Source organism: Rutidosis leptorrhynchoides, chromosome 5 (genome assembly GCF_046630445.1).
Source record: "Rutidosis leptorrhynchoides isolate AG116_Rl617_1_P2 chromosome 5, CSIRO_AGI_Rlap_v1, whole genome shotgun sequence".
NCBI lineage: Eukaryota > Viridiplantae > Streptophyta > Magnoliopsida > Asterales > Asteraceae > Rutidosis > Rutidosis leptorrhynchoides.
The window spans coordinates 372,089,986-372,234,164 of NC_092337.1; the positions used below are offsets into that span (position 1 = coordinate 372,089,986).

At 35.0% G+C, this 144,179-nt stretch overlaps 2 protein-coding genes across 2 annotated transcripts; one reads left to right on the forward strand and one right to left on the reverse strand.

The window, feature by feature from the left end:
- The first annotated feature begins 5,642 nt into the window (after positions 1–5,642).
- LOC139849736 (ABC transporter G family member 21-like) lies at positions 5,643–72,744 on the forward strand. Its single transcript, XM_071839363.1, has 7 exons — positions 5,643–5,669; positions 5,824–6,009; positions 9,308–9,478; positions 10,313–11,114; positions 12,771–12,972; positions 13,071–13,257; positions 72,094–72,744. Exons 1-7 carry the CDS (start codon positions 5,643–5,645, stop codon positions 72,742–72,744), a joined length of 2,226 nt encoding a protein of 741 aa, XP_071695464.1.
- Positions 72,745–73,953: 1,209 nt separating this feature from the next.
- LOC139849737 (uncharacterized) lies at positions 73,954–74,406 on the reverse strand. Its single transcript, XM_071839364.1, has 2 exons — positions 74,188–74,406; positions 73,954–74,106 (listed from the first exon to the last, which is right to left on the reverse strand). Exons 1-2 carry the CDS (start codon positions 74,404–74,406, stop codon positions 73,960–73,962), a joined length of 366 nt encoding a protein of 121 aa, XP_071695465.1. The 3' UTR covers positions 73,954–73,959.
- Between the last annotated feature and the right edge of the window lie 69,773 nt (positions 74,407–144,179).

The following is a 144,179-nucleotide window of genomic DNA, read 5'->3' on the forward strand; positions in this document are numbered from 1 at the left end:
AAAAAACGTTCGATTGCAGATTGGGCCAATTTTCGCAAGATAGCTAAAAAACGACGATACGAGCAAGACTTCCTTAAGTCTATCTCCCGTTCGAAGCAGTTTAGATGCCAAAAGTGATATTTTACTATTTTTAAAGGTGAATTTTGAACTTTTAGATCTTACGCTATTTAACGTCTTGATTTCATTGTTAGAGTATTTTAAGCCGCTTTTTTATTTCTCTATATTCATAACCTTATTTTTGTTTTGGTTTCAACCTTTCATATTGGATGCGAATATATGAGAGTGTAGTTTTATTTTGATAATAATTCATGGCCGCAAAATACATATTTGAAGTCACTACATTCTCCACAAAATCAGGGTAAATTTTGTGGAGAATTTTCCGAAAAACTTTCAATTGTAGATTGGGCCAATTTTCGCAAGGTAACTAAAAAGCGGCACTACGAACAAGAATTCCTTTACGCTTTCCCCCCGTTCGAAGCAGTTAGATACCGAAAATGACATTATAATATTTTTAAAGGTGAATTTTACACGTTTAGATCTTACGATAATTAATACATTCGCATATGAATTATTGTGCATGCTTAAATACCACTTTGATACTCTTTATTATTTAATATTGTATTTAAGTACATCGAGAATCATGTTGGGGCTACTATCTCACCACTAGCCATAAAACCTTGCTGCTTTTATAACGTCTTGGTTTCATTGTTATAGTATTTTAAGACGCTTTTTATTTCTCTATATTCATAACCCTATATTCTTTTTTGTTTCAAACTTTCATATTGAATGCGAATATGTGAGAGTCTAGTTTTGTTTCGATAATAATTCATGGCCGCAAAACACATATTTGAAGTCACTACATTCTCTACAAAATAAGGATAAATTTTGTGGAGAATTTTTCGAAAAACTTTTGATTGCAGATTGGGCCAACTTTCCCAAGATTACTAAAAAATGATGCTACGAACAGGACTTCCTTAAGGCTTTTCCCCGTTCGAAGCAGTTTTGATGTCGAAAATGACATTTTACTATTTTTAAAGATAAATTTTGCACTTTTAGTTTTTACAATAATTAATACGTTCGCATGTAAATTATTGTGCATGCTTAACTACCACTTTGATACTCTTTATTATTTAATATTGTATTTAGGTACATCGAGAATCATGTTGGGGCTACTATCTCATCACTAGCCACAAAACCTTGCTGCTTTTATAACGTGTTGGTTTCATTGTTAGAGTATTTTAAACCGTTTTTTTATTTCTCTAGATTCATAACCTTATTTTTGTTTTTGTTTCTAAATTTCATATTGAATGCGAATATATGAGAGTGTAGTTTTGTTTCGTTAAAAATTCATGTCCGCAAAACACATATTTGAAGTCACTACATTCTCCACAACATCTAGAATAAACCTGAAAAAGTGCTGCGTACAGAGATTCGCCCTTGATAGCACGGAGTCAGGAGTATTCTATGAATAAAAAGCTAAACTACTACTAAACTATTTAGTTTTGATTATTTTTAATTGAGAATGATATTTTTTTGATTACGCTACAGATGAGAAGATCATGCCTATTTATAGGCAAGTCAACACCTGGTAGCCCGGGCAATAATGCCAAGTAAGATTGGCAAGTCGTGGGAAGGAGCCGGGTGGGACAGCTAGGTAAACGGAACGTCGATAGAGATAACCAGGTATGGCAACCCATGTACTTGGAGTGGCAGTCCGTGTGGCTTGAAGTGAAAGCCCGGGTGAAGATCTCATATGGTTTGTTTGTTGGTCATCTGACTTGGTTTTCGAGGTCGTAACTTGGTTTTCACTGTTTTCGATCTTGATTCTTCTTTTTAAGCTCATTTTCTTCGATTCTTCTTGCATTGTCTTTGTAGTCACTTGATCTACAAAATAAAAAAAATAAATGCTTAATTCTTTGATAAAGTGTAAAACTCTAGTATTTTAGGTCCAAAAAGGTGTATATTCGGCAGGGAAAATTCTTTACGCCTTCAAACTTCTTATTTCCAATTACTTTACAAGATCGAGCGTGTTCTTCTTCTTTTCTTAAGGTTAGATTCTCTTCCACTCTTACTTTATTTTATTATCGTTTCTTAAATACAATGGCGGATGAACCTACTCCTTCAACCCGCATTCGTGTTCCTAAAGTTAAAGTGAATATAATGGACGTTCGTGGTGAAGTAGATATGAAATATATATCTACGGTGCTTAACGATTTTCATTTCGTTAAAATCTATAAGACTATGATTCCGGAGCCGCACCATAAGGCCCATAAGCCGCCTCTAAACTTGGTAACCATTTATGGTGCTTCGATCACCATTAGTAGCCTTCGTTTGCCTCTTACCGAATTTCTTTATGATTTTTTGAGCGTTATGATACTTCTCCTGCTCAACTTCATTAGGTACAACACAAGCATACATATGTCTTCTAACTTTGTTAAAACTAATGTGTATATTATTTTCTCGTTTTCGAATGGGTTGATGGGTTCAAACGTTAGAGCACCCTGATTCTCGAATTCTTATACTAAGTGAAAATTCAATTCCTAGAACATTTTCATTTATGCATTAGTTTGTCTATGTGTTCGTATCATTTAGTAAATCAAGGATTACACTAAAATGAGGGGGATTTGTTAGTGATTTTAGTGTGATCCAACGTCAATTTGGTTAATTGAGATTATTGTAAAAGCAAGAGTGAGCTAGTTATACTTAACAACGGGTTCCGAGAGTGTGGAGTACACGCCTGTAAGAGTTGGCTAGACATTATTGCGAATATAGCGGGGATCAAGGGGGATGCGCCCCCTTGAGGGGTCTAAGGGGCAACGCCTCTGGCTGGGGTCCTGCTCAAATTGAAGTGTTGTATCCCTTCAATTTAACTACCGAATTACTATATCCGTTTTTGGGTATACTTGCTTTCATTCATACGAAAAATACATTGAAAATACACTCTCACATACGCTTTGATTTAAATCTTCTTGCATGGAATCAAATCTTTTTCTTGTCTTATCCCGATTAGAATTTCGTGATACCCGAAACTTGTAGGGTCGAAATACCGAGAAAATGATTACATGATTCAAGAACATCAATTACAACCCTAATTTCTAACAAGAAATCTAATGTTAGAAATCTAACCAAAATCAATAATAATATGAATTTAGTATCTCGTGCTATTTTGTCCTCCGAATTAATTATGCAACATGATACAATGTGAAATTAGTATCTCAATATTTTGGAGTACATAAAGTACATAGTAATTGAAATTTATGGATATTTAATAGAATTCACAAATGAAAGCACCTTAACCTTACACTTGCATAATTGATATTAGACATAGATGTCAAAATCGCGTGGTTTTAACATGTGTACTCATGCGTTGAGAGTTTTTAAGCATACATACATCTAACAACCTCGACTCATAACCGATGAAAAATGATTTTTTTCATATGCGCGGCGGGGGGAAATATGTGCGCGGCGCGCACTTTATTGTACCACGTTTTGTCCAATTTTTCTTTGGTTCTGCGCGGCACACACACCACTCAGATCATTTTTGACCATTCTCAAGTACCTTTGACCCAATTTAACATCCACTTTCAACAATTAACATTAACCCATCATAAAACACTTCAATTACATACAATCCGCCAATTTAACCAAGTTAAGCGATTACAACAATTATTTTCAAAAGACAATTTCAACGAGTACTAGAGCATGGCTTCGAGGATCATCTACGCCTAAGCTTCACCACCCAAAAGAACCAAAAGTATAGCAGTTAACTACACATATTAGCAAACCAAGCCAAAACATAACAAGTATCCATGATCATTCTAACGTCTCCACTTGTTTACCTTTATCTTGCCCAAATCCTACAAAATGTTAAACAACAACGGAGTAAGAGAAACGCTTAGTGAATACAATATGTTCATAGGTGCTAACAACATTCATATAGATAAACAATTATTCGCATACTAACAACCATTTATGTCATATAATTCACATATGGTTCCCGATGTGTTCCCAACGTGAACCGAACCCTACCATCATACCAATTATCACAATGTGCATGTGTCAACTATGGATCCCGATGCGTTCTCAACGTGAACCGATATCCCGCCCGATGCATTCCCAACGTGAACCGAGCCCTCATACATACCACAATACAAACAATTGCATAACAATACAGATCTCATTAACACATAAACACACATTGTACTCACCTTAGATTCCAAGCAAGCAAAATCAACAAACACTTTCAAAAAGTCTCTAACAATCTTCTAAGCACAAGTTACCTAATAACAAGCATATGCACATATATCACAATACATTCAATTTACAATTAACTAGTACTAATCAAGTTTAGGTTTTCCTTTAAAGATTCACAAGACCCATTTTGACACCTTCTAAACAAGGACACAAGACTTGCAAATTGTAAGTCTTCAATGTCATTACTACACATATAAGTCTTTGACTTGTATAAAACTTCTTAACTTAATTACCCATTTCTTATACAAATGAGTACTTAGATTTTAGGAAGGCTTTACTTGTCTCAAATTACTTGTTCATCATTTTTTACAAAATCCCCAATTCATAAACCCTAACCATAATTTTGAATTAGGGTTTCAAGGGTGTTAAAACCTTCGTTTATCACAATTTTAGTATCATCTAACTACATAAATTCAAATTTAGTAGCTTAAAGTTCATACCACTAATTTAGGATTTCAAATCCCCAATTTTAACAAGAATAAGAAGAAGATGAGAGGAATAATACTTCTAATGGTGCAAGATGATAACTACTAGCAATCTCTAACCCAAATACTTGCTTGCATGTAAGTGATTCAAGGAATTGATGTTGTCTCTTGCAAAATCGCCATCCAAACACACACACACCCCTTTTTACTTAAACTTTCTGCACTCAAGTGAAAATGAGATGCAGCTCTTTTCTTATTAAAATGAGTTTTAATACACTTAAAGTCTTGCAAGTTAAGTCCCTTTTATTACAACTAGGGTCTTTTTTTCTAACATTATTAAATTAATAAATAATAAATCACAATAAATAAATGCCTTAAAATAATTTGGGTTCTTACAATCAAGGTTGCAAAATTCGCTATTCGGTAATTAATCGGTTAGGACTTTGGAAGGATTAATCGGTAATTCGGGGATTAATCGAATTGTACTGTATGCATTTAAATATTAAATTTTAAAAATTATATGTGTAACTATAGAAAAAAACCATAAATATATAGATAGTTTTTAACATAATTGTATAAAAATTTTCATTTTGCTTTAAAATTATAAAATTTTAGTTTAAATTCATGTTAAAATGTTAACCATTTTGACTTTGATTGACTTTGATTACAAAATTTGATTTTGATTCATCAATTGACGTTGACCGTTAAATTAAACGGATTTTTGAAAATCGGAGCGGATTGCTCCTAAAAATGATTAATCGGGGATTAATCGGCGAGTAATCGGGTTTTTTTACAACACTGCTTACAATACATTAATACATGCAACAGTATAAATGTTAGTACATACAACATTCTTTATCACTACGTCTTTGTAATATTTAAATGGAAATACTAAATAAACTGATTGTGTATGATACCTACATTCCAAGATAAATGTGGTTACGCTTTTGTTTTCCATCTCAAATGGACAGAGCATATAAACCCAGCTATGTAAGGAAGACTCTAAAAGCTATCCAAAGTATGTTGTAAAAGCCTACAAATATCAAATATGTTTATTACTCGATATATTGTTAACTTTTATTTTATTTTTTGGATTTTAATCATTCATATTTGTTACATCAATTATTCATGACAAATTTAACAGCCAAAAGTAAGTGTAAATGGGACAACGACACCACAAGCTGAAATATATAAAAAGACCAGCGGCGGCGGCGGCGGCGGCAGCAGTAGTAGAGATAACAACATAAACAACACACATACCGCTTCCAACTGGAAGTACGAGATCTTACGTATCCTCAACACAGTGCAAATAAGGCTATATATGTCAGTTGTGAGTTCATAACCCTCATTTGTCCTATTAACAACCTATTGACGCAAGACAACACAATAACAACAACAAAATCTAATATCACATAAATAGTGTATGAGGAAGGTAAGATGTAGATAATACTTCCCCTATTCGAGAATAAAAAAATTCATTTCTCCACCGAGACTGAAAACACTCTCAAAAGTAGAGAAAATCATCCCTCTCTCTATTCGACGGATAGAGAGATTGCTTACGAGTGGACTCATTTGTCCAATAAGTAGGAATTTTTTTTTTTGAAAATTAAATTAAATTGAAAATAAAATTGAGACAAAAATGGTAAAATCAAATTTCCATGAGTTCTAAATCATGCCTGAAATTTACTTTATGCTCTAAGAGTCAGTCAAGTCGCCAATAAATCGACGCTTGCTGTCGACTATTCAAACACTACCAAGCAAGGTTGCAAAATTCGCAAATCGGAGATTAATCAGTCGGGACTTTGGAAAGATTAATCGACAATTCAGGGACTAATCGGATTGGACTGTATACATTTAAATATTATATTTTAAAAATTATATGTGTAAATATAGAAAAAAACATAAATATAAAAATAAAATTTAATATAATTGTCTAAAATTGTTCATTTTACTCCATAATTATAATGTTCTAGTTTAGATTCATGTTAAAATGTTAACCATTTTTTATTTTGACCGATTTTGGTTACAGAATTCAGTTTTGAACCATCAATCGACGTTGAACGTTTAATTAAACGAATTTTTGAAAATCGAAACGGATTGTTGTTAAAAATGATTAAACGGGAATTAATCGGCGAGTAATCGGATTTTTTACAACACTGCTACCAAGGGTAGATACATTCATAAAATTTAAAATGAAAAAATAAAGTAAGAGAACAGAAGTGACATCTGGAGTATAAACGCGGTATGTGTACGTAGTCAATATTAAAAATAATAAGGTTACTCCCTATCGTAACTAAACTATTCATCCTCTTAACCTTCTACATCAGCGCCACATCAATACCAATATTCTATAACTAACTCATAACTAAACACTCCCTATAATGGCTAAAAACAATACTCCTCTTAATATACAATGTACAAGCAATAAAGCATCAAGTCTAAACAATAAAAAGCCTTTGGGATCCACAATTGCTATAACTAACATATATACTTCCATTAAATCCATCGTGATGAGTGCGGGTAACTAAGGCGGATAACTAATCCGTGCCTATGGTGCATTACGTGTAATGACGGATAACTAGCGGGTAATGAGCGGGTAATTGACTATAGGGAGTGGTCTAATCATATTGTAAAAACTAACACTCATAAAAATTTGTCTTTTACTTACCTTTGATGATCCAAAATCTGCAAGCTTCACAGAGCCAACTCTATAAAATAATATATATTAGCACCTCTATAATAGTGCCGATAAAGTTAGTATGCATCTGATGTAGCTTAGATTATATAACCAAACATGAACAATAGTTGATTAAGATCATGTAATTTGGGAGAACTGCCGTTCTTTAATAAGAACCCTAATTAGATGTGTGGAAAGTTGAATTTAGGAGATCTGCCTTTTTGATCTGTGTAATTCGTTAGGAATTAGGAAGGTGGGCGTGGGTTTTTTTTACTAGGGTTATAATAGTAATTAATTATTAATTAACCCTTATATACTAAAAGTCATGGCCAGATATGCAGTTTCAATTGTTTTCGATTGTAGTTTTGAGTTTGTGTTCACACTATAATCGGTCTCTCAACTTCGGCTCAATTTACACAACAACCCATCATGTTTACAATTTTTCCGGGGTAGAAAGTGTACACATATAATTTTATTAAAATGAAATAAACTAATTCCCCCGGATTTATAACGGGCCCTATCTTCTCGCTCGGTGCGGGTTAAATTTTTCCGAGACTACCGTTCAACTCGAAAAAGTCTCACGAACCCAACGGGACTAACTATACGCGAAACAGACACTTTTTAAAAAACGTTTAACACAACGACAACCCGTATCTTTCTGTTCGCCGCAAGTTAAATTTTTCCGACAGCACCGTTACACTCGAAATTTTTTTATGAACAAAACGAAACTAACTTCGTTCGAAACGGACACTTTTTAAAAAACTCTTAAGACAACGACATCTAAAACGGCGCTTAAGACATGAGCCGTTTTTCCCTCTGTAAATACACAACGCTACGTTAAATATGAATACACATGTCGAAAGCCCCCGCTGCATCGCGCGGGCTGGATCCAGACTAGTTATGTTTAATTTAAATGATGATTAAGCAAATACCATTATTAGCTAAGCAATTTTTTAATGGTTAGATTGACGGTGAATAACATTTTTTTTTTTTTTGGACGACAATATCGGCATTGAATCCTCTCATTTGCCATTCACATATCCGTTAGGAAGAAACTCCTCGCATCCATCGCACAAAACGTACCCGGAATGCTTTAGGTTAACTACTTGGACCGCACAAAGTGAATGATAACAGACGCACAACCTTTGGAGAAAACTCCCCTTCAGGATTTGAACCTGTACCTATTTTTTCAATGATACATGCCCACAGACAACTGAGACTTTTCACCACTCAACTAATAGTTCGGTGGTTTGATGGTGAATAACATGATCCAACGGTTGTTTTTTGGTTTTAGTACCTTATTGCTTTTTTATGAGCTAATTAAGGTTTTCTTATTATATATAGAAATAGAATAGATAGATAGATAAATAGATAGAAGATAGATAGATAGATAATTGTGAACGATCAAGAAATTACAATTAACCAATGATAATTTGGCACATGAAACCCAAGACTATTGCTTTGGCCATTGGAAAACAACTAACGCCTCCCGATCAGTCGAATCTAATGCTTCGTTTCTTGCCATTTAGGCGTTGCTTTTGTGGTGACTTGAATCACACGCCGTGAGATCCTAACCGTTACAAGTGGTCTTAACGGGTCGATATTATCCATATCGGATTATTTGTGACCTGTCAACTACTCGTCATTGGGTACAAAGTTTTATTTGACCCGTAAGCGACCAGTACCTATTGATGAATTTTTTAGATTACCCTTCATTATATGTAAGCTTTTTCTCCCATTACATCCCACACTAAAATATATTTCGCGTTCTAGCTGGAAAAAAGCTAACCCGTTTCACATGTATCATGACCCGGCCCAACCACATTCTTTCCTCTTTAAAAGCTTTCCCCATATTTTTCTGCATGTGAACCTTCACTTCATTCGTACTATTTTTCACATATTTATTTCTCTAGTCATCTTAATTAGTTCTAGAATTTGAGGCCATAATCAGAGTATAGTCAATACAAGAATGAAGCATACCACTATTCATGCCCAACTACCTGGTTCATCTTCAAACAACGTTAGCCCTTGTGCCCAAACACAATCTCCAAATGATCAAACTCAATCACCTCTTTCTGGATTGCCTTTTGTACGCGATTCTTTACGCCCCATTACACTCAGGGTACGTATTAATTATCTATACTTTCTTTAGTTTTTCTATATGTATTAATGTTCAGTGCTAGTTGAACTCAAAAATGTGTAATGTTACATGTTAGACAACACACAGTGTGATCCTACTACATGATTTTACTGGTACAAAACTACAAATAATATCATATCCAGCCCCTTTGTTAATATATTTTAGTACGGAGTACTTAATTTGGTACATCTTTTAACTATGCACCAAGATACCCTACAAGATAACATTATACTATGTTATAGTACTAGACGAGTAAAGAAAGCGCGCATTGCGATGAGGGGTAACAATTTTTTTTTTTTGAAGAAAAAGGAAAAAGTTCTTATTTTCTTTTAAAAAAAGTAGGCGATGACGTCAACATGAAGTCGGTTTCACTGTTCACTTGTGTTTCCCAGTGGTAATAATGATAATGGTAATAATTGACAATGTTAAAAGCGACTATGAAACGGGTCATAAGTGGTAATTTACAATGTTAAAAGCGATTATGAAACGGGTCATCGGGAAAAGGGTCATGAACGGTCAACGGATGACATCTTGGGTAGCTTGAATTTAGATAACATGATAACATCTTTTAAAGGAGGTTTCAGTTCAAAGGGTCAGAAACGGTCACGGGATACCCCGACATCTTGGGTAGCTTGAATTTAGATAACATGATAACATCTTTTAAAGGAGGTTTCAGTTCAAAGGGTCAGAAACGGTCACGGGATACCCCAAGATGCCGGGGTTATGGCATGTAAATCTGAGTAAAAAAAACTCCTCTACGGGCAACTTGAACAGGCAAAACATTCTCCATTTACCCATTTTTTTAATTACTTGCAGTTTGAAGCTCTCGGATACACTATTAAATCGCAATCAGGACATCAAGATCATGGTCTTAACTCACCAACATCAAATACAACGCGAACGCTTCTTAATGGAGTCAGTGGTGTAGTCCGCCCGGGAGAGTTACTAGCCATGCTAGGCCCATCTGGCAGTGGTAAGACCACTTTACTAACCGCCCTAGCCGGTAGACTACCCGGTAAGATATCAGGAACCATAACCTACAGTGGACAGCCCATAAGTAACTCAATAAAAAGAAAAACCGGTTTTGTAACACAAGACGACATATTATACCAACACTTAACTGTCACAGAAACCTTAACCTACGCCGCCTTTTTAAGGCTACCGGAAAACCTGACCCGTGACGAGAAACTACATCAAGTGGAACTCATTATAACCGAACTTGGATTAACCAAATGTCGCGATAGTATTGTTGGTGGGCCACTTATTCGGGGTGTTTCGGGTGGTGAAAGGAAGAGGGTTAGCATTGGGCAAGAAATGTTGGTGAACCCAAGTTTGTTACTTTTGGACGAGCCGACTTCAGGGTTGGACTCGACTACGACTCTACGAATAGTGGCTATATTGAAAGGTTTGGCTCAAGGAGGGAGAAGTGTGGTTACTACAATTCATCAGCCTTCAAGTAGGTTGTACTGGATGTTTGATAAGGTGGTGGTTTTATCAGATGGGTGCCCGATTTATAGTGGGCATACGGGTCAAGTTATGGAGTATTTCAGTTCAATTGGGCATGTACCCGGATTTAGCTTCATGAATCCTGCTGATTTTCTTCTTGATCTTGCAAATGGTAACTTTAATTTCTTTCAATTATATATTATGGAATGATAGTTAGGGTGTCCTCTGCTCATGTTCAAAGTGCGCAATTGCACGGTCCCAGAATTTTAGAGGGCCCAACATTTTGAAAAATTATAATCCATTAATTTTTATACAGAAGCGAAATGTATTCAAATAAAAATTTAAAATTTATAATTAACTAGTTTATAGTTTAAAAAATTAGTCTATTATTATTTGGCCATCACCTATTTTTAGTGACCCGTTATTTGGCCATCACCTATTACATAACATAAGCTCAAGTTATCAAGTCTCGTTTATCTTTAATTTTCAGTCCAAATAGCAGGAGCTCATTTTTTATGTTTTGAAGAGAAATTTCGAAATTAATGAGACGACTTTGGTAGTAGTTATAATTATCTTGTTACTATATTACTTGCTTAACGGGTCACTGCTATACGTTTTATATATCTGTTTACTAATTTATCACATTTGAAGTTTTTACGACAACAACAATACCCAATTTTGCACATGTGAAGTATGGGGGAGGTGAGATGTAGGCAATCTTTCATCTACCCTAAAATAGAAGAGAAATCGTTTCTCTAACCACGAGTCGAGAAAGAATTCTCCACCCACAGGAAGAGAAAGTCATCCCCTCTCTACTCCACGGTAGAGAGATTGCTTCTGTGAGGACCCCCGCCAAAAAATAACTAAATAATAAAATAAAATAAAATGAGATGCAATGAAAATGGTAGGATCAAGTTTTCATGGGTTTTAAAGTCTGCCTGAAAATCAATTTATGCTCTAATAGACGCCAATATATTTGAAGTTTTTCTCATATGATTTTTTATTTGGTATTCTGAAAAACATATACGTTACTTTGTCTATATATCTGATAATGCTTTGTAATAAGCCGTTTGTTGTATCAACTAGATTTAAACCATCTAGGCCGTCTATGAGTTTTGTTGGACCATGTGCGAAGAGTTTCATGGTTGGGCTCTGAGTTCCTTGCAAGAGGTATCAGCTTTGAATCCCGTCTAGATCGAATATTTAGTGGTGGCCAGAGATGGGTTGGAAACAGCCATGGAGTAATCCTGCTGGACTACGTAAATCAGAGTATGAGGTCGGATTACCCGCCCTCCCGGGTAGCCCGAACAAGGAAACCTTCTACCTTTTACTCATGTACGAAGATTGTTGGTTTACGAGGTTTAACTCGTTTTATCTCGTCATGATTTTTAACTTTTTTCTTTGACCATCCTCAGGTGTTTAATATATTTCACAACGGTTAATCTGAACCGAATGAAAGCCTACCAAACCGAATTTGAATTCGGTTTTCGGTCCGGTTTCATTTCTATTTTCAATTTTTAGTTCGGTTTTACTTTTTTGAATTCCACTTTAACCGAAATTGAATCAAATTCTAATTCGATTTACGTTTTGAAATTCAATACGATTTTAACTCAAAACCTATCAAAACCCAGCCGAATAAACAGAGAAAACTAAAAACCTAACAGATGAACACCCCTACATACCAAGATATGCTATTAGTTAGGTTTGAACATGAGATATTTTGTGACACATGACCATAACCACTAAGCAATTTTGTGATGATTTCAACCGCCTAAAATATGACCGTAAAACTAGCCAGTACCATAATTTTTGAAATCATGAAATACAGATGTATCTCCTACTACAAGAAACCGAGACCATCATCAACAAGATCATCAAGGAAGTTCAGATAACCAAAACGATCACAAGTCAATAAAACAGTTTCTTATATCATCTTACAAAAACAACCTTCAACCTCTAGTTAAAGACGATATTCATGAAAATTTTCAGGACACATCTCTAACAATTCAAGGGACACCGCCCTCAAAAAGTAAGTCACATCAAAGTTGGCCAATACGTAAATTAATGAATAGAAAGTGGTCCGTGTATATAACGATCGATATGATGTGTAGGTGCATCATCATCAGCAGGCGCTGGATAATAAGAAGCAATGGACCACAAGTTGGTGGATGCAGTTTGAAGTTTTGTTAAAGAGGGGACTTAAAGAGAGGAGACATGAATCATACTCCAGATTGAGAATCTTCCAAGTGATGTCTGTTTCAATCCTTTCGGGTCTTTTATGGTGGCACTCTAATTTGTCCCATTTGCAAGATCAGGTACACACTACCACAGCTATTAATTTATTACCTCGTAATTCAGCCACAAATTTAAACATCGTACTCTGTATCATACGTTAAAATCACATTTATATGTATCGTATTGATAAGGTGGTCACTGTTTATTGATACATATAGGCACCTGATTTAGAGGGAAGTCCGATCTAGTCTAGAAGAAAATTAAAGCGGAAAGTAATTAATGATCTCACTTTTTATTCAGCTCTTAAATTTGAGTAAATTTTATACATCTTGTTTTGTATAAGAAAACTTGTCTCACACTCACACCCCTCAATAAAATTGACAAACTGGTATTTTTGTGGAAGTTTTTCTTGGGAAAAGACTTAATATTCAACATGAATATTAACCAAATACACTAGTGAAATAATCCGTGGAACTACGTATTTGTTTAGACAAAACAGTGTAATGATATGTTTTAGGTATTAAATGAATATAAATGTTAAAGTCATTTAGTTTAATGACTCGTGAAAACACGGATTCTGAATAAGAAACTTGTAGTTGTTTTACAAACATATTGACGTAGTTAACTCTGGTATAAATAAATGAACTAATTCATTCTCTCACCACTATATTCCGATTTTTATCACAATTACTATTTTTCTTGTCATAAAAGCCTACATATATTACAATATTTTATTGAGACATGTATTTCGCGCACATATCTAACGTAATTAATTTCGTAAAAAGAACCCATATTTGAGTAATAATAATATAATGATTATAAATATAATTATAATAATAAAAAATAATATAAATTATGCTTTATATTTCTAATAATAATTATTAGTAATAACAAATGCATCTTGAAATTTTTTTGAAAATTAAAATACAATTATTATATAAAAGTTGTACAATATGCTTGTGTTTATAAGTTGTTTTGTAAAAGATTGCACAATTTATTTTAAATTTTGTACATATGGTCATAAGAGTGTTTTATCATAAGTTGTACATAATGCTTAAAATATTGTACATATATTCACGTGAGTGTTTTATCATAAGATTGTACATAATGCTTCAAATATTGTACACATGTGAGTGTTTTATCATACGATTGTATAAAATGGTTCATATATTATACAATTAATATGTTAGTAATATTTTTATTAAATACAATTAATTATTTTAATAACATTATTATGGGAGGCTTAAAATTTTTTCTTTATTTTTAATTTTTAAATAATCTTTATTTATAATTTATAACATCTATTATTATAGAAATTTATTAGATATTATAGATTTTTTTTTTTTTGGCTAAAAACTGGAACTTTATAAATCACGAGATCTTCATCAAAAAAATGAAGACTCGGAACACGGAAACAAAACAAAGGCACCAAAGCCTATACAACTCAAAAGCAACTAAAACGCCCTACAAAAGAAACCAAACACAATCAAACCACGCAAATACAAATAACAAAACGAAAGCTAACAAACCAAAAAATGAATAAACTTATCCATCAACAATAGTTTTACGATCCACCTTCCCATTACCTTACTTTGCTCGAGCCCTCGAACCCTCTTTTTGCTTTGGAAGCGTCTTCGACCCGATCAATTTGCCCTCCACCCTAACCAACCCTTCAAGCCCCTTAACCGCCTCTTAAAAAAACCAAGTTGCAAGGGTTGGTATATTATTTGACACCATGAACCCAAATCCTCTCAAGTTTTCCAGCCTTTTAACTTCCAAGTATCCCATAGAATAGACTACCCTTAAATTTTGTCCTTTCTTAATTTGATGATTAGAAGTCGTGTTTTAGTCTTTTACTCGTCTACATCGATACATATTAATAAAGCATTAAAGCTAAAAATAGGCTACAAATTTACACAAATGTACCGATGTCGCCCACAAACTCATTTCCGTCTTACTGTCACCTACAAACTTATAAAAAGTGTACCAATGTTAACATTTTATTACGGGTTACATGTTGAAGCGGTAAACTTAATTATTTAACTTATTTTTTTCATTTTATATGTCCCGATGTCGCCCATATACTTTCAGTTTCTGTTCCGATGTATCATCGACGTGTCATGACTACCTAGAAGCCACGTCATCAATTGTTTTCGTTACAGGTAAAAAAAGTATAGTGGGCGACATCAGCACATTTTTTATAAGTTTGTAGGCGACAGTAGGACGGAAATGAGTTTGTGGGCGACATCGGTACATTTGTGTAAGTTTGTAGCCTATTTTTGACATTAACCATTAGCAAATACTCCGTAAATTAATGTGATTTTAATATAAATTAATGTTTAATCTGATTTGTTTGATAAATTGATGCATATTTCGAGAGAAACAATAATATTAACGAATCCAAAAATCAACAAGTACAACTGATATAAAGGGAATCCAAACTGAGGTTAACAAGCGAGAAAATACGTACCCTATGGCAAACGATCCCACCAAGAGCATGAAGACACACTTTGCAAGGAAACAACTAAGTCTAAGACGCAAACAAAGAAAACTTACATACGATTTGCACTAAACAAAGAAAATAACAAACCATCGACGACGGTCGAGAGAACGCTGACCACCAACGCAACTAAAAACTAAACAAGACAACGCAAGCAACCACCAGTAACTGAGCGTAACAAACCACTAGATATAATCCGAAAAACAAACCCGACCACTACAAACAAAAACACTAGAACCAGTAGAACGAGAAAAACATCAAATAACTCGATCACCGATACCACACGCTGACGAAGATTAAGATACAATTTGATTATCTAATATAATTAATCTAATTATAATTTCTAATTAAAAGTAAAATTAAAATTAAAATTAAAATTTATAAGATAGATGGATAGATACTCAATGGTGACATGATTTAAAACCTACATAAATTTGGTTCTACCATTTGCATGACGTTTCACTTTTATTTTTAATTTTATTATACTATTTTTCTTTTAAAAAATTGTCTACTTATTAGCCGGAGGTCCAATCGGAAGCAATCTCTTTATCCGCCGAATAAAGAGAGGGATTACTTTCTCTACTTTTGAGAGTGTTTCACTCTGGGTGGATAAATGACTTGTTTTTATTCTCGGATAGGGGAAAGATTGTCAATATCTCACCTCTCTATACACCACTCATGTGGTATTGAGTTTTGTTGTTGTTTTTGTTGTATTCTTTTTAAAATATTTCAACTTAATTGTTCACTTGCATAAATAGACAAGAAAAACAATGTAATTTTTTATGCCTTTGTTTTAAGTATGTAAAATAAAAAAAATGAATAAAAAGTAAATGGTAGAACTAGAAAGGATAATAAAGAGTATGGTTCTGTTTGTTGGGGAATTACGGCCTCACTAATTTCCACCACTCAACTCAACAATAACATTAAAGAAATAAGAATAATCCACAACACAAGAATTTAACGTGTAAACTCCAAAATAGGAGAAAAATCACTGGCCATCAAAGAGAGAAATACACTATATCACAATTTGTTACAATGACATAGACGACTCTCTTAAGCCAACTACACTCTCCAAAGTATTTAGCTAATAAAACTCTCAAATAATGGTAAGAAAGAAAGAAATAATTAAATACTTAAAGTGTATTGATTTGTGCAAGTTGAAATGAATCCCATGAGCTCATTTTATAAATAAGGATTTCACCTCCAACTTCTTCCACCCACTTATATGGGACAACTTCATTTTATATTCAAAGAGGTTACACCTCCTTTCTCCCATCCACCAATGTAGGACAAGTAACCATATCATATTTCTATCAAAAAATAACACCAACAAATCTCCACATTTTTTGATAGAAATAGATAACCATACTTCAACATTGCAAAAATAACCGACGTAGACGCTTCCTCGATGACAACTTCAAGATCCTCATCTTCATGCCGTTGACATTATCTCCCTCCTCATCGAACATTGTAACACCCTGATTTTTTTTATCACAACGGAAGTACTTATAATTACCAATATAACCTTAGTTAATGTTTACAAACTATAGTTAAGAAAACAACTTAGTTAACATTGTTTACAACATTCCAAACTACGGTGTTACATGAATACAGTACAAAAGAGACAACATCAGAGTTTAGCTGATAGTCAAACATGTCTTCAAGCCGTCCGCAACACCCGTCCTAAACAGCAGTACCTAATCCTGCAAGGGGTGAAAATGTGGGAGAATTAGCACAACTGCTAAGTGAATGGATACTATCTAACAGACCAAGCATAAGCAACTGAACATGCAAAGGTCACAGGTATGCTAATATCCTGAACTAGCATATAACAACAACTGACAATATGAGGATCGGCGGCTTGTACGAGCACACGACTTAGCTGATCAGGCTACAGTCTACCGATAGTCCGCTTTACTGATTCCACTGCATAACCGTCCAGACGCAACACATGCGTCCTTCAATGCTATACTGAACAACCAGTAACATCATGACCAGACCAGGCTACCACGGTCGATCTCACATCAACCCTACCTTGCCGCCTCGGTGGGTTCCCAACCTTGCCGCCTCGGTTGGTGTCCAACTAACAGTGCGCACATAAGATCACAGATAATCTGTCATGCAATCGTCCTAACTAGCATGGCAATATCTAACTACACATGGCAATCATGCTGGATATAATCATAAGAGTAAAGAGTCTGAACAAGTAGCGTGTCAGCTACTTAATACTTTATCCGGAGATAGACCCACTCACCGAATACCAGCAACTAGCTCAGGTAATCTATCACTGAGCTACGTCCTTATCCTTATCACCTGAATATAAGGCAAATCAAGTTAGTTTATGTCCTTTAGCACAAAACAGCATAGTACAGAAAATCGGTCACAAAAAGTGTCACTAAAAGTCTACCTAACACTTATGCATTTTCAGAATTTACATCCTGATTATCATAAGTCAAGCGGACAACATAACGGCTAGGAAACAGCCAAGTTATACACTAATGCATCACTGATATACATCTGTACGGTTTCACATGCATCCGTACGGTTGCAAGTCCATCCGTACAGTTGCATCATGCATCCGTACGGTTGCACACATACTACCCGGTTGCACCAACACCACTGCATCCATACGGTTGCACATGCACCCGTACAGTTGTACAGTGTACCCGTGCAGTTGCAAGCTGCAACCATACGGTTGTGTTCATCGTGCAGCAGCAGCAGCAGAAAACTGACGAATTTCAACCTAAAATCACCAATTCTTGCTCTAGAGCTCGTTTCTTACCTCTAAACTGACCAAATCAAGTACACTTAACATCAATAAGCATAAACCCACAAGTTTTTGACACAAACATCAAAATCAACCATTTTGACTCAAAATTGCACTTTTAACAAAGTTAGCACAAAATCTTCATTTTTTTCAAAGATTAGAGTTTGAAACACTTTGATTCTTACCTCAATAGACTCGGTAAATCGTAGAGAACAAGATGATATGAATGATTTGAGCTCTAGAACACAAATTAGAAATCTAGGGTTTACAAGTGGTAAAATTTTAGGTACAGGGTAATATAGAAGCTTCAAGAAAAATGAGAGGAAAGGCTGGTCACAAGCTTATATATTTAAGTTAAAATACAATACTCCATCACACACGGGTATTTACCAGTAATCTAATAACTTTTGTACTTAATTTGACTGCCCTAACGGAGTCCAAATTAAATAAACGAACCTGTTCTGTGACCCTTGTCACAAACTGGTCTTCACCAAATAATAAAATAACACTAAACATATAATTAAAATAAATGCATAATTAGTCACACAATTATGCCTAAGGGTAAAAAGGTCATCTTACATCTATGCCCGATATGAGGATGTTACAAATCCACCCCCTTAAGAAGAATCCATCCTCAGAATCTGGTAATGGTCAAACAGACATGGATAACGAGCCTTCATCAGCTCTTCGGTCTCCCACGTAAGGTTCGATCCTAAACTATGCTTCCACTCAACAAGCACCATGTGGATCTCCTTCTTTCTCAGCTTTGTTACCTTTCTATCGACTATCCTAACCGGTTCTTCAACTAGCTTTTGATTCAAGTCAACCCTCAAATTGCTTAACGAAACCAGTTGTGTCTCATCATCAACATTACACTTTCTAAGATAACATACGTTGAAAGTGTTGTGTATCCCTGCTAACTCTGCTGGAAGTTCTAACACAACCGTCTGGTCGTTAACCCTTTGAATAATTCTGAACGATCCAATGTACCTCGGAGCTAACTTACCTCACTTACCAAACCTTATAACTCCCTTCCATGGTGACACTTTCAAGTAAACACGATCACCCACCTCAAAATTTACTGGACGTCTACGTGGATCGGCATAAATTTTCTGTATGTCACGTGCTGCTTTCAACTTTTCACGTGCTATCGCTACCTTGTCCGCTGTTATCTGAACTAATTCTGGACCTGCAAACTGTAGTGACCCGAACTTTTCCATGTTTATATATATATATATATTAAATGAAATTGTTATTTACATGATTAAGTGTTTCCAACATGTTAAGCAATTAAACTTGTTAAGACTTGATTAATTGAAATAGGTATCATATAGATAATTGACCACCCAAGTTGACCGGCAATTCACGAACGTTAAAACTTGCAAAAACTATATGATGACATATATATGGATATATATATATAGTTAACATGATATTATGATAAGTAAATATATCATTAAGTATATTAAGAATGAACTACATATGTAAAAACAAGACTAATAACTTAATGATTTTGAAACGAGACATATATGTAACGATTATCGTGGTAACGACATTTAATGTATATATATCATATTAAGATATATTAATACATCATGATATCATGATAATGTAATAATTTAACATCTCATTTGATTTAATAAACAATGGGTTAACAACATTTAACAAAATCGTTAATCTAAAGGTTTCAAAACAACACTTACATGTAACGACTAACGATGACTTAACGACTCAGTTAAAATGTATATACATGTAGTGTTTTAATATGTATTCATACACTTTTGAAAGACATCAAGACACTTATCAAAATACTTCTACTTAACAAAAATGCTTACAATTACATCCTCGTTCAGTTTCATCAACAATTCTACTCGTATGCACCCGTATTCGTACTCGTACAATACACAGCTTTTAGATGTATGTACTATTGGTATATACACTCCAATGATCAGCTCTTAGCAGCCCATGTGAGTTACCTAACACATGTGGGAACCATCATTTGGCAACTAGCATGAAATATCTCATAAAATTACAAAAATATGAGTAATCATTCATGACTTATTTACATGAAAACAAAATTACATATCCTTTATATCTAATCCATACACCAACGACCAAAAACACCTACAAACACTTTCATTCTTCAATTTTCTTCATCTAATTGATCTCTCTCAAGTTCTATCTTCAAGTTCTAAGTGTTCTTCATAAATTCCAAAAGTTCTAGTTTCATAAAATCAAGAATACTTCCAAGATTGCAAGTTTACTTCCAAGTTTTCTAAATCCATTCCAAGTAATCATCCAAGATCAAGAAACTTTTGTTACTTACAGTAGGTTATCCTTCTAATACAAGGTAATAATTATATTCAAACTTTAATTCAATTTCTATAACTATAACAATCTTATTTCGAGTGGAAATCTTACTTGAAATTGTTTTCGTGTCATGATTCTGCTTCAAGAACTTTCAAGCCATCCAAGGATCCTTTGAAGCTAGATCCATTTTTCTAATTTCCAGTAGATTTATCCAAGGAACTTGAGGTAGTAATTATGTTCATAACATCATTCGATTCATACATAAAAAGCTGTCTTATTCAACGTTATAAACTTGTAATCACTAGAACATAGTTTAGTTAATTCTAAACTTGTTGGCAAATAAAGTTAATCCTTCTAACTAGACTTTTAAAATCAACTAAACACATGTTCTATATCTATATGATATGCTAACTTAATGATTTAAAACCCGGAAACACGATAAACACCATAAAACTGGATATACGCCGTCGTAGTAAAACCGGGGGCTGTTTTGGTTGGGATAATTAAAAGCTAAGAAGAACTTTGATTTAAAAGCTATACTTCTGGAAAAATGATTTTTCTTATGAACATGAAACTATATCCAAAAATCATGGTTAAACTCAAAGTGAAAGTATGTTTTTCAAAATGGTCATCAAGATGTCGTTCTTTCGACGGAAATGACTACCTCTTTCAAAAACGACTTGTAACTTGTATTTCCGACTATAAAATTATACTTTTTCTATTTAGATTCATAAAGTTAAGTTCAATACGAAACCGTGGCCACTGGAATCACTCAAAACGGATTAGAAATGAAGAAATGGCGAGTAAAACAAGATTGATAAAAACTACTCATTTTACCTACGTGAAAGTTAGTAATAAATCTATTCCAACCATAACCTAATCAACTTATATTGTATATTACAAGATCAAGAAACTTTTGTTACTTACAGTAGGTTATCCTTCTAATACAAGGTAATAATTATATTCAAACTTTAATTCAATTTCTATAACTATAACAATCTTATTTCGAGTGGAAATCTTACTTGAAATTGTTTTCGTGTCATGATTCTACTTCAAGAACTTTCAAGCCATCCAAGGATCCTTTGAAGCTAGATCCATTTTTCTCATTTCTAGTAGATTTATCCAAGGAACTTGAGGTAGTAATGATGTTCATAACATCATTCGATTCATACATAAAAAGCTGTCTTATTCAACGTTATAAACTTGTAATCACTAGAACATAGTTTAGTTAATTCTAAACTTGTTCGCAAATAAAGTTAATCCTTCTAACTAGACTTTTAAAATCAACTAAACACATGTTATATATCTATATGATATGCTAACTTAATGATTTAAAACCCGGAAACACGATAAACACCATAAAACTGGATATACGCCGTCGTAGTAAAACCGGGGGCTGTTTTGGTTGGGATAATTAAAAGCTAAGAAGAACTTTGATTTAAAAGCTATACTTCTGGAAAAATGATTTTTCTTATGAACATGAAACTATATCCAAAAATCATGGTTAAACTCAAAGTGAAAGTATGTTTTTCAAAATGGTCATCAAGATGTCGTTCTTTCGACGGAAATGACTACCTCTTTCAAAAACGACTTGTAACTTGTTTTTCCGACTATAAAATTATACTTTTTCTATTTAGATTCATAAAGTTAAGTTCAATACGAAACCGTGGCCACTGGAATCACTCAAAACGGATTAGAAATGAAGAAATGGCGAGTAAAACAAGATTGATAAAAACTACTCATTTTACCTACGTGAAAGTTAGTAATAAATCTATTCCAACCATAACCTAATCAACTTATATTGTATATTACAAGATCAAGAAACTTTTGTTACTTACAGTAGGTTATCCTTCTAATACAAGGTAATAATTATATTCAAACTTTAATTCAATTTCTATAACTATAACAATCTTATTTCGAGTGGAAATCTTACTTGAAATTGTTTTCGTGTCATGATTCTGCTTCAAGAACTTTCAAGCCATCCAAGGATCCTTTGAAGCTAGATCCATTTTTCTCATTTCCAGTAGATTTATCCAAGGAACTTGAGGTAGTAATGATGTTCATAACATCATTCGATTCATACATAAAAAGCTGTCTTATTCAACGTTATAAACTTGTAATCACTAGAACATAGTTTAGTTAATTCTAAACTTGTTCGCAAATAAAGTTAATCCTTCTAACTAGACTTTTAAAATCAACTAAACACATGTTCTATATCTATATGATATGCTAACTTAATGATTTAAAACCCGGAAACACGATAAACACCATAAAACTGGATATACGCCGTCGTAGTAAAACCGGGGGCTGTTTTGGTTGGGATAATTAAAAGCTAAGAAGAACTTTGATTTAAAAGCTATACTTCTGGAAAAATGATTTTTCTTATGAACATGAAACTATATCCAAAAATCATGGTTAAACTCAAAGTGAAAGTATGTTTTTCAAAATGGTCATCAAGATGTCGTTCTTTCGACGGAAATGACTACCTCTTTCAAAAACGACTTGTAACTTGTATTTCCGACTATAAAATTATACTTTTTCTATTTAGATTCATAAAGTTAAGTTCAATACGAAACCGTGGCCACTGGAATCACTCAAAACGGATTAGAAATGAAGAAATGGCGAGTAAAACAAGATTGATAAAAACTACTCATTTTACCTACGTGAAAGTTAGTAATAAATCTATTCCAACCATAACCTAATCAACTTATATTGTATATTATGTAATCTTGAGATACCATAGACACGTATACAATGTTTCGACCTATCATGTCGACCCATCTATATATATATTGCGGAACAACCATAGACACTCTATATGTGAATGTTGGAGTTAGCTATACAGGGTTGAGGTTGATTCCAAAATATATATATAGTTTGAGTTGTGATCAATACTGAGATACGTATACATTGGGTCGTGGATTGATTCAAGATAATATTTATCGATTTATTTCTGTACATCTAACAGTGGACAACTAGTTGTAGGTTACTAACGAGGACAGCTGACTTAATAAACTTAAAACATCAAAATGTATTAAAAGTATTGTAAATATATTTTGAACATACTTTGATATATATATATATATTGTTATAGGTTCGTGAATCAACCAGTGGCCAAGTCTTACTTTCCGACGAAGTAAAAATCTGTGAAAGTGAGTTATAGTCCCACTTTTAAAATCTAATATTTTTGGGATGAGAATACATGCAGGTTTAATAAATGATTTACAAAATAGACACAAGTACGTGAAACTACATTCTATGGTTGAATTATCGAAATCGAATATGCCCCTTTTATTAAGTCTGGTAATCTAAGAATTAGGGAACAGACACCCTAATTGACGCGAATCCTAAAGATAGATCTATTGGGCCTAACAAACCCCATCCAAAGGACCGGATGCTTTAGTACTTCGAAATTTATATCATATCCGAAGGGTGTCCCGGAATGATGGGGATATTCTTAAATATGCATCTTGTTAATGTCAGTTACCAGGTGTTCACCATATGAATGATTTTTATCTCTATGTATGGGATGTGTATTGAAATATGAAATCTTGTGGTCTATTGTTACGATTTGATATATATAGGTTAAACCTATAACTCACCAACATTTTTGTTGACGTTTAAAGCATGTTTATTCTCAGGTGAATACTAAGAGCTTCCGCTGTTGCATACTAAAATAAGGACAAGATTTGGAGTCCATGTTTGTATGATATTGTGTAAAAACTGCATTCAAGAAACTGATTTCGATGTAACATATTTGTATTGTAAACCATTATGTAATGATCGTGTGTAAACAGGATATTTTAGATTATCATTATTTGATAATCTACGTAAAGCTTTTTAAACCTTTATTTATGAAATAAAGGTTATGGTTTGTTTTAAAAATGAATGCAGTTTTTGAAAAAATGTCTCATATAGAGGTCAAAAGCTCGCAACGAAATCAATTAATATGGAACGTTTTTAATCAATAAGAACGGGACATTTCAGTTGGTATCCGAGCGTTGGTCTTAGAGAACCAGAATTTTGTATTAGTGTATCTTATCGAGTTTGTTAGGATGCATTAGTGAGTCTAGACTTCGACCGTGTTTACTTGAAAAATGATTGCTTAACAAATTTTGTTGGAAACTATATATTTTTAACATATGAATATTATGTGATATATTAATCTCTTAACGTGTTTGATATTATGTGATAGATGTCTACCTCTAGAACAAGTCCCATTGACTTACCTAATAATAATGAAGAGTCAAATGTAAATTGGAATGATTCGTGGATTGATTCACAAGTTCCCGAAGAGGAACCGGAAGAAGAGTCGGAACCGGAAGAAGAATCGGAACCGGAAGAAGAAATAGAACCAGTGGGGGAAATAATAAAACGGTTAAGTAGAAGAAAATCCTCAACCAACCGACCAACGTTAATTATGGTCAATGGTGTTTCCGCCAAGGAAGCAAAGTATTGGGAGGATTACCAATTCTCCGATGAATCGGATCCCGACAAGGATTCCGATGATGTTATAGAAATTACCCCAACACAATTTAATAAGACAAAAGAGAACAATAAGGGAAAGGGCATAAAAATAGAGAAATTTGATTCCAAGCCCGATGAACTTTATATGTATCGTCAACACCCGTATTTCTTAAGTTATGACAATAACCCGGGAACCTCTAAACCACCAGGTTTTTCTAAACCAATGTGGAAAACGACGGCTCGTATTAGGGGAACATCATATATCCCTAGAAACTTGGCAAAACGAACCAAAACCGAAGAAGAAGAAACGAGCGAGTCGGAATAAGATAGTTGTATTCGTGTGGTGTAATATATGTAATATATTGTGCTTATGCTTTATGATATATGTAAAAATTGCTTGTATTAATAAGTATTTTTTTTATGAATCTAACTCTTGTCTATTTTACAGTTTAAAAACACAAAATGGATAGACAACCCAATATTTTAAGAGACCTACCCGCAGACATGATTGATGAAATCTTGTCTAGATCAGTTTGTAAGACATTCGAAGAACGTTCCAAGAATGCCTTGGTTTATAAAAGGCTTTCGTTCGAAAGATGGGGGATATCACATTGGAAAATCCATAAGTTACGATGTGTTTACTTTGACGCATATAGTGCGGGGAACCCAAATGCTATTTTACGTAACGGGTTAATAAATTATTTTGACTCAATATATCTGAATATAGGACTTCGTGATTTAGAAAAAGCGGCTAACATGCAACATAAAGAAGCATGTTATGCTTACGGGTTAGTAATGTTCGCTTCTCACCAAAGTGAGAACAAGAACATCGGGCTACAACTATTAAACAAAACGTTCCCACAAGTGACGGAGTTGGTAATTGGGGTAAGAAATGAGGTTTTTAGATTGTTATGGGACTGTTGGACATTACGTAACCCTCGTCCCTTTGACGACGTTACAACACGCTGTCTTATCAACGGCCATAACGGTTATGTTCCACAAGACCAAGGATGGGAAGTAGTCCTAGTAAAACCAGAATGCATGACTTGTTTCTGGACGTATGAATTACGTGTCTTTATTTCCTTTGTTGAACAACTTGCATATTAACTAGATTTATCTTCAAAACTGTCCTGTATCATAGTGTACTATATTTCATGTTATATGTAATATAGCGAAGTTGTAAGTTTGAAGAATATTTGTATGTGATATATTATTATAATCAGTTTTTTTATATGGAATTGTAGTAGTTGAATTGTATATTAGCTACTAAGTATGAACTTAACGGGTAGGTAGTACCCGAATTTAAACTTATAAAACGCTAATATGAAGAAAAAGCTTTTATAAATGAGTTCATATTATGCTACGAGATACTATTGACTACTCTTAATATTCTGTATGATTAAATTGTTTCATTTGACTATTTTAAAGGAAATGGCACCGACTACTCGACACACCTTGAATATGAGCGAAGAGGAATTTCGTGCCTTTCTTGCTTCAAACATAGCCGCAGTACAGGCCACGCTACATACCAACAATAACTTCGAATCTAGCAATGCAGCTAACGGCGCAAGAAATCGTGTAGGATGCACCTACAAAGAATTCACTGCCTGCAAACCTTTGGAATTTGATGGAACCGAAGGACCGATCGGATTGAAACGGTGGACCGAGAAGGTCGAATCGGTGTTTGCCATAAGTAAGTGTACTGAAGAGGACAAAGTGAAGTACGCTATGCATACCTTCTCAGGTACTGCGTTAACATGGTGGAATACCTATCTAGAGCAAGTGGGACAAGATGATGCTTACGCACTACCGTGGTCAGCATTCAAGCACTTGATGAACGAGAAGTACCGTCCCAGAACCGAGGTCAATAAGCTCAAGATAGAACTTAGAGGGTTACAAACCCAAGGATTTGATATTACCACGTACGAAAGACGATTCACAGAATTGTGCATATTGTGTCCGAGAGTGTTCGAAGATGAGGAAGAGAAGATCGACGCGTTTGTGAAAGGATTACCGGAAAGAATCCAAGAAGATATAAGTTCACACGAGCCCGCCTCCATACAACAGGCATGTAGAATGGCTCACAAACTAGTGAACCAGATTGAGGAAAGAATTAAAGAACATGCGGCTGAAGAGGCCAATGTGAAGCAAGTCAAAAGAAAGTGGGAGGAAAACGGTGATAAGAATCACCAATACAACAACAACAGTAATTACAACAATAATCGCAACAACTATCTCAACAATCGCAACATCAATCAAAACTACAACAAACGGCCCAACAACAACAACAACAACTACAACAATCATCCCAATAATAATAACAACCACAACAACAACAACAACAATAACAACAACAATCAGAAGCAGCTATGCCAAAGGTGTGAAAAGTATCACTCGGGGTTCTGCACCAAATTTTGCAACAAGTGTAAAAGAAATGGTCATAGCGCGGCAAAGTGTGAGGTTTACGGACCAGGGGTTAACAGAACGAAAGGAACAAATGGTGTCGGAACAAGTAATGGCGGAGCAAGTAGTGTCGGAGCAAGTTATGCCAATGTAGTTTTTTATAAATGTGGAAAACCGGGCCACATTATTAAAAATTTTCCGAACCAGGAGAACACGAATGGACAAGGCCGCGGAAGAGTTTTCAATATTAATGCGGCAGAGGCACAGGAAGACCCGGAGCTTGTTACGGGTACGTTTCTTATTGACAATAAATCTGCTTATGTTTTATTTGATTCGGGTGCGGATAGAAGCTATATGAGTAGAGATTTTTGTACTAAATTAAGTTGTCCATTGATGCCGTTGGATAGTAAATTTTTACTTGAATTAGTAAACGGTATATTAATTTCAGCAGATTATATATGCTGGAATCGAGAAATTAAACTGGGTAGCGAAATATTTAAAATTGATTTGATACCAGTAGAGTTAGGGAGTTTTGATGTAATAGTTGGCATGGACTGGTTGAAGAAGGTGAAAGCAGAGATCGTATGTTATAAAAATGCAATTCGCATTGTACGAGAAGAAGGAGAACCGTTAATGGTGTACGGAGAAAAGGGCAACACGAAGCTACATCTTATTAGTAATTTGAAGGCACAAAAACTAATAAGAAAAGGTTGCTATGCTGTTCTAGCACACGTCGAGAAAGTACAAACTGAAGAAAAGAGCATCAATGATGTTCCCGTCGCAAAAGAATTTCCCGATGTATTTCCGAAAGAATTACCGGGACTACCTCCACACCGATCCGTTGAATTTCAAATAGACCTAGTACCGGGAGCTGCACCAATAGCTTGTGCTCCATACAGACTCGCACCTAGCGAAATGAAGGAACTTCGGAGCCAATTACAAGAACTTTTAGAGCGTGGTTTCATTCGACCAAGCATATCACCATGGGGAGCTCCTGTTTTGTTTGTCAAGAAGAAAGATGGTACATTCAGGTTGTGTATCGACTACCGAGAGTTGAACAAACTTACCATCAAGAACCGCTACCCACTATCGAGAATCGATGACTTATTTGATCAACTACAAGGCTCGTCTGTTTATTTAAAGATTGACTTACGTTCAGGGTATCATCAAATGCGGGTGAAAGAAGATGATATTCCAAAGACTGCTTTCAGAACACGTTACGGTCATTACGAGTTTATGGTCATGTCGTTTTGTTTAACTAATGCACCAGCTGTGTTAATGGACCTTATGAACCGAGTGTGTGGACCATACCTTGACAAGTTTGTCATTGTTTTCATTGATGACATACTTATTTACTCAAAGAATGATCAAGAACACGGTGAACATTTGAGAAAGGTGTTAGAAGTATTGAGGAAGGAAGAATTGTACGCTAAGTTTTCAAAGTATGCATTTTGGTTGAAAGAATTTCAATTCCTCGATCACATAGTGAACAAAGAAGGTATTAAGGTGGATCCGGCAAAGATAGAAACTGTTGAAAAGTGGGAAACCCCGAAAACTCCGTAACACATACGCCAGTTTTTAGGACTAGCTGGTGCCTACAGAAGGTTCATCCAAGATTTTTCCTGAATAGCAAAACCCTTGACTACATTAACGCATAAAGGGAAGAAATTTGAATGGAAGGATGAATAAGAGAAAGCGTTTTAGTTATTGAAGAAAAAGTTAACTACGGCACCTATATTGTCATTACCTGAAGGGACTGATGATTTTGTGATATATTGTGACGCCTCAAAGCAAGGTCTCGGTTGTGTATTAATGCAACGAACGAAAGTAATTGCTTATGCGTCTAGACAATTGAAGATTCACGAACAAAATTATATGACGCATGATTTGGAATTAGGCGCGGTTGTTTTTACATTAAAGACTTGGAGGCACTACTTATATGGGGTCAAAAGTATTATATATACTGACCACAAAAGTCTTCAACACATATTTAATCAGAAACAACTGAATATCAGGCAGCGTAGGTGGATTGAATTGTTGAATGATTACGACTTTGAGATTCGTTACCACCTGGGGAAGGCAAATGTGGTAGCCGATGCCTTGAGCAGGAAGGACAGAGAACCCATTCGAGTAAAATCTATGAATATAATGATTTACAATAACCTTACTACTCAAATAAAGGAGGGGCAACAAGGAGTTTTAAAAGAGGGAAATTTAAAGGATGAAATACCCAAAGGATCGGAGAAGCATCTTAATATTCGGGAAGACGGAACCCAGTATAGGGCTGAAAGGATTTGGGTACCAAAATTTGGAGATATGAGAGAAATGGTACTTAGAGAAGATCATAAAACCAGATACTCAATACATCCTGGAACGGGGAAGATGTACAAGGATCTCAAGAAACATTTTTGGTGGCCGGGTATGAAAGCCGATGTTGCTAAATACGTAGGAGAATGTTTGACGTGTTCTAAGGTCAAAGCTGAGCATCAGAAACCATCAGGTCTACTACAACAACCTGAAATCCCAGAATGGAAATGGGAAAACATTACCATGGATTTCATCACTAAATTGCCAAGGACTGCAAGTGGTTTTGATACTATTTGGGTAATAGTTGATCGTCTCACCAAATCAGCACACTTCCTGCCAATAAGAGAAGATGACAAGATGGAGAAGTTAGCACGACTGTATTTGAAGGAAGTCGTCTCCAGACATGGAATACCAATATATATTATCTCTGATAGGGATGGCAGATTTATTTCAAGATTCTGGCAGACATTACAGCAAGCATTAGGAACTCGTCTAGACTTGAGTACAGCCTATCATCCACAAACTGATGTGCAGAGTGAAAGGACGATACAAACGCTTGAAGACATGCTACGAGCATGTGTTATTGATTTCGGAAACAGTTGGGATCGACATCTACCGTTAGCAGAATTTTCCTACAACAACAGCTACCATTCAAGCATTGAGATGGAGCCGTTTGAAGCACTTTATGGTAGAAAGTGCAGGTCTCCGATTTGTTGGAGTGAAGTGGGGGATAGACAGATTACGGGTCCGGAGATAATACAAGAAACTACCGAGAAGATCATCCAAATTCAACAACGGTTGAAAACCGCCCAAAGTCGACAAAAGAGCTACGCTGACATTAAAAGAAAAGATATAGAATTTGAAATTGGAGAGATGGTCATGCTTAAAGTTGCACCTTGGAAAGGCGTTGTTCGATTTGGTAAACGAGGGAAATTAAATCCAAGGTATATTGGACCATTCAAAATTATTGATCGTGTCGGACCAGTAGCTTACCGACTTGAGTTACCTCAACAACTCGCGGCTGTACATAACACTTTCCACTTCTCGAATTTGAAGAAATGTTTTGCTAAAGAAGATCTCACTATTCCGTTAGATGAAATCCAAATCAACGAAAAACTTCAATTCATCGAAGAACCCGTCGAAATAATGGATCGTGAGGTTAAAAGACTTAAGCAAAACAAGATACCAATTGTTAAGGTTCGATGGAATGCTCGTAGAGGACCCAAGTTCACCTGGGAACGAGAAGATCAGATGAAGAACAAATACCCGCATTTATTTCCAGAAGATACGTCAACACCTCCAACTGCTTAAAATTACGGGACGAAATTTATTTAACGGGTAGGTACTGTAGTGACCCGAACTTTTCCATGTTTATATATATATATATATATATATATATATATATATATATATATATATATATATATATATATATATTAAATGAAATTTTTATTTACATGATTAAGTGTTTCCAACATGTTAAGCAATTAAACTTGTTAAGACTTGATTAATTGAAATAGGTTTCATATAGACAATTGACCACCCAAGTTGACCGGCGATTCACGAACGTTAAAACTTGTAAAAACTATATGATGAAATATATATGGATATATATATATATATATATATAGTTAACATGATATTATGATAAGTAAACATATCATTAAGTATATTAAGAATGAACTACATATGTAAAAACAAGACTACTAACTTAATGATTTTGAAACGAGACATATATGTAACGATTATCGTGGTAACGACATTTAATGTATATATATCATATTAAGATATATTAATACATCATGATATCATGATAATGTAATAATTTAACATCTCATTTGATTTAATAAACAATGGGTTAACAACATTTAACAAAATCGTTAATCTAAAGGTTTCAAAACAACACTTACATGTAACGACTAACGATGACGTAACGACTCAGTTAAAATGTATATACATGTAGTGTTTTAATATGTATTCATACACTTTTGAAAGACTTCAAGACACTTATCAAAATACTTCTACTTAACAAAAATGCTTACAATTACATCCTCGTTCAGTTTCATCAACAATTCTACTCGTATGCACCCGTATTCGTACTCGTACAATACACAGCTTTTAGATGTATGTACTATTGGTATATACACTCCAATGATTAGCTCTTAGCAGCCCATGTGAGTTACCTAACACATGTGAGAACCATCATTTAGCAACTAGCATGAAATATCTCATAAAATTACAAAAATATGAGTAATCATTCATGACTTATTTACATGAAAACAAAATTACATATCCTTTATATCTAATCCATACACCAACGACTAAAAACACCTATAAACACTTTTATTCTTCAATTTTCTTCATCTAATTGATCTCTCTCAAGTTCTATCTTCAAGTTCTAAGTGTTCTTCATAAATTCCAAAAGTTCTAGTTTCATAAAATCAAGAATACTTCCAAGATTGCAAGTTTACTTCCAAGTTTTCTAAATCCATTCCAAGTAATCATCCAAGATCAAGAAACTTTTGTTACTTACAGTAGGTTATCCTTCTAATACAAGGTAATAATCATATTCAAACTTTAATTCAATTTCTATAACTATAACAATCTTATTTCGAGTGGAAATCTTACTTGAAATTGTTTTCGTGTCATGATTCTGCTTCAAGAACTTTCAAGCCATACAAGGATCCTTTGAAGCTAGATCCATTTTTCTCATTTCCAGTAGGTTTATCCAAGGAACTTGAGGTAGTAATGATGTTCATAACATCATTCAATTCATACATAAAAAGTTGTCTTATTCAACGTTATAAACTTGTAATCACTAGAACATAGTTTAGTTAATTCTAAACTTGTTCGCAAATAAAGTTAATCCTTCTAAATAGACTTTTAAAATCAACTAAAAACATGTTCTATATCTATATGATATGCTAACTTAATGATTTAAAACCCGGAAACACGATAAACACCATAAAACTGGATATACGCCGTCGTAGTAAAACCGGGGGCTGTTTTGGTTTGGATAATTAAAAGCTAAGAAGAACTTTGATTTAAAAGCTATACTTCTGGAAAAATGATTTTTCTTATGAACATGAAACTATATCCAAAAATCATGGTTAAACTCAAAGTGAAAGTATGTTTTTGAAAATGGTCATCAAGATGTCGTTCTTTCGATGGAAATGACTACCTCTTTCAAAAACGACTTGTAACTTGTATTTCCGACTATAAACTTATACTTTTTCTATTTAGATTCATAAAATACGAAACCGTGGCCACTGGAATCACTCAAAACGGATTAGAAACAAAAAAATGGCGAGTAAAACAAGATTGATAAAAACTACTCATTTTACCTACGTGAAAGTTAGTAATAAATCTATTCCAACCATAACCTAATCAACTTATATTGTATATTATGTAATCTTGAGATACCATAGACACGTATACAATGTTTCGACCTATCATGTCGACCCATCTATTATATATATTGCGGAACAACCATAGACACTCTATATGTGAATGTTGGAGTTAGCTATACAGGGTTGAGGTTGATTCCAAAATATATATATAGTTTGAGTTGTGATCAATACTGAGATACGTATACACTGGGTCGTGGATTGATTCAAGATAATATTTATCAATTTATTTCTGTTCATCTAACTGTGGACAACTAGTTGTAGGTTACTAACGAGGACAACTGACTTAATAAACTTAAAACATCAAAATGTATTAAAAGTATTGTAAATATATTTTGAACATACTTTGATATATATGTATATATTTTTATAGGTTCGTGAATCAACCAGTGGCCAAGTCTTACTTCCCGATGAAGTAAAAATCTGTGAAAGTGAGTTATAGTCCCACTTTTAAAATCTAATATTTTTGGGATGAGAATACATGCAGGTTTTATAAATGATTTACAAAATAGACACAAGTACGTGAAACTACATTCTATGGTTGAATTATCGAAATCGAATATGCCCCTTTTATTAAGTCTGGTAATCTAATAATTAGGGAACAGACACCCTAATTGACGCAAATCCTAAAGATAGATCTATTGGGCCTAACAAACCCCATCCAAAGTACCGGATGCTTTAGTACTCCGAAATTTATATCATATTCGAAGGGTGTCCCGGAATGATAGGGATATTCTTAAATATGCATCTTGTTAATGTCGGTTACCAGGTGTTCACCATATGAATGATTTTTATCTCTATGTATGGGATGTGTATTGAAATATGAAATCTTGTGGTCTATTATTACGATTTGATATATATAGGTTAAACCTATAACTCACCAACATTTTTGTTGACGTTTAAAGCATGTTTATTCTCAGGTGAATACTAAGAGCTTCTGCTGTTGCATACTAAAATAAGGACAAGATTTGGAGTCCATGTTTGTATGATATTGTGTAAAAACTGCATTCAAGAAACTGATTTTGATGTAACATATTTGTATTGTAAACCATTATGTAATGGTCGTGTGTAAACAGGATATTTTAGATTATCATTATTTGATAATCTACGTAAAGCTTTTTAAACCTTTATTTATGAAATAAAGGTTATGGTTTGTTTTAAAAATGAATGCAGTCTTTGAAAAAACGTCTCATATAGAGGTCAAAACCTCGCAACGAAATCAATTAATATGGAACGTTTTTAATCAATAAGAACGGAACATTTCACAAACTGTTTCTCACCGGCTTCTAACCAACAAGTCGGCATTCTACATTTGCGATCATACAATATTTCATAAGGCGGCATACCAATACTCGAATCATAAGTATTGTTGTAAGCAAACTCGATCAAAGGTAGATGTATATCCCACTGACCACCGTAATCTAACATGCAGGACCTAAGCATATCCTCTAGTGTCTGTATTGTACGTTCACTCTGACCTTCGGTCTGTGGATGATACGATGTACTCAGATTTACTCTCGTTCCCAAACTCTTCTGTAAACTGTTCCAGAAGTTAGACACAAATCGAGAATCCCTGTCAGATACGATAGAGAACGGAACCTCATGTCGACTAACTATTTCTTTCAAATACAACTCTGCCAAAGTATTCAACGAAGCTGTCCCTTTTATTGCTAAGAAATGTGCACTCTTTGTCAGTCGATCAACAATTACCCATATCATATCATTACCTCTCTGAGATCTAGGTAATTTAGTTACAAAATCCATCGTAATATGATCCCAATTCCACTCTGGAATATTCAACTACTGCAATGAACCATAGGGTTTCTGATGTTTAGCTTTAACCTGAGCACAAATATGACATCTTTTTACAAATTGAGCAACATCTTTCTTCATCGTTGGCCACCAATACATCGATTTCAAGTCGTTATACATCTTGGTACTACCCGAATAGATGGTCAACCTCGATTTGTGCGCTTCATTTAAGATCCATTTTCTTAAATCTCCAAGCATAGGCACCCAAATTTGGTTCTTAAACGTTGTAAGTCCACGGAAATCGTTAGTCAATTGGTCTTTTATTTTGTTCATCAATTCAGTCTTTAAATTCTCCTCCAATAAAACTTGGGCTTGAACTTGTCTTATCTGTTCAATAAGGTCTGAAACTATTTCAGTTCTCATAAATTTCACGGATTCCACGGTCTTTTTACGATTCAAAGCATCGGCAATAACATTCGTTTTGCCCGGATGATACTTTATTTCACAATCATAATCTTTTATAAGCCCAATCCACCATCTATGTCGCATATTCAGTTCTTTCTGCGTGAAAATATACTGAAGACTCTTATGATCTGTACATATTATACACTTTGTACCATATAAGTAATGTCTCCAAAGCTTCAACGCAAATACCACTGCAGCCATTTCTAAATCATGAACCGGATAATTACATTCGTGTGTCTTTAACTGACGAGAAGCGTACGCGATAACTTTATCTCTCTGCATCAGTACACACCCTAACCCGGCAATTGACGCATCACAATAAACCACGAAGTCGTCTGAACCCTCTGGTAATGCTAACACTGGAGCCTGGCATAATAACTGTTTTAGAGTCTGAAAGCCTGTTCCTGTTGGTCACTCCATCGAAAACTTACATCTTTTCTGGTCAATTTGGTCAACGGACCCGCTATTTTAGAAAAATCTTTTATAAACCGACGATAATAACCCACATGACCCAAGAAACTCTTAACTTCTGTCGGCGTCTTCGGCGAATTCCAACCCATTACCGCTTCTATTTTCGATGGATCCACTTTAATACCTGCCTCACAGATGACATGGCCCAGAAACTGCACCTCTAGGAGCCAAAAATCACACTTCGAGAACTTAGCATATAACTGCTCTTTCTTTAACAACTCTAACACCAATTGAAGATGTGCCGCATGATCAGCCTCTATCTTGGAATATACCAATATATCATCGATAAACACATTAACGAACTGATCTAAATATGGTTTACAAACCTTGTTCATCAGATCCATAAAGACTGCCGGAGCATTTGTTAACCCAAAAGGCATAACTAAGAATTCGTAATGCCCATATCTCATTCTAAACGTTGTCTTCGGTATATCTGATTTTGTAACCCAAACTTGATGATACTCAGATCTAAGATCTATTTTCGAAAAGTACGACGCACCCTGAAGCTGTTCAAACAGATCATCGATTCTAGGCAACGGATACTTATTCTTAACCGTTCTCTTATTCAATTCTTAATAATCTATACACATTCTCAGAGTACCGTCTTTCTTTTTTAAAAACAACACTGACGGACCCCACAGTGAAGAACTCGGTCTTATAAACCCTTTGTCTAATAATTCTTGTATCTGAGACATCATCTCTCTGATTTCAGAAGGACCTAACCTATAAGGAGCCTTAGCCACTAGAGTTGTTCCGGGAACCAACTCAATCTTATTCACTACTTCTCTTACCGGCGATAACCCCAGTAACTCATCAGGAAACACCTCAGGAAATTCCGAAACCACCTAAATATCGGTAACAGATCTCTTTTCTATCTTAGCATCAATAAAATAAGTTATAAAAGACTCACACCCCTTAGAAAGTGACTTCTTCACCTTCATCATAAAGATCAATGGAGAACCCACTTCGTTCCCCTCGGGCCACAATACGGGTTCCATCGGTTAAACGAAAAGTCATAATCTTCTTATTACACTTAATGTGGGCCTTATGTAGGCTCATCCAGTTCATCCCTAACACTACGTCAAAGCTTGGGATAGGCAACACTAAACAGGACATAGCAAGCGGTCTACCATCAGTTTCTATACTAGCTCCAGACACATACGTTGTGACTGGAACCGTCTTACCATCAGCTACCTCTACTCGAACAGGCTTAGGCAGCACAGTAGCAGGTAACCCTAACTTAGTACAGAAATCTATAGACATAAACGTCATATTTACACCCGAATCAAACAATACTCTAGCAGGTATTGAGTTGATCAAGAACATATCGGTTATGACGTCATCATTATTAGTTGCGGCCTCAACTGTCATCTGAAAGGCCCTAGCTTCTGCACTCGGCGGGTTCTTTCTCTTCTATCCACTTGAGGCTGTGGAACCCCCGACAGATGCCGAACGCGCCCCTGACCCTGCCCCGGAACTTGCGCCCTTTGACGCCTGACAACTAGCTGAATGGTGACCCGGCTGGTGACAACTCCAACACACATTCTCCCTGAAGGAACACCCCTGAGATTCATGACCTACCATGCCACATCTTAAACACCTTCTTGTTGACTCTAAACACTGCCCACTGTGAGAAGACTCACAACCTTCACACCATTCTTTCTTTCCAGAACCAGAACCTGAGCTTACTTGATTACCTTTACCCTTCGTTCTAAACCCAAACAATTTTTTAGACTTAGAACTTGACTGACTGGTAGCCTGACTACCCTACGGTACCACATACCCTATATGCATACCTCTTGATGCTCTAACATCACTTTCTACCATCTTTGCCATCACAAAAGCCTGAGATAACGACGGTGCTGACCCCACAAAGTGTGACGCCCCGTACAAAACCATCGTGTACGGATCATCAACAACAGGATCTTTACACGGTCAAACACTATATGCTGTTTGAAAACTGATTTGCATTCATTAAAAAGATAACATTTTACAAAGATAACATGTCATAAGACTTATTACAAACCATTGTTCCAAAATAACATAAGTTTACGAATGCAAAACATAAGTTTCATAATTTGAGACAACTCTAGTAATGCAGCGGATAACTAGTACAGTAGGTCCATAACAACAATTCAATAACAGCATGATAGCAAGTGTAACAGCGGAAGCAATAAACCTCTAGGCACCTGAGAAATACACGCTTAAAAAGTCAACACGAATGTTGGTGAGCTATAGTTTAAGTTGTAATAGTAACGTAAGATAGGCCACGAGAGTTCAGTGCTGCAAACAGTGTATCAAACGGTATGAAAAGTATATGTATAACCGTGGGCACCCAGTAACTAGAATTAACGTTTATAACCCCCTGAAAGTACACTTGGCAAGTGCGTATGTTCATGAAGTATTAAACACTCATTAAATGCTAGCGCGACTAGCCCGAGTGGGGATGCCAAACCCTATGGATCCCTATCTAAGATTCCCGTTCACTGGTTCAAAAACCAATGACTAAACGTTACCGTGCTAAGGGGAATGTTTATGCCATTGTATAACCCACACACATATAAAGTTTAAGTACTCGTGACTAACATGTAAAACGTAAAAAGCGCATGTATTCTCAGTCCCAAAAATAGTAAAAGTGGTAAAAAGGGATGCTATAACTCACAGTGATAAAAGCGGTAAAGTCGGTAATGAAACTACGCAAGTAGTAAGTCGGTCCGAAAGGTCGTCAACCTAAATCAAAGGTTACTAGGTCAGTAGGTTGTCTTTATAAATTCTAATAGTGCATAAAATAAGTTTAAGTGTCGTCATCATCATCATTCATCATCATAAAAGCTAAGTAAGTTCGACAAGAATAGAGATCGAAACAATAGGCTAACTTCGGTCAGGTGCTACGACCTCTACGTAAATTGAAAAGACGCATAATCAGTGGCTATGGCTCCGTATATGAGTCCCCTATTCACTGACCAATTTCCAGAATCTAACTCATCTTCGTTTAACTGTGGCGACGGTTTAAGTGCGAGTAGGTCAGAAATTTTCAGCACAACGTTAATAGGGTGTAGTGACTATCGGAGGGCCATAAATCCTAAACCGTAACTCGGATTAAGACAAGGCCTAAACAGAAAATCATCTACTCGAACCGAACTAACTGAAAATAAACTTTCCAGTAGCCCAGGTGGTCTGATCAGATACAAAAAGCAGTAGGTAACTGCTCCGGTGGGGTTCTTGGTGTTTGATGCTCATCACGGTTCTCATCCTTGATGCTTGTAGCTTCAAGTGTACAACTCGTTGATGGTTTAGCATCACTTTTGACCAAGATTCACCATCAATACACAATATGTTAAGACCAAGTAAGAACACAACTCATTCATGAGTCTTAGATGGATGATGAACCAAGGTTACATCATATCCTTAGTCTTAACACAATTTCAATTCACAATAACAACTAAAGCTACAAACTTTACATCAATTCAACAAGTATAAGCACAATCCAAGTCAAATGTGGTGATGGAACCCTAAGCTAGAGAGCTTGGATCCATTTCACACAAGTTACAAGGTTGCAAAGCTAGAAAGCTTGAACCTTTAAGTGTTCTTGAAGCATAAAGCTTGGATCTTGAAAACACATGATGATTACAAGCAAAAGTTTGAATCCTTTTCACAAAACAACATGATCAAAGCAAAAAGAACTTAGATCTAATAAAAAGATATGAAGATTCAAGCTAGAAAGCTTGCATCTTAATTGTTCTTGAAGATCTTGAAGCATAAAGCTTGGATCTTGAAGATGCATGAAGATTACAAATAAAAGTTTGAATCTTTATCACAAAATAGAAAGATTAAAGTATAAAAGAAGTAGATCTACAAAAGATATGAAGATTCAAGCTAGAAAGCTTGAATCTTCCATGTTCTTGAAAGATTCATGCTTGAATCAACAAGATATAAGTAAGATCAAAGCTAAAAGGAACTTTGATCTCCATATTATGATGATGATGATGACCATGAAATTGAAAGGAAAAGAAGAAGGAAAAGAAAAAGAAAACTTACAAGAAGAACTAGAGAGGAAAGAAAGAAATAACAAGTGTGTGTGAAAACCAAATGATCAAGTGTGAGGTAAATGGCTAGTATTTATAAGCAAGAATTTCACTTGGATTGATGACATGGCAAGGCCATTGTGGCCGTGATTTTTGAGGGAGGGGGAGGGGGACACCACTTTACTTTATGGATAATGGTTGTCTAAAGTGTGTACTAATGCTAGAATCCCATGTGACAAATAGATAATCCTTATCCATTATGCTAGTATGACTCACTAATTAATTTCTTTATTTATTTATTTATTATTATGGGTCACTAGTAATAATACTTGGGCTAATTAATTGGGTCACTAGCTAGAGTAGGGTGGGCTTGAGCCCAACATGGTAGAAAGTCCAACAAGACTAACTATTGGGCTTTAGCAATTAAATAAATAAAATTAAGCATCCAAAGGCCCAAGTAATTATTATTATAAAATAATAATTAATATTTCGCTGTCCAAATATTCCGGTTCCGACAAAAGTCAAACGTGCGCGCAGTCCGCGGTTTATCCGCAACGGCAAGTAACACTAACGGTTATAAAGCATCCAATGGACAAGTTAAGCATTCCACATACACCAAGGCATGTTTTAATGTATATATGAATATAAAACATGTGTGTCAAGGTTCCGGAGTAATAAAGTAACACAGTATGCACAAATACGCAGTTTCGCTAAAATACATGGCACAAAAGCAAGTTGAAAAAGTCGGGTTGTTACATTACCCACCTGTTATTGGAAATTTCGTCCCGAAAATTAAGCTGAGGCAGGTGTTGGATTCGGTAAAAGGTGAGGGTACTTCTACATCATTTGATCCTCTCGTTCCCAGGTAAACTCAGGTCTACGCTTGGCATTTCATCGAACTCGGACAATTGGAATCTTATTACGTTTCAAGGTTTTGACCTCACGGTCTATAATTTCCACAGGTTCTTCCACGAAGTGGAGTTGATCATCAATCGTAAGTTCCTCCAGGGGTATGATAAGTTCCGGTGGAGCAAGACAATTTTTCAAATTTGATACATGGAAGGTAGGATGAACAGCACTCAACTGAGTCGGAAGATCCAAACGGTAAGCAACCGGTCCAACACGTTCCAAAATTTCAAAAGGACCAATATATCGTGGGTTTAACTTTCCACGCTTTTCAAAGCGGATTACACCCTTCCAAGGTGCGACTTTCAACATCACACGGTCACCTACGTTGAATTCGAAGTCTTTACGTTTAAGATCAGCATAACTCTTTTAGCGATCGCGGGCCGTCTTAAGTCTCGCCTGAATCTGAGAAATCTTCTCCGTCGTTTCATGAACTATCTCGGGTCCGGTGATTTGCACTTCACCTAACTCGGCCCAACAAATAGGAGAACGGCACTTGCGGCCATACAACGCTTCAAAAGGCGCGACTTTAATACTCGAATGATAACTGTTGTTGTAAGAGAATTCGGCTAGCGGCAGATGCCTTTCCCAAGACTTTCCAAAGTCAATAACACAGGCACGTAACATGTCCTCTAAAGTCTGAATCGTTCATTCGCTCTGACCGTCGGTCTGGGGGTGGTATGCGGTGCTCATGTCGAGACGAGTTTCCAAGGCTTCTTGCAAAGAACGCCAGAATCTGGAAGCAAAACGAGGATCACGATCTGAGATGATTGATAAGGGCACACCATGACGAGATACAACCTCTTTGATGTACAGTTGAGCAAGTCTCTCCATTGTATCTGTTTCTTTCATCGCTAGAAAATAAGCAGATTTGGTAAGACGGTCAACGATAACCCAGATTGTATCGTATCCGCCCACCGTCTTTGGTAGCTTCATGATGAAATCCATTGTAATTGTTTCCCATTTCCATTGCGGGATTTCTGGTTATTGAAGTAATCCAGATGGCCTCTGATGTTCAGCCTTAACCTTCGAACAAGTCAAACACCTCTTAACATAAGTTGCAACATCCTTCTTAAGATTTGGCCACCAATACTGTTCCTTAAGATCATGGTACATTTTGCCGGCTCCTGGATGAATCGAATATCTCGACTTGTGGGCCTCATCAAGTAAAAGGCTTCGTAAATCTCCATAACGAGGTACCCAAATTCTTCTGGCATAGTATCGGAGTCCAGACTCCTTAACCTCGAATTTAGAGACGAGAATGTTCAGGTATTCACGAGATATGTTCTCCTCCTTGAGAGCCTCTTCTTGGGCTACTCGAATCTGAATGTGGAGGTTCGAATGGATGGTGATGTTCAGAGCTCGAACACGAAGAGGTACCGTCCTCTCCTTTCGACTTAATGCGTCAGCTACAACATTGGCCTTGCCCAGATGGTAGCAAAGTTCACAATCGTAGTCATTTAGCGTCTCAATCCATCAACGCTGTCTCATGTTCAGTTGCTTCTGATCGAAGATGTGTTGGAGACTCTTGTGATCGGTAAAGATAGTACTTTTAGTTCCATACAAATAATCTCCATAATTTGAGTGCAAAGACAACGGCTCCAAGTTCGAGATCGTGAGTAGTGTAGTTTCGCTCGTGGACCTTCAGTTGACGAGAAGCATAAGCAATAACCTTCATTCTTTGCATCAATACGCAACCAAAACCATTCTTCGAAGCATCGCAGTACACAAAAAAGTCGTCACTGCCTTCGGGAAGAGATAAGATGGGTGCGGTGGTTAACTTCTGCTTCAGGGTTTGAAATGCTGCTTCTTGTTCGGTTTCCCAAACGAACTTCTTTCCTTTGTGAGTCAGTGCGATCAAAGAATGCAAAATCAACGAAAAACCTTCAATAAACCTTCTGTAGTAACCGGCAAGACCTAGAAATTGGCAGATTTGAGTGGGAGTAGTGGGTGTCTCCCACTTGCTGATAGCTTCAATCTTGGCGGGGTCAACTTTGATACCTTGATCACTCACAATATGACCCAGAAATTGGACTTCCTTCAGCCAAAATTCACACTTGGAGAATTTGGCATAAAGCTGCTCTCGTCTCAAGAGTTCAAGCACTAACCGAAGATGTTGTTCATGTTCTTCTTCGCTCTTAGAGTAGATGAGGATATCATCTATGAAGACGATAACGAATTTATCCAGGTGTGGCTTGCAGACACGATTCATGAGGTCCATGAACACGGCAGGTGCGTTGGTTAATCCGAACGGCATCACGAGAAACTCATAATGACCATAGCGGGTTCTAAACGCAGTCTTCATCACATCACTCTCCTTCACCCTCAATTGGTGATAACCTGATCGTAAATCGATCTTAGAATAAATGCTTGATCCTTGCAGCTGATCAAAAAGATCGTCAATTCGGGGAAGAGGATATCGGTTCTTAATCGTCAACTTGTTCAGCTCACGATAATCGATACACATGCGGAAGGATCCATCCTTCTTCTTCACGAATAAAACAGGTGCGCCCCAAGGCGACGAGCTCGGTTGGATAAACCCTCGGTCGAGCAATTCCTGTAGTTGACTCTGTAATTCTTGCAGTTCTGAAGGTGCCAGACGATAAGGCACACGAGCTATGGGTGCAGCTCCTGGCACTAGATCGATCTGGAATTCCACGGCTCTCGGTGGCGGTAATCCAGGCAGTTCTTCCGGAAAGATGTCGGGGAATTCATTCACGATTCGCACATCATTCACACTCTTCTCTTCTGTTTCTAAAACCTTCACGTGTGCTAAAATAGCAAGACGTCCTTTCTTCATGATCTTCTGCGCTTTCATACAACTAATGAGGTTCAGTTTCGAACTACATCTCTCTCTGTATATAGTCAATGGCTCACCGTCTCCTTGTGGTATACGAAGAGCTTTATCTCCACAGATAATATCAGCCCTTACTTTAGTCAACCAGTCCATGCCGACAATCACGTCAAAGCTTTCCAATTTGATGGGTATCAAGTCAATTTCGAAATCCACGCCAGCTATGTTAATAATAGCTCCTCGGCCAATTTGGTCAACTTTCTCAAGTTTCCCATTGGCTACCTCAACTAGCATACTTTCTTTTAAAGGAACTAATGAACAATTTATCTTATCGCAAAAGTGTCTACATATATAACTTCTATCGGCACCAGTATCAAATAGGATAGAAGCTAAAAGATTGTTGATAGTGAATATACCTGTCACCAAGTCGGGGTTCTTGCGTGCATCCCTTGCATTAACATTAAAAGCTCTACCTCGCGGTGGTCCGCCGTCTTTTCGCTTGTCGGGACACTCATTCCTGAAGTGGCCCGTCTTTCCGCATCCGTAGCACTTTTTCGGCCCGGTGGGGTTTGCCCTTGCATTCAAAGTAGTGACCTTGCAATCCTTACCTATATGCCCAGACCGTTGACACTTCTCACAAACAACATTACAATACCCAGTGTGGTGTTTGTAACACCTCTTGCATTGCGGTAGGGTACCTTTGTAGTTCGGGTTGGAGCTTGTGCCGGGGTTGGGGTTTCCACCGTTGTTGTGTCTCTTAGTGGGGGTTTGATCATAGGTCCTCCCCTTACTGTTATCCCACTTTCGCTTGTCACTACTACCCGCTTCAGACTTGGACTTCTCCGGTTCATTGATGAGAATCTGATTCATGAGTGTATGCGCCATGCGCATTGCTTCTGGAACATTCGGTGGCTTGGACGTGGTGACATTACCCTTGATGGACTTAGGGAGTCCCTAAAAGTATCTTTCCATACGCTTGAATTCCGGGGTGACCATGGTAGGACACATAAGAGCTAACTCAAGAAACCTCCGATTGTAACCATCGAGATCATTGCCAACAGCTTTCAATTGCATAAACTCCATTTCCATCTTTTGTATCTCGGTTCTCGAACAATACTCATCAATCATAGCTGCTTTGAACTCCTCCTATGGCGTAGCATACGCCTCATCAATACCTTGTGCCTGAGCCATGGTGTTCCACCACGTGAGGGCGCCATCAGATAGCGTGCAGGAAGCAAATTTGGTTTTGTTGGACTCGGAACAGTTGCTGACTCGAAATACTGATTCAAGCTTTTCAAACCATCTTGTGAGCCAACAGGCCCCTCAGTTCCGCTGAAGTTATGTGGTTTACAGCTCTGGAATTCCTTGTAGGTGCACCCGTTTCGAATGGGTTGGATAATCGGCGGTGGTTCAGCTTGAGGGTTCATTTCCGCCAAGGCTGCGGCGACTCGTTCATTAATCATTTCTTCGATTTGAGCTACTGTGGGTGTTGTTCGTGTGTTTGCCATTGCCCTTCGAAACAAAAGTTTTGACTTAAGTCAAAATCCAGCATACAACATACAATAATACAGTATATAGTAAACAGGGAAACAACACAACGCATGCCAATATAGTAACGCAACTAGGTACAATACAACAAAACCAACATACAGTAACGTAAATAGAACACTATGTAAGGATTAAACAACGCAAAGTTCCATTAATTAATAAAGAGTTGCATACATTCGCATAAGTTCGCAAATTACATAAGGAAAACATGGAACTACAAACGAGATTACAAAATGAAACCTACTACAAAGCTCTATGGTGATGGTGGGTAAAGGATGTCCAGCACATGGGACATCTGCTCCTCGAGCTCAGTTACCCGAGCACGGAGGATCTCCACCTCCCTCGTCAGTTCCTCGATAGAGGGAGGGGCTGGCAGAGCAGGCGGTGTTGCTGGTGCAGGTGGTGCTGGTGGTGCAGATAGTCTGGCTCCAGATGTAGATGCTGCACGGCGGTAAGGCTTACGCACGAACAGATTAGCCGGGTAAGGCACAACCCGCTTACGGGCGGTAACCCTACAACGCTGGCCATGTGCGTCAGTGAATGCTCGTCCTCCGTTGATCCCCAGAATGACGGTGCCATCGAAACGGTACCGCTTCTTCGGTGGGGTGGAGGGTGGCTGCACAGGTTCATCATCAAGGTCCTCCTCGTCGGAGTTATTGTCACTAGTATCGTCTGTGGATGAGTCGTCGGATGATGAATCAGCTGGGGGTGGCGGCGATCGGCGACCGGTAGTCATGATCCGGTATCTGAAAGGTGAGATCGGTATGACACGTCCATCAGGAAGGCGTCGACACCAATGGTTATGCTCATTACGGAATGGAACATCCCCGTATTCCCCGAGAATCACAACACCACCGGGGCGGGGCTGTGGCTCCTGAGGTATCGGGGCAACTGGAGCTGGAATCTCCGGAGGGTCCTGGGCTCCGACTGTGGTAACCACTGGTACATGTGTATGGCTACTGGTTCCGGAGGATGAAGTGCCAAGGTCACTGGTTAACGGGATCTGTGTGTCGGCAGCAGCAGTAGGTGGGGTGGCTGACGAGTCTGAATCGCTGTCCAAAATGATGACAGGTGGAATATCCGACATCTGAACAAGGAAAATGACTTTTCCATATCAGTAAGTCATAAGCAAGCATGTATTAGGCACTATAGCAACCTAGCATGGCAATAACAACAGTGCTAAACAGAAATAACATGTGAAAGCAGATTGTAATCATGCAATAGCAGAAATAAGCATACAACAGGTTCGCATGGCAGTGAAGATAAGCAATAGTATGCAGTAAGATCACATAGCAGTAAAAGTAAGCAGTAGCATGCAGTAAGTCTCGCAGAAACAAGTAAACTAGCAAGTTGTAGATTAGTCCTATTAATGAATCCTACTCGGGTCGGTCTAGACTCACTAATGCAACCTAATTCCCTACAACCAATGCTCTGATACCAACTGTGACGCCCCGTACAAAACCATCGTGTACGGATCATCAACAACAGGATCTTTATACGGTCAAACACTATATGCTGTTTGAAAACCGATTTGCATTCATTAAAAAGATAACGTTTTACAAAGATAACATGTCATAAGACTTATTACAAACCATTATTCCAAAATAACATAAGTTTACGAATGCAAAACATAAGTTTCATAATTTGCGACATCTCTAGTAATGCAGCGGATAACTATTACAGTAGGTCCATAACAGCAATTCAATAACAGCATGATAGCAAGTGTAACAGCGGAAGCAATAAACCTCTAGGCACCTGAGAAATACATGCTTAAAAAGTCAACACGAATGTTGGTGAGCTATAGTTTAAGTTGTAATAGTAACGTAAGATAGGCCACGAGATTTCAGTGCTGCAAACAGTGTATCAAACGGTATGAAAAGTATATGTATAACCGTGGGCACCCGGTAACTAGACTTAACGTTTATAACCCCCTGAAAGTACACTTGGCGAGTGCGTATGTTCACGAAGTATTAAACACTCGTTAAATGCTAGCGCGACTAGCCCGAGTGGGGATGTCAAACCCTATGGATCCATATCTAAGATTCGCGTTCACCGGTTCAAAAACCAATGACTAAACGTTACCATGCTAAGGGGAATGTTTATGCCGTTGTATAAACCACACACATATAAAGTTTAAGTACTCGTGCCTAACATGTAAAACGTAAAAAGCGCATGTATTCTCAATCCCAAAAATAGTAAAAGTGGTAAAAAGGGATGTTATAACTCACAGTGATAAAAGCGGTAAAGTCGGTAATGAAAGTACGCAAGTAGTAAGTCGGTCCGAAAGGTCGTCAACCTAAATCAAAGGTTACTAGGTCAGTAGGTTGTCTTTATAAATTCTAATAGTGCATAAAATAAGTTTAAGTGTCATCATCATCATCATCATTCATCATCATAAAAGCTAAGTAAGTTCGACAAGAATAGAGATCGAAATAATAGGCTGACTTCGGTCAGCTACTAAGACCTCTACGTAAATCGAAAAGATGCATAGTCAGTGGCTATGGCTCCGTATATGAGTCCCCTATCCACTGACCAATTTACAGAACCTAACTCGTCTTCATTTGACCGTGGCGATGGTTTAACTGCGAGTAGGTCAGAAATTTAAGCACAACGTTAATAGGGTGTAGTGATTATCGGAGGGCCATAAATCCTAAACCGTAACTCGGATTAAGACGAGGCCTAAACGGAAAATCATCTACTCTAACCGAACTAACTGAAAATCAACTTTCCAGTAGCCCAGGTGGTCTGATCAGATACGAAAAATAGTAGGTAACTGCTCCGGTGGGGTTCTTGGTGCTTGATGCTTATCACGGTTCTCATCCTTGATGCTTGTAGCTTCAAGTGTACAACTCGTTGATGGTTTAGCATCACTTTTGACCAAGATTCACCATAAATACACAATATGTTAAGACCAAGTAAGAACACAACTCATTCATGAGTCTTAGATGGATGATGAACCAAGGTTACATCATATCCTTAGTCTTAACACAATTTCAATTCACAATAACAACTAAAGCTACAAACTTTACATCAATTCAACAAGTATAAGCACAATCCAAGTCAAATGTGGTGATGAAACCCTAAGCTAGAGAGTTTGGATCCATTTCACACAAGTTACAAGGTTGCAAAGCTAGAAAGCGTGAACCTTTAAGTGTTCTTGAAGATCTTGAAGCATAAAGCTTGGATCTTGAAGACACATGAAGATTACAAACAAAAGTTTGAATCTTTTTTACAAAACAACATGATCAAAGCAAAAAGAACTTAGATCTAACAAAAAGATATGAAGATTCAAGCTAGAAAGCTTGCATCTTAATTGTTCTTGAAGATCTTGAAGCATAAAGCTTGGATCTTGAAGATGCATGAAGATTACAAACAAAAGTTTGAATCTTTATCACAAAATAGAAAGATTAAAGTATAAAAGAAGTAGATCTACAAAAGATATGAAGATTCAAGCTAGAAAGCTTGAATCTTCCATGTTCTTGAAAGATTCATGCTTGAATCAACAAGATAAAAGTAAGATCAAAGCTAAAAGGAACTTTGATCTCCATATTATGATGATGATGACCATGAAATTGAAAGGAAAAGAAGAAGGAAAAGAAAACTTACAAGAAGAACTAGAGAGGAAAAAAAGAAAGAACAAGTGTGTGTGAAAACCAAATGATCAAGTGTGAGATAAATGGCTAGTATTTATAAGCAAGAATTTCACTTGGATTGATGACATGGCAAGGCCATTGTGGCTGTGATTTTTGAGGGAGGGGGAGGGGGACACCACTTTGCTTTATGGATAATGGTTGTCTAAAGTGTGTACTAATGCTAGAATCCCATGTGACAAATAGATAATCCTTATCCATTATGCTAGTATGACTCACTAATTAATTTATTTATTTATTTATTTATTTATTATTATGGGTCACTAGTAATAATACTTGGGCTAATTAATTGGGTCACTAGCTAGAGTAGGGTGGGCTTGAGCCCAACAAGGTAGAAAGTCCAACAAGACTAACTATTGGGCTTTGGCAATTAAATAAATAAAATTAAGCATCCAAAGGCCCAAGTAATTATTATTATAAAATAATAATTAATATTTCGCTGTCCAAATATTCCGATTCCGACAAAAGTCAAACGTGCGCGCAGTCCGCGGTTTATCCGCAACGGCAAGTAACACTAACGGTTATAAAGCATCCAATGGACAAGTTAAGCATTCCACATACACCAAGGCATGTTTTAAAGTATATATGAATATAAAACATGTGTGTCAAGGTTCCGGAGTAATAAAGTAACACAATATGCACAAATACGCAGTTTCGCTAAAATACAAGGCACAAAAGCAAGTTGAAAAAGTCGGGTCATTACACAAAGGTTCTGTACTCAGGTAGGATCATGTTTACAAAATGCTGGATTCTTGATTGTTCGTCAGGCACCCCTTGTTGTACAAACCGCAACTTATCCATGTATTTCTCAATCACCTCGTCAATAGACATCTGAGGTGTCATCCGCATTTCCAAAAACTCCATCTTAATTCTGTTCATGTCAAACACATTGCAGTCCTACTCACATACCTTACTGTAAAACTGTTCCCAAATGATCATTCGAACTTGTTCTGGAGGAACACTTGGTATTACCGAATCCCATCACACCATAGCCCTGTCTTTCAATAAACTACTGGCATAAGTCATCTTCATTTAAGGTTCACACTGATAGGCCTCAAATGCCTTTTCAACCTCCCGTAACCAATTAAGAGTCACAGCTGGGTCAGAACTTCCCGAGAACGGAGACGGTCCACAATCTCTGAAATGTTTAAAGGTGCATCTTTTTGGTGGCTGGTATTGTTGTTGGAATTGCTATTATGGATTGATTAGTGATATATGGGTAGCTGTACTTGGTTCATCATCATGGGATTTTGATACTGGTAGTTATACTGTGGTGGCGTGATGTACCGAGGGAATTGATTCTGTAATGGGTATTGGTACTGGTTTTGGTGTATCTGTGGTATGGTGTGCGACTGAGCAGTGACAAAACCTGGTGGTGTATCCTCATTACCCGACTGTTTAGCTAACTCAAGCTCAACAACCTTCTCCTGAGCTTCTCTGAGCTTCCTTTCAAGTTTGTGCACATAATCAACCTGATAAACCTCCACTTCATCCTCCTCATCTGGAGCACTGAATGTTCCGGGGTGGATCGGGTTCGTAGCGTTCACATCCCTGTTATCTGCCATCTGTGCTACAAAACACTCGCACAAAAGCTTAGTGGATAACTGTTAGTTTACTAAACACTAACATGCACAACACCCTACATTCACTTAGCACAACCCCATGGACATGTTCGACTTAACTCAGGGTTTAGGAACAATTACGCGCATGTACTTGCTGCTAAACCACGCTCTAATACCAACTTGTAACACCCTAATTATTCTTATCACAGCAGAAGTACTTATAATTACCAAAATAACCTTAGTTAATGTTTACAAACTATAGTTAAGAAATCAACTTAGTTAACATTGTTTACAACATTCCAAAATGACGGTGTTACATGAATACAATACAAAAGAGACAACATCAGAGTTTAGCTGATAGTCAAACATGTCTTCAACCCGTCCGCAACACCCGTCCTAAACAGCAGTACCTAAACCTGCAAGGAGTGAAAATGTGGGGGAATTAGCACAACTGATAAGTGAATGGATACTATCTAACAGACCAAGCATAAGCAACTGAACATGCAAAGTTAACAGGTATTCTAACATCCTGAACTAGCATATAACAACAACTGACAATATGAGGATCGGCGGCTTGTACGAGAATACGACTTAGCTGATCAGGCTACAGTCTACCGATAGTCCGCTTTACTGATTCCACTGCATAACCGTCCGCTATACTGAACAACCAGTAACATCATGACCCGACCAGGCTACCACGGTCGACCTCACATCAACCCTACCTTGCTGCCTCGGTGGGTTCCCAACCTTGCCGCCTCGGTTGGTGTCCAACTAACAGTTCACACATAAGATCACAGATAATCAGTCATGCAATCGTCCTAACTAGCATGGAAATATCTAACTACACATGGCAATCATGCTGGATATAAATATAAGAGTAAAAAGTCTGAACAAGTAGCGTGTCAGCTACTTAATACTCTATCCGGAGATAGATACACTCACCAAATACCAGTAACTAGCTCAGGTAATCTATCACTGAGCTACGTCCTTATCCTTATCACCTGAACATAAGGCAAATCAAGTTAGTTTTTGTCCTTTAGCACAAAACAGCATAGTACAGAAAATCTTTAGCGACCCCGACAAATCGTCAAATGACGGCGTCATCTACGTATGGTCCCATTACATGGTCGTAAGTCTTTATAACAAAGTTTGACCGAAAATTATGTCGCATTCATTTCATAAATAAGGGTGTTTCAAAGTTTACAAAAGTAGTTTCCATAACAAGTACATAACAATGTTTAAAGTTTGTATGAAACACGTGCGACACGATTAAAAGTAGTCAAAAAGACGCTCCACGTATGCAAGTATACTCGACATCCAATGCAAGTATCAAAAGTATGAGCGGAAGCATATATCACCTAAGTTCAAGGACCTGAGAAAAACATAGAGAATCTGTCAACGAAAACGTTGGTGAAATCACAGGTTTAAATAAGTAAGTGAGTAAAAGTAAGTTGAACCACAAGATTTGCAACATCGATAAAGTCATAGTACATTCTAAAAGTTAATATTCACGAGAACTCAATTATTAAAGCTTAACATTCCGTCCGTTGAACCCCGTAATAATAGTGTTAGAACATACACTGTTTCCCGAAAATATATTTCACCCGTAGACGGTAGCGAACCGTCCGAAGTGAGGGTTTGTCAAACCCATATGGCCATATAACATAAGTTCTCGCTTACACCATCTGATGTAACTAATGATAATCGAATTGAGGATTTGTGTTCAAACTCGTATGTAGAATGTTTGTTTTCCCTGTACTTGTGTTCACGTAGTTTAAAAGAAATTTATGTTTTCTCATCCCAAAAGTAAGTTCAAAAAGAGTAAAAGTGGGACTATGATCTCACCTTGTATGCACGAACAAAAAGTACTTCGACAAGTAACGTGTGCAAAGAACAATGCTAGTCTTGACCTAAACAATTAGGTTGTATCAATATCGATAGTCACGAAAGGTCAAAGATGTTCAATTAGTCCTATGGCTCGTTACGACTCGATTAATATATTATGTGAATCAATTTGTCAAGTTTCATGCACGATACAAGTAGTTAAGCATGTTAGAACGATTGTATAATCGTTTGGTTAAGTTTGACTAAAAGTCAAACTTGGTCAAAGTCAAAGTCAACGGGGTCGGGTCGGGTGTCCGACAATTTTCTCATGATGAGAAGTCATATACGAGCATAATAGTCAAGTTTCATGTTAATCAGAGTTACGGTTAAGCGGGAAACATTTTGGGAGCGTTTAAAAACAAGAAAGTTGGCCTGGGCCATTTGCGCGGTGCGCAATGGGTTGCGCGGCGCGCACCCATGTGCAATACCAGGTCAGAACTCGACCAAGGGAACCATTTATTTGGTTTTTCTGATTTGCACGGTGCGCAGGTGCACGCGCGGCGCGTATAACCTGGGGAATTGCTGATTTGCAGAAAATAACTTAAGTAACGAACCAAAACTCATTTTAACATATTTCATGCACCGAAAACACTTAAAACGCATATCATATATCATGAGAAAGGTAATTTGACAAGGAGAATAACTAAATGCATTTACTCAATCAAAACCAAACAACTTATATCAAAATCACCATTAATGCTCATCATTTATTACTCCAAGTTCATAAATGCCATATTATGATTCGGTAAATTAATGCACATGTGTAATACGCCGTTTTGAAGATAATCAAGCATACAACACAACTAGACACTAACAATTAACATTGCTAAGCATTTAATGCATCAAATATTCAATTTACTTTTATCAAACCCTAACCCAAAATCATAAAATCAACAATCTTGCTTATGAAACTAATCCATGTCAACCTACATACCAATTTGAAGCTAGTGATGTTAGGAACACAATTAAAACATGAACTTTCATCATCAACCAACATATGTACACCTAAAACTCAAGATTAAACAAGCATTCTTTCAATATGAGCTAGTTACGCCAAAATAGCAAGAACAAGTATACAAAACACATAATCATACTAGACTTGAGCCATAGACACTAATTAACAACCTTTTTAACTCAAAAACTCAAGAACACATAAAATTAGTGATTTTAGAAAGTTACCCAAATTTGATGAAGCCGGTATGGAATCGAAGAGGAGATCACGAGGAGTTCAAATATGTAATTTGTTTGGCCCGAAGCTTGATCGATTGAATATGGATGATGAATTGCTTTTTGATGAATTAGAGAAAAATATGAAAGTGTTGAAAGAAAAGAAAAAATAAAATGAGGAAAGAGGTGGAAGATGGTTGACTAGTCAAGTGCTAGTCACCATTTTGGCATGTTGGCAAAACAAGTCCCTCTACTTCCAATCGGGTGCGTTAAATTACCTAAACAAGATAATTTAAAACGCGTATTAACGGGAGATGTTATAAACATATAACGGAGTTTAAAATAGGTAAATGGAAAAGTTGACGGAAAAAGGCGGGATGTTACATTACCTACACCTTAAAAGAAATTTCGTCCCGAAATTTAGGTAGGCGTAGTGGTCGTTGTTTCTTCCTCGGAATCTGACGTTTCCGGAACCGGGAATAGATGAGGGTGTTTCTTTCGCATTTGATCTTCTCTTTCCCACGTAAACTCGGGTCCCCTTTTGGCGTTCCAACGGACCTTAACAATCGGGATCCGGCTTTGTTTCAATTCCTTCTCGACGTAGTCCACAATTTCAACCGGTTCCTCCACAAAATGGAGTTTGTCATTAATAATAAGTTCCTCGAGAGGAACGACGATATCGGGCTCGGCAAGACATTTCTTCAAATTAGATACATGGAAAGTAGGATGGACGGAGCTTAGTTGAGGCGGAAGATCCAAACGATACGCAACGGTTCCAACACGCTCTAAGATTTCGAAAGGACCAACGTACCGCGGATTTAGTTTTCCACGTTTCCCAAAACGGATGACACCTTTCCAAGGTGCGACTTTTAACATGACGCGGTCACCGACTTGAAATTCGAGGTCCTTGCGTCTTTTGTCGGTATAGCATTTTTGACGACTCCGGGCCGTCCGAAGCTTATCTCGGATTTGAAGAATCTTCTCGGTTGTTTCGTGAATGAGTTCGGGCCCGGAAATTTGCACGTCACCCACTTCGGCCCAACAAAGAGGAGAGCGACATTTTCGGCCATATAATGCTTCAAAAGGTGCGGCCTTAATACTCGCGTGATAACTATTGTTATATGAGAACTCGGCGAGAGGTAAGTGCTTGTCCCAAGCTTTTCCAAAATCAACAACGCAAGCTCGTAACATATCCTCCAAGGTTTGTATCGTACGTTCACTTTGCCCATCGGTTTGAGGATGATATGCGGTACTCATGTCTAAACGCGTTCCCAACGCTTCTTGCAACGTACGCCAAAATCTAGAAACGAAACGGCCATCTCGGTCGGAGATAATCGATAAAGGTACGCCATGTCGGGCTACAATCTCCTTAATGTAAAGTCGTGCAAGTTTCTCCATTTTGTCGGTTTCTTTCATGGTGAGAAAGTGCGCGGATTTGGTGAGGCGATCGACAATGACCCAAATAGTATCATAACCGCCCGACGTTTTCGGTAATTTGGTGATAAAATCCATCGTGATCCTTTCCCACTTCCATTGCGGGATCTCGGGTTGTTGGAGTAACCCAGACGGTCTTTGGTGTTCGGCTTTGACTTTAGCGCAAGTCAAACATTTGGCGACGTATCTAGCAACTTCCTTTTTGATGTTCGGCCACCAATATTGTTCCTTAAGGTCATGGTACATCTTATTGGCGCCGGGATGAATCGAGTATCGTGATTTGTGGGCTTCGTCTAGGATGAGGTTTCGTAAGTCGCCATATCTAGGCACCCAAATTCTTCCGGCGTAATATCGAAGTCCGTTCTCCTTAACTTCGAATCGAGAGACAAGGATGTTTAAAAGTTCACGTCCGATGTGATTGTCCTTAAGAGCCTCCTCTTGGGCTACGCGAATTTGGCTATTAAGGTTGGAGTGGATAGTGATGTTTAAAGCTCGGACACGAAGAGGTACCGCTCTTTCCTTTCTACTTAAGGCATCGGCCACTACATTTGCCTTCCCGGGGTGGTAACGAAGCTCGCAATTATAATCATTCAAGGTTTCAATCCACCTTCGTTGTCTCATGTTTAGTTGCTTTTGATCGAAGATGTGTTGGAGACTTTTGTGATCGGTAAAGATAGTACTTTTGGTACCAAGAAGATGATGTCTCCATAACTTAAGTGCAAAGATGACGGCACCGAGTTCAAGATCATGTGTCGTGTAGTTTCGTTCATGAACCTTGAGTTGTCGAGAGGCATAAGCAATGACTTTCTTTCGTTGCATTAGTACACACCCATAACCGTTTTTCGAGGCATCACAATATACAACAAAATCAATATTGCCTTCGGGAAGTGACAAGATAGGAGCGGTGGTTAGTTTAGTTTTCAAGATTTGGAAAGCGGTTTCTTGTTCGGATGTCCAAACGAATTTTCGTTCCTTGTGAGTTAACGCGGTTAAAGGACGAGCGATTAGGGAGAAATCCTTGATGAACTTACGATAGTATCCGGCGAGACCCAAGAATTGACGAATTTGAGTAGGAGTAGTAGGAGTCTCCCATTTACTAATGGCTTCGATTTTTGCGGGATCGACTTTAATGCCTTGATCACTTACAACGTGACCGAGGAATTGAACTTCCTTCAACCAAAATTCACACTTGGAGAACTTGGCATAGAGTTGTTCTTTCCTCAAGAGTTCAAGCACGAGTCGGAGATGTTCTTTGTGTTCCTCTTCGCTTTTAGAATAGACCAAAATATCGTCAATGAACACGATAACGAATTTGTCGAGGTAAGGTTTGCAAACGCGGTTCATGAGATCCATGAAGACCGCCGGTGTGTTAGTGAGACCAAAAGGCATGACAAGGAATTCGTAACTACCGTAACGAGTCCGGAAAGCGGTTTTGGAGACATCTTCCCCCTTAACCCTTAGTTGATGATAACCCGAACGGAGATTGATTTTTGAATATACACAAGACCCTTGGAGTTGATCAAAGAGGTCATCGATGCGAGGAAGAGGATATCGGTTCTTAACCGTCAATTTGTTTAGTTCACGATAATCAATGCACATTCGTAGGGATCCGTCTTTCTTCTTGACGAACAAAATCGGAGCGCCCCATGGTGAATGGCTAGGTTGGATAAAACCACGGTCAAGTAGTTCTTGGAGTTGACTTTGCAATTCTTGCAACTCGGGTGGAGCGAGTCTATATGGTGCACGCGCTACGGGTGCGGCTCCCGGAATAAGATCGATTTGAAATTCAACCGGTCGATGAGGTGGAAGACCCGGTAATTCGTCGGGAAATACATCGGAAAAGTCACTAACAATTGGCACATCATCGATGCGCTTTTCGTCGGCCTCGACTTTCTTAACGTGAGCAAGAATCGCGAAACAACCCTTACGGAGTAGCTTTCGAACTTTAAGGCACGAAACGAGATTGAGTCCGGTGCAATTTTTGTCGCCATAGACAATCAATGGTTCACCGTTCTCGATAGGAATTCGGATTGCGTGAAGATCGCAAAGAATGTGAGATTTATTTTTGACCATCCAATTCATACCGATTATTACATCAAAACTTCCTAGTTCCATGGGTATTAAGTCAATTTCAAATTCATTACCCAAAATGTTCAAAGTACACCCCCGGTAGTATGTGTCGGCACTTAAAAGTTTTCCGTCGGCCACTTCGATGGAATAAGTAGTATCTAAAGGGTGTGGTGGACTGCAAAGAGTAGGAGCCAAAGTCTTAGACACAAAACATTTATCGGCACCCGAATCGAATAAGCAAGTAACATAAGTGTTGTTGAGAAGAAACGTACCCGTGACTAGTTCATTGTCATCTCGGGCTTCCTCGGTGTTGATGTTAAAGGCTCGGCCTCGGTTGTTGGGGTTGGCTTTCTTTTTCGGGCATTCGTTCTTATAATGGCCCGTTTGGCCACATTCGTAACAAGTGACCGTTTTTGGAGGATTGGGCCCCTTTCGAGCAACGGGGGCGGCGCTTGTGCAATTGTTGGCCCTATGACCAACACCTTGGCAACGGTGACAAACTAGCTTGTTACATTCGCCGTGATGATGCTTGTGGCATTTGTTGCAAAAAGGTAAGTTTCCGACATAACCCTTCTTGCCGTCGTTGTTGAAAGGCTTTTTGGTGAAGGTGTTGTAGTAGTTGGTTGATGGAGTGGTTTCCCATTTCCTTTTGTTGCCACCCGACTTGTCCTCGGCCTTAGGAGCCGGCACTACGATTTCGTCAACCGTTTCAATTAGTTGGCGAGCCATGTTCATAGCGGCTTGATGAGTAGTGGGTTTGGATGACATCACCCCTTGTTTGATGCTTTTTGGAAGACCGAGCATGTAGAGCTCAATCCTTTGAGATTCGGGGTTAACAAGATTAGGACACATCAAGGATAGTTCGGCGAAGCGTTGATTATAAGCTTTAAGATCGTTTCCGACCGCTTTCAAAGCTCTTAGTTCTTCCTCAAGCTTTCGGGTTTCTTCGCGCGGAAAATATTCAACAATCATCTTTTCCCTTAGATCGGCCCAAGAGAGGGCATGAGCTTCATCGGTACCCACCGATTGAACATAGGTGTTCCACCATGTTAGAGCAATTCCGGAGAAAGTGTGGGTGGAGTATTTGACCTTGTCTTGATCCCGACAACCGCTTATGCTAAAGATGGCCTCGGTTTGTTCAAACCAACGAGTAAGCACAACCGGTCCCCCGGTTCCATCATAGGTGTGAGGTTTTCACCCCATGAAAGCTTTGTAGGAGCACCCTTCGCTAGAGTTACCGGCTCCTTGGTTGTTATTGTTGTTATTATTGTTGTTGTTGGACGAGTGACCGTCCATGGCCGCATCCACGGCGGTGGCTATCATGCGTTGCAAAGCTTGTTCGGGAGTTTCGGGAGGGGCACGTCGACGAGCCATTGTTCCTTCAAAACACAAGAATACCGTTGGTTAGTATTCTAAATAATACTAACCGTGATATGGAATAAAGATAAAGAGAAAATTATCCTTGACTCGCCTTAAATTCTTTATGTCATAATGTCGGTATGTTCATATGAGTCACCGTAATATAATTTCCGGGAATTATATTACCCTAATTCATATGTGCATTCGACATTACATCATATAGTCAAGGTGGCGTGTCAATTAAATTATATGACGCAAGATTTAGATAGAATAAGAGTAGATATGAGTAGAAGAGTTAGAGTATAAATGCACAATTTGTCAAGTAATTCCTATGTCAAGTCTATATGCCGGTTGTAGTCTAGACTCACCAATGTACCCTATGACTCGGGGTTGACACCAATGAACTCTAAATCCCTACAACCAAGGCTCTGATACCACTTGTAGCGACCCCGACAAATCGTCAAATGACGGCGTCATCTACGTATGGTCCCATTACATGGTCGTAAGTCTTTATAACAAAGTTTGACCGAAAAGTATGTCGCATTCATTTCATAAATAAGGGTGTTTCAAAGTTTACAAAAGTAGTTTCCATAACAAGTACATAACAATGTTTAAAGTTTGTATGAAACACGTGCGACACGATTAAAAGTAGTCAAAAAGACGCTCCACGTATGCAAGTATACTCGACATCCAATGCAAGTATCAAAAGTATGAGCGGAAGCATATATCACCTAAGTTCAAGGACCTGAGAAAAACATAGAGAATCTGTCAACGAAAACGTTGGTGAAATCACAGGTTTAAATAAGTAAGTGAGTAAAAGTAAGTTGAACCACAAGATTTGCAACATCGATAAAGTCATAGTACATTCTAAAAGTTAATATTCACGAGCACTCAATTATCAAAGCTTAACATTCCGTCCGTTGAACCCCGTAATAATAGTGTTAGAACATACACTGTTTCCCGAAAATATATTTCACCCGTAGACGGTAGCGAACCGTCCGAAGTGAGGGTTTGTCAAACCCATATGGCCATATAACATAAGTTCTCGCTTACACCATCTGATGTAACTAATGATAATCGAATTGAGGATTTGTGTTCAAACTCGTATGTAGAATGTTTGTTTTCCCTGTACTTGTGTTCACGTAGTTTAAAAGAACGTTTATGTTTTCTCATCCCAAAAGTAAGTTCAAAAAGAGTAAAAGTGGGACTATGATCTCACCTTGTATGCACGAACAAAAAGTACTTCGACAAGTAACGTGTGCAAAGAACAATGCTAGTCTTGACCTAAACAATTAGGTTGTATCAATATCGATAGTCACGAAAGGTCAAAGATGTTCAATTAGTCCTATGGCTCGTTACGACTCGATTAATATATTATGTGAATCAATTTGTCAAGTTTCATGCACGATACAAGTAGTTAAGCATGTTAGAACGATTGTATAATCGTTTGGTTAAGTTTGACTAAAAGTCAAACTTGGTCAAAGTCAAAGTCAACGGGGTCGGGTCGGGTGTCCGACAATTTTCTCATGATGATAAGTCATATACGAGCATAATAGTCAAGTTTCATGTTAATCAGAGTTACGGTTAAGCGGGAAACATTTTGGGAGCGTTTAAAAACAAGAAAGTTGGCCTGGGCCATTTGCGCGGTGCGCAATGGGTTGCGCGGCGCGCACCCATGTGCAATACCAGGTCAGAACTCGACCAAGGGAACCATTTATTTGGTTTTTCTGATTTGCGCGGTGCGCAGGTGCACGCGCGGCGCGCATAACCTGGGGAATTGCTGATTTGCAGAAAATAACTTAAGTAACGAACCAAAACTCATTTTAACATATTTCATGCACCGAAAACACTTAAAACGCATATCATATATCATGAGAAAGGTAATTTGACAAGGAGAATAACTAAACGCATTTACTCAATCAAAACCAAACAACTTATATCAAAATCACCATTAATGCTCATCATTTATTACTCCAAGTTCATAAATGCCATATTATGATTCGGTAAATTAATGCACATGTGTAATACGCCGTTTTGAAGATAATCAAGCATACAACACAACTAGACACTAACAATTAACATTGCTAAGCATTTAATGCATCAAATATTCAATTTACTTTTATCAAACCCTAACCCAAAATCATAAAATCAACAATCTTGCTTATGAAACTAATCCATGTCAACCTACATACCAATTTGAATCTAGTGATGTTAGGAACACAATTAAAACATGAACTTTCATCATCAACCAACATATGTACACCTAAAACTCAAGATTAAACAAGCATTCTTTCAATATGAGCTAGTTACGCCAAAATAGCAAGAACAAGTATACAAAACACATAATCATACTAGACTTGAGCCATAGACACTAATTAACAACCTTTTTAACTCAAAAACTCAAGAACACATAAAATTAGTGATTTTAGAAAGTTACCCAAATTTGATGAAGCCGGTATGGAATCGAAGAGGAGATCACGAGGAGTTCAAATATGTAATTTGTTTGGCCCGAAGCTTGATCGATTGAATATGGATGATGAATTGCTTTTTGATGAATTAGAGAAAAATATGAAAGTGTTGAAAGAAAAGAAAAAAGAAAATGAGGAAAGAGGTGGAAGATGGTTGACTAGTCAAGTGCTAGTCACCATTTTGGCATGTTGGCAAAACAAGTCCCTCTACTTCCAATCGGGTGCGTTAAATTACCTAAACAAGATAATTTAAAACGCGTATTAACGGGAGATGTTATAAACATATAACGGAGTTTAAAATAGGTAAACGGAAAAGTTGACGGAAAAAGGCGGGATGTTACAAAATCGGTCACAAAAAGTGTCACTAAAAGTCTACCTAACACTTATGCATTTTCAGAATTTACATCTTGATTATCATAAGTCAAGCGGAAAGCATAACAGCTAGGAAACAGCCAAATTATACAATAATGCATCACTGATCTACATCCGTACGGTTGCACATGCATCCGTACGGTTGCAAGTTCATCCGTAAGTTGCATCATGCATCCGTACGGTTGCACACATACTACCTGGTTGCACCAACACCACTGCATCCGTACGGTTTCACATGCACCCGTACATTTGCACAGTGTACCCATGCAGTTGCAAGCTGCAACCGTACGGTTGTGTTCATCGTGCAGCAGCAGCAGAAAACTGGCGGGTTTCAACCTAAAATCACCAATTCTTGCTCTAGAGCTCGTTTCTTACCTGTAAACTGACCAAATCAAGTACACTTAACATCAATAAGCCTAAACCCACAAGATTTTGACACAAGAAACATCAAAATCAACCATTTTGACTCAAAATTGCACTTTTAACAAAGTTAACACAAAATCTTCATTTTCTCAAAGATTAGAGTTTGAAACACTTTGATTCTTATCTTAATAGACTCAGTAAATCGTAGAGAACAAGATGATATGAATGATTTGAACTCTAGAACATAAATTATAAATCTAGGGTTTACAAGTGGTAAAATTTTAGGTACGGGGTTATATAGAAGCTTCAAGAAAAATGAGAGGAAAGACTGGTCACAAGCTTATATATTTAAGTTAAAATACAATACTCCATCACACACGGGTATTTACTAGTTATCTAATAACTTTCGTACTTAATTTGACTGCCCCAACGGAGTCCAAATTATATAAACGAACATGTTCTGTGACCCTTGTCACAAACTGGTCTTAACCAAGTAATAAAATAACACTAAACATATAATTAAAATAAATGCATAATTAGTCACACAATTATGCCTAGGGGTAAAAAGGTCATCTTACATCTATGCCAGATCTGAGGATGTTACAAACATTGTTAAGACCTGACAATTATTCTCTTCTGAGACAATCATAATTCTAAACAGAATTATCATACTCCACCATAAAGATTATAGTACTTAAAAAATCACTTTCCAAGTATTTTACATCGGCACATGTTGTATACACAGCTGAACTGTTATGGTACAACTTCCTGTTTGGCTTTCCCTGGAAGTTTCATCAGCTACAACATCCGTTTCCACCACACAACCTGCATCAACGCCACACCAATGCTCATGTGCAAATTGTAGAACCGCTAACGAACATCCCTTTCCATGGTGGCACGGACACACCTTGAGGATGACGTGACTTCTGAGGAATTCATCACTCTCCGTAACAACGGAGACAATGTTAGCGTCTTTGGAGCCATTTGTCGGATTAGCTCCACCTGGGCAATTAACCCTTACATGCACAGTCTTCCCGCACTTCCAACATACCAGATTCTTTCCAGAGTTTCTCTTTCCGCCTATCTGAACACAACAGTACCGTACTTTCTGATGACGAGACCCCGTTACCTTCCTGTCTTTTCTCCTCGGATGGGAGCTTGCTAGTAACGTCTTCAAACTTCAGAGTTTCTTTCCCATACATCAAAATAGGTTTCATGTGCTCATAAGACGATGACAAAGATAATATCAACATCAAAGCATTATCTTCATCTTACACGTTAACTCCAATAGCTTCCAGTTCCAAAACAATACCATTAAGAATACTCAGATGATCTGAAATCTTTGAACCCCCATCTATCACAAAGTATGGAATTGTTCTTTAAGATACAATTGATTTGAGATGCCCTTGCCCTGGTACAACTGCTCCAACTTATCCCAAAGTCCTTAGCCGTTGATAACCCATGCACATTTGCAAGTACGTTCTTTGCAAGACACAAACGAATCGCACTTTTCGCCCTCAAATCCATATCATCACATTCTTCTTCATCGAACTTACAGCAAGAATTACTGCCGGAAACAAAGGTGGGTTTACCTTTCAATGCCTTGTGTAAACCGGACTGAATCAACACATCCTTGACTTGAAATTGGCACAAGTCAAAATTGATCCTCCCATCAAATTTCTCTACATCAAACCTCATTGGACTGAACTTCGACATCGTATCCGTATCTTATGAACAACACTTTCTCTGATTTTGCCCACGTTTCAACTGGTCGACAGATGTAGTGGAGAGACAGGATCCTTTACATTGGAAAATCCAGCAACCAAGTCCACTACAAATTCTTGACACCACTTACTCCGAATTAGAAAAAATATTGTCTAACTAGATACCCTATACGATGAATACAAGTAGTTTCTGATGTGGAAGCTCAGACTAGGCCGCGACCACAAAGCATACTTCGACTCATATAACCGCGACCCCCAGCCAAACCTGACGCTCTGATACCAGTTGTTGGGGAATTACGGCCTCATTAATTCCCACCAGCCAGCCCAACAATAACAGTAAAGAAATAAGAACAATCCACAACACAAGAATTTAACGTGGATACTCCAAAACAGGAGAAAAACCACGGGTCTCCAAAGAGAGAAATACACTATATCACAAATTGTTACAATGACATAGACGACTCTCTTAAGCCAACTACACTCTCCAAAGTATTTAACTAATAAAACACTTAAACAAAGGTAAGAAAGAAAGAAATAATCAAATACTTAAAGTGTATTGATTGGTGCAAGTTGGAATGAATCACATGAGCTCCTTTTATAACTAAGGATTTCACCTCCAACTTCTTCCACTCACTTAAGTGGGACAACTTCATTTTATATTCAAAGAGATTACTCATCTTTTCTCCCATCCACCAATGTAGAACAAGTAACCATATCACTTTTCTATCAAAAAATAACACAAACATTGTTTGCTTTTCACTTTTTAATATGTTTCTATACAGCTCTCAAGTCAACAAGTAAAATTGTTATTTTTTTGTCACTTAATATGAAAATTGGTTTATTTCGCGAAGACATAAAATTAGACACTCATTCACATTAAGAGACAAATGAAAAAAAAAAGTCAAATTAAGAAAGGAAAAAAAGAAAAAAATTTCTAAATGTAATAGTTACTTTTTCTTAAATTGTATTGTATAATTTTTAATAATTAATATGTAGGAAAGGAACATATAATCTATAGTTTCTATTAAAATTCTAAAATGATTATGTCATTATTAGGCTAATTCATTTCTTAAAAAAAATAAAAAATAAAAGAAGAAAATCTAAGCATGGTGGGTGATTTCATTAATCTAAATAATTTTGAATTAAAATTAAGTCTTATTAATTAATTATTATTATTAAATCTTATTAATATTAATTAATTATTATTATTAAATCTTATTAATTAATTATTATTATTATTATTAAATCTTATTAATAATTATTTTAATTATTAAAGTTAAATAATTTTGAATTATTTTAATTAATTATTTTGAATTGAGTACAAGAATGTATAAAAGCTAGACAGAAGAAAATCAATTCAAAATTTACAATTTAATTTAAACTTTTAAAAAAAATACAGCCAATATTATCTCTTATGATTGAATATGAATTGTTTAATATGCATTTTGGGTGTGTGATGAAATGTTTGGCTGACGAGTTTCTTAGTCGGACTCTGTGGTTTCACGGGTCATTAAACTAAATGACTTTAGCATTTACGTTTACTTAATACCTAAAACATATCATTAAACTGTTCCGTTTAGACAAACACATGGTTTTACGGGTCATTTCAGTAGTAAATTTATATAAGCCATTATAAATTTCACACGTGGTTAAATATATAATTGTACGGAGTAATATAATCGTGTATCGGTTAGTTTGTTTCATCTGTCCACGACGTGGACCATACTAGTCCAGGCAAATGCAGTCCATTAAGAAAGTACTTTATGTCGAGAATGACCGATCAGACATTTTAAAGGGGCCTATATGGGATGTTATATCAAGTCATTACAACCATAATATCTACTGTGATTTCTTTTTATTCTATGTCAACTTCAATGCAACATGCAGATCCGCATCTTTCTTTTCGACGAAAAATGATGACATTAACATATTCATGAAACAACGTGAAATCCAAATCTAGTCATCCAATTGGCATAATTAAAGTAACCTAACAAACAACTTCACGAATATGGTGAAAAAAACTGCTTACTAAGAAACTAAATATATAAAAAAAGATGTCTAACATTTAACTGTACTATACATAAAAATAAGTTTGCTTTAAAAAAAATTGTACTAATCAAAATAAAAAGAACGCCTCATACGGCTCCTCTAGGGATGGAGGTAGGCCCAACTCAGGCTTGTGCGATTAAAGTTGTTGTAATCAATTTTCAATGAACAACATAATCTTGACCTATCATTTGTTCAATTCGGTCAATCTGATACTTAGTTAATTCTTTTATCGTTATGTTCCCACTGATACCTAATCGATAACGAACCAAAATGGCTTTTTTAGGCCCAATTCCATCTATACTTGTTAAGGCAATTCTTACATTGAAAATAAATGAGATAACACCATTCGATCCCCTAACAAACCTAAACAAAATAAAAAATTCATTACCGGCAAAGCACCGAGCCTTTAGGAGAATCCCAAAAGTCGTAGAGACGCCAAAAATCAGGAACACGGAATGCTGACAACCGCAAGCTACATCAATCCGTCACAAAATCAATTCATATGCAAAACCACCTATCGCACCCAGGGGCGGATGTACTAAGTTATCCGTGGTTGCACAAGACACCATTGAAATACGCGATGTAATGAAATTTTTTTGGATTTTTAACTAGTGATACCAGTGGATAGTGTACATTTTTTTGTATGACACCATTGAAATAAGCCATATAGTAAAAAAAAAAAAATGGGGTTTTAACCGATGACACCAGTGACCACTATTCCTAGATCCTCCACTGATCACGCCCTCGGGGCAGAAACCAAACATCTTATAAGAAAATCGTCTTTTGACACGATCCCGAAGGTGCCAGCCGAAGAAAATAGATTACGAAAACCACAACAACTACAACACGTTCTGCAACTAAACCCCACCTACCAACACCACAATCTGCCAGAACCACAAAGGTCTACACCAACATCGTAATGTAACACCGACCATTTTTTTTTAAAAACACAACGGAAGACTTAATTTTTTAAAATCACAACATTAATTACATCACTACATAAATCCATGTAATTAAGTTTACATAACGGTGTAACATTATTACAAGATACAGTTTATAAAAGTCCACAGCAGAGTCTGGTCGTCAAACATGTCTCCTTACACCAACACCCAGCTCAACTAACAATACCTAAACCTGCAAGAGTGGAAATGTGGGGGATTAGCATAATGTTAAGTGAATGGAATCAATCTAACAGAACAAGCTTAAGCATCAAACATTCAATCAACATCACTAACATGCTATCTACCAACTAGGATACAAGTAAAGACAATACAAAGATCATCAACTTTTACAGGCAAACGACATATAGATGATCGGGCTAGTTTCTACCGATAGTCCTTTCATGCTGAATCAATACAGAGACAGCAGAAATGAACCTAACCTCCTAAGGCCTGGTTGACCTTATACGGACTCTAACCTCCTCAGGCATGGTTATGAGTCCCCGGCCTCCTCCGACCCGGTTGGTGCCAAACACAATGCGCACATAATATCACACAATCACAATAAGCATGCAATCATCTAACTTTTTTTTTGAACAACATAACGGGATCACCCATGGGGGACTTAACCACCTACGCGTTCATCTCCCTGCAGTTGCATAACTCGTCCCCAACTGCTGTCTAGGAGGAAACCTGACCCAATCCGAGGGCATGGGCGGTAAAACCCCCTCCCCACTACCCCCGCAACGCGATGTCCGAAAGGCACTCTTGGGTGGAATAAAGGGTAAAAGGGCGACATTGTGTGAAATGTTGTACCCCATGGGAGTCGAACTCCTGACCTCTCGCTAAGAGAAGCATGCCACTACCACATGAGCTACAACACAATGTTCATGCAATCATCTAACTAGCATGACAACCATTATCTAAACATGTAAATATCACTTAATTAAAGCATGGTAAAAGAGTTAATCACAATAGTATAACATGCTACTTAAAATCTATCCGGAGATAGACTCACTCACTGATTACCAGCTACAGCTCAGTTATCTAACTTCCGTGGTTCTTCCTTGTTCTTATCATCCGAGAATATTATAAACCAAGTTAGTATAGTGCTCTAATCAAAACTAGACACACGGGCAGCATAACAGCTAAAAACTTACACTTTTCATATAATTTTCCCAAATTGCCTGTGATGCCCCGTACAAAACCATCGTGTACGAATCATCAATAACAAGATCATTACAAGGTCAAACACTATATGCTATTTCAAAATACGTTTGCATTCATGATAAAAGGTGATGTCTTAACCAACATCAAATGTTTTACAACCAAAAGTATGCCTCAATGAACAGAAGCAATTAGAAATAGTACGTGACCCTCAGGTCGTTACAAATCATAGTTTCAAAAGTAATAATGTTTATGAATGCAAGATGAACGTTTATGCAGTGACATCTCTAAAGCAGCGGGTGTCTACAGCAAGACTAGTACACAGCGGAAGCAACCTTAAGCACCTGAGAAAAACATGCTTAAAAACGTCAACACAAAGGTTGGTGAGCTATAGTTTAAGTATAACAGTAATGTAATGTAGGCCACGATATTTCAGTGCTACAAAGAGCATTTCAAAACAGTATGATAAAGTATATGTTTAACCGTGGGCACTTGGTAACTAACTTAACGTTTATAACCCCCTGAAAGTACACTTGGCAAGTGCGTATGTTTACGAAGTATTAAACACTCGTTAAATGCTAGCGCGACTAGCCCGAGTGGGGATGTCAAACCCTATGGATCCATAACTAAGATTCGCGTTCACCGGTTCAAAAACCAATGACTAAACGTTACCGAGCTAAAGGGAATGTTTATGCCGTTGTATAACCCACACATATATAAGTTTAAGTACTCGTGCCTAGTATGTAAAACTTAAAATGCGCATGTATTCTCAGTTCCCAAAATAGTTAAAGTAAAAAGGGAATGCTATAACTCACAGTGGTAAAGTAGTGGTAAAGTCGAGTCGGGAAGTAAGCAAGTACGTAGGTTCGGAAAGTCCTCAACCTAAGTCAAATAGTACTAAGTCAGTAAATCGTCCCAATATGTTTAAATGTATGTAAATTAGGTCTTAAAGGTCATCATCATTCATCATCAAACAAAAGGTGTAAAGTAAGTTTCGTTCATGAAAAGAGTTTAAAACAAAGGCTGAATTCGGTCAGTCACCACGGCCTCTATACCTACTGAAATAAGGTGAGACCAGTGGCCATGGCTCCGTATATGAGTCCTTTAGTTGTGGTAAAAATTCCAGAAGTAAACTCGTCTTCGTTTGACCGTGGCGACGGTCTAAGTGCGAGTAGGTCAGAATTTTCAGCACAACGTTAAAAGGACATAGTGACGATCGGAGGGCCATAAATCCTAAACCGTAACTCGGATTACGACGAGTCCTAAATGAAAAGTTATCTACTCGAACAGAGATAACTGAATATCAACATTACAGTAGCCCAGGTCGTAATGATCAGACCCAGAAACAGTAAAATAGTAGGTTCCAGTGGGTTCTTGGTGCTTGATGTTCATCACGGTTCTCATCCTTGATGCATATAGCTTCAAGTGTACAACTCGTGGATGGGTTTACATCATCTTTACCAAGTTTTGACCATCATAACACAAGTACAAGTCTAAGATATGTAGCACAACTCACTTAAGTGTTGTAAGTGTTTTGATGAACCAAAATTACATCAAAGTCTTAGATTTAACACATACATGAAATATAAAAGTAATATTGAACTACAAACTTGAAAGTAAACTAACTAATCAAGATCTTAAGATGTAGAACATAGTTCCTAGTTAGAACTTGAAGATCCAAGACCCAAAGGTCTAGATCTAAAGTTACTAAGTTAAATCTAGCACAAGTGTATGAAGTTATAACTAAAAGTTATACTTCCATGTTCTTGAACTTTTAAAGTTAACTTTTGTTCAAGAAAAATGAGATCAAAGTTAACTAGTAACACTTGACCAACAACAACATGAATCAAGAATTTAAAAAGTGCAAGAATGAAGTAATAAACTAAGTAAACAAGTAACTAGTTCATTGTTGTTCATACTTTAAAGATTCAAGCCAAAGTCTTGATCTTTAAGAAAGTAAACTTTAAGTTTACAAACATGAATTACAAGTATGATTTTACAACATATGAACTTACAATCTTTCAAACATTAAATGTAGAACATAAACTAGAGAGTTTAGTTCTTGTATCTCTTGTAAGAACAAGATGATATGAAGAATCAAACTAAAGAGTTTGATTCTTAGTAACTAATAAGTAATAACTACAAGTAAGTAAACCATAATCAAAGACAAGTAACAACAAACAAAAGATGATGGTGATGAGAGTGTTAGGCTACGGTTTTGCAAAGAAAAGAAGGGAAGAAAAATGTTCATATTACTTACAAGTATTTGAGAGAAAAAGAGAGAAAAAGTTGAGAGAAATTGTGAAGTGAGTTTGTGTGTGAAAAGTGAAGTGAACTAGTGAATGAATAATAAGGTAATTTGAAATCAAAACCTCCCCTCTACTACTCCTAAACCGACGGCCAACAAGGGAAAGGGAGGAAGGGAAAGAACCACTAGTTACATGCATGTAAAGACTTAAAAAGATGGTTATAAGGTGTATGTTCATGGCGATAAGGTGCAAGTAACAAGTAACTAGTCTTTCCTTTAACTTAATCAATCTAGTTGAGTTTGAAAGTAATACTTGCATCATAAAATGGGATAATTAGTCCATCAAAGAAGTAGGGTAGGCTCTTAAGTCCACTAACACTAATCAAAGCCCAAGTTCAAGTATTTAACAAGTTAATCCAATTAAAGCTCAAGTAATTAACTAATAACCTTAGTTAATTAAAATGATTAATAAAATCAATCATGAATGTAAATAATATTTGAAAATATTATTCGTGTAATGTTCGCGTGTCACAAAGACGTTTCGGGCAATTAAAAATCAATCATGGTAACAAGTAAATGTATAACAATACATTCATTAAATCACAAGTATTAATAATAAATATTAATAAATAAACGTTGGAAAATCCAGGGTCGTTACATTGCCCATTTCGGTAGTTTGTCATAGACAGTCGGCCGACTGTCTAGACAAACTACCGACTGTCTAGACAAACTACCGACTGTCTAGACAAACTACCGACTGTCCTCCAAAAGACAAACTAGCGACTGTCTAGAAAAACTACCGGCTCTCCAGAGACAGTCGGCCAACTGTGTTCTTGAGCTACTGCAACAGTAGCAAGCTTACGGGTTTCGCCCAAAAATTACCAAATCTCGATCCTGAACTCGATTTTGACCTCAAAACTAACCACATCTTGTTTATAAAACATTTTAGAACAGAAACCCGCAAGACTTTCGTACAAACAACATCAAAATTAAGCAATTTGACCCAAAATCATCTTTTTAACAAAACCTAACATGAACACCCAATTAAACACTTATTTGGACATGAAAATGCACGATTCTTACCTTGTTTAGACTCTAGAAATCACTTGCAACAAATTTCTAACTTGAATCAAACACAAAAACGAGATTTGAAGATTAGTGTTTCAAGTGGTTAGGTACGAGTGTGTGTGAGAAGTGTTTGGAAAAAAAATGAGAAAATGATCAGATATTTTACATTTAATGGGTTAAAACCCATACGCGACTTCACACGAGTATTTACCAGTTAAATAGATATTTTTCGTACTTCGTTAGGCGGCCCTAACAGAGTTCAAATTAACAAACCTGATCTGTGACATTTGGCACAAACTGCTTTAAACCAAATAATCAAATAACACTAATTACTATATAAAAATAAAAGCACTTATAACCGCAAATATAAATATAAAGGCAAATTAGTCATCTTACATCTGGCCCATGTTACAGATAATGAACCACCCATCAATTCTTCGAAAAGAGATCCACTTAAGCCACCACCATCAACCAACCACTGTTTGAGGCCACCAATAACTAGGCAGAGAAGCCCCAAACAAGGCTGACAACAACCACTAACCCGAACAAGAAAATGCAACTTTCGGTGGTCACCACCAACAAGGTGGACCACCACAGTACATCACCAACCCGGGTAGAAAAGTCACAAGTAGGAACTCCAGTGAAGAGCAACAACATCAAGAGATCCGACCAATGCAACAAACACCGGTGGCCATTACGGGGTGTGCACCACCGACATCCTCCACCCGGTTTAGATCCGTCGGAAAAAGGACAACGGAAAGAGTAGCGTACATAGACGAACAAGGTGAAGCCCAAAGCAACCGCAGTCGGCCCCACCTTGAGAATGGTAGTGAAGATCAACTACATCTGTCGAAACATCTTTTGCCGCTGGAGCCGGAGACAGGCGGAACAACCGTTAGAAAAAGCATGGTCTTCACCGGAGAAATAATTACTTTCAATGATGGGAGGACGAGGATCGGCTGAACGCCACCCCCACCGCCACGAGAACGTCGGTGAGTGGGAGTTACATCCGCCAGAAAACGCCATACATATCTGCTATTTCGGAACCTAAACCCAACATTTCTTTCAGTATTTATCTAATATTTATTTCTTATTGGTTGCAAGATAAACAATATTGTAAACTTTTTCACATATAGACAGTAAATAGTCAACTTCAAATTTTTTTTTTTTTTTTTTTTTTTTTTTAACATTAATCTACATCATCAACAAGACCACATTTCTGATTATGTTCATGAAACTTAACAAGCAATAAATTTAACATCCATTTTCAGGTGGGACTTCTATTCTTCTTTTCCATATTTTGGGGCTTTTATCCTCTATCAAATGCAATATTTACCTTCCCTCAAGAACGCCTAATGCTAACAAGAGAACACTCATCAGGAATGTATCGACTTTCCTCATATTACATCGCTCGAACGGCAGGAGATTTACCTATGGAATTAGTCCTTCCAACCATCTTTATCACCATCACATATTGGATGGGCGGTCTTAAACCTTCGTTCACAACATTCATGTTAACGTTACTAATCATACTTCTTAATGTGCTTGTGTCACAAGGACTTGGGTTAGCCTTAGGGGCCATACTAATGGACCTAAAACAAGCAGCCACATTATCATCTGTGGTCATGCTTGTGTTCTTGCTTGCAGGAGGTTACTATGTACAACAAATTCCACCGTTTATATCGTGGTTGAAGTACGTGTCGTTTAGTCATTATTGTTATAAACTTCTAGTGGAAGTACAGTACTCGAAAAATGAGGTTTATGAATGTGGGATTGGAGTTGAGTGCAGGGTTTTTGATCATCCTGGGATTAAGTATTTGGGTATGGGTGATTTGTGGTGGGATGTTGCTGCTTTGGGTGTAATGTTGATTGGATATAGGGTTTTGGCTTATGTAGCATTGAGCATCAAAAAATCACACTAATTCAATTCACTATTACTTTCAAATGTATTTCTAAACTACAAAGGTAGTTTGTATTCTATTATACTTCTATAAATAAAACTGCAACTGTATTTGTATTCGAATATTTTCTATAAACAAAGTAATATAGATAAATTACACGCTGATTTACCAGGGCGGATCCTGAGAATTTAAGTATTTAGAACGAGGTGAAAAAAAAAAGCATTTAAACATTAACAAATAATATAAACTATTTAAAAAGGCCTTTAGGCCATAACGAATAATATAAGCTATTGAAAAGAAAAAAGAAAAAAAAAACTCAAAGGATTGCTAGTGGACTATGATTTCTCTTTTTTCGGAGGCCTTTGATTGTTGTTTTGGCCTATCGTATTTCGCTTTCGTTGTTTCAGTTGTGTTTCCCTAGTTCCAGTGTTTCTGAAATCTCCGATTGTATCTGTTTATATAAAAAAAATGGGCCCCTGAATTCTTTGGGCCCCGAGCAGTCAATCACTTTGTTTCCTCTCCGGGCCTCCCAGGTGATCTACAGTCGTTCAAAATGAGGAACAATTGTTCAACGCTTGACAGAAGTTAATGCTAAAATCACAGGTCTTAGTTATACAACTTGGATATTTAAAATGTAGAGTAAAAAATAGTTTTCTAATGCATTTTTCCAAAGTTTAGACCTAAATATGTATATGTATATAACATAATTAGGGGTGATATTTTATATGTTTACTTACCTCTTGACGAGGGCTATACAAGGTATATTACGTGTCTATAGTTATGTTATGGTGAATGAGATATTTTGCTTTAAATTAAGTGAGCTGTTTGAAGCTGAAATTGAAGGAACAAAGGGGGTTAGTTTTCATGGGATAACTTATTCTTGTTACTTGGTTATTAACTTTTTTTTTTATCTTTTTTTATTTTTTATTTTAATTGCACGAGACAGTTCTTGATCAGTGCTTACCATTTTGGCATCTATTGTGAGAAAGGAATATGTATTGCTAGTTGTATTACATCGTACAGTTGACATATGCAAGTGTACGTAACCAAATGTAACTTTTCAAATAAATAATCCACAATGATGTTAATCACCATCACACGAAAAAAAAATGTTATTTAAACTCGTCATACATCATTTATACATTTACCCTATTAAACAAAAAAGAAAAGTTATTTTTATAATTGGGCAAATGTCAAAGTTCATAAGCTAACATGTGGTTACTGCCAATTATATGATCATGAAATTGAAAGCAAAGTTGTTAATTTACAAATTGGAAAATGAACTTCAACACTATCAACATCTCCTCTCCAAAAACTACCAAATCCAAACTCACCTTTTGTACACAACTCCTCTAACACCTCCTCAACTTCTTCCATACACCCCTCATATTCATATAGTTGAAAACTCTTGGCTCGAGTTCGACCTCGAACACTCACCGAGTCTCTCGGTGTTTGACATCCGACGACTTCTTCGGCACATCGAGCCATTTTCGTTCGCACAATTTTCCCATCATCGCGCATTCTTTTACCGAATTTCCTCTTCATGTATTGTTTTGTTTTCTTGATCATTTTTCTAGGTAGTTTAAGCAACACGAATACGAGGAGTTGTAACATCAAGCATTGGCAACAACAAGATATAACGACACAATCGGCACCGATCATGTTCCAATCTTGTCGTTCCATGGCTCAAAGTTGAATAAGAAGAAGGGGTAGAGGGAGAAAAGGATTTAAGAAAAGGACTCATTTTCATGTAATGAAAATGATTCCTTCTATTCTTGGAAGATGGTGTTAAAATGGTGGAAACAAAGAGTAGAGTGTAAGCAAACATGTGTTGTTGTCAATAGAATAGTATCTGTGTTGTTGTCAATAGAATAGTATCATAGCTTTTGCTTCATTGCTTCCATTTTTGGGTTACCTTACCTTCAACCCAATATTTGGTTGATTCAAGGACGGATCTTGTCTCCTTTTACCATCAATTATAGAGATATATATAGAATATAGAATATAGAATATAGATGTACCATATATAATAGTATCCCATATAAATCATATATAACTATATACTCTTATCAACTAATTAACCAGTGACAGTACGAGTTTGTTTAAACGGAATAGTTTAATGATATGTTTTAGGTATTAAGTGAATGTACATACTAAAGTCATTTAGTTTAATAAACCGTGGAACCAAGGATTCCGACTAAAAAACTTGTCGTTGTTTTTACAAACATATTGATATACTTAATTTGGTTAGAATAAATTAACTACATTTATTCTCCCACCACCCTCTTTCAATTTCATCACAATTACTATTTTCCTCGTTATAAAAGCCTACATTACAACATTTTATTGAAACATGTATTTCGCATATATATGTAACGTAATTAATCCCGTAAAGAGAACTTATGTTTGAATAATAATAATATAATAATCATAATAATTATAATTATAATAATAAAATTTGTTTTAAAAATGAGTATTCATATTTCTAATAATAATTATTAGTAATAACAAATGTCTCTTGATTTTTTTTTCAAAAATTATAATACAATTATTATATGAAGGTTGTACAATATGCTTTAAAATTTGTACATGTGTTCATGTGGTGTTTTGTAAAAAGATTGTACAATTTGTCTTAAAGTTTGTACATATGGACATGAGGTGTTTTATTATAAGGTTGTACATAATGTTTCAAATATTGTACATATATGGTTATGAGGGTATTTTACTATAAGGTTGTACATAATCCTTCAAATATTGTACATATACTCATGAGGTGTTTTATTATAAGGTTATATATTATACAATTAATATATTAATATTTTTATTAAATACAATTAATTATTTTAATGACATCATAATAGAGGCTTAGATTTTTTCTATTTATATTTGATTTTTTTTTAAAACTTGAATGATTCTTATTTATGAAATCATCATTTTAGAGATTTATATGATACATTAACTAAAATTATTGTATTGAACCAAAAGACATATATGTAATTGTATGTGAGGAGCCTATCAACCAACAAGTTAGGGTTCAAACCTCCCATGCATGTATATACGTGTGTGATGCACAAATACTATGTGGGGTAGGTAATTCACGAATCGGATTTTATGATGCATGTATGGTGGTGATGTTGATTATATATATATATATATATATATATATATATATATAAAGTCGCACTAGTAAAAAAAATAAAAATAAATTGATTGGTGGTATTGAAACTTTGTAGATGTTACTTACAAGCTACAAGAGCCACAATTTAGCAGCAAAGAAATGTTTTGCATGCTAAACTACTTACAGAATCTCTCCCGAGTTTGAGTCGTTTCTCTCAAAACCAGCCATACTTTAAGTTCGAGAATTCAGAACAGAAACTCGGTTTTCAGCATATCTTGAGGTGACCAGAAAAAATGGTCAGAATAGTCGCGGGAGTATTGGGATATATAGTGCCTTGGAAGTTAAGTTTACTTGGTGGACAAGTTCACTTAAAAAGAATAAGATAATTTAGAGTCATCACCCGACCCACCCCAAAAAAACTTACGACGCATATTCTCGAGAAGGTTGATGACGTTGGAGGGAGCACGAAACAACAAGAAGTAATAGTGGTACACTACTAAGGACTGATTTGATAAGTGTTAACCGACCTCTGAATCACATCGATCGAGCCTTCCAATCCGATAATCGTTTGGTGAACTTTTCGACCACAATATTCAAAGTTTCTTTTCGATTCATTTTTTGACCAATAGGCATACCAAGATATCTAAAGGTCAGTTTACCCGTGCTACACTCGAATCTAAAAGCTAAACTTTCAACAAGTTGCGATGCACCTATACCAATTAACAAGCTTTTAATCATATTGACCTTCAACCCTGATACTTTTTCAAAGCATATGAGAGTCTTATGGATGTTACCGACGTTTCTTCTTCCCCACTTACCAAAGAATATTGTATCATCCGCGAATTGAAGATGAGAAATATTAACTCTATTGTCACCATTCACCAATATCTACGCTCTTAATAAACCATCTCTAATCGCAATATTAGCAAGAATATTTAAACCCTCACTAGCAATAATAAAGAGGTAAAGTGATAAAAGATCACCTTGATGAAGGCCTTTATTTAGATTGAATTCCTTTGTTGACGAACCATTCACCAATGCTGAAATGGAAGCGGAACAAGCTTCCATCCATCTCCTTCATTTGAGACCGAATCCCATTGCACACATTTTATGTCTAGCAAGAATTTCCAACGAACACTATCAGATGCTTTTTCGAAGTCCGCTTTAAAAATAAAAAATTTGGATTTTCTTCTTTTAACATCCTCCACGAGTTCATTTCCTATAAGTATGCAATCAAGAATCGACCTTCCTTTGACAAATGCACTCTGGTCCACTCCAATGAGTTTGTTATGATACCACGATGACGATTTAAAAGGATTTTTGAGATAATCTTATAGTAACTAGTGTGACGACCCGGAAATTTCCGAAACTTTATTTTTATATGACTTCAACACGATAAGCAAAGTCCGTACTGATGAGTCTCGAAAAAGTTTGGAACTGTGTCATATATTCAATTACCCTTTGACTGTGCTCGACGATTCACGAACAATTGTGTGCAAATAAATATAAAAAATATAAATATAAGTGTATATATTAAAATGAAATAATATAATACAATTTAATAAGGTGAAGTGTAAAAATAAAGTGATATGCAGAATAATTAAGCTATCGTTAAAATGGATCTATGTAAATAGATATATATGATTTTTTTTCAATTAATATACTACGTATATTGTATTAAACATTCGAATATATTATATGAATATTACATAATTAACAATATGTAATTAAAAGTTATAATATAATTATTATATTAATGAATATTACTTTCATTATTAATATTGATAAAAGCATTATTAATGTTATTAATTTAAATACATAATATATAAATATGAGATTCGATAAGCATAATTTTTTATATCCACATTATTAGTATTACTCTCATTATTAGTATTAATATTAATATTAATATCAGTATTATTATTTGTATTATTAATATTACTATAGTATATATTACATATATGATATTATGATGACTCTATATATATATATATATATATATATATATATATATATATATATATATATATATATATATATATATATATATAAGATTTCTAATAATAATAATTATATTATAATAATATAACATTTATAAAATATATCAATATTAAATATTCATTAGATGTACTCATATAATATATGATATAATTATAAATAAATGTAATTGCAAGTTGTATTATTAATATATATAACTATAAGAAAAAATATAGTTACTATATTAAAATGGTTATTATTAAAATAAATATTAATAATAATACCTGTATTATGAATATCATTATAATATATATATATATATATATATATATATATATATATATATATATATATATATATATATATATATATATATATGATGTTGCTGGAACGTAACCTTTATTTATGAACGGATTTGAGTTATTTTGTTACACGAATTGATTTATTGTATATGTGGTATTTTATTGAATTCAGGTTGATTTCACACATATATAGGCAACTTGTCCTATCCGTGTAGTTTAGTTTGTCGGTAAATCCGATTCGTTCCACAGGGAGATGGAGTGTTTAATGGTTTTTTAATAGTCTTTGATGTCAAACTTAATTAAAGGGGGTTTTGGATTAGGAATTTATAATATAACAGTAACAGAAAATAACTTAACTAATTTACTTCATAAATAAAATTACAAGATTACAATAAATAACTTAAAAAGGAACTAAATGAAATTATGCTAATTATGATGCATTAATTATATTACTAGATGGTAATTAGTAAAATAGTAATTTTTAATAAAACTATATGTTTAGAATTTTGTTTTGAGTAATTATAATATAAACTTATTTAAATTAACTAAATGACAAGTTTTAATTATATTAATATAAATTATTAGGAATAGTAATTTAACTAATTACAAACTAATTATAAATTATAAACTTTTAATTAACACTAATTATAAGGTTAAAACATGTATTAAGGTATTTTATAATAACTAATATTAATTATATAGTAATAACCTAAATATAAATAATTAAATAATTAAAACCCTAATTTTAACCCTACTGGTACTGTAGCCGTGTCTTGTACATACGCGTTTCGCGTATGTATACGCGTATCGCGTATAATTTAAAACCTACGCGAATTGTGTGAATCTGGTCGTACAGTTTGAATTACAGGCATACGCGTTTCGCGTATACCATACACGATTCGCGTATGACTTATACGATGTGACAAACAGTCTGGTACGAATTTTAAGTATTTTTATGTAATCTTTTATATTTTATAATAATAATTCGTAAATAATGATAATAATACTTTTATAATAAATATAAATGGGATAAAAGGGAGTGTTTACTTAAATGTGTCACCTCTAGGTCCATGGATTGTTTTGAGTTTAAGCCCTATTAAAATGTTTTAGTAATAAACTTTACATTTTTCTTTCGAATAAATATAAGGTTACGACTAACTAAATCAAATCTAATTTTCATCGGATTTTATTTAGAAAGCTACTATTCCCCAAGTATTTAAATTGAGACCTAGCCTAGTTTTGACTTTCGCCAAAACCCAAATCATAACGGTTTCCCTTTTTATAATTTCACTATCATATAATTATTGATATTACCCAAACCACCGAAGTTTATTTCTAAATTGGTGTTAATAACTTATCCATAAATTCGTCTAGATCATTTTTAATGTTGAAGCTTAATTTATATAAATAAAAACAACTTTCGTTATTTAAACTTAATAAATTAAGTGGCAAGGGTCAAATACCTAATTACATAAAAATGGTTCTTTTAACTAGGCTCAATATTAAAAATACTAAAGTTACATTTTAACTTTTACAAATAGTAACAATCCATTTCACTAGGGGCTTTACATCTAAGCAAACACTATGGAAATTTAGCTACTCATGTTACTAGGATAAACATAAAAATATAAATATGCAAACATAATAACAACAATAATTTTAACAAGATATACTTACTAAAAATTCTTCACTTTCATTAACTTCAAACGGTAGAAAATTTACAAATAACAACACCCTTCACGCGAACAATACACCCTTAATATTTAAAACTACCTAAATATTGAACCTTGAAACTAATTATACAGAGTACTTGAAAACAAAATAACTGTAACTAAATTAATTTGTATGTGTATAGTAATGTTGTATGATATGTGTCTCATTGCTTTCAACATGTACTCCGTATTTATCATTGAGAAATAGTAGTAGGTAGAGTTTAATTGAATCCTTGCTGTATCTCAATTGATCAAAAGAATTGTTTTAAAACACAAAAAAGCAGCCGCCCCTTATCTGATTCATGATTATCTTCGGCCTAATATTACGCGTTTCGTGTATAGGTCACACGATTCGCGTAAGGCTAAATTACTACGTGTTTCGTGTAGATCTACACGATTCGCGTAAGAGATAATGGCAGTTTTCTTTATTTTTCTTTTTCGTTTGTTCTATGTTGACCTCGTATCGACGTGTAACATTTTGGATGACTTGTTGTAACCTTTTTCTTTAGTTTTCTTCGTTCTTGAATTCGGATGAACGTTTCCTCGATATATTTGATTTAAACTCATCGTTTATCGTCTTTTCTTCCAACTTCACTTCTATGTTTACTTTAATCGTTTTTCTCGTGAAATGCGCATTGAATGTCTTTGTAGATGGTAAAAACCTATGAAATATAAGTGATATTGCGTTGAATAATATGTATGTTTAGAGCAATATCAATATATATATAAAATTGAATACAATAAAATTGTTATACTATTATGATTACTAAAAAATAATCATTTCCATTTAAAACTATTATCATTATTACTTTTATCATTAATTTTATTATTATTGTTATTATTTTGACATTATTATTAATATCATTATTAATTCTAATATTGTCTAATTAGTAATATTTTGATTATTAATAGTATTATTATTATTCCTAATATTATTAATATCAGTATTTTTATTTAAGTCTATTATTAATAAATGCATTATTATTATTATTATTATTTATTATTACTATTAGAATTATTATTGTTATTATTATTATTATTATTATTATTATTATTATTATTATTATTATTATTATTATTATTATTATTATTATTAATTTTTATAAAAACAGAAGGAATCAAAATCAGTTGCCCATTCCTATCAATCCTATTTCAGTTTTTGTTTTTGTTCTCCAATTTGTTACATATCATAATCAAATCGTACCAATTTGTTTTCAATCACGTACTAATTTATTTTTTTATTTATCCTGATCGAAATTTTATTTGTCGACACTTGACTATAAATCAAACGAAGTGTTCAATGATATGGATTACCTCCTTCAATTTTTTCTTTTTAATATCCATTATAAATTAAAACCATTACAGTCGATTAATTATGTGAATTTAAACAAAAACTGTCGCCTGCTCTGTATATTAAACATTTCAGCAAATATTCGAATTCGAGTGTTATTTCAAAATCTATTAATGCAATACTATTAGAAAGCTTTCATTTAAACTTTCTGGGAAGTCTCAGGTATCAATTTTATCTATCGAGTAAGAATTTTGAGGTCAAAGTTATGTTTTCAAAAGTCAACATTTGGGTTCATCTTGAAATTTGATTTCTGTAGGTTGTTTCCAGTTAAATTGAGAATCCATATAGTTTATAGGAGTCATTTACAAACTATTTCATGTTGTAAGTTATATCTAAAACGCTTTTAATTTCAAAATCACGATATGAGTTCATGAAGTCAAAACGGGTTGCTGTTTTATTTTTATTTTATTTTTCTCTAGTTAATTCCATCAATCACATAGCGTTTCTGTTTAGTTTAGGAATCCAAAAACAAATCCAAATGTTTTATTGTTGTGTTGAATTGATCTCTGTCGATCCTTTTTAGTACGAAGCAGAAGAAGTTAAAAAACAGTTAATTAATCGAGATAAATAAAAAAAAGTTATGGTTTATATCAGAAAAATGGAAATGGTTCAATGGTTAAGTGATGTTGCGGGTGAGCGAGGGGTCGCGGGTTAGAGTCCCGGCTTGGGCAGATTATTAATTTTTTTTTTAGCCTTTAAAGGTAGTTTTCTTTCTTATTATTATTATTATTATTATTATTATTATTATTATTATTATTATTATTATTATTATTATTATTATTATTATTATTATTATTATTATTGTTGTTGTTGTTGTTGTTATTTTTTTTATTATTATGTTCATTATTATTGTTATAATTATTATTATGATTATTATTATTATTGTTATTATTATTATGATAAGTTATTATTGTTATTTTTATGATTATTATTGTTATTAGTACCATACTTACAATTATTATTATTATTATTACCATATTTATAAGCATTATAATTATTACTATCATTAATATTAGTATTAGTATTTAGTATAAGTATTATTTATATATGTATAATTATTATTAATTTTATCATTTAAAGTATCGTTATTAATATGATTATTAAGATTGTTGTTATTGCTAGTATTATAATTATTATTTTTAATAATATCATATTTATATTTACAAGTATTAGAAATGTCATTAACATTAATATTTTGTAAGTATTATTAAGATTATTATAAACTGTACCCTTTAAATATTATTATTATTATTATTATTATTATTATTATTATTATTATTATTATTATTATTATTATTATTATTATTATGAATATTATTATTATTACTATTATGAAAATAATAAAACTTATTAGTATTTTCGTTAACATTAGTATTAGTATCATTTTAAAATTTTTAGTATTATCAATATTGACGTAAGAATTATTATTAATATTACCACTTTCGTTAACATGAACATCATTTACAGGTACTATTATTATTGAAAATTAATATAATTATTACTAAAAGTATCATTACTTTAAATCTATATTTTTATAAAAACTATTATTAATACTATCATTAATATTATTAGAACTATGAAAATTATTATTATTATCAGTATAATTATTCTAGTGTTATTATAACTAGTATTTTGTAAACAAAAGAGTAATTACATAAAAGTATATTTAATATACATAACTTAACTACATTAATATTTTTATATACAAAATGAATACATTTAATTAAATAATGAAATATATATAAGTTATTAATATAAAAATTATATCACTAATAATAAAATATATATTTATTCGATTACGATTATATATATTAATGAATACACAAATGATATAGGTTCGTGAATCCGAGGCCAACCCTGCATTGTTCAGATTCGTCATATGTATATTTACTACAAAACACAGTATCGTGAGTTTCATTTGCTCCCTTTTTAAATGCTTTTGCAATATATATTTTTGGGACTGAGAATACATGCGCTACTTTTATAACTGTTTTACGAAATAGACACAAGTAATCGAAACTACATTCTATGGTTGAATTATCGAAATCGAATATGCCCTTTTTATCATGTCCGAAGTTGTCCCGGAATGATGGCGAATTTATCATGTCCGAAGTTGTCCCGGAATGATGGCGAATTTATCATGTCCGAAGTTCTCCTGGAATGATGGCGAATTTATCATGTCCGAAGTTGTCCTGGAATGATGGCGAATTTATCATGTCCGAAGTTGTCCCAGAATGATGGCGAATTTATCATGTCCGAAGTTGTCCCAGAATGATGGCGAATTTATCATGTCCGAAGTTGTCCCGGAATGATGGGGATTTTCTATATGCATCTTGTTAAGGTCGATTACCAGGTGTTCAATCCATATGAATGATTTTTGTCTCTATGTATGGGACGTATATTTATGAGAAATGGAAATAGAAATCTTGTGGTCTATTAAAATAATTGAAATGATTGTTATGATAAACTAATGAACTCACCAACCTTTTGGTTGACACTTGAAAGCATGTTTATTCTCATGTATGAAAGAAACCTTCCGCTGTGCATTTGCTCATTTAGAGATATTACTTGGAGTCATTCATGACATATTTCAAAAGATGTTGCATTCGAGTCATTGAGTTCATCAAGATTATTATTAAGTCAATTTATAATTGGATATATTATGAAGTGGTATGCATGCCGTCAACTTTCGATGTAAAGAAAGATTGTCTTTTAAAAACGAATGCAATGTTTGTAAAATGTATCATATAGAGGTCAAATACCTCGCGATGAAACCAAATGTAATGTATTCGTCCAGATGGATTAGGACGGGTCTCTACAGGTGGTATCAGAGCGGTGGTCTTAGCGAACCAGGTCTTGCATTAGTGTGTCTAACTGGTAGTTGTTAGAATGCATTAATGAGTCTGGACTTCGACCTAGTAGTTGTTAGGATATATTAATAAGTCTGGACTTGAACCTGGTCCGCATGTCAAAAGTTTTGCTTATCATTCTTGTCAAAAATTATCTGCTTACCATCCTTAGTCTAGACACATCTTACTACATTGATTGCATGAATAGTGTATAGACAAAAATTCATATCTTAGCATATCTGTTAATTCATATCTTAACGTATCGGTTACTGTAAACTTTGCCTGACATATTCCGTAAACTCCTCCGTAATCTACGGGATCTTCTGTACTATATTTAGGTATTCTAGGCAATTAGAATATCATTCGATATCCGAAAATCATTTCATATCGAAAATCCTTTATCTAACCGTACAAGATGGAAGTCGCAACTAGTTCAAATTCCTTAGATTCCGACAGCTATTCCGATATGGATTTCGACTCAAGCTCCGAAGACAGTGTAACCGAAATGGATCAACCAATTAGCCATCACCAATTCTGGATGAATTGGGGATGAGTTCGTAGTCTACTTAATTATTGGAGACAAGAAGAAGGTGATCTCTTCCACCCACCATATTGCCCTCTTGACGATGAACCTGAAGCACTTACCGGCGAACCTATTCGAGACACCATTTTCTCTCTCATTTCCAGAGTATCTCGTCATGATTATATACTATCTCAAATTCTGGATCTTATTTGTTCGCACATCCGAACCGACAATCATACTGGTATAGTAGAAGAAGTCAACGAGCTTCGCGCTTGAATAGTGACTCTGGAGAATATGGTGCAATATCTACGAGCATCATCAGCACCAGCAGCATAAACAGTACCACCATTAACAACACCAACAGTACCATCAACAGCAACATCCGCATCCCACACCTTAACATCACAATCTGTGCCTCGAGCATCAACGTCACAAGCACCATAGATACCAAGGAGTAACAACAACAATGAGCAATGAAGTATTGATCCATAACTTCATTGAAGAAATATTCTGCGAAGAATATGGGTTTCTAAAAGTTTTAGAGATTACTTATTCTAGTTCCAACCGAAAAATCAAATGAGATTAATATCATATTAACTCATTAAATCCATGATTACATTTGAAGAAAATATATATGTATATATATTCTCATAAGGATTGTAATTAAAAATTCTTTTGTACAAACTGTTAATGATGAAAATATTTTAACGGGTAGGTAATATGTAATGACCCGGAATTTTCCGACCAAATTATACTTATGAGATTAATATTTACATAAATTAAACCATACCAACATGATAAGCAATCCAAATTGTTGAGACTTGTGTTTTTGAAAAGAGTTTTACACAACATTTGACCGTCCAATATGACCGATGATATCACGAACTATATAACATACGATAATTATACGTTTGTGTATATATATGTATTTATATATATTTAACATAATCTAAGGATGGTTTAACATCTCATTGTGTACTAATGACAATGAGTTATAAGTATATTTTGAAACTACTAACTTAAGTTTTCAAAACGATAACTATACGTAACATTCTTTGATATATATACTTATAATCTATAATGCTTATACATGTATCGTATATATAATGTATTTAATCACTTTTTAAGGACTTAAATACATAAAACAATATAAGTATATTCACAAAAGATAGCTATATTTGAATTCTAATTCCGTTTCCTCAAGATTTCTATACGTATATCTAGGGTATATGTACCCGTATCATACCCAGCTTCTATACGTATTTACTATTGGTATATACACATCAAATCAACATCCTAATCAACATTATTACTGCCCTAGATATGAGGTAACTAGGATTTGTCAAGTAGTATGAATTATTAGTAAGAAAACAAAATTAGGAATCCTTTTCTTTCTTTATAAACTAAAAACGTTTTTATAAATGAACACCATTTCTTCACTCCATTTTCTCATACCTACACCCTCATTTCTCTCTCAAAATACTCCTAACTTCATACTTGATCATCTCCAAGCATTTTCCCCATCATTTAGCTTCAATTACAAGCTTTAAACACCATAAGAAAACTCTTTCAAGAACATATCAAAATAACCACCCATTTGAAGAAGTTTACTTCCAACCTTTTGATCTAACTCCACCACTCTTTGATTCCAAGATTATTTCTTATCTTTTGCAGTAAATTTGTCCAAGTAACTTGAGGTAGTAACCTTGTTCATAATCTTATTCAATTCATATTCATATAGCTATCTTATTTTGTGGTATAAAATTTTAACAACAAGAACATAGTTTGAATGATTTCAAACTTGTTCGCAAACTAAATAAATCCTTCTAACTTGAATTTTAAAACACTTCAAGACCTGTAATATATCATAATAATATGCTAACCTAACAAGATATAACTTGGTTTTACAAAGAACATCTTAAAAACTGAATCTACGTCGTCGGAGTGCAACCGGGGGCTGTTTTGGGTTGGATAATTAAAAACCATCTTGAACTTTGAATTGGAAGTTCATGTTCTGGAAAAATGATATTTCTTATGAATATGTTAACACATAAAAATTTCATGGTTTAACTCAAAGTGTAAGTATTTTTAGAAAAATGATCATTAAATGTTGTTTTTATGATGGAAAATGATCACTTTCATAAGTTTCACCAAAGTTTGACCTATAACCTATGATTTTGAATAAAAACTAAGGTATTTTCAGTTCATATTCTTAAAATTTGACTCGATCCAAGGAAGTGGCAAGTTGAACCAACAAAAACAGAGTTGTAATGAAGAAACTACGACTAAAACAAGATTGGGTATCCGAAGCTAGTTTAACTACGAAAATATTTGGAGAAAAAGTAAATTAATCATATCTTTTCTAATTAATATGATATTTTATATATAATTACTTATGATTTGATTTTATATATTTCAGGACCACCCGTAAACAACACGAGAAGATTAATCATAAGACCTCATGATTGTACGCAACACGTCATTTGGCAACACGATACTTTTTGTACGCAACACGTCATTTGAAAACATGGTACCATGGGTCGAGATTAATTCTGATCAATACGAATACGATGGGGTCTTTATTTATTTTATTTAGGCAACTAATTGTGGACCACTAACATCGGACTGCTAACTACGGACTAAGAAAATATTAAAAGTATTAAAAGTATATATATATATGTAACGATTACTTAAAAAGAAAATATGTTGATATATTATATATGGTTAGGTTCGTGATATCTATCGGAGACCAAGTCGAATTAAATACCTTCAAGGCAAAAGTGAGTTTCATTTGCTCCCTTTTTAATTGCTTTTGCAATATATATTTTTGGGCTGAGAATACATGCGCTGCTTTTATAAATGTTTACAAAATAGACACAAGTACTTAAAATATATTCTACGTTGAGTTGTACCACTGGCATATTTCCCTGTAGCTTGGTAACTACTATTTACATGGGTATTGTAAACGCGAATCCTGTTGATAGATCTATCGGGCCTGACAACCCCAATCGGACTGGACGACCAGTATTCAACGGTTGCACAGTACTTCGTTTTGGTGACTACACTTGGTACGGTGTAGTGAGATTTCATAATAAAGGGAATATGCGACGTTGATTAAATGTTAAGTATGGTTACCAAGTGCTCAACCACTTAGAATGCTTTACATACACTTGCGAGTGTATTATGTTTATGATTATGAAATATTGTGGTCTATTAACATATTGAAATGATTGTTATGATAAACCTATGAACTCACCAACCTTTCGGTTGACACTTTAAAGCATGTTTATTCTCAGGTATGAATTAAGTCTTCCGCTGTGCATTTGCTCAATATAAGGACATTACTTGGAGCCGATCATCGCAATGGGACCAAATGTTGATGACTTCGTCCAGGTAGATTAGGACGGGTCCTTTCAGTTGGTATCAGAGCGGTGGTCGTAGCGAACCAGGTCTTACATTAGTGTGTCTAACTAGTAGTTGTTAGGATGCATTAATGAGTCTGGACTTCGACCGTGTCTACATGTCAAAAATTTTGCTTATCATTTCTAGTCGAAAATCATCTGCTTATCATCCTTAGGAAATTACCTGCTTATCATTCATAAGTCTAGATACGTTTTACTGCATTTACTGGATTGATAGTTATAGACGAATTCTTATCTTAGCATATCTGTTATTGCGAACTTTGACTGATATCTTTTCAAAGATTCTCCGTAATTTACGGGATTTTGGTATTATATATACATATGTAAATTATGTATTGAAGAGTACCAAATCTAACTCCTATAATCTATTCCATACCAAAAATTCATTTTCCCCATTATACAAGATGGATTCCGCATCTAGTTCGAATTCTTCAGATTCCGAGAGTTATGCCGATATGGATTTCCATTCAGGCTCCGAAAGCAGTGTCACCGAAATGGATCAACCAATTTCCCATCATCTATTCTGGATGAATTGGGGATGGGTTCGTAATATACTAAATCACTGGAGACAAGAAGAAGGTGATCCATTCCATCCACCAAATTGCCCTCTTGGCGATGAACCTGAAGCACTTACCGGTGAACCTATTCGAAACACCATTTTCTCTCTCATTTCTAGAGTATCTCGTCACAATTATATACTATCCCATATTACAAATCTTGTTCATTCGCTCGCTCCAACCGTCAATCATCCCGGTGTACTAGCAGAAGTTAACGAACTTCGCGCTCGCGTGACGGCTTTGGAGAACATGGTGCGAAGGTTGCAAACACCAGCAGCAGCACCAGCAGCATAATCATCACCACCATCAATAACATCAACAATACCATCATCACCACTAACAAACAACATCCGCATCACACGTCTCGACATCATAATCTGTCCCACAAAGATCAACATCATGCGCACCATAGATACCAAGGAGTACCAACAATAATGAACGATGAAGTATTGATCCATAACTTCATTGATATTCTGCGAAGAATATGTGGTTTCAAAAGGTTTTAGAGTTCTTATTCTAGCTCAAACCGAAAAGCAAATGATATTAATATCATATTAACTCATTAAATTCATGATTTCATCTGAAGAAAATATATATGTATATATGTTTTCATAAAGATTGTAATTAAAAGTTCTTTTGTACAAAATATTAATGGTGAAATTTTTTTTAACGGGTAGGTAATACCCGAGGAATAATTAGATTTCATCTTAATAAGTTACATTGTACATTCGTCGAAGCTGATTCAACAGTCATTTACTATCCTACTTAGAACCACCAATATACGTACCCGTTCACCGCAGAATAACCATTTTCATTCAATTTCATATTTGGATTTTGACTTCCCAGAATCCAACAAGTGGCATATGAAGAAAACATATGACAAAATAAAATCTGTTAGAAACAAACAAATTAACTATGAAAATTTTTGTTAAGAATCCACGCTAACTGTTCCAGCTAACTGTTCCTAGCTAACTGATTACATTTTATTTATCGCAGTTTATTTATCACAATTTAATTATCGCACTTTTATTTATCGTCATTTAATTTCTGTAATTATTTTACGCACTTTAAATATCGGGACATGTATACAATGTTTTGACATATCATATCGACGCATCTATATATATTATTTGGAATCACCATAGACACTCTATATGCAGTAATGATCGAGTTCTCTATACAGGGTTGAGGTTGATTCTACAATAATATATATAGTTTGAGTTGTGATCGAGTCTGAGACATATACGGGTCACGACACATATTAATTAATTCGTATATTATATATTAAACTATATATGAATTATTGGACTATTACTGTGGACTATCGACTGTGGACTAATGACATTGGACAATTAAAATGAATTAAAATATTGATTATAACATATGAAACTAAACATTTCTTCAAGATTGCCACTTGATTTCATCTTAAACCTCATTGTATCTCGACGATTACAATCAGCGTTCAAATCTATCATGATTCTTAAAAACACCACAATCGAGAGGATAAACCAACCGCACTTCATCTACGGAAGAAAAGATTGATGCATATAGTTATGCACCTGAAAACCCTCGGAAACTGAGTAAACGTTTGACACGTATCTGTTCTAATTCCTTTGACATTGTTATTACCGAAGACCTTTTTGCAATCCCTTTCCAAAGTAGCTAATTTTGTCACAGCTCCAGCAAGTCAACTCCGACTTTTCATTCGAAACAACTTTATTATAACCGCGATATATATGCGTACTCTTTATTGTTACTGGGGAACCTTTTATATTCCACAATATTACCATCAGCGATTAATCATTCTAAAAACACAATTCTCCTTAAACTACCTCGGTCTGATAACCGATGACCCAGATCAGTTAACTCTGAAAATACTGACGAAGCAGCATGTTGTAGATGATCTTAATGGCCAAAAGTTTGATGATAAAGAAAGGAGTGTTAGGAACGCTCGATAGAAAATTTAGTACCGAAAAGCGGATTATGCTAAACTATGAAGAAAGCCGTGGACAAATCATAAAGAATAAGTTTGCCTTTAAAGAATCCAAATAATTCTGTGCCTGCTGAAATCGTTAGCAAACATCTTATTTCTCATTCTAAACCTTCACAGACAAATCTTCTTCATCATCCATTGATATTAGAAATTCTAAGATATTCTCGTATGTTCTATTATAAATATCCTCCATATTTCTGGCGATATTTTCATAACTATTCTTATCTGAGATCATTTATCCCTCCGTAATATCTGCAACATAAAAGAAACTGTGTTAGTTTCTAAATTCTGAAACCTTCAAGTTTAAAATATGAATGTTTTGAAGTAGTGTTGGGAACTGAAGCATGGATTAGTATAATATAATGACACTTGATCAACGTCATTATATTACAGTAAGTCATGCTGAGTTTCTAATGAAGCATGATGATTCACAGTACCATCATCATGTGCCATTTACACGACTCTTACATTCTATCTAATCTCTAAACATATCAAGAGAATATTTTTCTGGATAACTCGGTCTTCTCCAGGGTATTCTGGTAATTTAACAAATCAAAATCGTTCTATTATCATTTTCTTCTTAGAGCATTAGCTATGTTCATTCTGAATTTCATATCTATGAATTCCGGACCATTACTCGCTTGACTCGAAGTCGGGAAGAGAAAACGAAACATGAAGCTCCGAAAAATAATGAAGAAAATAAACTCCAATAATAACCCCGAAATTACAAACCATGTATATCGATGCAGATAGCAATATAGAGACACGGGAGAATTAGAAACACTATAAACACAAGAGTATAGTAGAAGTAAATAGATTCTTTTGGTGGTAGATGAAAAAGAAGAATGACAGATATAAAAGTTAGGAGTATATCAAGAATTAGGACTGGATGGAGCATATTGATGAATGCTTTAAAGTAAGAATCAAGGGAGAAAGAATAGAAGGTGTGAGTCGTGGAAAATAAGGAAACGAAGGGGTGAATTTATAGTGAAATATCCGACAGAGCAATCGAAATAGATTATTGCATATAATCAAAAAAAAAATATCCTGATTTCCTTAATCACCAAAGAACCAAATCTTATTACGTAAGATTCTCTTTAAATCCCTTAAATCCCGAAAATCAATCATAACTACGTCATCGGTTAAGACGAATATATTTTACTCATCTCACTCTTTTACGATAGTCTCATTTATATTCTTCGCATAATCGAATCGTTTTATCTACATTACACAATGATGATAAAACTCCATTATCACCTTATATTTGTCATGAAAACCTTCTTATTGTTATCCATAACAACCTCTATCAAATTTCGGGGACGAAATTTCTTTAACGGGTAGGTACTGTAATGACCCAAAATTTTCCGACCAAATTATACTTATGAGATTAATATTTACATAAATTAAACCATACCAACATGATAAGCAATCCAAATTGTTGAGACTTGTGTTTTTGAAAAGAGTTTTACACAACGTTTGACCGTCCAATATGACCGATGATATCACGAACTATATAACATACGATAATTAAACGTTTGTGTATATATATGTATTTATATATATTTAACATAATCTAAGGATGGTTTAACATCTCATTGTGTACTAATGACAATGAGTTATAAGTATATTTTGAAACTACTAACTTAAGTTTTCAAAACGATAACTATACGTAACATTCTTTGATATATATACTTATAATCTATAATGCTTATACATGTATCGTATATATAATGTATTTAATCACTTTTTAAGGACTTAAATACATAAAACAATATAAGTATATTCACAAAAGATAGCTATATTTGAATTCTCGTTCCGTTTCCTCAAGATTTCTATACGTATATCTAGGGTATATGTACCCGTATCATACCCATCTTCTATACGTATTTACTATTGGTATATACACATCAAATCAACATCCTAATCAACATTATTACTGCCCTAGATATGAGGTAACTAGGATTTGTCAAGTAGTATGAATTATTAGTAAGAAAACAAAATTAGGAATCCTTTTCTTTCTTTATAAACTAAAAACGTTTTTATAAATGAACACCATTTCTTCACTCCATTTTCTCATACCTACACCCTCATTTCTCTCTCAAAATACTCCTAACTTCATACTTGATCATCTCCAAGCATTTTCCCCATCATTTAGCTTCAATTACAAGCCTTAAACACCATAACATATCAAAATAACCACCCATTTGAAGAAGTTTACTTCCAACCTTTTGATCTAACTCCACCACTCTTTGATTCCAAGATTATTTCTTATCTTTTGCAGTAACTTTGTCCAAGTAACTTGAGGTAGTAACCTTGTTCATAATCTTATTCAATTCATATTCATATAGCTATCTTATTTTGTGGTATAAAATTTTAACAACAAGAACATAGTTTGAATGATTTCAAACTTGTTCGCAAACTAAATAAATCCTTCTAACTTGACTTTTAAAACACTTCAAGACCTGTAATATATCATAATGATATGCTAACCTAACAAGATATAACTTGGTTTTACAAAGAACATCTTAAAAACTAAATCTACGTCGTCGGAGTGCAACCGGGAGCTGTTTTGGGTTGGATAATTAAAAACCATCTTGAACTTTGAATTGGAAGTTCATGTTCTGGAAAAATGATATTTCTTATGAATATGTTAACACATAAAAATTTCATGGTTTAACTCAAAGTGTAAGTATTTTTAGAAAAATGATCATTAAATGTTGTTTTTATGATGGAAAATGATCACCTTCATAAGTTTCACCAAAGTTTGACCTATAACCTATGATTTCGAATACAAACTAAGGTATTTTCAGTTCATATTCTTAAAATTTGACTCGATCCAAGGAAGTGGCAAGTTGAACCAACAAAAACGGAGTTGTAATGAAGAAACTACGACTAAAACAAGATTGGGTATCCGAAGCTAGTTTAGCTACGAAAATATTTGGAGAAAAAGTAAATTAATCATATCTTTTCTAATTAATATGATATTTTATATATAATTACTTATGATTTGATTTTATATATTTCAGGACCACCCGTAAACAACACGAGAAGATTAATCATAAGACCTCATGATTGTACGCAACACGTCATTTGGCAACACGGTACTTTATGTACGCAACACGTCATTTGACAACATGGTACCATGGGTCGAGATTAATTCTGATCAATACGAATACGATGGGGTCTTTATTTATTTTATTTAGGCAACTAATTGTGGACCACTAACATCGGACTGCTAACTACGGACTAAGAAAATATTAAAAGTATTAAAAGTATATATATATGTAACGATTACTTAAAAAGAAAATATGTTGATATATTATATATATGGTTAGGTTTGTGATATCTATCGGAGACCAAGTCGAATTAAATACCTTCAAGGCAAAAGTGAGTTTCATTTGCTCCCTTTTTAATTGCTTTTGCAATATATATTTTTGGGCTGAGAATACATGCGCTGCTTTTATAAATGTTTACAAAATAGACACAAGTACTTAAAAATATATTCTACGTTGAGTTGTACCACTGGCATATTTCCCTGTAGCTTGGTAACTACTATTTACATGGGTATTGTAAACGCGAATCCTGTTGATAGATCTATCGGGCCTGACAACCCCAATCGGACTGGACGACCAGTATTCAACGATTGCACAGTACTTCGTTTTGGTGACTACACTTGGTACGGTGTAGTGAGATTTCATAATAAAGGGAATATGCGACGTTGATTAAATGTTAAGTATGGTTACCAAGTGCTCAACCACTTAGAATGCTTTACATACACTTGCGAGTGTATTATGTTTATGATTATGAAATATTGTGGTCTATTAACATATTGAAATGATTGTTATGATAAACCTATGAACTCACCAACCTTTTGGTTGACACTTTAAAGCATGTTTATTCTCAGGTACGAATTAAGTCTTCCACTGTGCATTTGCTCAATATAAGGACATTACTTGGAGCCGATCATCGCAATGGGACCAAATGTTGATGACTTCGTCCAGGTAGATTAGGACGGGTCCTTTCATAATACCTGAGGAATGTTTAGATTTCACATTAAGAAGTTACACTGTACATTCTTCGAATATGATTCAACAGTCATTTACTATCCTACTTACAATCACCGATATACGAATCCATTCACTACAGAATAACCATTTTCATTCAATTTCATATTTAGATTTTGACTTATCAGAATCCAACAAGTGGCATAATGAAGAAAACATTGGACAAAAATAAAATTTGTTAGAAACAAACAAATTAACTATGAGAAATTTTGTTAAGAATCCACGCTAACAAAATCCTAGCTAACTGTTAATTCCTTATTACATTTATTTATCTCAATTTATTTATCGCAAATTTAATTATCGCAATTTTATTTATCGTCATTTAATTTCTGTTATTTATTTTACGCACTTTAAATATCGGGACACGTATACAATATTTTGACATATGATATCGATGTCATCTATATATATTATTTGGAATAACCATAGACACTCTATATGCTGTAATGCTCGAGTTCGCTATACAGGGTTGAGGTTGATTCTCAAATAATATATATACTTTGAGTTGTGATCGAGTCTGAGACATGTATTTAATGGGTCACGACACGTATTAATTAATTCGAATATTATATATTAAACTATATATGAATTGTTGAACTACTAATTGTGGACTACTAACTGAGGACTAATAACATTGGACAATTAAAATGAATTAAAATATTGACTATAACATATGAAACTAAACATTTCTTCAAGTTTGCCACTTGATTTCATCTTAAACCTCATTTGTATCTCACCGATTACAATCTGCGTTCAAACCTTTCATGATCCTTAAGAACACCTCAATCGAGAGGATGATCCAATCACACGTTATTGACGAGAGGAAAGGATTATGCATATAGTTATACACCTGAAAAACTCTCGGAACCTGAGTAAACGTTTAACACGTATCTATGCTAGCTCCTTTGGCATTGTTATTACCGAAAATAACATTGCAATTCCTTTTCAAAATAGCCAATTTTGTCACAGCTCCAGCAAGTCAACTTCAACTTTTCGTTCAAATTAACCTTAGTACAACCTTGATATATAGGCGTGCTCTTTTATTGTTACCGAAGAACCTTTTATATTCCACCATATTACCAGTAGACGTATCATGTAACAACCCAAATCAAACCACGTTCGAACCCGCTTAAAATATCACAAAAAAAAATGTCTATTGCACAGCTATTGGCGCGGCGCGCCAAGACCCCGCGCGGCGCAGAAGGACCTGGACAGACTGCTGTCCCAAAAAGTTAAAAACATGAAAATGTTTGACCACTTCCCGACGTATTTAGGCAAAACGCTTTTAACAACACATTCACATATGTAAAACTAACACGTTCCATTAATAAAATAAGTTTTACGAAGCGAGGCCCACATCGACCCAAATTACCCTTTACGTACAAAATACAAGTTTCGACCCCACAATTTTAAACACAAAATAAGAGCCGAGCATGGCGATTGGGAATACGCTACCCAATCCTAATTTGTCCAAAAGCAAGCCTTCTAAAGCAACTACGCGAGCCACTAGTTCCCACGCTTACCCGAGCCACCTCATCCAAGCAAATCTATAAAAAAAAAAGTAAACAACGAGAGGGTAAGCTAACGCTTAGTGAGTGAGAATATACTACATACCTATATATGCATAAAATGGACACGCCACACAAATAATCAAATACCGCATACCAGAGCATCCAAGCATAAAGGCAAGCTAAGCTAAGCATACCGTATAATCACTAAGCAACAAGCTAGTAACAACAACCATAAAGTAAGTCACCAACGACGATGTGAACAACGCCAATAAGCTACACCCGGAGGGTTAGCTACATCACAACAATACATTAATATATATATATATATAACAGAGCGTAAAACCGCCCAAGGATAACCAATCGTACAAAGGAATGGTACTCGAATTTCCCATCGGTGTTCATAACAACCGTTAGTGTACAACACATATATCACTAACCCTTGGACAACACATATCCGTTCATGAAACCGTTAGCGTACAACGCATATATCACTAACTTGGACAACACATATCCATTCATAAAACCGTTACCGTACAACACATATATCACTAAATTGGACAACACATATCCATTCATAAAACCATTAGCGTACAACACGTATATCACTAACTTGGACAACACATATCCATTCATAAAACCGTTAGCGTACAACACATATATCACTAACTTGGACAACACATATCCATTCATAAAGCCGTTAGCGTACAACACATATATCACTAACTTGGACAACACATATCCATTCATAAAGCCGTTAGCGTACAACACATATATCACTAACTTGGACAACACATATCCATTCATAAAACCGTTAGTGTACAACACATATATCACTAACTTGGACGACACATATCCATTCATAAAATAAATACATCACAATTCAATATCAACCCTTTGCTATTGGGGTTATCTAATTCACAACCACGTGTGATAATGTACACACAAAACGCGTACCTCGCCAAAGGTGGTCAACCAAAATGCACATCCGTGCTAATTGGGCCTATACACAAGTCCATCAAATCCACCTATATGTGAAGTGAGTTCTATAACCGAGAACCACTTCACCCGACCCGCACCCATCCTACACATACATATGCATATAGGATATTAACACTCACCTTGTCACCTTGATGAATGCTACCGAATAATCCGCAACCCGTCAATGGAAAGTACCTATTCCATTATCACAAATATAACAACATACTTAGAGTGGATTTACAAACCAACCCAAAACAACACTTAGTGCAATTTCGACCCAAATGCACTTTCAAGCACAAACCGTGCCCAAACTAACCAACATTCACTAACGCAAGTGAAAATGGTCCTAATAATCCAATTAAACCCAAACACAAGTGTTAAACACTTATCGTTCTCAAAATCGTCCATAAACCCTAATTTTGACCCATAAAGTCAAAATCTCACCAATTACAAGTTTTGACACCAAAACATAGTTAACTCGGTTTTATACTTCAACTTAATCCATTTTAAGTTTATAAACCTCATCGAATCGACATTCGGGTCATAATCATCAACAAACCCTAATTTTGACTCTAGTCAAAATTAGTCAACCACAAGAACCCTAAAGGTCTCCAATACATCAATAATCACTAATACTAGTGATTATACACCATTCTCAAGTCTTAAACATGGTTAAATCATTAACCAACCCAAAACCCGCCTTTTAACACTTATAAACCCGAATCTTGGTGTTAATCTTCAATTAACAACTAAATGGGTTCCATCTATGAATCATACAATCAAAAGCCCCAAAATTGAATGATGAACACGAAAACGAAATTCGGAGTTAGAGCTTACCACTAGTATCACCGTGTAGCTAAGAACGAGGAGAACAAACTTGTCTACTACGCCAAAGATCAATACCCGCTTCTTCCTTTCCAAAAATCCCTTTGAATCAAATGGGTGTTTGAGTTCTTTAGAGAAATATGAAAAGAAAAGGAAAAAGAAATGAATAAATGAAATGGGTGGATGAGGTTAAGTCCCCAAATCTGGCTCAAATGCGAAAAGACCAAAATGCCCTTTTAAAAACTCTAAAATAGCCAAAGGAGTCTGCCAGCGACATATGGCGCGGCGCGCGACTGGGCAGAATCAGAATCCAGGGTCTTACAACTCACCCCCACTTAAAATCGATCACATCCTCGTGATCTTCACCACTTAACCAATCCGGACCCACTCAACGGTCCTCAATCATATCCCAATCCGAACTTTCCTAGACAATTCTTCCCAATGAATCGCCTTTAGCAACTAAATCGTCACCCGCGATTTATCAAATCCACAATCCGAGCACTAAAACCATGCTCATTCCCTAACATCGGGAAAACTCAACCAATCTCGTACCGAGATATCAATCCCTTAGTGTACCCTTACCGAGTACAACGCTAAAAGCAACCAAGTCTCAACCTAAGGTCAACAACCTGAAACGATGAAGACCGAACCAAACGAACCCTTACGAATAACACTTACCATTAAACATCCCTTGTAGTGCGCAATACGAGCAATACGCAACTACCGTAACATCGTAAGCAACGGCTAAGACCGATAGCGTCCAAAATGACTATCGCAAACCCAAGGTGCACAAAATTGACTATTGTTACACCCATAACAACATGTGAGCGAAACACGGCTATCACCTCACTAATCCCATGACATGGTCCTCACGACCCCACCATTGGCGTATAAAACCACCGTTAGTTCACACAACGTGGTCCTTACGACCCCACCATTGGCGTATAAAACAACCAATAGATCGCACATCCAATAACATGAAGGCTGGCAGAAAACTACACGCGACCCACTTCCCAAATCTCAACACCGGATGAAGTCAGCGGACCCCGTCAACGGTCATGCTTCACCGATATAACACTACACCCATGATGAAGTCAGCGGACCCCGAAGGTCATGCTTCACCAATCAACGATCTCATGATGAAGTCAGCGAACCCCGAAGGTCATGCTCCACCAATCAACGATCCCATGATGAAGTCAGCGGACCCCGTAGGTCATGCTTCATCAATCAACGCCCTTTTGGCCTCGAACGACGAGTAGCGTAACATCGCGCTCTGCTACGCCATAGTGAATCCTAACGGATACACTAACCATTCACACAATCGAGCAAGAACCACCTATATCAAACATAGGTACCAAACAATAATTCTCCAAAAGAGAACCCGACTCACACACTTCCCTTAACCGAGGGATTTCCCCTTGCTCACCAAACACGTCAATTATCTCTCAACGAGATTTACCATCTTACCACCTCGGTGATAATTTACAAGTCCAAAATCATAAGTACAATTTAACCGAAATTGTACTCTACCACGAATCGACCAAAACTAGGTCTCGACCAAATTTCCGGATCTACCAAAAGCATCATCCGAAATCTCACACCAAAACCTCCTCGTGCGGGAGTGTAACTCCCCCACTTGGAACTACGTTCCAATATCACAACTCGTACAACCGTACAATGCTATCAAAGGTAGACTTTACCAACAATTGGGTTCACACGGCCCATCACCATGTCTTGCTTCAACTTTGAGCATACCAAGGATCCTAACCTATCCTTAAACACTTCGAACAAAAAGTGTACCACAAATTACACGAACTATACACTCGCAATCGTTCAACTGCTTTAGTTTGTCGAATTTCACCCGATCACTCATGTACCTAAGGGTTTCACTTCGGTACCCTAAGTACAATGTAACCGCAACACAATCAGAGTCGAACACCACGCTAGTAGGTATAAAAAGGCACCTAATGTCGCGTCACGTAGACTCCTTTACCAACATACATCAAGATCAACACTCGATTTCAAGAATTTCAATCCACCCGACGAACCTCATGGTTCATCAACTTCTACGCGAAAGCGAACACGTGCTTAATGACCGAACACCAAAACCCATTTCCATGGTTTGGTAGAAACATTTCCCAAATACTAAGGGATGCTTGGTTGTACCAAGTCTTACGCCCTTCGCCCGACAATCCAAGGTCACCATAGGGTACTTCCATTAGGAACGTCACCCATATCAATAACATGCACAACACAATTGAGACCTTAAGGGTCTTACTCGAACGAGCTTAACGACCCGATACAAACCAAAATGCCTAAGCACCCAAGGATTCGCACCATAGGGTCAAGGCACAACACACCACTTATACACTCTACTGAGAGCAAACCAGAACCATAAACGTAAGCCGCCCGCTCGCTACGAATTATCTCCAACGGAGAATAAAGTTTAGCTAAGACTTACGCACATACCGCATGTTATTACAAACGAACAACTTATAATTTCGTACTAAAAGTACCTGATGTAGCGCTGTTGGGCTTCCGTGTTCTACTTCCCATCGTGTATTCGCGCTCTAACCTCCTAACCCGATCGTCATGCGATTCGGAACACTCTGACTTCCGGTGTCCCTCCATACGGCAAATGAAACACCTGATTGAGCCTAAAGGCACCACCGTACAATCTTGTGCCAAATGACCCCGTTCCCCTCACTTAAAGCACGTAAGCTTGTAACCCTTCTTACTCTTCTTCTTCACATTCCCGACGCCTTCAGGCGAACTTCGTGCCCTCTTACCATGAGCACCATGTAATCCTAACCTTGCAAGTACATCTTCAACATCACTACCTCGAGGTTTGGGAAACCTCTTTTCAAACTCTTCCTTTACAACTTTAGTCACTTGGTCTCTAACCATTTCCGTCATTTGTCCTTCGACCAACTCCTTGGTTACTTCCCTAACTTTGCCGGTGAAAACCAAGACATATTGTTCAAACACGGCCTCAATCTTTAACGTTAACTCATCCTTCCCTTCGTGAATAGGCTCACTCGTTCCACATCCATCTTCCGTTTTCATTCTAAGGAATGCAAACGATTAGATCACGAACGTATAAACCACACACACAACACCGCCCCATCTTGCTAAACACTCATCGTACATCACTTGTTAGACACGATTTGCACCCGTAATAAGGTTTGCAAGTCCTTATTACGCACACACGCCGTATCGACTTGTTAGTACAACGACCGTCTCACTCGATGCTATAAACAAACACAAACGAAATTCTACGCGATATAAACACACGCGAGAATTATCATCACAACACAATCATATATTAATAATATCCGCATTACTAATACAAACGTTAGTTCACCTACAAACAAGGCAATAACTATAACCCATTTCGACCCGTAATCCTACAAGTCCCGCAACAAATAAGCACACACAAAAGTCTAAGTCTAGGCACCTATCTCAAGTCACCTAAATCCCTTAGACCATGCTCTGATACCACTTGTAACAACCCAAACCAAACCACGTTCGAACCCGCTTAAAATATCACAAAAAAAAAACTTCTGTTGCACAGCTATTGGCGCGGCGTGCCAAGACCCCGCGCGGCGCGCAGAAGGGCCTGGACAGACTGCTGTCCCAAAAAGTTAAAAACATGAAAATGTTTGACCACTTCCCGACTTATTTAGGCAAAACGCATTTAACAACACATTCACATATGTAAAACTAACACGTTCCATTAATAAAATAAGTTTTACGAAGCGGGACCCACATCGACCCAAATTACCCTTTACGTACAAAATACAAGTTTCGACCCCATAATTTTAAACACAAAATAAGAGCCGAGCATGGCGATTGGGGATACGCTACCCAATCCTAATTTGTCCAAAAGCAAGCTTTCTAAAGCAACTACGCGAGCCACTAGTTCCCACGCTTACCCGAGTCACCTCATCCAAGCAAATCTATAAAAAAAAAAGTAAACAACGAGAGGGTAAGCTAACGCTTAGTGAGTGAGAATATACTACATACCTATATATGCATAAAATGGACACGCCACACAAATAATCAAATACCGCATACCAGAGCATCTAAGCATAAAGGCAAGCTAAGCTAAGCATACCGTATAATCACTAAGTAACAAGCTAGTAACAACAACCATAAAGTAAGTCACCAACGACGATGTGAACAACGCCAATAAGCTACACCCGGAGGGTTAGCTACATCACAACAATACATTAATATATATATAACAGAGCGTAAAACCGCCTAAGGTTAACCAATCGTACAAAGGAATGGTACTCGAATTTCCCATCGGTGTTCATAACAACCGTTAGTGTACAACACATATATCACTAACCCTTGGACAACACATATCCGTTCATGAAACCGTTTGCGTACAACGCATATATCACTAACTTGGACAACACATATCCATTCATAAAACCGTTAGCGTACAACACATATATCACTAACTTGGACAACACATATCCATTCATAAAACCGTTAGCGTACAACACATATATCACTAACTTGGACAACACATATCCATTCATAAAGCCGTTAGCGTACAACACATATATCTGATAATGCTAAAAACGAACATATATTTCATAGCATTATTCTTCAAGAAAGACAAGCTTTTAGTTGCAATTGTTCTATTTACAAGTGATATTCGTTTAAATAATAAAAGGTGAAGACAAAAGACAGATTCGACGAATTGAAGACGCAAATGACCAAAAAGCTCAAAAGTACAAAATACAATCAATAAGGTTCCAATTATTGATAAGAAACGTCTCAAAATTACAATAGTACAAGATTCAAAACGCAAAGTACAAGATATTAAATTATTCGCAAGGACGTTCGAAAATCCGGAACCGGGACCAGAGTCAACTCTCAACGCTCGACGCAACGGACTAAAAATTTCAAGTCAACTATGCACATGAATATAATATAATATATAATTAATTCTTAAAATTAATATATATATTATATTATATTTAAAAACCGTCGGCATAAAAAAACAAAGACTTTTGAGTCTCCCCAGCTGGCCATGCGATCGCATGGCCTGGAAGGCATAAATCCATGCGATCGCATGGTGCACAGTTCCAGCCCACATGCCATAAAAATCGAGCTTTGGTGCACCACAAAAACACATCTTTTTCTTCTCCTCATTCAACGTATAATATTTATATTTATATTATAATTTTAATTTTAATTTATAATAATAAGGGTGTGTTAGAGAATGTTGTAAGGGTGTAAGTCAAAATTTTGTCCGTGTAACGCTACGCTATTTTTAATCATTGTAAGTTATGTTCAACCTTTTTAATTTAATGTCTCGTAGCTAAGTTATTATTATGCTTATTTAATCCGAAGTAAACATGATGTTGGGCTAAAAATATTAAAATTGGGTAATTGGGCTTTGTACCATAATTGGGGTTTGGACAAAAGAACGACACTTGTGGAAATTAGACTATGGGCTATTAATGGGCTTTATATTTGTTTAACTAAATGATAGTTTGTTAATTTTAATATAAAGATTTACAATTGAACGTCCCTATAAATAACCATATACACTCGATCGGACACGACGGGCGGGATATTTATATGTACGAATAATCGTTCATTTAACCGGACACGGGAATGGATTAATAGCCACTAGAATTATTAAAACAGGGGTGAAATTATGTACAATGACACTTGGCATAATTGATAACAAAGTATTAAAACCTTGGGTTACACTCAGTCGACATCCTAGTGTAATTATTAAACAAAGTATTAAAATCTTGTTACAGTTTAAGTCCCCAATTAGTTGGAATATTTAACTTCGGGTATAAGAATAATTTGATGAGGACACTCGCACTTTATATTTATGACTGATGGACTGTTATGAACAAAAACCAGACGGACATATTAAATAATCCAGGACAAAGGACAATTAACCCATGGGCATAAAACTAAAATCAACACGTCAAACATCATGATTACGGAAGTTTAAATAAGCATAATTCTTTTATTTCATATTTAATTTCCTTTATTTTATATTTAATTGCACTTCTAATTATCGCACTTTTAATTTTTGTTATTGTATTTAATTGCACTTTTAATTATCGTACTTTTTAATTATCGCAAGTTTATTTTATCGCACTTTTATTTATCGCAATTTCATTATCGTTATTTACTTTACGCTTTAAATTAAGTCTTTTATTTATTTAATATTTTTACATTTTGTTTTAACTACAACTAAAGTTTTAAAATCGACAAACCGGTCATTAAACGGTAAAAACCCCCCTTTATAATAATAATATTACTTATATATATATTTGTATTTTTATAAAATAAAACTAATATAGCGTTAAGCTTTGATTAAAAGATTCCCTGTGGAACGAACCGGACTTACTAAAAACTACACTACTGTACGATTAGGTACACTGCATATAAGTGTTGTAGCAAGGTTTAAGTATATCCATTCTCTAAATAAATAAATATCTTGTATAAAATTGTATCGTATTCAATAGTATTTTCTTGTAAAATTTAATAGTATTTTATACCCCTTAGCTTTAATTATCAAGTATTTTTGGCGCCGCTGCCGGGGATTTTTCTTGCTTAAAAGCCGGAAGCGCAACGCTAAATAAAAAAAAATTTTATTTTTAGTTTACTTTTATTAAAATACGCTTTTGTAAAAATACGTTTTAATATATTCGAAAATATAAAAAGAAAAAGAAAAATATAAATATTTTTAAGAGTTTGTTAAATATTTAAGTTCTATAAAAGTTTCTTTATATTTATTTTATAAAAATATAAGTTTTATTTAATTTATAAAAATAAATTATATAAATATTTAAAACAGAAAAAATAAACACAGCAAAATAAAAAAAATAAACTCTCGGGCCTGCTACTGTAGCAGCCCGTAACCTGGCCCAAAATCCTGGCTCATGCGATCGCATGAGCCCGAAGGCATAAACTCATGCGATCGCATGAGAGTGTCTGACACGCCAACAGGAAACCCTAACTGCATTAATTACGGTGTATTATTATTATTATTTAATAAACCCTAATTAGGTTTTAATATTTTATTATTTAGTTTAATTTTAGTTTTTAATTTATTTTATATTTAGTTAAATTAGTTTATTTAAATTATAAAATTAATAGTTTTATAAAATAAATAATATAAAAATAATATTTTTATAAAAATTATACTTTTTACAACTTTTAGTATATTTTTATATTTTGTCCCTTTTTAATTGTTTTAGCGTAATTTTTTGTATTTTTCGCTCGTATTTAGTTTTAATTCATAGTTTTTGCCATAGTTATTTTTATTTCTAGATTTTTAGGCTTTGCCGTAAAATCCCTTAAGTGCTTTTTTTTAGACTAAGATTTAGGTGATTTAGAATTTTGCGACGCCTTTTTAAGTTTTAGTACCTTTTTAAGATATTGCCATTTGGGATACAGTTTTACTTGCAAGCTTTAATATTTTTAGACACCTTTTACCTATTTATCAATTATCATTCCAATTAGTAATCTCAATTTCCGATTATAATTTTAAGTTAGTAATAGTAATAAGGTTGGGTTAGTCGAGTGTTTTTAAGTTCTATAAGTTATTTTTTTTTATTTCTTATTTTTCGACGCCTTTTATTTTTTTCGATCTTTTCTTTTTCGATCTTTTTCGACGCACTCTTTTTCTTTCTTATTTCTAGCTAGTCTAGTTTTAGGACATAGATTTTTATTCTACTTCTTATCTATACTTCTTAAAATTACGAAAATTTATTTTAAGTGGTTAAATTGATAGACATCAAAATTTTCTGGTTCGTAGTAATAGTTGGATTTGTACGTGGACCGGGTTATTGGAGCCAAACAGTCCTCAATTATATTGAGACCAAACGAATCCTGCCCCTCTGCTGCATCTTTTGGCTATTCGAAACGTGGGCAAAATCAGAAAAGTCTATTAATTGGATAACTTATATAATTTTTCTTTCCTTTTAAAAACTAATAGGATATTCAGTAAATGCACCGAGCAAGACGTTCACCACCTTTTGTACGTTCACCACCTGTAACTAGATCAAGGTATCTAGCAAATATTACCGCCGTTGATTTTTCTTTAGAATCATCATCCAGTCAACCAAGTACTCCAGTTCAAATTTCCGATAATCCATTTTTTGAACCCGACCTCACAATTGAGAATCCGGAGAATATTCAGGGACGATTCATAGATCCTGAACCATTAAATTTTCCTCCGGAACCACAAATCATTCAAACAGAGATTGTTGAGGAACGAACCATTAAATCCAAATCCTCTAGTGATTCCGATTCAACAAATTCAATTATGGAGAATCTGGAACCTTTAAGTATGGAAGACTGAATGAGAGCTAAACGCACTGGCCAAGGTCACGCAATTACTTATCCTGACATTAATGCGCCAGATTATGAAATCAAAGGACAAATTCTACACATGGTGACTAATCAATGCCAATTTAGTGGTGCGCCGAAGGAAGATCCAAATGAACATCTTCGTACCTTTAATAGGATCTGCACACTATTTAAAATCCGAGAAGTGGAGGATGAACAGATATATCTCATGTTATTTCCTTGGACTTTAAAGGGATAAGCCAAAGATTGGTTGGAATCGTTACCTGAAGGGGCGATTGATACATGGGATGTTTTAGTTAAAAAATTTCTTAAACAATTCTTTCTGGCATCTAAATCCGTAAGACTTCAAGAAGAAATTGTTACGTTCACACAGAAGCCGAATGAAACTCTATATGAGGCGTGGACAAGATTTGGAAAGTTATTAAGAGGATGTCCGCAACATGGTTTAGACACCTGTCAAATAGTACAAATATTCTACTAAGGATGCGACATCACTACAAGGAAAGACATCGATATAGCAGCTGGTGGTTCTATTATGAAGAAAACCGAAACTGATGCTTACAAAATTATTGATAACACTGCTTCCCACTCACATGAGTGGCACCAAGAAAAAGATATCGTTAGATCATCTAAAGCAGCTAGAGTCGATTCTAGCCATGACTTAGATTCTATTTCCGCAAAGATAGATGCTGTCGAGAGATGAATGGAAAAGATGACTAAAGATATCCACTCAATATGAATTAGTTGTGAGCAGTGTGGAGGACCACATTTGACAAAAGATTGTCTCAGTATTGAACTAACAATGGAACAAAGAGAGAATGTTTCATACATAAACCAAAGGCCTGGAAATAATTATCAGAATAATTATCAACCGCCAAGACCAATTTACAATCAAAACCAGAATTATAACCGAAATATTCCATACAACAACCAACAAGGTCCTAGCAATCAACAAGTATCCAACAATACTTACAACCAGCAAAGACCTAATTTTCAAAACAAACCACCACAAACCGATGATAAAAGCCGAATTTAGAAGATATGATGACGAAGCTAGTTGAAACTCAAACGCAGTTTTTCACATCTCAGAAACAAATGAATGAACAAAATGCTCAAGCATTTAGAAATCAACAAGCTTCTATTCAAAATTTGGAACAAGAAGTAAGTAACCTAGCAAGGTTAATAGGTGAAAGAAAACCGGGAAGTTTACCTAGTGATACAAATGCTAACCTCCGAAATGAAACAGCTAAAGCCATTACCACAAGAAGTGGTACAACACTTAAATCACCTGAAATACCTGTAACTTCTGATGAAGCTATTCCTACTCCACAAGAACCACAACCTGATCAAGATAAGGAAAAAGAACCGGTAGTTGAAAAGGTTAATGAAGATAACACAGTTAAGGCTAAACCTTATGTTAAACCATACCAACCACCACTTCCTTACCCAAGTAAAATGAAAAAAGAGAAACTTGAAGCCGAGCAATCCAAATTCTTGGATATGTTTAAACAGATAAATGTAAATCTTCCTTTCATAGATGTGATTTCAGGAATGCCTAGATATGCTAAATTTCTGAAAGATCTAATCTCAAATAGAAAGAAAATGAAAGAACTCTCGGCTGTTACTATGAATGCTAATTGTTCAGCAGTGCTGTTGAATAAGATACCAGAAAAATTATCTGATCCAGGAAGTTTCACAATTCCATGTTTTCTGGGTAGTCTTATTTCAATAGAAGCATTGGCAGACTTAGGTGCTAGTATAAATTTAATGCCGTATTCATTATACGCTAAACTAGACCTTGGAGAATTGAAACCAACAAGAATAAGTATACAACTAGCCTATAGATCAATAAAATATCCTAGAGGGATAATGGAGAACATGCTAGTTAAAGTTGGTACTTTAGTATTTCCAGTAGATTTTGTTGTTCTGGACATGGAAGAAGATTCTCAAGTTCCTCTCATATTAGGAAGACCATTCTTAAACACGGCTAAAGCAATGATAGACGTGTTCGGTAAGAAATTGACCCTAAGTATAGAGGACGAGAGTGTTACCTTTTCAGTTGATAGAGCAATGCAACAACCGCAATCTGCAGATGATACATGTTATTATATTCAAACTATAGATTCACATGCAGAATTGTTAGAAGAATTTCCAGAATTACAAGGAACAGGAGAATGTTCTTTAGGAAAAGGTAATGAACCAATTGATGAAGCTGAAATGTTAGCTACACTAATAGCTAATGGATATGAACCAACAACAGAAGAAATTCAAATGCTAAAAGAAGAAGACAGATATCGATATAAATCATCGATAGAAGAACCTCCGACACTAGAGTTAAAGCCACTTCCAAACCATTTGGAATATGCTTATTTACATGGTGAATCTGAATTACCTGTAATAATATCGTCTTCTCTTACTGAAAATGAGAAATCTTAACTCATTTCTGTGTTGAAAGCTCATAAACCAGCTATTGCATGGAAGATTTATGATATTAAAGGAATAAGTCCTTCATATTGCACACATAAAATCCTTATGGAAGAAGGTCATAAAATGTATGTGCAACGCCAACGAAGACTAAATCCGAATATGCAAGATGTAGTTAAAAAAGAAATTATTAAACTGCTAGATGCAGGTTTAATTTATCCAATTTCTGATAGTCCATGGGTAAGTCCAGTTCAATGCGTGCCTAAGAAGGGTGGCATGACTGTCATTACAAATGAGAAAAATGAGCTTATTCCTACTAGGACTGTAACAGGATGGCGTGTATGTATTGATTATAGAAAATTAAATGACGCCACCAGAAAAGATCACTTTCCCTTACCTTTCATTGATCAAATGTTGGAAAGATTAGCCAGAAATAGTTATTATTGTTTTCTTGATGGATTTTCCGGATATTTCCAAATTCCAATAGCACCCGAAGATCAAGAGAAAACCACATTCACGTGCCCTCATGGTACTTTTGCTTACAAACGCATGCCATTTGGACTTTGTAACGCCCCTGCAACCTTTCAAAGGTGCATGATGGCGATTTTTCACGACATGATAGAAGAATGCATGGAAGATTTCATGGATGAATCATGTCTAGTTAATCTGGAACGAATGCTTATTAGATGCGAATAATCAAATTTAGTTCTTAATTGGGAGAAATGCCATTTCATGGTTGAAGAAGGCATCGTTCTTGGTCATAAAATTTCAAAAGAAGGAATTGAAGTGGATAGAGCTAAAGTAGATGTAATTGCTAAATTTCCACATCCCACCAATGTTAGAGGAGTTAGGAGTTTTCCAGGGCATGCCGGTTTTTACCGACGTTTCATAAAAGATTTTTCTAAAATTGCCACTCCTATGAATAAACTCCTAGAAAAGGATGCTCCATTCATCTTTTCAGATGAATGCATCAAATCTTTTAATATTCTTAAAGAGAAACTCACTAATGCGCCGATCATGATAACACCAAATTGGAATCTACCGTTTGAACTAATGTGCGATGCAAGTGATTTTGCAATGGGAGCCGTTTTAGGACAAAGGATTGAAAAAAGATTTCAACCTATATATTATGCTAGTAAGACGTTACAAGGAGCACAAACAAATTACACAACTACTGAAAAAGAACTCCTTGCTATTGTCTTTGCTTTTGACAAATTTCGTTCATATCTCGTTCTAGCAAAAACGGTGGTCTATACCGACCATTCTGCTCTTAGATACCTATTTTCGAAACAAGATGCCAAACCAAGATTAATTCGTTGGATCTTACTCTTACAAGAGTTCGATATTGAAATCCGAGATAAAAGAGGAGCAGAAAATCTCGCCGCTGATCATCTTTCTCGTCTTGAAAATCCCGAATTAGAAGTTCTAAATGAATCGGCCATACAAGACAACTTTCCTGATGAATATCTTTTGAAGATAGATTATAATGAAATTCCATGGTTTGCAGACTATGCAAACTACTTAGTATGTGGATTCCTTGAAAAAGGATTATCGTACCAAAAACGAAAGAAATTCTTCAGTGATATAAAACACTATTTCTGGGAAGATCCACATTTGTTTAAAAGTTGTCCCGATGGAATAATACGCCGATGTGTATTTGGATATGAAGCTAGTAAAATTTTAAACCATTATCACACAGGACCAACAGGAGGACACTATGGGCCTCAACTAACAGCAAGAAAAGTTTATGATGATGGATTCTATTGGCCTACAATTTACAAAGACGCACACCTTCTTTGCAAATCCTGTGATGCTTGTCAAAGGGCCGGAAAAATAAGTCAACGTGATGAAATGCCACAAAATGTCATTCAAGTATGTGAAGTATTTGACATTTGGGGTATTGACTTTATGGGTCCATTTCCAAAATCTCATAATAATCTCTACATTCTCGTAGCCATTGATTATGTATCTAAATGGGCGGAAGCACAAGCTCTCCCAACTAACGATGCACGAGTTGTAGTCAACTTTTTAAAACGTCTTTTTGAAAGGTTTGGAACACCGAAAGCTTTAATAAGTGATCGGGGTACTCATTTCTGTAATAATCAACTTGAAAAAGTTCTCATAAGATATGGAGTAACTCATAAAATCTCCACCGCATATCATCCACAAACAAGTGGACAAGTTGAAAATACCAACCGAGCTTTAAAACGTATTCTAGAAAAAACCGTAGGATCAAATCCGAAGGAATGGTCCATTAAATTGGAGGATGCACTCTGGGCTTTTAGAACAGCCTACAAAACTCTAATTGGAACCACACCTTTTAAACTCGTCTACGGAAAAGCATGTCATCTTCCAGTAGAAATTGAACACAAAGCATTTTGGGCTTTGAAGACATGTAATCTTGATTTACATGAAGCCGGACGTCTACGATTAAGTCAATTAAACGAATTAGAAGAATTAAGACATGAAGCATACGAAAATTCGTTAATCTATAAGGAAAGAACGAAGAAATGGCATGATAAAAGAATCAGAAGTTCAAAAGAATTTAAAGAAGGAGACAGAGTTCTTCTTTTCAATTCACGATTCAAGCTATTTCCTGGAAAATTGAAATCGAGATGGTCTGGACCATTCATAGTCAAAAGAGTTTTCCCATACGGAACGATAGAATTAATAAATTCAAATGGAATTGAATTTAAAGTTAATGGTCACAGAGTTAAACATTACATAGATAGTCCGATGGAAGTCGATAACGAAGTTAATCACAATTTCGATACCACAGCTAACTAAGTGTGGGGAGAATCAAGTCTTTTAAGGATTTTATGTATTTCTGTTAGAGTTAGATTGTCTGTTTTCGTGTAGTTCTCGAAAATGGAACCCGAATGGTCTTTTCCTAGCAGACCCTAAAGAACTAGTCTTCTCCCCCCATTCTGAATTTTTATTTTTATTTAGGAAATGAAGACTTCCTGTGAACTAAACCATGGTCTAATGCTACACGCTTTGATCACTAAACATAATAATGACACACTTCCGAGTGAACTAGTATCAGTAATCAGAGAAAGATTGGACGGAGTAAGAAAAGAATCCAGATGCGAAGATAATAAGTTACAATTTGGTAAAGGAAAATCAAAATCCGCAGCGAAAAGAAGAGCACGACACCTTGAAAGATGTAACAAATGCGGAAAATGGTCACCTGGAGGTAAATGTTCAAATAATCAAACCTATTCAAACACCGAATTTGTTACTTTATGCAGAGACGGACCGTTCATATGTTTAGAAGAAAAAACACTGAATGCTCGAGGTTACACCTATGTAGCCATGGAAAATCAATTAAACCGACTATCTTATGAATGGAATAGATCGTATCACTAAGAATACTATCTCACAGGTAAGTGTAGTGACCCGAACTTTTCCATGTTTATATATATTAATTGAGATTGATATTTACATGATTAAATGTTTCCAACATGTTAAGCAATCAAACTTGTTAAGACTTGATTAATTGAAATATGTTTCATATAGACAATTGACCACCCAAGTTGACCGGTGATTCACGAACGTTAAAACTTGTAAAAACTATATGATGACATATATATGGATATATATATATAGTTAACATGATACTATGATAAGTAAACATATCATTAAGTATATTAACAATGAACTACATATGTAAAAACAAGACTACTAACTTAATGATTTTTAAACGAGACATATATGTAACGATTATCGTTGTAAAGACGTTTAATGTATATATATCATATTAAGAGATATTCATACATGATAATATCATGATAATATAATAATTTAAAATCTCATTTGATATTATAAACATTGGGTTAACAACATTTAACAAGATCGTTAACCTAAAGGTTTCAAAACAACACTTACATGTAACGACTAACGATGACTTAACGAATCAGTTAAAATGTATATACATGTAGTGTTTTAATATGTATTTATACATTTTTGGAAGACTTCAATACACTTATCAAAATACTTCTACTTAACAAAAATGCTTACAATTACATCCTCGTTCAGTTTCATCAACAATTCTACTCGTATGCACCCGTATTCGTACTCGTACAATACACAGCTTTTAGATGTATGTACTATTGGTATATACACTCCAATGATCAGCTCTTAGCAGCCCATGTGAGTCACCTAACACATGTGGGAACCATCATTTGGCAACTAGCAAGAAATATCTCATAAAATTACAAAAATATGAGTAATCATTCATGACTTATTTACATGAAAACAAAATTACATATCCTTTATATCTAATCCATACACCAACGACCAAAAACACCTACAAACACTTTCATTCTTCAATTTTCTTCATCTAATTGATCTCTCTCAAGTTATATCTTCAAGTTCTAAGTGTTCTTCATATATTCTACAAGTTCTAGTTACATAAAATCAAGAATACTTTCAAGTTTGCTAGCTCACTTCCAATCTTGTAAGGTGATCATCCAACCTCAAGAAATCTTTGTTTCTTACAGTAGGTTATCATTCTAATACAAGGTAATAATCATATTCAAACTTTGGTTCAATTTCTATAACTATAACAATCTTATTTCAAGTGATGATCTTACTTGAACTTGTTTTCGTGTCATGATTCTGCTTCAAGAACTTCGAGCCATCCAAGGATCCATTGAAGCTAGATCCATTTTTCTCTTTTCCAGTAGGTTTATCCAAGGAACTTAAGGTAGTAATGATGTTCATAACATCATTCGATTCATACATATAAAGCTATCTTATTCGAAGGTTTAAACTTGTAATCACTAGAACATAGTTTAGTTAATTCTAAACTTGTTCGCAAACAAAAGTTAATCCTTCTAACTTGACTTTTAAAATCAACTAAACACATGTTCTATATCTATATGATATGCTAACTTAATGATTTAAAACCTGGAAACACGAAAAACACCGTAAAACCGGATTTACGCCGTCGTAGTAACACCGCGGGCTGTTTTGGGTTAGTTAATTAAAAACTATGATAAACTTTGATTTAAAAGTTGTTATTCTGAGAAAATGATTGTTATTATGAACATGAAACTATATCCAAAAATTATGGTTAAACTCAAAGTGGAAGTATGTTTTCTAAAATGGTCATCTAGACGTCGTTCTTTCGACTGAAATGACTACCTTTACAAAAACGACTTGTAACTTAATTTTCCGACTATAAACCTATACTTTTTCTGTTTAGATTCATAAAATAGAGTTCAATATGAAACCATAGCAATTTGATTCACTCAAAACGGATTTAAAATGAAGAAGTTATGGGTAAAACAAGATTGGATAATTTTTCTCATTTTAGCTACGTGAAAATTGGTAACAAATCTATTCCAGCCATAACTTAATCAACTTGTATTGTATATTATGTAATCTTGAGATACCATAGACACGTATACAATGTTTCGACCTATCATGTCGACACATCTATATATATTTTGGAACAACCATAGACACTCTATATGTGAATGTTGGAGTTAGCTATACAGGGTTGAGGTTGATTCCAAAATATATATAGTTTGAGTTGTGATCAATACTGAGATATGTATACACTGGGTCGTGGATTGATTCAAGATAATATTTATCGATTTATTTCTGTACATCTAACTGTGGACAACTAGTTGTAGGTTACTAACGAGGACAGCTGACTTAATAAACTTAAAACATCAAAATATATTAAAAGTGTTGTAAATATATTTTGAACATACTTTGATATATATGTATATATTGATATAGGTTCGTGAATCAACCAGTGGCCAAGTCTTACTTCCCGACGAAGTAAAAATCTGTGAAAGTGAGTTATAGTCCCACTTTTAAAATCTAATATTTTTGGGATGAGAATACATGCAGGTTTTATAAATGATTTACAAAATAGACACAAGTACATGAAACTACATTCTATGGTTGAATTATTGAAATCGAATATGCCCCTTTTTATTAAGTCTGGTAATCTAAGAATTAGGGAACAGACACCCTAATTGACGCGAATCCTAAAGATAGATCTATTGGGCCTAACAAACCCCATCCAAAGTACCGGATGCTTTAGTACTTCGAAATTTATATCATATCCGAAGGCTGTCCCGGAATGATGGGGATATTCTTATATATGCATCTTGTTAATGTCGGTTACCAGGTGTTCACCATATGAATGATTTTTATCTCTATGTATGGGATGTATATTGAAATATGAAATCTTGTGGTCTATTATTATGATTTGATATATATAGGTTAAACCTATAACTCACCAACATTTTTGTTGACGTTTTAAGCATGTTTATTCTCAGGTGATTATTAAGAGCTTCCGCTGTCGCATACTTAAATAAGGACGAGATTTGGAGTCCATGCTTGTATGATATTGTGTAAAAACTGCATTCAAGAAACTTATTTTGTTGTAACATATTTGTATTGTAAACCATTATGTAATGGTCGTGTGTAAACAGGATATTTTAGATTATCATTATTTGATAATCTACGTAAAGCTTTTTAAACCTTTATTGATGAAATAAAGGTTATGGTTTGTTTTAAAATGAATGCAGTCTTTGAAAAACGTCTCATATAGAGGTCAAAACCTCGCAACGAAATCAATTAATATGGAACGTTTTTAATCAATAAGAACGGGACATTTCAGTTGGTATCCGAGCGTTGGTCTTAGAGAACCAGAATTTTGCATTAGTGTGTCTTATCGAGTTTTTTAGGATGCATTAGTGAGTCTGGACTTCGACCGTGTTTACTTGAAAAATGATTGCTTAACAAATTTTGTTGGAAACTATATATTTTTAACATGTGAATATTATGTGATATATTAATCTCTTAACGTGTTTGATATTATGTGATAGATGTCTACCTCTAGAACAAGTCCCATTGACTCACCTAATAATAATGAAGAGTCAAATGTAAATTGGAATGATTCGTGGACTGATTCACAAGTTCCCGAAGAGGAACCGGAAGAAGAGTCGGAACCGGAAGAAGAATCAGAACCGGAAGAGGAGGAACCGGATGAAGAAATAGAACCGGTGGGGGAAATAATAAAACGGTTAAGTAAAAGAAAATCCTCAACCAACCGACCAAGGTTAATTATGGTCAATGGTGTTTCCGCCAAGGAAGCAAAATATTGGGAGGATTACCAATTCTCCGATGAATCGGATTCCGACGAGAATTCCGATGATGTTATAGAAATTACCCCAACTGAATTTAAAAAGGCAAAAGAAAATAATAAGGGAAAGGGCATAAAAATAGAGAAATCTAATTCCAACCCCGATGAAATTTATATGTATCGTCAACCCCCGAAGTCCTTAAGTTGTAACAATGACCCGGGAACCTCTAAACCACCAGGTTTTTCTAAACCAATGTGGATAACAACGGCTCGTATTAGGGGAAAATCATATATCCCTAGAAACTTGGCAAAACGAACCAAAACCGAAGAAGAAGAAACAAGCGAGTCGGAATAAGATAGTTGTATTCATGTGGTGTAATATATGTAATATAGTGTGCTTATGCTTTATGATATATGTAAAAATTGCTTGTATTAATAAGTATTTTTTTTTTATGAATCTAACTCTTGTCTATTTTACAGTATAAAAACGCAAAATGGATAGACAACCCAATATTTTAAGAGACCTACCCGGAGACATGATTGATGAAATCTTGTCTAGAGTCGGTCAGAATTCCTCGGCACAACTATTTAAGGCGAGATTAGTTTGTAAGACATTCGAAGAACGTTCCAAGAATGTCTTGGTTTATAAGAGACTTTCGTTTGAAAGATGGGGGATATCACATTGGGAAACCCATAAGTTACGATGTGTTTACTTTGACGCATATATTGCGGGGAACCCAAATGCTATTTTACGCAACGGATTAAGAAATTATTTTGACTCAATGTATCCGAATATAGGACTTCATGATTTAGAAAAAGCGGCTAACATGCAACATAAAGAAGCATGCTATGCTTATGGGTTAGTAATGTTCGCTTCTCACCAAAGTGAGAAAAAGAACATCGGGCTACAGCTATTAAACAAAACGTTCCCACAAGTGACGGAGTCGGTAATTGGGGTAAGAAATGAGGTTTTTAGATTGTTACGGGACTGTTGGACATTACGTAACCCTCGTCCCTTTGACGACGTTACAACACGCTGTCTTATCAACGGCCATAACGGTTATGTTGCACAAGACCAAGGATGGAAAGTAGTCCTAGTAAAACCAGAATGCATGACTTGTTTCTGGACGTATGAATTACGTGTCTTTATTGCCTTTGCTGAACGACTTGTGTACTAGCTAGAATTATCTTCACAACTATCTTGTATCAAAGTTATTGTGTGCTATATTTCATGCTTTATGTAAAATAAGCGGTATTGTAAGTTTGTAAAATATTGTATAAAAGTTTGAACGCGAAATATTATTATAATCAGTTTTTCATATAGAATTGTAGTAGTTAAATTGTATATTAGCTACTAAGTATGAACTTAACGGGTAGGTACTACCCGAATTTAAACTTATAAAACGCTAATATGAAGAAAAAGCTTTTATAAATGAGTTCATATTATGCTACGAAATACTATTAACTACTCTTAATATTATGTATGATTAACTTGTTCCATTTGACTATTTTGAAGGAAATGGCACCGACTACTCGACACACCGTGAATATGAATGAAGAGGAATTCCGTACTTTTCTAGCTTCAAACATAGCCGCAGTACAGGCTGCGCTACATACCAACAATAACCTTGGATCTGGCAGTACAGGAAATCGTGTAGGATGCACCTACAAAGAATTCACTGCCTGCAAACCTTTGGAATTTGATGGAACCGAAGGACCGATCGGATTGAAACGGTGGACCGAGAAGGTCGAATCGGTGTTTGCCATAAGTAAGTGTACTGAAGAGGACAAAGTAAAGTACGCTACGCATACCTTCACAGGTTCTGCGTTAACATGGTGGAATACCTATCTAGAGCAAGTGGGACAAGACGATGCGTACGCACTACCGTGGTCAGCATTCAAGCACTTGATGAACGAGAAGTACCGTCCCAGAACCGAGGTCAATAAGCTCAAGACAGAACTTAGAGGGTTACGAACCCAAGGATTTGATATTACCACGTACGAAAGACGATTCACAGAATTGTGCCTATTGTGTCCGGGAGCATTCGAAGATGAGGAAGAGAAGATCGACGCGTTTGTGAAAGGATTACCGGAAAGAATCCAAGAAGATATAAGTTCACACGAGCCCACCTCCATACAACAGGCATGTAGAATGGCTCACAAACTAGTGAACCAGATTGAAGAAAGAATTAAAGAACAGACTGCTGAAGAGGCCAATGTGAAGCAAGTCAAAAGAAAGTGGGAGGAAAACGGTGATAAGAATCATCAATACAACAACAACAGCAATTATAACAATAATCGCAACAACTATCCTAACAATCGCAACATCAATCGCAACTACAACAAACGGCCCAACAACAACAACAACAACAACAGCAACAACAACAATCATCTTAACAACAATAATAACCGCAACAACAACAACAATCAGAAGCCGCTATGCCAAAGGTGTGAAAAGTATCACTCGGGTTCTGCACCAAATTTTGCAACAAGTGTAAAAGAAATGGTCATAGCGCGGCGAAGTGTGATGTCTACGGACCAGGGGTTAACAGAACGAAAGGAACAAATGGTGTCGGAACGAGTAATGGCGGAGCAAGTAGTGTCGGAGCAAGTTATGCCAATGTAGTTTGTTATAAATGTGGAAAACCGGGCCACATTATTAGAAATTGCCCGAACCAGGAGAACACGAATGGACAAGGCTGCGGAAGAGTTTTCAATATTAATGTGGCAGAGGCACAGGAAGACCCGGAGCTTGTTACGGGTACGTTTCTTATTGACAATAAATCTGCTTACGTTTTATTTGATTCGGGTGCGGATAGAAGCTATATGAGTAGAGATTTTTGTGCTAAATTAAGTTGTCCATTGACGCCTTTGGATAGTAAATTTTTACTCGAATTAGCAAATTGTAAATTAATTTCAGCAGATAATATATGTCGGAATCGAGAAATTAAACTGGTTAGCGAAACATTTAAGATTGATTTGATACCAGTAGAGTTAGGGAGTTTTGATGTGATAATCGGTATGGACTGGTTGAAAGAAGTGAAAGCAGAGATCGTTTGTTACAAAAATGCAATTCGCATTATACGAGAAAAAGGAAAACCCTTAATGGTGTACGGAGAAAAGGGCAACACGAAGCTACATCTTATTAGTAATTTGAAGGCACAAAAACTAATAAGAAAAGGTTGCTATGCTGTTCTAGCACACGTCGAGAAAGTACAAACTGAAGAAACGAGCATCAATGATGTTCCCATCGCAAAAGAATTTCCCGATGTATTTCCGAAAGAATTACCGGGATTACCCCCACATCGATCCGTTGAATTTCAAATAGATCTTGTACCAGGAGCTGCACCAATAGCTCGTGCTCCTTACAGACTAGCACCCAGCGAGATGAAAGAACTGCAAAGCCAATTACAAGAACTTTTAGAGCGTGGTTTCATTCGACCAAGCACATCACCGTGGGGAGCTCCTGTTTTGTTTGTCAAGAAGAAAGATGGTACATTCAGGTTGTGTATCGACTACCGAGAGTTGAACAAACTTACCATCAAGAACCGCTACCCACTACCGAGAATCGACGACTTATTTGATCAACTACAAGGCTCGTCTGTTTATTCAAAGATTGACTTACGTTCCGGGTATCATCAAATGCGGGTGAAAGAAGATGATATTCCAAAGACTGCTTTCAGAACACGTTACGGTCATTACGAGTTTATGGTCATGCCGTTTGGTTTAACTAATGCACCAGCTGTGTTCATGGACCTTATGAACCGAGTGTGTGGACCATACCTTGACAAGTTTGTCATCATTTTCATTGATGACATACTTATTTACTCAAAGAATGACCAAGAACACGGTGAACATTTGAGAAAGGTGTTAGAAGTATTGAGGAAGGAAGAATTGTACGCTAAGTTTTCAAAGTGTGCATTTTGGTTGGAAGAAGTTCAATTCCTCGGTCACATAGTGAACAAAGAAGGTATTAAGGTGGATCCGGTAAAGATAGAAACTGTTGAAAAGTGGGAAACCCCGAAAACTCCGAAACACATACGCCAGTTTTTAGGACTAGCTGGTTACTATAGAAGGTTCATCCAAGACTTTTCCAGAATAGCAAAACCCTTGACTGCATTAACGCATAAAGGGAAGAAATTTGAATGGAATGATGAACAAGAGAAAGCGTTTCAGTTATTGAAGAAAAAGCTAACTACGGCACCTATATTGTCATTGCCTGAAGGGAATGATGATTTTGTGATTTATTGTGACGCATCAAAGCAAGGTCTCGGTTGTGTATTAATGCAACGAACGAAGGTGATTGCTTATGCGTCTAGACAATTGAAGATTCACGAACAAAATTATACGACGCATGATTTGGAATTAGGCGCGGTTGTTTTTGCATTAAAGACTTGGAGGAACTACTTATATGGGGTCAAAAGTATTATATATACCGACCACAAAAGTCTTCAACACATATTTAATCAGAAACAACTGAATATGAGGCAGCGTAGGTGGATTGAATTATTGAATGATTACGACTTTGAGATTCGTTACCACCCGGGGAAGGCAAATGTGGTAGCCGATGCCTTGAGCAGGAAGGACAGAGAACCCATTCGAGTAAAATCTATGAATATAATGATTCATAATAACCTTACTACTCAAATAAAGGAGGCGCAACAAGGAGTTTTAAAAGAGGGAAATTTAAAGGATGAAATACCCAAAGGATCGGAGAAGCATCTTAATATTCAGGAAGACGGAACCCGGTATAGGGCTGAAAGGATTTGGGTACCAAAATTTGGAGATATGAGAGAAATGGTACTTAGAGAAGCTCATAAAACCAGATACTCAATACATCCTGGAACGGGGAAGATGTACAAGGATCTCAAGAAACATTTTTGGTGGCCGGGTATGAAAGCCGATGTTGCTAAATACGTAGAAGAATGTTTGACGTGTTCTAAGGTCAAAGCTGAGCTTCAAAAACCATCAGGTCTACTTCAACAACCTGAAATCCCAGAATGGAAATGGGAAAACATTACCATGGATTTCATCACTAAATTGCCAAGGACTGCAAGTGGTTTTGATACTATTTGGGTAATAGTTGATCGTCTCACCAAATCAGCACACTTCCTGCCAATAAGAGAAGATGACAAGATGGAGAAGTTAGCACGACTGTATTTGAAGGAAGTCATCTCCAGACATGGAATACCAATCTCTATTATCTCTGATAGGGATGGCAGATTTATTTCAAGATTCTGGCAGACATTACAGCAAGCATTAGGAACTCGTCTAGACATGAGTACTGCCTATCATCCACAAACTGATGGGCAGAGCGAAAGGACGATACAAACGCTTGAAGACATGCTACGAGCATGTGTTATTGATTTCGGAAACAGTTGGGATCGACATCTACCATTAGCAGAATTTTCCTACAACAACAGCTACCATTCAAGCATTGAGATGGCGCCGTTTGAAGCACTTTATGGTAGAAAGTGCAGGTCTCCGATTTGTTGGAGTGAAGTGGGGGATAGACAGATTACGGGTCCAGAGATTATACAAGAAACTACCGAGAAGATCATCCAAATTCAACAACGGTTGAAAACCGCCCAAAGTCGACAAAAGAGCTACGCTGACATTAAAAGAAAAGATATAGAATTTGAAATTGGAGAGATGGTCATGCTTAAAGTTGCACCTTGGAAAGGCGTTGTTCGATTTGGTAAACGAGGGAAATTAAATCCAAGGTATATTGGACCATTCAAGATTATTGATCGTGTCAGACCAGTAGCTTACCGACTAGAGTTACCTCAACAACTCGCGGCTGTACATAACACTTTCCACGTCTCGAATTTGAAGAAATTTTTTGCTAAAGAAGATCTCACTATTCCGTTAGATGAAATCCAAATCAACGAAAAACTTCAATTCATCGAAGAACCCGTCGAAATAATGGACCGTGAGGTTAAAAGACTTAAGCAAAACAAGATACCAATTGTTAAGGTTCGATGGAATGCTCGTAGAGGACCCGAGTTCACCTGGGAGCGTGAAGAATCAGATGAAGAAGAAATACCCGCATCTATTTCCAGAAGATTCGTCAACACCTTCAACAGCTTAAAATTTCGGGACGAAATTTATTTAACGGGTAGGTACTGTAGTGACCCGAACTTTTCCATGTTTATATATATTAATTGAGATTGATATTTACATGATTAAATGTTTCCAACATGTTAAGCAATCAAACTTGTTAAGACTTGATTAATTGAAATATGTTTCATATAGACAATTGACCACCCAAGTTGACCGGTGATTCACGAACGTTAAAACTTGTAAAAACTATATGATGACATATATATGGATATATATATATAGTTAACATGATACTATGATAAGTAAACATATCATTAAGTATATTAACAATGAACTACATATGTAAAAACAAGACTACTAACTTAATGATTTTTAAACGAGACATATATGTAACGATTATCGTTGTAAAGACGTTTAATGTATATATATCATATTAAGAGATATTCATACATGATAATATCATGATAATATAATAATTTAAAATCTCATTTGATATTATAAACATTGGGTTAACAACATTTAACAAGATCGTTAACCTAAAGGTTTCAAAACAACACTTACATGTAACGACTAACGATGACTTAACGAATCAGTTAAAATGTATATACATGTAGTGTTTTAATATTTATTTATACACTTTTGGAAGACTTCAATACACTTATCAAAATACTTCTACTTAACAAAAATGCTTACAATTACATCCTCGTTCAGTTTCATCAACAATTCTACTCGTATGCACCCGTATTCGTACTCGTACAATACACAGCTTTTAGATGTATGTACTATTGGTATATACACTCCAATGATCAGCTCTTAGCAGCCCATGTGAGTCACCTAACACATGTGGGAACCATCATTTGGCAACTAGCAAGAAATATCTCATAAAATTACAAAAATATGAGTAATCATTCATGACTTATTTACATGAAAACAAAATTACATATCCTTTATATCTAATCCATACACCAACGACCAAAAACACCTACAAACACTTTCATTCTTCAATTTTCTTCATCTAATTGATCTCTCTCAAGTTCTATCTTCAAGTTCTAAGTGTTCTTCATATATTCTACAAGTTCTAGTTACATAAAATCAAGAATACTTTCAAGTTTGCTAGCTCACTTCCAATCTTGTAAGGTGATCATCCAACCTCAAGAAATCTTTGTTTCTTACAGTAGGTTATCATTCTAATACAAGGTAATAATCATATTCAAACTTTGGTTCAATTTCTATAACTATAACAATCTTATTTCAAGTGATGATCTTACTTGAACTTGTTTTCGTGTCATGATTCTGCTTCAAGAACTTCGAGCCATCCAAGGATCCATTGAAGCTAGATCCATTTTTCTCTTTTCCAGTAGGTTTATCCAAGGAACTTAAGGTAGTAATGATGTTCATAACATCATTCGATTCATACATATAAAGCTATCTTATTCGAAGGTTTAAACTTGTAATCACTAGAACATAGTTTAGTTAATTCTAAACTTGTTCGCAAACAAAAGTTAATCCTTCTAACTTGACTTTTAAAATCAACTAAACACATGTTCTATATCTATATGATATGCTAACTTAATGATTTAAAACCTGGAAACACGAAAAACACCGTAAAACCGAATTTACGCCGTCGTAGTAACACCGCGGGCTGTTTTGGGTTAGTTAATTAAAAACTATGATAAACTTTGATTTAAAAGTTGTTATTCTGAGAAAATGATTGTTATTATGAACATGAAACTATATCCAAAAATTATGGTTAAACTCAAAGTGGAAGTATGTTTTCTAAAATGGTCATCTAGACGTCGTTCTTTCGACTGAAATGACTACCTTTACAAAAACGACTTGTAACTTATTTTTCCGACTATAAACCTATACTTTTTCTGTTTAGATTCATAAAATAGAGTTCAATATGAAACCATAGCAATTTGATTCACTCAAAACAGATTTAAAATGAAGAAGTTATGGGTAAAACAAGATTGGATAATTTTTCTCATTTTAGCTACGTGAAAATTGGTAACAAATCTATTCCAACCATAACTTAATCAACTTGTATTGTATATTATGTAATCTTGAGATACCATAGACACGTATACAATGTTTCAACCTATCATGTCGACACATCTATATATATTTTGGAACAACCATAGACACTCTATATGTGAATGTTGGAGTTAGCTATACAGGGTTGAGGTTGATTCCAAAATATATATAGTTTGAGTTGTGATCAATACTGAGATACGTATACACTGGGTCGTGGATTGATTCAAGATAATATTTATCGATTTATTTCTGTACATCTAACTGTGGACAACTAGTTGTAGGTTACTAACGAGGACAGCTGACTTAATAAACTTAAAACATCAAAATATATTAAAAGTGTTGTAAATATATTTTGAACATACTTTGATATATATGTATATATTGATATAGGTTCATGAATCAACTAGTGGCCAAGTCTTACTTCCCGACGAAGTAAAAATCTGTGAAAGTGAGTTATAGTCCCACTTTTAAAATCTAATATTTTTGGGATGAGAATACATGCAGGTTTTATAAATGATTTACAAAATAGACACACATACGTGAAACTACATTCTATGGTTGAATTATCGAAATCGAATATGCCCCTTTTTATTAAGTCTGGTAATCTAAGAATTAGGGAACAGACACCCTAATTGACGCGAATCCTAAAGATAGATCTATTGGGCCTAACAAACCCCATCCAAAGTACCGGATGCTTTAGTACTTCGAAATTTATATCATATCCGAAGGGTGTCCCGGAATGATGGGGATATTCTTATATATGCATCTTGTTAATGTCGGTTACCAGGTGTTCACCATATGAATGATTTTTATCTCTATGTATGGGATGTATATTGAAATATGAAATCTTGTGGTCTATTATTATGATTTGATATTGATAATGCTAAAAACGAACATATATTTCATAGCATTATTCCTCAAGAAAGACAAGCTTTTAGTTGCAATTGTTCTATTTGCAAGTGATATTCGTTTAAATAATAAAAGGTGAATACAAAAGACAGATTCGACGAATTGAAGACGCAAACGACCAAAAAGCTCAAAAGTACAAAAGACAATCAAAAAGGTTCCAATTATTGATAAGAAACGTCTCTAAATTACAAAAGTACAAGATTCAAAACGCAAAGTACAAGATATTAAATTGTACGCGAGGACGTTCGAAAATCCGGAACCGGGACTAGAGTCAACTCTTAACGCTCGACGCAACGGACTAAAAATTACAAGTTAACTATGTATATAAATATAATATAATATATAATTAATTATATTAATTATATATATATTATATATATATAATAAAAACCGTCGGCAGCAAGAAACTCCAAGGGTGTGAGCTGTAAATATCTCTCCGCGACTCGCGGAGTTTTAAGGCCATTTTGCCGCGAGTCGCGGAGCCCCAAAAATCAAGTCTGGCTATAAAGCCAACCGAATTCTGATCAAATTTCATCATCTTTTTTCTCTTCCTCTTCATACGTAAATATATTTATATTTATAATTTATATTTTAATTTTAATTATAATTCTAATAATAAGGGTATGTTAGCGAATGTTGTAAGGGTGTAAGTCGAAATTCTGTCCGTGTAACGCTACGCTATTTTTAATCATTGTAAGTTATGTTCAACCTTTTTATATTAATGTCTCGTAGCTAAGTTATTATTATGCTTATTTAAAACGAAGTAATCATGATGTTGGGCTAATTACTAAAATTGGGTAATTGGGCTTTGTACCATAATTGGGGTTTGGACAAAAGAACGACACTTGTGGAAATTAGACTATGGGCTATTAATGGGCTTTATATTTGTTTAACTAAATGAAAGTTTGTTAATGTTAATATAAAGATTTACAATTGGGCGTCCCTATAAATTACCATATACACTCGATCGGACACGATGGTCGGGGTATTTATATGTACGAATAATCGTTCATTTAACCGGACACGGGAATGGATTAATAGCCACTAGAATAATTAAAACAGGGGTGAAATTACATTCAAGGGTAATTGATGTAATTGTTAACAAAGTAGTAAAACCTTGGTTTACACGCAGTCGATAACCTGGTGTATTCATTAAACAAAGTATTAAAACCTTGTTACAATTCGAATCCCCAATTAGTTGGAATATTTATCTTCGGGTATAATAATAATTTGACAAGGACACTTGCAATTTATATTTATGACTGATGGACTGTTATGGACAAAAACCAGACGGACATATTGAATAATCCAGGACAAAGGACAATTAACCCATGGGCATAAAACTAAAATCAACACGTCACACATCATGATTACGGAAGTTTAAATAAGCATAATTCTTTTATTTCATATTTAATTTCCTTTATTTTATATTTAATTGCACTTCTAATTATCGCACTTTTATTTATCGTTATTTTATTTAATCGCACTTTTAATTATCGTACTTTTTAATTATCGCAAGTTTATTTTATCGCATTTTTATTATTCGCAATTTCATTATCGTTATTTACTTTACGCTTTAATTTAAGTCTTGTATTTTATATTTTACATTAGGTTTTAACTGCGACTAAAGTTTTAAAATCGACAAACCGGTAATTAAACGGTAAAAACCCCCCTTTATAATAATAATATTACTTATATATATATTTGTATTTTTATAAAAGTAAACTAATATAGCGTTGAGCTTTGTTCAAAGATTTCCCTGTGGAACGAACCGGACTTACTAAAAACTACACTACTGTACGATTAGGTACACTGCCTATAAGTGTTGTAGCAAGGTTTAAGTATATCCATTCTATAAATAAATAAATATCTTGTGTAAAATTGTATCGTATTTAATAGTATTTTCCTAGTAAAATAATAACTATTTTATATACACCTCGTTGCACATCAAGTATTTTTGGCGCCGCTGCCGGGGAATATCTTAAAAGCCGGAAGCGCAACGCTAATATAAAAAAAAAAAAAAAAAGATTTTTATCTACTTTTATTAAAAGTCGTTTTTTTTGTAAAATTACGTTTTAAAAATTCGAAAAATATAAAAAGAAAAACAAAAATATTAGTATTTTTAGGATTTTGTTAAATATTTAAGTTTTATAAGTTTCTTTATTTTTATTTTAGTTTATAAAAATATAAGTTTTAATTTTAATATCTTTTAATTATTTAAAAAATAGAAAACAAAATAAAAAAAAAATATAAAGAAAAACGCGTAAAAAGTGAAACCTGTCAGCTCAAATTCTGAACCCCGCGACTCGCGGGGTTTTCTTCTCTCTTTGCCGCGACTCGCGGAGGGTTTCTGACACACGGACAAAACCCTAATCAAGCATTGATTACGGGTTTTAATTATTATTATTATTATTTAACTTAATTATTATTATTATTATTATTAATTTTAGTTTTATTTTTACTTTTTACTTTATATTTATGTATTTTGTTTAATTAGTTTTATTAAAATTGTAAAATTAATAGTTTTATTAAATATTAATATAAAAATAATATTTTTATAAAAATTGTATTTTTTTTACAACTTTTTATATATTTTGATATTTTGTACCTTTTTAATCGTTGTAGCGTAATATTTATATTTTTAGCTCATAATTAATTTTAAAATTAGTTTTTGCTATAGTTATTTTTACTCCTATATTTTTAGGCTTTGCCGTAGAATTCCTTAAGTGCTTTTTCTTTAGACTAAGATTTAGGTGCTTTAGAATTTTGCGACGCCTTTTTAAGTTTCAGTTTCTTTTTAAGTTATTTTCATTTGGGATTTAGTTTTTCCTTGTAAGCTTTAATATTTTTAGACCTTTTACTATGTATCAATTATCATTCCAATTAGTAATTTCAATTTGCGATTATAATTTTAAGTTAGTTGTAGTAATAAGGTTAAATTAGTTAAGTATTTTTAAGTTTTGATAAGTTTCTTTTATTTTTCCGTCACCTTTTATTTTTCAACCATTTTTTCTTTTTCGACCTTTTGCGACGAACTCTTTTTCTCTCTTATTTCTCGCTATTCTAGTTTTAGGACTTAGAATTTTATTCTACTTCTTATCTAAATTTCTAAAAATTACGAAAAATTTATTTTAAGTGGTTAAATTAATAGACATCAAAATTTTCTGGTTCGTAGTAATAGTTGGATTTGTACGTGGACCGGGTTATTGGAGCCAAACAGTCCTCAATTATATTGAGACCAAACGAATCCTGCCCCTCTGCTGCATCTTTTGGCTATTCGAAACGTGGGCAAAATCAGAAAAGTCTATTGATTGGATAACTTATTATAATTTTTCTTTCCTTTTTAAAACTAATAGGATATTGAGTGAATGCACCGAGCAAGACGTTCATCACCTTTTGTACGTTCACCACCTGTAACTCGATCAAGACATCGTTTAACAAATATAACCGCCGTTGATTTTTCTTTAGAATCGTCATCCAGTCGACCAAGTACTTCAGTTCAAATTTCCGATAATCCATTTTTTGAACCCGACCTCACAATTGAGAATCCAGAAAATATTCAGGAACGGTTCGTAGATCCTGAACCATTAAACTTTCCTCCGGAACCACCAATCATTCAAACAGAGATTGTTGAGGAACGAACCATTAAATCTGAAGCATCTAGTGATACCGATTCAACAAATTCAATTATGGAGAATCTGGAACCTTTAAGTATGGAAGACCGAATGAGAGCTAAACGCACTGGCCAAGGTCACGCAATTACTCATCCAGACATTAATGCGCCAGATTATGAAATCAAAGGACAAATTCTACACATGGTGACTAATCAATGCCAATTTAGTGGTGCGCCGAAGGAAGATCCAAATGAACATCTACGTACCTTTAATAGGATCTGCACACTATTTAAAATCCGAGAAGTGGAGGATGAACAGATATATCTCATGTTATTTCCCTGGACTTTAAAGGGAGAAGCCAAAGATTGGTTGGAATCGTTACCTGAAGGGGCGATCGATACATGGGACGTTTTAATTGACAAATTTCTTAAACAATTTTTTCCTGCATCTAAAGCCGTAAGACTTCAAGCAGAAATTGTTACGTTCACACAGAAACCAAATGAAACTCTATATGAGGCATGGACAAGATATGGAAAGTTGTTAAGAGGATGTCCGCAACATGGTTTAGACACCTGTCAAATAGTACAAATATTCTACCAAGGATGCGACATCACTACAAGAAAAGACATAGATATAGCAGCTGGTGGTTCTATTATGAAGAAAACCGAAACTGATGCTTACAAAATTATTGATAATACTGCTTCCCACTCACATGAGTGGCACCAAGAAAAAGACATCATTAGATCATCTAAAGCAGCTAGAGCCGATTCTAGCCATGACTTAGATTCCATTTCCGCAAAGATAGATGCTTTCGAGAGACGAATGGAAAAGATGACTAAGGATATTCACTCTATACGAATTAGTTGTGAGCAGTGTGGAGGACCACATTTGACAAAAGATTGTCTAAGTATTGAATTAACAATGGAACAAAGAGAGAATATTTCATACATAAACCAAAGGCCTGGAAATAATTATCAGAATAATTATCAACCGCCAAGACCGATTTATAATCAAAACCAGAATTATAACCGAAATATTCCATACAACAACCAACAAGGTCCTAGCAATCAACAAGTATCCAATAATACTTACAATCAGCAAAGACCGAATTTTCAAAACAAACCACCACAACAAACCGATGATAAAAAGCCGAATTTAGAAGATATGATGACGAAGCTAGTTGAAACTCAAACGCAGTTTTTCACATCTCAAAAACAAACAAATGAACAAAATGCTCAAGCATTTAGAAATCAACAAGCTTCTATTCAAAATCTGGAACAAGAAGTAAGTAACCTAGCAAGGTTAATAGGTGAAAGAAAACCGGGAAGTTTACCTAGTGATACAAATGCTAACCCCCGGAATGAAACAGCTAAAGCTATTACCACAAGAAGTGGTACAACACTTAAACCACCTGAAATACCTGTAACTTCTGATGAAACTATTCCTACTCCACAAGAACCACAACCTGATCAAGATAAGGAAAAAGAACCGGTAGTTGAAAAGGTTAATAAAGATAACACAGTTAAGGATAAACCTTATGTTAAACCATATCAACCACCACTTCCTTACCCGAGTAAAATGAAGAAAGAAAAACTTGAAGCCGAGCAATCCAAATTCTTGGATATGTTTAAACAGATAAATGTAAATCTTCCTTTCATTGATGTGATTTCAGGAATGCCAAGATATGCTAAATTCTTGAAAGATCTAATCACGAATAGAAAGAAAATGGAAGAACTCTCGGCTGTAACTATGAATGCTAATTGTTCAGCAGTGCTGTTGAATAAGATACCAGAAAAACTATCTGATCCAGGAAGTTTCACAATTCCATGTTTTCTGGGTAGTCTTAGTTCAATAGAAGCATTGGCAGACTTAGGTGCTAGTATAAATCTAATGCCGTATTCACTATACGCTAAACTAGACCTTGGAGAATTAAAACCAACCAGAATAAGCATACAACTAGCCGATAGATCAATAAAATATCCTAGAGGGATAATGGAGAACATGCTAGTTAAAGTTGGTACTTTAGTATTTCCAGTAGATTTTGTTGTTTTGGACATGGAAGAAGATTCTCAAGTTCCTCTCATATTAGGAAGACCATTCTTAAACACGGCTAAAGCAATGATAGACGTGTTCGGTAAGAAACTGACCCTAAGTATAGAGGATGAGAGTGTTACCTTTTCAGTTGATAGAGCAATGCAACAACCACAATCTGCAGATGATACATGTTATTATATTCAAACTATAGATGCACATGCAGAATTATTAAAAGAATTTCCAGAATTACAAGGAACAGGAGAATCTTCTTTAGGAGAAGGTAATGAACCAATTGATGAAGCTGAAATGTTAACTACACTTATAGCTAATGGATATGAACCAACAACAGAAGAAATTCAAATGCTAAAAGAAGAAGACAGATATCGATATAAATCATCGATAGAAGAACCTCCGAAATTAGAATTAAAGCCACTTCCAAACCATTTGGAATACGCTTATTTACATGGTGAATCTGAATTACCTGTAATAATATCGTCTTCTCTTACTGAAAATGAGAAATCACAACTCATTTCTGTGTTGAAAGCTCATAAACCAGCCATTGCATGGAAGATTCATGATATTAAAGGAATAAGTCCTTCGTATTGCACACATAAAATCCTTATGGAAGAAGGTCATAAAACGTATGTGCAACGCCAACGAAGACTAAATCCTAATATGCAAGATGTAGTTAAGAAAGAGATTATTAAACTGCTAGATGCAGGTTTAATTTACCCAATCTCTGATAGTCCATGGGTAAGCCCAGTTCAATGCGTGCCTAAGAAAGGTGGCATGACTGTCATCACAAATGAGAAAAATGAGCTTATTCCTACTAGGACTGTAACAGGATGGCGTGTATGTATTGATTATAGAAAATTAAATGACGCCACCAGAAAAGATCACTTTCCCTTACCTTTCATAGATCAAATGTTGGAAAGATTAGCCGGAAATAGTTACTATTATTTTCTAGATGGATTTTCCGGATATTTTCAAATTCCAATAGCACCCGAAGATCAAGAGAAAACCACATTCACGTGCCCTTATGGTACTTTTGCTTACAAACGCATGCCATTTGGACTTTGTAACGCCCCTGCAACCTTTCAAAGGTGTATGATGGCGATTTTTCACGACATGATAGAAGAATGCATGGAAGTATTCATGGATGACTTTTCAGTCTTCGGTGATACATTTAAATCATGTCTAGTTAATCTGGAACGAATGCTAATTAGATGCGAAAAATCAAATCTAGTACTTAATTGGGAGAAATGCCATTTCATGGTTAAAGAAGGCATCGTTCTTGGACATAAAATTTCAAAAGAAGGAATTGAAGTGGATAGAGCTAAAGTAGATGTAATTGCTAAACTTCCACATCCCTCCAATGTTAGAGGAGTTAGGAGTTTTCTAGGGCATGCCGGTTTTTACCGGCGTTTCATAAAAGATTTTTCTAAAATTGCCACTCCTATGAATAAACTCCTAGAAAAGGATGCGCCATTCATCTTTTCAGATGAATGTATCAAATCTTTTAATATTCTTAAAGAAAAACTCACTAATGCGCCAATCATGATAACACCAAATTGGAATCTACCATTTGAACTAATGTGCGATGCAAGTGATTTTGCAATGGGAGCCGTTTTAGGACAAAGGATTGAAAAACGATTTCAACCTATATATTATGCTAGTAAGACGTTACAAGGAGCACAAACGAACTATACAACTACTGAAAAAGAACTCCTTGCTATTGTCTTTGCTTTTGACAAATTTCGATCATATCTAGTTCTAGCAAAAACGGTGGTCTATACCGACCATTCTGCTCTTAGATACCTATTTTCAAAACAAGATGCTAAACCAAGATTAATCCGTTGGATCTTACTCTTACAAGAGTTTGATATTGAAATCCGAGATAAAAAAGGAGCAGAAAATCTCGCCGCTGATCATCTTTCTCGTCTTGAAAATCCCGAATTAGAAGTTCTGAATGAATCGGCCATACAAGACAACTTTCCTGATGAATATCTATTGAAGATAGATTATAAAGAAATCCCATGGTTTGCAGACTATGCAAACTACTTAGTTTGTGGATTCCTTGAAAAAGGATTATCATACCAAAGATGAAAGAAATTCTTCAGTGATATAAAACACTATTTTTGGGAAGATCCACATCTGTTTAAAAGTTGTCCCGATGGAATAATACGCCGATGTGTATTTGGAGATGAAGCTAGTAAAATTTTAAACCATTGTCACACAGGACCAACAGGAGGGCATTATGGGCCTCAACTAACAGCAAGAAAAGTTTATGAAGCTGGATTCTATTGGCCTACAATTTACAAAGACGCACACCTTCTTTGCAAATCCTGTGATGCATGTCAAAGGGCCGGAAAAATAAGTCAACGTGATGAAATGCCACAAAATATCATCCAAGTATGTGAAGTATTTGACATTTGGGGTATTGACTTTATGGGTCCATTTCCAAAATCTCATAATAATCTATATATACTCGTAGCCATTGATTATGTATCTAAATGGGCGGAAGCACAAGCTCTCCCAACTAACGATGCACGAGTTGTAGTCAACTTTTTAAAACGTCTTTTTGCAAGGTTTGGAACACCGAAAGCTTTAATAAGTGATCGGGGTACTCATTTCTGTAATAATCAACTTGAGAAAGTTCTTAAAAGATATGGAGTAACTCATAAAATCTCCACCGCATATCATCCACAAACAAGTGGACAAGTTGAAAATACAAACCGAGCTTTAAAACGTATTCTAGAGAAAACTGTAGGATCAAATCCGAAGGAATGGTCCATTAAATTGGAAGATGCACTCTGGGCTTTTAGAACAGCCTACAAAACTCCAATTGGAACCACACCTTTTAGACTTGTGTATGGAAAAGCATGTCATCTTCCAGTAGAAATTGAACACAAAGCATTTTGGGCTTTGAAGACATGTAATCTTGATTTACATGAAGCCGGACGTCTACGATTAAGTCAACTAAACGAATTAGAAGAATTAAGACATGAAGCATACGAAAATTCGTTAATCTATAAAGAAAGAACGAAGAAATGGCATGATAAAAGAATCAGAAGTTCAAAAGAATTCAAAGAAGGAGACAGAGTTCTTCTTTTCAATTCACGATTCAAGCTATTTCCTGGAAAATTGAAATCAAGATGGTCTGGACCATTCATAGTCAAAAGAGTTTTCCCATACGGAACGATAGAATTGATAAATTCAAATGGGATTGAATTTAAAGTTAATGGTCACAGAGTTAAACATTACATACATGGTCCGATGGAAGTCGACAACGAAGTTAATCACAATTTCGACACCACAGCTAACTAAGTGTGGGGAGAATCAAGTCTTTAAAGGATAATATGTATTTCTATTAGAGTTAGATTGTCTGTTTTCGTGTAGTTCTCGAAAATGGAACACGTATGGTCTTTCCCTAGCAGACCCTAAAGAACTAGTCTTCTCCCCCCATTCTGAATTTTTATTTTTTTAGGTTTTTACGAAATGAAGACTGCCTGTGAACTAAACCATGGTCTAATGCTACACGCTTTGATCACTAAAAGAAATAATGACATACTACCGAGTGAATTAGTATCAGTAATCAGAGAAAGAATGGACGGAGTTAGAAAAGGATCCAGATGCGAAGATAATAAGTTACAATTTGGTAAAGGAAAATCAAAATCCGCAGCGAAAAGAAGAGCACGACACCTAGAAAGATGTCACAAATGCGGAAAATGGTCACATGGAGGTAAATGTTCAAATAATCAAACCTATTCAAATACCGAATTTGTTACTTTATGCAGAGACGGACCGTTCATATGTTTAGAAGAAAAGACAATGAATGCTCGAGGTTACACCTATGCAGCCATGGAAGACCAATTAAACCGGCTATCTTATGAATATAATAGATCATATAACTAAGAAATCTATTTCACAGGTATGTCTGTACAGTTTTTATTTTTATTTTTATTTTTAACCTTTTGATAATAAACGCTAATTTGTTCGCTAAAAAGTATTAAATTGGTATTAAATAAAATTAGGTTTGGCGACCGAAATTATTGATATCATTCAAAAATTTATTACATCACTGCGAAATTTAACGTTTATTCTTAAGGTATAAATATCTTTAAACAATCAAACCAAAATATTTCAAAAATTCGTCATGAGTTAAATTAGGTCTTGGAACCGAAATTACTTTACCGAAAAGAGGGGCGCATATTTTTGATAATATTTGATTGATTAAAGTGGGATAAAAAGACAAAAAGATTTTTAATTTTATTATGTTTTTAATCTTAATATTTAAATCTTAAATTAATATTGTAAACTTTGTAAAAACAATATTTTTAAAATTGTAAATATTTGAAAAATTAATATAAGTTTGGTATGAATTTATAAATTTTTAAATTAAGTTTGGTGTGAATTTTTAATTTTTAAAATATTAATTTTTAATTTTATGCATTTTAAATTTTGAGTTTGGTGTGAATTTTTAATATTAATTTTGAATTTTATATTTAAGTTGTGTGAATTTAAAAACAAAAATTTACTTTATCTCATTAAGTTAAAAATATGATTTTTAAAATTCGTCGTAAGTTGAAGACTAGGTCTTTGAACCGAAATTGCTTTACCCGAAGGAGGGACGAGAACTTTTATTATCAATATTTTTAATCTTGTTGATTTAAAGTATGCCAAAAACATTAAAAAACCCAAAAATCTTAGCTTTTAAAACAATCGCTACAAAAAGACAAATTTTAAAATTTTGTCGAGGGACGGACTAGGACATCGATCCGAAACGACCTCGTCCTAAATAACAAGGGAAACAAAATTTTAAAATTAATTTCTTAATTGTGTTATAAGTTAAAGATTATAAAAAAAAAAAAAAAAAAAAAAGGTAAACTCCGCGACTCGCGGAGTTTGCAGGGCAAAACCTCCGCGACTCGCGGAGGGACAAAATTACAGAAAAAAAATATAACAAGCTGCACGATCAGCTCACTCACCCACACACATAAACACCCAAATACTGCGAAAAAGAACCCGAAAATACCCGAAAATCACCCCCAAAAATCTCAATTTTTAACCGTTAATCACCAAATTTTTTGCTAAAATCATGTTGAGAAGGATGATATCTAAGAACTACTCAAGAAAAACGGTAAATTTCTACACCTAAACACCATTTAATTCGAATTTTAGTGTTCTTGAGCTAATTTTTACCCAATTTGATTTTGATGCTTTTTAGTGTAATTAGACTTAAATTGTTTATGTATTATGCTTGTATAACCTAGATTGATGCTGTTTAACATGATTAGAAGCCTTAAACTTCAAATTTTGAATAATCTAGGGTTTGTGTTCTTGAGCAATTTGGGGGTTTTTGATATAAACAGGTTATGGCCGATTTTTGTCATGAATTGTTGCTAAATTGAGTAGTGTAACATGTCTAGGTAGTTAAATGATCCAAACTTTGAGCCTAAACATGATTTTGAGAATTAAAGTGGACTTTTTCAAGTCCAAAATTCATGAACTTGATTTTTGAAAGATAATGCCATTTGAGACTTGTTTATTTGCTAGTAATGATTATTTTGACATGTTATTTAAGTTGAATGCTTATGAACTTGGCGAAAATTTTCGTATATGCTTATTTGAAAAAGTGTAGATTTGATAAAAATGTGAAAATAAGCTTAAGTTTGATATAAATTGATAATGTCATTGTAATTATTTTGATTGATGATTTTGCTGACACTAATGCATATTTGGATGCACAAAATTTGTGTTTGATGTGTTTTGCAGAATGAAAGGGGTGAATCTTCATCCCAAGCCCGCCATGCTCCTACTGAGAACTTGGAACAACAGGAGGTAGATAACTACTACAAGCAGGATGTACCTCATCCAGTCATGACCTTTTCAGATATGCACTTGGAACAGTTGCACCCGAACCTGAGATTTGACAGACTTTGGATAGATTATCCAAAATATCAACGGGGTTTGCATACTCTTCATTCCAAGGTTGTTGAGGTACCGAGGGTCATAGAATGGGGACCCTTGGAAGCTGTAGAATTGGCCGGGTCAATTAGGGAATTACTGGTACAGAGGTATGGTAATTCTTCTTTTAATGACTGGATATGTTTATTCACCATACGCAGACCTGTATATAAAGTATGGTGTGAAGAGTTGTTATGTAGTATAGAGTTGAATGATCGGGTAGCTAGTTTAACCGATCGTTCTTTTATTAGATTTTTGTTAGGCGGTTCGATGCGCCACATGTCTTTACTGGACATGGCTCAGGCTTTACGTATATATACGCCTGAGGAATTAGCGTCTGCCGATTATAGAGGATTGATACTAAACGGTAGGAAAATAGATGAAAATTTTGATACACACGGTGTGTGGAGTCAAATGACAAGCCATCACCGTTTCAAAGGGGGAAACTACTCTTATTTGGATATAGATAGAGCCGAATTAAGAGTAATACATAGGTTTTTAGCTAATTCGATTACACAAAGGGGTAAAAACAAAGAAAAGGTAAATGAACAAGATTTGTTTTACCATATGTGTATTCGAGACCCACACAGCGCTGTAAGTATACCATATTGTGTGGGTTATTATTTATCAGCTATGGTTCGAGGGATGCGTCCACATAGCATAATAGGAGGTGGTATTTTTATTACTTTGATTGGTGAATATCTCGGTGTGGATATAAGTCGGGGGGAATTATTAGTAGAAGAGCCGGAACCCCGCGACACTATAGGTTTAAATGTATACCATGGTGCAAAAGTTTTGAAGCGGCGAAATAACGCCGCAGTACGGTACAATGGTAGACATCCACAGGTAGAGAGAAACCAGGAACAAGGTAATGTAGGAGGGGGGAATGAGATGCAAGAAATGCATAGGTTTATAGCTTCTCAGGAATACGAAAATGCTAGACAGAGAGCATTTGAAGATTGGCAAGTTCATCAGAACCAGATCATAGCGCATTGCCAACATATAGGTAGAAACTATATTCCTACACCGAAACCCGTCTTCCCTCCTTGGTCGATAGAGATGCAGCCACCATATCCTACGTATGACCCTGCCGAAGCATTCTATAGCACTTATGGTTATGCGTGGAATCCCTATTGGTACCAATATCATCCTTAGTTTACTTATTTTTTTTTTTTTATTTTGTAATTTGTAATTATTGATATGTTTAATACTTTTATTAATATTGTAATCATTTTTATAATTATCTAACTTTTATTCTTAGATTTTAATAATTTTTGAATGTGGGGTAATATACCAAACTTCAAAAATATGTATATATGTTTGCAGTTTATCTTATGTATACAACAGGGTAAAACAACGCATTTTCAAAGACTGGCATTAAGTTCAGCAAAAGCAACAAATTTTGACGACAAGATGAAAAATATATGTGAAATAACAACAAGACGGGATGAACAAATGATGTGCACCATTTATCATTCAGCAAACAAACGCCAATATATTTGGAAACTTTGGTAAAAATTTAATCATTTTCACACAAATCACCCTCAATAATTTAAATTGTTACTGATTTCTTGCAAATGAGGGCATTGCAAGATCTTAAGTGTGGGAAGGGATTAAATTCTTTCGGATTTTAAAATTTTTATATTAAACACTTGGTTACCATTAAAAATACTAGTAAAGCAGTAGTTGTATTAGAATCTAGTGCTCTCTGATAATAAAGAACAGCCCTAGTCTTATATACTGACTACCCAATTCTAGTAAAAATTTTCAATTAAATGAATTCAAATCATGTTTATACATATTTATGAACGATAAAACTAGGTTTTAACACCGAAATTATTGTTACCTCGGAGAGGACATAAATTGAGAAACAAACTAAAATGTTAAAATTCATTTAAAATGGAATAGAGGACGATAAAAAGAAAAATAAAAAGCCAAGTGTGGGAAAATTTACCAAGTTATTTTAAACATATGTCACATATATCTGTAACAAATAACTGAAAATACTTTTGCTTTGAACTAAACTAAACTGTTTTACCCGATGAAAGAAAAGAAGAGATGGATCTACACGATGAATCAATTCCATCATTAAAAGGAAGTAAAGTCTTCCGAAAAAGAAACGCGCTTCTTGATTTAGGTCATGAAGTTGTCGTCCAGACCAGCTGTAAGGTTGACGAAAAATCTAGAAAAGTCATCACTAAAATCAGCAGGAAATTCACGGACCTCAGCATCAAACAGGGTCGCCAAGTGGTCAGATTTATCCTAACCATGAGAAGGATTTATCTCGTACAATTGGGAGGCACCGTGCAAATTAGCTGGATAAGACTAATGAATCAGATCCCCAGAAAGGATAATCTCCTTAAAGATTAAAAATCAGCTTTTAAGACTGATATTACTCAATCCTAGAGATTGACCTTAAAGATTGAGAATTACAAACTCATGGAATTCGATGATATCTAAACTCGAGCTTAAACGAGAAAATATTTTGATCAAAATTATAAACCGATTTGTTTTCTGAAAACCCTATTTTCAATGCGTTCATTACCATTGAACGTAAAATCCTAGGAATTCACCTGGAATTCATTAGGTCACCTGAACCAAAACGGGTGTCAACTGTAAGAACGGTGGTTGCATAGCATGGTCAAAGACAGGACCTTGTGCCAGACCGAAAAAATTATAAGGGTGAGCTTTACTATTGCTCCTACCAAGGATAGTAATTGCGTCCGACACGTTATAGACCATAATCAAAAGCATGTCACGGGACATTGCCTTAAACAGTTGCTTGTTCAACGCTTTCCTTTACAACCGGACGGTAGTTTGCCGAAAGGTAATATACGGAACAAGTAAACTGGACGTGTTGCTTTCCAAATACAAGGTTAGCAAGTGGTGACACAAAACCGCAAGTTTTGAGCTAAAATTTTCAAATCTGAAACCCACCAAACCCACAAAAATATTTTGCAAACACCGGTAAAGGGTTATTCCGGAAAACTTATCTAGGGTAAAAACTAGATTTAATTTTCAAAAGATCAAATGTTTTCATAAAGATCCAATTTCCTTAATGGATCTAAATTTTTATAGTCATGTGGGACTGTAAACCATATCGTTACTACCATTGTTTATACCGCCATATAGAAATCACTGATGTACAAAGTGTGAAGAATAAAGAAGTGATTCTAGTATTTCAAGACAATATTGCTTGAGGACAAGCAACGCTCAAGTGTGGGAATATTTGATAATGCTAAAAACGAACATATATTTCATAGCATTATTCCTCAAGAAAGACAAGCTTTTAGTTGCAATTGTTCTATTTGCAAGTGATATTCGTTTAAATAATAAAAGGTGAATACAAAAGACAGATTCGACGAATTGAAGACGCAAACGACCAAAAAGCTCAAAAGTACAAAAGACAATCAAAAAGGTTCCAATTATTGATAAGAAACGTCTCTAAATTACAAAAGTACAAGATTCAAAACGCAAAGTACAAGATATTAAATTGTACGCGAGGACGTTCGAAAATCCGGAACCGGGACTAGAGTCAACTCTTAACGCTCGACGCAACGGACTAAAAATTACAAGTTAACTATGTATATAAATATAATATAATATATAATTAATTATATTAATTATATATATATTATATATATATAATAAAAACCGTCGGCAGCAAGAAACTCCAAGGGTGTGAGCTGTAAATATCTCTCCGCGACTCGCGGAGTTTTAAGGCCATTTTGCCGCGAGTCGCGGAGCCCCAAAAATCAAGTCTGGCTATAAAGCCAACCGAATTCTGATCAAATTTCATCATCTTTTTTCTCTTCCTCTTCATACGTAAATATATTTATATTTATAATTTATATTTTAATTTTAATTATAATTCTAATAATAAGGGTATGTTAGCGAATGTTGTAAGGGTGTAAGTCGAAATTCTGTCCGTGTAACGCTACGCTATTTTTAATCATTGTAAGTTATGTTCAACCTTTTTATATTAATGTCTCGTAGCTAAGTTATTATTATGCTTATTTAAAACGAAGTAATCATGATGTTGGGCTAATTACTAAAATTGGGTAATTGGGCTTTGTACCATAATTGGGGTTTGGACAAAAGAACGACACTTGTGGAAATTAGACTATGGGCTATTAATGGGCTTTATATTTGTTTAACTAAATGAAAGTTTGTTAATGTTAATATAAAGATTTACAATTGGGCGTCCCTATAAATTACCATATACACTCGATCGGACACGATGGGCGGGGTATTTATATGTACGAATAATCGTTCATTTAACCGGACACGGGAATGGATTAATAGCCACTAGAATAATTAAAACAGGGGTGAAATTACATTCAAGGGTAATTGATGTAATTGTTAACAAAGTAGTAAAACCTTGGTTTACACGCAGTCGATAACCTGGTGTATTCATTAAACAAAGTATTAAAACCTTGTTACAATTCGAATCCCCAATTAGTTGGAATATTTATCTTCGGGTATAATAATAATTTGACAAGGACACTTGCAATTTATATTTATGACTGATGGACTGTTATGGACAAAAACCAGACGGACATATTGAATAATCCAGGACAAAGGACAATTAACCCATGGGCATAAAACTAAAATCAACACGTCACACATCATGATTACGGAAGTTTAAATAAGCATAATTCTTTTATTTCATATTTAATTTCCTTTATTTTATATTTAATTGCACTTCTAATTATCGCACTTTTATTTATCGTTATTTTATTTAATCGCACTTTTAATTATCGTACTTTTTAATTATCGCAAGTTTATTTTATCGCATTTTTATTATTCGCAATTTCATTATCGTTATTTACTTTACGCTTTAATTTAAGTCTTGTATTTTATATTTTACATTAGGTTTTAACTGCGACTAAAGTTTTAAAATCGACAAACCGGTCATTAAATGGTAAAAACCCCCCTTTATAATAATAATATTACTTATATATATATTTGTATTTTTATAAAAGTAAACTAATATAGCGTTGAGCTTTGTTCAAAGATTTCCCTGTGGAACGAACCGGACTTACTAAAAACTACACTACTGTACGATTAGGTACACTGCCTATAAGTGTTGTAGCAAGGTTTAAGTATATCCATTCTATAAATAAATAAATATCTTGTGTAAAATTGTATCGTATTTAATAGTATTTTCCTAGTAAAATAATAACTATTTTATATACACCTCGTTGCACATCAGATATATATAGGTTAAACCTATAACTCACCAACATTTTTGTTGACGTTTTAAGCATGTTTATTCTCAGGTGATTATTAAGAGCTTCCGCTGTCGCATACTTAAATAAGGACGAGATTTAGAGTCCATACTTGTATGATATTGTGTAAAAACTGCATTCAAGAAACTTATTTTGTTGTAACATATTTGTATTGTAAACCATTATGTAATGGTCGTGTGTAAACAGGATATTTTAGATTATCATTATTTGATAATCTACGTAAAGCTTTTTAAACCTTTATTGATGAAATAAAGGTTATGGTTTGTTTTAAAATGAATGCAGTCTTTGAAAAACGTCTCATATAGAGGTCAAAACCTCGCAACGAAATCAATTAATATGGAACGTTTTTAATCAATAAGAACGGGACATTTCAGTAAGTCTGTACAGTTTTTATTTTTTTATTTTTATTTTTAACCTTTTGATAATAAACGCTAATTTGTTCGCTATAAAGTATTAAATTGGTATTGAATAAAATTAGGTTTGGCGACTGAAATTATTGATATCATTCAAAAATTTATTACATCACTGCGAAATTTATCGTTTATTCTTAAGGTATAAATATCTTTAATCAATCAACCCAAAATATTTCAAAAATTCGTCATGAGTTAAATTAGGTAATGGAACTGAAATTACTTTACCGAAAAGAGGGGCGTATATTTTTGATAATATTTGATTGATTAAAGTGGGATAAAAGCCAAAAAGATTTTTAATTTTATTTTTACCATGTTTTAAAATTAATATATAAAAATTAAAATAATATTGTAAACTTTTTAAAATTAATATATTTAAAATTGTAAATATTTGAAAAATTAAACTTTTTAATATAAGTTTGTATGTATAAAAACAAAAATATAATATAAGTTTAGTGTGAATTTATAATATAAATTTTTAATTAAGTTTGGTGTGAATTTTTAATTTTATGCATTTTAAATTTAAGTTTGGTGTGAATTTTTAATTTTATGCATTTTAAATTTAAGTTTGGTGTGAATTTAAAAACAAAAATGTACTTTATTTCGCTAAGTTAAAAATATGTTTTTTAAAATTCGTCGTGAGTTGAAGACTAGGTCGTTGAACCGAAATTGCTTTACCCGAGGGAGGGACGAGAACTTTTATTATCATTATTTTTAATCTTATTGAATTAAAGTATGCCAAAAACATTAAAAACCCAAAAATCTTTACTTTTAAAACCGCGCTTTGATTTGACAAATTTTAAAAATTTTGTCAAGGGACAGACTAGGACATCGATCCGAAACACCCTCGCTCCTAAAGGAAAACAAATTTTTTAAATTTAATTAATTATAAGTTTTATAAAGTATAAGGTTTTATTTAAAAAAAAAAAGGCCAAAACACTGTAGCCGGGTACCCATGCGATCGCATGGGAATCACCCTATACCTCCATGCGATCGCATGGAGGCAAATTTTTGGCCAGATCAAAACAGACAGCGAGTCTGTTCTTCAACACAAACACACACATTTACACGAACCAACCCCAAAATCCTCTCTAAAATTCGCCATTTTTCACCGTAATTCATCATTTTTCTTGCTCTAATCATGCCTAGATTCTCATTCTTCAGCAAAATGGTAAAAATTACACCCCTAAACTCATAAATTTGCTAGTTTTTGTGATAAATTCCAATTTTTTTACCTAATGTAATTTTGTTAATTTCTAGTGTAATTAGTGTTAAATTGTTAGTATTTTATGCATGTATAATCTAGATTGATGCTATTTAACATAATTTGAAGCCAAAAACTTCAAAATTTTTAGAAATCTAGGGTTTGTGTTCTTGAGCAATTTGGGGCTTTTTGATATAAACAGGTTATGGCCGATTTTTGTCATGAATTATTGCTAAATTGAGTAGTGTAACATGTTTAGATAGTTAAATGATCCAAACATTGATCCTAAACATGATTTTTAGAGATTAAAGTGGACTTTTTAAGTCCAAAATTCATAAACTTGATTAATTTGATATATTTGCCATTTGAGACTTGTTTAATTATTAGTAATGACTATTTTGACATGTTATTTGAGTTAAATGCTTATGAATTTTGTATACATTTTCATATGTGCTTATTTGAAAAGTGTAGAATTGTGAAAAATTGTGAAAATGTGTATAAGTTTAATTTTGATTTAACATGTTATAGTGATTGTTTTAAGTTGTTATTTTGCTAACACTAATGCATATTTGGATGCACAAATTTTGTGTTTAATGTGTTTTGCAGAAAGCCAATACGGGAGGTTTAGGAGCATCATCATCTAGACGACCAGCACCAGCACCAGAACCAGAACCAGAACCAGAAATGCAACACGAACAACAACCACAACAGGAACAACAACAACAGCCTGATCAGCACGTACCTTATTATGATCCGGTACAGTTTGTTGATGAATTCATAGTATTCCCAATGAGGCCGCCAGTAGAATTCCCAACGATTCCTGAGCACACTCTGCATCCTAATCTGAGATTTGATAGGAGATGGAGAGATTACGAGACATATCAAAGGAAAAAA

Excerpts from the sequence above, each read along its gene's own strand:
- LOC139849736 (XM_071839363.1), top strand. The coding sequence starts at position 5,643 with ATGGACAGAGCATATAAACCCAGCTAT. Across the intron at positions 5,670-5,823 it reads GAGCATATAAACCCAGCTAT|CCAAAAGTAAGTGTAAATGG; the intron begins GTAAGGAAGACT and ends CAAATTTAACAG. Across the intron at positions 13,258-72,093 it reads TGTCCCATTTGCAAGATCAG|GTGGGACTTCTATTCTTCTT; the intron begins GTACACACTACC and ends ATCCATTTTCAG.
- LOC139849737 (XM_071839364.1), bottom strand. The coding sequence starts at position 74,406 with ATGGAACGACAAGATTGGAACATGATCGGTGCCGATTGTGTCGTTATA. Across the intron at positions 74,107-74,187 it reads CTCGATGTGCCGAAGAAGTC|GGGTGTATGGAAGAAGTTGA; the intron begins GTCGGATGTCAA and ends TATGAATATGAG.